The 130,960-nt window shown below is 52.1% G+C and overlaps 21 protein-coding genes across 21 annotated transcripts; all 21 read left to right on the top strand.

The window, feature by feature from the left end:
- The first annotated feature begins 848 nt into the window (after window positions 1–848).
- LOC132073514 (inositol 1,4,5-trisphosphate receptor-interacting protein-like 1) lies at window positions 849–4,754 on the top strand. The gene is made up of 3 exons (XM_059472607.1): window positions 849–2,488; window positions 4,070–4,193; window positions 4,749–4,754. The coding sequence occupies exons 1-3, from the start codon at window positions 915–917 to the stop codon at window positions 4,752–4,754; spliced, it is 1,704 nt and encodes a 567-aa protein (XP_059328590.1). The 5' UTR covers window positions 849–914.
- An 11,895-nt stretch (window positions 4,755–16,649) lies between these two features.
- On the top strand, window positions 16,650–18,293 carry LOC132073513 (inositol 1,4,5-trisphosphate receptor-interacting protein-like 1). Its single transcript, XM_059472606.1, has one exon. It carries the CDS (start codon window positions 16,716–16,718, stop codon window positions 18,291–18,293), a length of 1,578 nt encoding a protein of 525 aa, XP_059328589.1. The 5' UTR covers window positions 16,650–16,715.
- Window positions 18,294–27,216: 8,923 nt separating this feature from the next.
- Window positions 27,217–28,860, top strand: LOC132073512 (inositol 1,4,5-trisphosphate receptor-interacting protein-like 1). The gene has a single exon (XM_059472605.1). The coding sequence runs from the start codon at window positions 27,283–27,285 to the stop codon at window positions 28,858–28,860; it is 1,578 nt and encodes a 525-aa protein (XP_059328588.1). The 5' UTR covers window positions 27,217–27,282.
- Window positions 28,861–28,932: 72 nt separating this feature from the next.
- On the top strand, window positions 28,933–34,142 carry LOC132073511 (inositol 1,4,5-trisphosphate receptor-interacting protein-like 1). The gene is made up of 4 exons (XM_059472603.1): window positions 28,933–28,952; window positions 30,438–30,561; window positions 32,466–32,646; window positions 32,758–34,142. Exons 1-4 carry the CDS (start codon window positions 28,933–28,935, stop codon window positions 34,140–34,142), a joined length of 1,710 nt encoding a protein of 569 aa, XP_059328586.1.
- A 72-nt stretch (window positions 34,143–34,214) lies between these two features.
- LOC132073510 (inositol 1,4,5-trisphosphate receptor-interacting protein-like 1) lies at window positions 34,215–39,412 on the top strand. The gene is made up of 4 exons (XM_059472602.1): window positions 34,215–34,234; window positions 35,726–35,849; window positions 37,748–38,177; window positions 38,271–39,412. Exons 1-4 carry the CDS (start codon window positions 34,215–34,217, stop codon window positions 39,410–39,412), a joined length of 1,716 nt encoding a protein of 571 aa, XP_059328585.1.
- Window positions 39,413–39,484: 72 nt separating this feature from the next.
- LOC132073509 (inositol 1,4,5-trisphosphate receptor-interacting protein-like 1) lies at window positions 39,485–44,682 on the top strand. Its single transcript, XM_059472601.1, is given in 5 exon segments — window positions 39,485–39,504; window positions 40,996–41,119; window positions 42,842–42,982; window positions 42,985–43,363; window positions 43,517–44,682. Coding segments are annotated over 5 exon segments (1,830 nt in total).
- Window positions 44,683–48,302: 3,620 nt separating this feature from the next.
- Window positions 48,303–49,946, top strand: LOC132073507 (inositol 1,4,5-trisphosphate receptor-interacting protein-like 1). The gene has a single exon (XM_059472600.1). The coding sequence runs from the start codon at window positions 48,369–48,371 to the stop codon at window positions 49,944–49,946; it is 1,578 nt and encodes a 525-aa protein (XP_059328583.1). The 5' UTR covers window positions 48,303–48,368.
- Window positions 49,947–50,018: 72 nt separating this feature from the next.
- Window positions 50,019–57,490, top strand: LOC132073506 (inositol 1,4,5-trisphosphate receptor-interacting protein-like 1). Its single transcript, XM_059472599.1, has 6 exons — window positions 50,019–50,038; window positions 51,530–51,653; window positions 53,537–53,909; window positions 54,063–55,224; window positions 56,806–56,929; window positions 57,485–57,490. The coding sequence occupies exons 1-6, from the start codon at window positions 50,019–50,021 to the stop codon at window positions 57,488–57,490; spliced, it is 1,809 nt and encodes a 602-aa protein (XP_059328582.1).
- Window positions 57,491–58,848: 1,358 nt separating this feature from the next.
- LOC132073505 (inositol 1,4,5-trisphosphate receptor-interacting protein-like 1) lies at window positions 58,849–62,757 on the top strand. The gene is made up of 3 exons (XM_059472598.1): window positions 58,849–60,488; window positions 62,073–62,196; window positions 62,752–62,757. The coding sequence occupies exons 1-3, from the start codon at window positions 58,915–58,917 to the stop codon at window positions 62,755–62,757; spliced, it is 1,704 nt and encodes a 567-aa protein (XP_059328581.1). The 5' UTR covers window positions 58,849–58,914.
- Window positions 62,758–64,109: 1,352 nt separating this feature from the next.
- On the top strand, window positions 64,110–68,018 carry LOC132073504 (inositol 1,4,5-trisphosphate receptor-interacting protein-like 1). Its single transcript, XM_059472597.1, has 3 exons — window positions 64,110–65,749; window positions 67,334–67,457; window positions 68,013–68,018. The coding sequence occupies exons 1-3, from the start codon at window positions 64,176–64,178 to the stop codon at window positions 68,016–68,018; spliced, it is 1,704 nt and encodes a 567-aa protein (XP_059328580.1). The 5' UTR covers window positions 64,110–64,175.
- Window positions 68,019–69,376: 1,358 nt separating this feature from the next.
- On the top strand, window positions 69,377–71,020 carry LOC132073503 (inositol 1,4,5-trisphosphate receptor-interacting protein-like 1). Its single transcript, XM_059472596.1, has one exon. The coding sequence runs from the start codon at window positions 69,443–69,445 to the stop codon at window positions 71,018–71,020; it is 1,578 nt and encodes a 525-aa protein (XP_059328579.1). The 5' UTR covers window positions 69,377–69,442.
- A 1,134-nt stretch (window positions 71,021–72,154) lies between these two features.
- On the top strand, window positions 72,155–78,540 carry LOC132073502 (inositol 1,4,5-trisphosphate receptor-interacting protein-like 1). The gene is made up of 5 exons (XM_059472595.1): window positions 72,155–72,190; window positions 72,641–72,718; window positions 74,605–76,277; window positions 77,856–77,979; window positions 78,535–78,540. The coding sequence occupies exons 1-5, from the start codon at window positions 72,155–72,157 to the stop codon at window positions 78,538–78,540; spliced, it is 1,917 nt and encodes a 638-aa protein (XP_059328578.1).
- Window positions 78,541–79,898: 1,358 nt separating this feature from the next.
- Window positions 79,899–81,542, top strand: LOC132073501 (inositol 1,4,5-trisphosphate receptor-interacting protein-like 1). Its single transcript, XM_059472594.1, has one exon. It carries the CDS (start codon window positions 79,965–79,967, stop codon window positions 81,540–81,542), a length of 1,578 nt encoding a protein of 525 aa, XP_059328577.1. The 5' UTR covers window positions 79,899–79,964.
- Window positions 81,543–85,165: 3,623 nt separating this feature from the next.
- Window positions 85,166–86,809, top strand: LOC132073500 (inositol 1,4,5-trisphosphate receptor-interacting protein-like 1). The gene has a single exon (XM_059472592.1). It carries the CDS (start codon window positions 85,232–85,234, stop codon window positions 86,807–86,809), a length of 1,578 nt encoding a protein of 525 aa, XP_059328575.1. The 5' UTR covers window positions 85,166–85,231.
- A 3,623-nt stretch (window positions 86,810–90,432) lies between these two features.
- LOC132073499 (inositol 1,4,5-trisphosphate receptor-interacting protein-like 1) lies at window positions 90,433–92,076 on the top strand. Its single transcript, XM_059472591.1, has one exon. The coding sequence runs from the start codon at window positions 90,499–90,501 to the stop codon at window positions 92,074–92,076; it is 1,578 nt and encodes a 525-aa protein (XP_059328574.1). The 5' UTR covers window positions 90,433–90,498.
- A 3,623-nt stretch (window positions 92,077–95,699) lies between these two features.
- On the top strand, window positions 95,700–97,343 carry LOC132073498 (inositol 1,4,5-trisphosphate receptor-interacting protein-like 1). Its single transcript, XM_059472590.1, has one exon. The coding sequence runs from the start codon at window positions 95,766–95,768 to the stop codon at window positions 97,341–97,343; it is 1,578 nt and encodes a 525-aa protein (XP_059328573.1). The 5' UTR covers window positions 95,700–95,765.
- A 3,623-nt stretch (window positions 97,344–100,966) lies between these two features.
- LOC132073496 (inositol 1,4,5-trisphosphate receptor-interacting protein-like 1) lies at window positions 100,967–102,610 on the top strand. Its single transcript, XM_059472589.1, has one exon. The coding sequence runs from the start codon at window positions 101,033–101,035 to the stop codon at window positions 102,608–102,610; it is 1,578 nt and encodes a 525-aa protein (XP_059328572.1). The 5' UTR covers window positions 100,967–101,032.
- Window positions 102,611–106,239: 3,629 nt separating this feature from the next.
- On the top strand, window positions 106,240–107,883 carry LOC132073495 (inositol 1,4,5-trisphosphate receptor-interacting protein-like 1). Its single transcript, XM_059472588.1, has one exon. It carries the CDS (start codon window positions 106,306–106,308, stop codon window positions 107,881–107,883), a length of 1,578 nt encoding a protein of 525 aa, XP_059328571.1. The 5' UTR covers window positions 106,240–106,305.
- A 3,621-nt stretch (window positions 107,884–111,504) lies between these two features.
- LOC132073494 (inositol 1,4,5-trisphosphate receptor-interacting protein-like 1) lies at window positions 111,505–115,405 on the top strand. Its single transcript, XM_059472587.1, has 3 exons — window positions 111,505–113,144; window positions 114,729–114,852; window positions 115,400–115,405. Exons 1-3 carry the CDS (start codon window positions 111,571–111,573, stop codon window positions 115,403–115,405), a joined length of 1,704 nt encoding a protein of 567 aa, XP_059328570.1. The 5' UTR covers window positions 111,505–111,570.
- Window positions 115,406–116,790: 1,385 nt separating this feature from the next.
- On the top strand, window positions 116,791–118,434 carry LOC132073493 (inositol 1,4,5-trisphosphate receptor-interacting protein-like 1). The gene has a single exon (XM_059472586.1). The coding sequence runs from the start codon at window positions 116,857–116,859 to the stop codon at window positions 118,432–118,434; it is 1,578 nt and encodes a 525-aa protein (XP_059328569.1). The 5' UTR covers window positions 116,791–116,856.
- Window positions 118,435–118,643: 209 nt separating this feature from the next.
- LOC132073492 (inositol 1,4,5-trisphosphate receptor-interacting protein-like 1) lies at window positions 118,644–125,954 on the top strand. Its single transcript, XM_059472585.1, has 6 exons — window positions 118,644–118,651; window positions 120,017–120,140; window positions 122,019–122,199; window positions 122,311–123,691; window positions 125,278–125,401; window positions 125,949–125,954. Exons 1-6 carry the CDS (start codon window positions 118,644–118,646, stop codon window positions 125,952–125,954), a joined length of 1,824 nt encoding a protein of 607 aa, XP_059328568.1.
- Window positions 125,955–130,960: the final 5,006 nt, after the last annotated feature.

The following is a 130,960-nucleotide window of genomic DNA, read 5'->3' as shown; positions in this document are numbered from 1 at the left end:
GAAACTCTTTCTGGAGTAGAAAAAAGGAGTGCTCTCCAGAGGCCTGGTCCACAAGTGGTGTGGGGAAGCCAGGAGGATGCTGTCATGCTCATTCTTCAGAAAAGCAGCAGGGCTGAAACCAAAGTGCAGCTTTTATAGACTCAGAGATTTAACTGAAGCTCAGCATGGAGTCAAGGCTTTGACTCCGTGATCCTCAAGAGTGCCTTCCAACATGGATATCTATGAGATTGCCAGTGGAGGGCAGCTGAGAAAAAAGACAAGAGAAGGGCCAAGAGAGGTTCTTTGAAGAAGATTCACTCAAAGGCTGCCTTAACCGGTACCCCAGGGCCCCTGCGACAGTCTGAGCTGGGGTGGGGACAAAGGGTGGGGCTGGGCTGGCTGTGGTGTACTGTGACGTCCATGACGTGACGGGGCCATGTCACAAATGGGGGCAGCTATACAAGGCCCCAGCAGGTAACGCTGGCCCTGTATTGCTTGGGCAAGCGGTGAGTGCACACATGGTGGGGAGGCTGGGCTGGGGATAAGGGCCGGGGCAGAAACGCAGTACCCGGGGCTGGCTTTTCCCCCTGCATCCAGGAACAGCCCCTCATGGCCCAGCCTTGGGCAGGACACCGTGCTGCTGCTGCTGCTGCTGCTGCTGCTGCTGCTGCTGGGGCAGCGGAACGGGCCTGGCTGCTTGCCAGCTCTCTGGGGTCCTGTGCTTCCTGCTCCCAGATCCCTGGAATTCCTGTCCCTGCTGCCCCCCACAATCCCTGCTGCCAGCTGCCTCCCTCTCAGCCCCTCCCTCTCAAGGCCTTCTCTCCATCCTCCTGCAGACCATGGATACCTGGGTATTGTGGCTCTTGCTCTTGCCAAGTTTAGTCCGGTACCCACAGCCCGTGGGTAATGGCTTGGACGAGGTGACACGTCTGCGAATGGAGGTGCGTGCCAAGCTCCAGGAAGAGGAGAAGATTCATCTGCAGCGGGAGGTGGAGCAGCTGGTCCTGCTGAAGCAGGGTGTCTTGGCCTGGGGAGACCTGCTCTCCTCTGCCCGGCAGCACTGGCAGCTCTGGGCTCTTGCTGGGCTCCTGCTCCTTCTCTTGGCACTGTGGTATATGTGGAGGAAAGGGAGCCTGAGGACAGAGGAGCAAGGAGAAGCACATGATGGTGTAAATGAAGAGGAGGTTGAAAATGTGCATGCACATGAAGAAGACTTTGGAAATGAAGATGAAGGAGACAATGAAATGGAGGTGGAGGAAGACGACAGTGATGATGGCCGTGCAGAGGATGTCGACAATGCTGCTGCCAATGAAGCTGGCAATGAAGCTGCCAATGCAGCAAACGTCAATGACGTTGGAAATCAAGTGCAAGAATTCCGTGATCGTGCCGACAACTTTGGAAGAATCATAATGGAGCGCGTACAGTGGCCTGTGCAGGACCTGCAGGGAGGATGCATGTGGACAAGAACCCTGATGGAGCATTTTGCAATTTATTTTCGACGGGTCTTGTCCAACAGTTTCTATCCGGTGCTGCAAGGAGCCATTGGGGTGGGCAGTGCCTTCGAAGGTTGGAGTCCCCGTGAGCAGGATGTTGTGTACCAGGTGCTCATACCCATGACACCTCCTCGAGGGCACAGCTTCCACCTAGAGCTGGGCACTGCATGGCAGAGGCGCTTGAGGAACTTCCACATCCGCGTGCAGCAGGAGTGCACCTGCACGAGTGAGCAGCAGGGTGAGCACATGCTGTGCTTCCTGCACCACCCTGAGGAGGAGCTGAGGAGGCATCAGGATCCCAGCCTCCTTCATACCCTGTGCACGGGCTCCTACCTGGACGTGGAGAAAACTGCCCGCTGGTTCTACCAGCTGGTGAGAGCAATCTGGCCGGCTTTGCTTGAGTCACACAGTTGGCATTTAGTGCTGCTGCCCCCCAGACGCTCCTGCCAGTTCAAGGTGACCAACGGCAGAGAAAGCTACCGGATCGAGATCCTCTTTGGGCTGCGGCAAGGCAACTCAGACGTCTTTGTGAGCAGCCAGCCTAGGCAAGCCCACACCTCCAGCACAATCTGGCCAGAGAGCTACGCTGTGGCCGAGATGAAGTTCTTCAGGTACATCGCCAGGCAGGCTCCCCCTGACAGCTTGCACCTGAAATGCCTGCAGTTCTTCACTCGTCTTCAGCTGGGCTTAGGCTTTTCCACCTATACCATCAAGACCATTGTCATGCACCTCCTGAGCATCTTGCCCGCGTCACAGTGGCGCAGGAGACATTTTGTGAGCCGGCTGATGGATATCAGCGAGAGCCTGCGCACGTGTGTGGAAAGGAGACGCCTCAATCACTTCATTGTGGGCAACCAGAGGCTTCCTGAGGGCATCCGCTTGCCCCCAGAGGTCCTAATGGCCAGGTCACGCAATCTCTTCCATGACCTGGTGATGGATCCCGTTGCCCACTCTCAGGCAATGAACCAGTACATGGATCTGCAGCATTGGTTCAAACGGATCCTTAGAAATGAACAGTGAAAGAGGTTCTCCTGCACAGAGCTGTGCTTGTGAGGCTCACACCGGGGGGCAGAGAACCAGTTCTCAGGAGAGATGGGAAAAGAAGGGAGAAGGTAGGTTTCGGAGAGGGAAGGGAAAACGCTGCGTAGCAGCACTATGCCATCAGCAGCAGCAGCAGCAGCAGCAGCAGTGTGGTCTCAAGAGCCTCCCCAGCACTGCATCCAGTGATGACCAGGTTGGCTCCAAAGATCAAGGAACATGCACAAGGAAATGCTATTATTCCCCCACCTCTTTCTTTGAGTCCATTTTCCCTCTGAGGGCTTCATCTTGTGCCGAGACACGAATCTCAGAATCTCAGATGAGGGAATGTTTGAAAGGACCACTGGTGGCATCATTTGCTTCAGGGGTGCTCCCGGCAGGTCTTCCCGCTCTACACTACAAAGGATTGCGTTCGGATCAAGGTTGTTGACTCTCTCTCTCTGGGGAGGGAGACTCCACAATCCCTGGGCAATGTTTGGGATTGCTGAATGGACGTTGTTTCTCCTTCTTCCCTCATGGGAATCCTTCAGGTCAGCATTGTACCAACTGTGTTGGAGCTGACCTGATACTTTGTATATGTAAAGATCTAGGTTGTTAATTTGTGTATATATATCCCCTGTGTACATATTATATGCTAGAAAGCTTATCAATTATCATATATAATAGTAAAATATCATAAAAGCCAATGGAATAATATAAATATTGTCAACTACATGAATTATGTAACTATTATATCATGAGAAGAAATTATTCTAAAGGGTCAAATATGTAATTTTGTTTAAAGAATGCAATATAGCCAATATTTAGCGTCACTCTAAGTTGTGATACGTATTAATGCTCATAGGGCACTTATATCTTATATGGATGAAAACATGTTATTTTAAAATTTCCAAAAAATTGATACATTTATATCATACGTAGCAATTATAAATGTTATATTGTATATATAAGGAGTTTAATATATAAGAGTTTTTTTTAATGTAGTAGTAAAGACATATATCGTGTCTCTGTCTGCTGGGGACACACAACTATGTTCTATAGTTAGTGCTTTTATGAGTAGCAACCTGGAAATTTCGTTGCTCTTGATTCAATAAAGGACAAGATTCCAGAACCTGGATCATGCAAGACTTTATTGACCTCAACCAGACCTGTAGTGTAGGTAAAAGCAACAAGTTGTGAATCTGAGCTTGTGAAGAGTCTCCTTGAAATTGGCCATACTTGCAGTGGTGAATTGGTTCTAATCAGAAATTAAGTCCAGTTGACCGCGGCCCCTGCGACCACAGAAGGCCAGAAGGGCCTCCCTTGGAAGGATGCTTAAAAATGGTCTTGTTGCAACCCTGCTGCCAAGGGCAGGGACACCTTCTCCTGGGCCCGCTTGTTTCAGACCCCGTCCAGCCTGGCTTGGAACGCTGCCAGGGATGGGGCAGCCACAGCTGCTGTGGGCAGTGTGTGTAGGCAAGGGCCTGAGCAGCCTGAGAGGCAAGAATTTCTTGTGCATCTCCAGCCCAAGCCGGCCCACTGTCAGAGGGAAGCCACTGGGCCTGGTGCTGTCCCTGCAGGCCCTTGTCCACTGCCGCTCTCAGGTCTCTGCTGGGCCTGGTGCAGAGAGTGAAAGGCCGCAAGAAGGTGCCCCCGGAGAAGGCCTTGGAGAACGCTGGGGCCAGGAGTGCCACCATGAGGACGGCAAGCAGGGCCTGGTGTGGCCGTCAGGGCGGGAGGGCACAGGGCAGGCGCTGAGGCCCTGCCAGCTGGAGCTGGGAGCTCTGGAGTGCTGCTGGCAGAGAGCCGTGGGAGATCCGTGCAGCAGCAAGGACACGGGCTTCTAGATGTGTTAGAAAGCAGAGAAGAGCTGGAGAATGAGCACTGAAAGAGTAGGGTGTGTCCCTGTGGGGAACAAACTTCACAACGCCAGAGGTTATCTCCAGGGAGGACACAGAGGAGTCCTGTAATAGTATTGGAATAAAGGGAGAGGCCAAGGGACATTTCCCCTTGGGGTGTCTCGATTTCTTGAGACCCAGGACAAGGCCGCAGCCTCCTTTTTTATCCTAATTCCCAGGTGCATCACCCTCTTCCTTCCCCCACTGCCTGAGGTACTCGGAAGGAACAAGACTTCTCCAGTTTCCTACTGTATGGAACCCCTCTGCCACTTTGATTGTGGAGGCAGGAATGGCACCATACACACGCACCAAGCTTCATGCACAGCAAGCAACTTTTATTGAGTGCTCTCTTCCTTTGCAGATCTGAATGTCTGCCTGGTCAGTCCACATTGGTTGAAGCAGTTGCCACCCGGTCAAACAGCCAATAGCTGCTGGTGTCCCCAACGGTCCGGGCCTGCTCCCTAACGGTCCACACTGGTTAAGTTTCATCATTAAAGTACTTATAGAATTACTTCTGCTTCAGTTCTAAAATTAGGATGAAATGAAAGCGTGAGGCCTTCAGGCAAGCTGCTGACCACCACAATAGCCCTCTGGTTTATATCTTTGTAACCCTGCAGAAGACACAGGCAGGGAAGGGGGGGGCGCTGGGCTCACCCTTTATGTAAGGCGGGGTTCCACCTGTCTAGAGCTTAATGATGGTGCTGATGGGGTTGAGCATTTTTGGGTAGGAATCAGGGGGAAGAGCTACAATAGCAGCCTGCGACTCTTAGATGGCGGTTCATCACTGCAGTCTGTGTAGCTGTGCCTGTTTATGCACAGAAAGACAGACCAATCTATCTGGAACTGGTCACCTAAAAGACATCTTTCTAATGCAGAACAATTGTGCTGGGAAACTCTTTCTGGAGTAGAAAAAAGGAGTGCTCTCCAGAGGCCTGGTCCACAAGTGGTGTGGGGAAGCCAGGAGGATGCTGTCATGCTCATTCTTCAGAAAAGCAGCAGGGCTGAAACCAAAGTGCAGCTTTTATAGACTCAGAGATTTAACTGAAGCTCAGCATGGAGTCAAGGCTTTGACTCCGTGATCCTCAAGAGTGCCTTCCAACATGGATATCTATGAGATTGCCAGTGGACGGCAGCTGAGAAAAAAGACAAGAGAAGGGCCAAGAGAGGTTCTTTGAAGAAGATTCACTCAAAGGCTGCCTTAACCGGTACCCCAGGGCCCCTGCGACAGTCTGAGCTGGGGTGGGGACAAAGGGTGGGGCTGGGCTGGCTGTGGTGTACTGTGACGTCCATGACGTCACGGGGCCATGTCACAAATGGGGGCAGCTATACAAGGCCCCAGCAGGTAACGCTGGCCCTGTATTGCTTGGGCAAGCGGTGAGTGCACACATGGTGGGGAAGCTGGGCTGGGGATAAGGGCCGGGGCAGAAACGCAGTACCCGGGGCTGGCTTTTCCCCCTGCATCCAGGAACAGCCCCTCATGGCCCAGCCTTGGGCAGGACACCGTGCTGCTGCTGCTGCTGCTTGGGCAGCGGAACGGGCCTGGCTGCTTGCCAGCTCTCTGGGGTCCTGTGCTTCCTGCTCCCAGATCCCTGGAATTCCTGTCCCTGCTGCCCCCCACAATCCCTGCTGCCAGCTGGCTCCCTCTCAGCCCCTCCCTCTCAAGGCCTTCTCTCCATCCTCCTGCAGACCATGGATACCTGGGTATTGTGGCTCTTGCTCTTGCCAAGTTTAGTCCAGTACCCACAGCCCGTGGGTAATGGCTTGGACGAGGTGACACGTCTGCGAATGGAGGTGCGTGCCAAGCTCCAGGAAGAGGAGAAGATTCATCTGCAGCGGGAGGTGGAGCAGCTGGTCCTGCTGAAGCAGGGTGTCTTGGCCTGGGGAGACCTGCTCTCCTCTGCCCGGCAGCACTGGCAGCTCTGGGCTCTTGCTGGGCTCCTGCTCCTTCTCTTGGCACTGTGGTATATGTGGAGGAAAGGGAGCCTGAGGACAGAGGAGCAAGGAGAAGCACATGATGGTGTAAATGAAGAGGAGGTTGAAAATGTGCATGCACATGAAGAAGACTTTGGAAATGAAGATGAAGGAGACAATGAAATGGAGGTGGAGGAAGACGACAGTGATGATGGCCGTGCAGAGGATGTCGACAATGCTGCTGCCAATGAAGCTGGCAATGAAGCTGCCAATGCAGCAAACGTCAATGACGTTGGAAATCAAGTGCAAGAATTCCGTGATCGTGCCGACAACTTTGGAAGAATCATAATGGAGCGCGTACAGTGGCATGTGCAGGACCTGCAGGGAGGATGCATGTGGACAAGAACCCTGATGGAGCATTTTGCAATTTATTTTCGACGGGTCTTGTCCAACAGTTTCTATCCGGTGCTGCAAGGAGCCATTGGGGTGGGCAGTGCCTTCGAAGGTTGGAGTCCCCGTGAGCAGGATGTTGTGTACCAGGTGCTCATACCCATGACACCTCCCCGAGGGCACAGCTTCCACCTAGAGCTGGGCACTGCATGGCAGAGGCGCTTGAGGAACTTCCACATCCGCGTGCAGCAGGAGTGCACCTGCACGAGTGAGCAGCAGGGTGAGCACATGCTGTGCTTCCTGCACCACCCTGAGGAGGAGCTGAGGAGGCATCAGGATCCCAGCCTCCTTCATACCCTGTGCACGGGCTCCTACCTGGACGTGGAGAAAACTGCCCGCTGGTTCTACCAGCTGGTGAGAGCAATCTGGCCGGCTTTGCTTGAGTCACACAGTTGGCATTTAGTGCTGCTGCCCCCCAGACGCTCCTGCCAGTTCAAGGTGACCAACGGCAGAGAAAGCTACCGGATCGAGATCCTCTTTGGGCTGCGGCAAGGCAACTCAGACGTCTTTGTGAGCAGCCAGCCTAGGCAAGCCCACACCTCCAGCACAATCTGGCCAGAGAGCTACGCTGTGGCCGAGATGAAGTTCTTCAGGTACATCGCCAGGCAGGCTCCCCCTGACAGCTTGCACCTGAAATGCCTGCAGTTCTTCACTCGTCTTCAGCTGGGCTTAGGCTTTTCCACCTATACCATCAAGACCATTGTCATGCACCTCCTGAGCATCTTGCCCGCGTCACAGTGGCGCAGGAGACATTTTGTGAGCCGGCTGATGGATATCAGCGAGAGCCTGCGCACGTGTGTGGAAAGGAGACGCCTCAATCACTTCATTGTGGGCAACCAGAGGCTTCCTGAGGGCATCCGCTTGCCCCCAGAGGTCCTAATGGCCAGGTCACGCAATCTCTTCCATGACCTGGTGATGGATCCCGTTGCCCACTCTCAGGCAATGAACCAGTACATGGATCTGCAGCATTGGTTCAAACGGATCCTTAGAAATGAACAGTGAAAGAGGTTCTCCTGCACAGAGCTGTGCTTGTGAGGCTCACACCGGGGGGCAGAGAACCAGTTCTCAGGAGAGATGGGAAAAGAAGGGAGAAGGTAGGTTTCGGAGAGGGAAGGGAAAACGCTGCGTAGCAGCACTATGCCATCAGCAGCAGCAGCAGCAGCAGCAGCAGTGTGGTCTCAAGAGCCTCCCCAGCACTGCATCCAGTGATGACCAGGTTGGCTCCAAAGATCAAGGAACATGCACAAGGAAATGCTATTATTCCCCCACCTCTTTCTTTGAGTCCATTTTCCCTCTGAGGGCTTCATCTTGTGCCGAGACACGAATCTCAGAATCTCAGATGAGGGAATGTTTGAAAGGACCACTGGTGGCATCATTTGCTTCAGGGGTGCTCCCGGCAGGTCTTCCCGCTCTACACTACAAAGGATTGCGTTCGGATCAAGGTTGTTGACTCTCTCTCTCTGGGGAGGGAGACTCCACAATCCCTGGGCAATGTTTGGGATTGCTGAATGGACGTTGTTTCTCCTTCTTCCCTCATGGGAATCCTTCAGGTCAGCATTGTACCAACTGTGTTGGAGCTGACCTGATACTTTGTATATGTAAAGATCTAGGTTGTTAATTTGTGTATATATATCCCCTGTGTACATATTATATGCTAGAAAGCTTATCAATTATCATATATAATAGTAAAATATCATAAAAGCCAATGGAATAATATAAATATTGTCAACTACATGAATTATGTAACTATTATATCATGAGAAGAAATTATTCTAAAGGGTCAAATATGTAATTTTGTTTAAAGAATGCAATATAGCCAATATTTAGCGTCACTCTAAGTTGTGATACGTATTAATGCTCATAGGGCACTTATATCTTATATGGATGAAAACATGTTATTTTAAAATTTCCAAAAAATTGATACATTTATATCATACGTAGCAATTATAAATGTTATATTGTATATATAAGGAGTTTAATATATAAGAGTTTTTTTTAATGTAGTAGTAAAGACATATATCGTGTCTCTGTCTGCTGGGGACACACAACTATGTTCTATAGTTAGTGCTTTTATGAGTAGCAACCTGGAAATTTCGTTGCTCTTGATTCAATAAAGGACAAGATTCCAGAACCTGGATCATGCAAGACTTTATTGACCTCAACCAGACCTGTAGTGTAGGTAAAAGCAACAAGTTGTGAATCTGAGCTTGTGAAGAGTCTCCTTGAAATTGGCCATACTTGCAGTGGTGAATTGGTTCTAATCAGAAATTAAGTCCAGTTGACCGCGGCCCCTGCGACCACAGAAGACCAGAAGGGCCTCCCTTGGAAGGATGCTTAAAAATGGTCTTGTTGCAACCCTGCTGCCAAGGGCAGGGACACCTTCTCCTGGGCCCGCTTGTTTCAGACCCCGTCCAGCCTGGCTTGGAACGCTGCCAGGGATGGGGCAGCCACAGCTGCTGTGGGCAGTGTGTGTAGGCAAGGGCCTGAGCAGCCTGAGAGGCAAGAATTTCTTGTGCATCTCCAGCCCAAGCCGGCCCGCTGTCAGAGGGAAGCCACTGGGCCTGGTGCTGTCCCTGCAGGCCCTTGTCCACTGCCGCTCTCAGGTCTCTGCTGGGCCTGGTGCAGAGAGTGAAAGGCCGCAAGAAGGTGCCCCCGGAGAAGGCCTTGGAGAACGCTGGGGCCAGGAGTGCCACCATGAGGACGGCAAGCAGGGCCTGGTGTGGCCGTCAGGGCGGGAGGGCACAGGGCAGGCGCTGAGGCCCTGCCAGCTGGAGCTGGGAGCTCTGGAGTGCTGCTGGCAGAGAGCCGTGGGAGATCCGTGCAGCAGCAAGGACACGGGCTTCTAGATGTGTTAGAAAGCAGAGAAGAGCTGGAGAATGAGCACTGAAAGAGTAGGGTGTGTCCCTGTGGGGAACAAACTTCACAACGCCAGAGGTTATCTCCAGGGAGGACACAGAGGAGTCCTGTAATAGTATTGGAATAAAGGGAGAGGCCAAGGGACATTTCCCCTTGGGGTGTCTCGATTTCTTGAGACCCAGGACAAGGCCGCAGCCTCCTTTTTTATCCTAATTCCCAGGTGCATCACCCTCTTCCTTCCCCCACTGCCTGAGGTACTCGGAAGGAACAAGACTTCTCCAGTTTCCTACTGTATGGAACCCCTCTGCCACTTTGATTGTGGAGGCAGGAATGGCACCATACACACGCACCAAGCTTCATGCACAGCAAGCAACTTTTATTGAGTGCTCTCTTCCTTTGCAGATCTGAATGTCTGCCTGGTCAGTCCACATTGGTTGAAGCAGTTGCCACCCGGTCAAACAGCCAATAGCTGCTGGTGTCCCCAACGGTCCGGGCCTGCTCCCTAACGGTCCACACTGGTTAAGTTTCATCATTAAAGTACTTATAGAATTACTTCTGCTTCAGTTCTAAAATTAGGATGAAATGAAAGCGTGAGGCCTTCAGGCAAGCTGCTGACCACCACAATAGCCCTCTGGTTTATATCTTTGTAACCCTGCAGAAGACACAGGCAGGGAAGGGGGGGGCGCTGGGCTCACCCTTTATGTAAGGCGGGGTTCCACCTGTCTAGAGCTTAATGATGGTGCTGATGGGGTTGAGCATTTTTGGGTAGGAATCAGGGGGAAGAGCTACAATAGCAGCCTGCGACTCTTAGATGGCGGTTCATCACTGCAGTCTGTGTAGCTGTGCCTGTTTATGCACAGAAAGACAGACCAATCTATCTGGAACTGGTCACCTAAAAGACATCTTTCTAATGCAGAACAATTGTGCTGGGAAACTCTTTCTGGAGTAGAAAAAAGGAGTGCTCTCCAGAGGCCTGGTCCACAAGTGGTGTGGGGAAGCCAGGAGGATGCTGTCATGCTCATTCTTCAGAAAAGCAGCAGGGCTGAAACCAAAGTGCAGCTTTTATAGACTCAGAGATTTAACTGAAGCTCAGCATGGAGTCAAGGCTTTGACTCCGTGATCCTCAAGAGTGCCTTCCAACATGGATATCTATGAGATTGCCAGTGGACGGCAGCTGAGAAAAAAGACAAGAGAAGGGCCAAGAGAGGTTCTTTGAAGAAGATTCACTCAAAGGCTGCCTTAACCGGTACCCCAGGGCCCCTGCGACAGTCTGAGCTGGGGTGGGGACAAAGGGTGGGGCTGGGCTGGCTGTGGTGTACTGTGACGTCCATGACGTCACGGGGCCATGTCACAAATGGGGGCAGCTATACAAGGCCCCAGCAGGTAACGCTGGCCCTGTATTGCTTGGGCAAGCGGTGAGTGCACACATGGTGGGGAAGCTGGGCTGGGGATAAGGGCCGGGGCAGAAACGCAGTACCCGGGGCTGGCTTTTCCCCCTGCATCCAGGAACAGCCCCTCATGGCCCAGCCTTGGGCAGGACACCGTGCTGCTGCTGCTGCTGCTTGGGCAGCGGAACGGGCCTGGCTGCTTGCCAGCTCTCTGGGGTCCTGTGCTTCCTGCTCCCAGATCCCTGGAATTCCTGTCCCTGCTGCCCCCCACAATCCCTGCTGCCAGCTGGCTCCCTCTCAGCCCCTCCCTCTCAAGGCCTTCTCTCCATCCTCCTGCAGACCATGGATACCTGGGTATTGTGGCTCTTGCTCTTGCCAAGTTTAGTCCAGTACCCACAGCCCGTGGGTAATGGCTTGGACGAGGTGACACGTCTGCGAATGGAGGTGCGTGCCAAGCTCCAGGAAGAGGAGAAGATTCATCTGCAGCGGGAGGTGGAGCAGCTGGTCCTGCTGAAGCAGGGTGTCTTGGCCTGGGGAGACCTGCTCTCCTCTGCCCGGCAGCACTGGCAGCTCTGGGCTCTTGCTGGGCTCCTGCTCCTTCTCTTGGCACTGTGGTATATGTGGAGGAAAGGGAGCCTGAGGACAGAGGAGCAAGGAGAAGCACATGATGGTGTAAATGAAGAGGAGGTTGAAAATGTGCATGCACATGAAGAAGACTTTGGAAATGAAGATGAAGGAGACAATGAAATGGAGGTGGAGGAAGACGACAGTGATGATGGCCGTGCAGAGGATGTCGACAATGCTGCTGCCAATGAAGCTGGCAATGAAGCTGCCAATGCAGCAAACGTCAATGACGTTGGAAATCAAGTGCAAGAATTCCGTGATCGTGCCGACAACTTTGGAAGAATCATAATGGAGCGCGTACAGTGGCATGTGCAGGACCTGCAGGGAGGATGCATGTGGACAAGAACCCTGATGGAGCATTTTGCAATTTATTTTCGACGGGTCTTGTCCAACAGTTTCTATCCGGTGCTGCAAGGAGCCATTGGGGTGGGCAGTGCCTTCGAAGGTTGGAGTCCCCGTGAGCAGGATGTTGTGTACCAGGTGCTCATACCCATGACACCTCCCCGAGGGCACAGCTTCCACCTAGAGCTGGGCACTGCATGGCAGAGGCGCTTGAGGAACTTCCACATCCGCGTGCAGCAGGAGTGCACCTGCACGAGTGAGCAGCAGGGTGAGCACATGCTGTGCTTCCTGCACCACCCTGAGGAGGAGCTGAGGAGGCATCAGGATCCCAGCCTCCTTCATACCCTGTGCACGGGCTCCTACCTGGACGTGGAGAAAACTGCCCGCTGGTTCTACCAGCTGGTGAGAGCAATCTGGCCGGCTTTGCTTGAGTCACACAGTTGGCATTTAGTGCTGCTGCCCCCCAGACGCTCCTGCCAGTTCAAGGTGACCAACGGCAGAGAAAGCTACCGGATCGAGATCCTCTTTGGGCTGCGGCAAGGCAACTCAGACGTCTTTGTGAGCAGCCAGCCTAGGCAAGCCCACACCTCCAGCACAATCTGGCCAGAGAGCTACGCTGTGGCCGAGATGAAGTTCTTCAGGTACATCGCCAGGCAGGCTCCCCCTGACAGCTTGCACCTGAAATGCCTGCAGTTCTTCACTCGTCTTCAGCTGGGCTTAGGCTTTTCCACCTATACCATCAAGACCATTGTCATGCACCTCCTGAGCATCTTGCCCGCGTCACAGTGGCGCAGGAGACATTTTGTGAGCCGGCTGATGGATATCAGCGAGAGCCTGCGCACGTGTGTGGAAAGGAGACGCCTCAATCACTTCATTGTGGGCAACCAGAGGCTTCCTGAGGGCATCCGCTTGCCCCCAGAGGTCCTAATGGCCAGGTCACGCAATCTCTTCCATGACCTGGTGATGGATCCCGTTGCCCACTCTCAGGCAATGAACCAGTACATGGATCTGCAGCATTGGTTCAAACGGATCCTTAGAAATGAACAGTGAAAGAGGTTCTCCTGCACAGAGCTGTGCTTGTGAGGCTCACACCGGGGGGCAGAGAACCAGTTCTCAGGAGAGATGGGAAAAGAAGGGAGAAGGTAGGTTTCGGAGAGGGAAGGGAAAACGCTGCGTAGCAGCACTATGCCATCAGCAGCAGCAGCAGCAGCAGCAGCAGTGTGGTCTCAAGAGCCTCCCCAGCACTGCATCCAGTGATGACCAGGTTGGCTCCAAAGATCAAGGAACATGCACAAGGAAATGCTATTATTCCCCCACCTCTTTCTTTGAGTCCATTTTCCCTCTGAGGGCTTCATCTTGTGCCGAGACACGAATCTCAGAATCTCAGATGAGGGAATGTTTGAAAGGACCACTGGTGGCATCATTTGCTTCAGGGGTGCTCCCGGCAGGTCTTCCCGCTCTACACTACAAAGGATTGCGTTCGGATCAAGGTTGTTGACTCTCTCTCTCTGGGGAGGGAGACTCCACAATCCCTGGGCAATGTTTGGGATTGCTGAATGGACGTTGTTTCTCCTTCTTCCCTCATGGGAATCCTTCAGGTCAGCATTGTACCAACTGTGTTGGAGCTGACCTGATACTTTGTATATGTAAAGATCTAGGTTGTTAATTTGTGTATATATATCCCCTGTGTACATATTATATGCTAGAAAGCTTATCAATTATCATATATAATAGTAAAATATCATAAAAGCCAATGGAATAATATAAATATTGTCAACTACATGAATTATGTAACTATTATATCATGAGAAGAAATTATTCTAAAGGGTCAAATATGTAATTTTGTTTAAAGAATGCAATATAGCCAATATTTAGCGTCACTCTAAGTTGTGATACGTATTAATGCTCATAGGGCACTTATATCTTATATGGATGAAAACATGTTATTTTAAAATTTCCAAAAAATTGATACATTTATATCATACGTAGCAATTATAAATGTTATATTGTATATATAAGGAGTTTAATATATAAGAGTTTTTTTTAATGTAGTAGTAAAGACATATATCGTGTCTCTGTCTGCTGGGGACACACAACTATGTTCTATAGTTAGTGCTTTTATGAGTAGCAACCTGGAAATTTCGTTGCTCTTGATTCAATAAAGGACAAGATTCCAGAACCTGGATCATGCAAGACTTTATTGACCTCAACCAGACCTGTAGTGTAGGTAAAAGCAACAAGTTGTGAATCTGAGCTTGTGAAGAGTCTCCTTGAAATTGGCCATACTTGCAGTGGTGAATTGGTTCTAATCAGAAATTAAGTCCAGTTGACCGCGGCCCCTGCGACCACAGAAGACCAGAAGGGCCTCCCTTGGAAGGATGCTTAAAAATGGTCTTGTTGCAACCCTGCTGCCAAGGGCAGGGACACCTTCTCCTGGGCCCGCTTGTTTCAGACCCCGTCCAGCCTGGCTTGGAACGCTGCCAGGGATGGGGCAGCCACAGCTGCTGTGGGCAGTGTGTGTAGGCAAGGGCCTGAGCAGCCTGAGAGGCAAGAATTTCTTGTGCATCTCCAGCCCAAGCCGGCCCGCTGTCAGAGGGAAGCCACTGGGCCTGGTGCTGTCCCTGCAGGCCCTTGTCCACTGCCGCTCTCAGGTCTCTGCTGGGCCTGGTGCAGAGAGTGAAAGGCCGCAAGAAGGTGCCCCCGGAGAAGGCCTTGGAGAACGCTGGGGCCAGGAGTGCCACCATGAGGACGGCAAGCAGGGCCTGGTGTGGCCGTCAGGGCGGGAGGGCACAGGGCAGGCGCTGAGGCCCTGCCAGCTGGAGCTGGGAGCTCTGGAGTGCTGCTGGCAGAGAGCCGTGGGAGATCCGTGCAGCAGCAAGGACACGGGCTTCTAGATGTGTTAGAAAGCAGAGAAGAGCTGGAGAATGAGCACTGAAAGAGTAGGGTGTGTCCCTGTGGGGAACAAACTTCACAACGCCAGAGGTTATCTCCAGGGAGGACACAGAGGAGTCCTGTAATAGTATTGGAATAAAGGGAGAGGCCAAGGGACATTTCCCCTTGGGGTGTCTCGATTTCTTGAGACCCAGGACAAGGCCGCAGCCTCCTTTTTTATCCTAATTCCCAGGTGCATCACCCTCTTCCTTCCCCCACTGCCTGAGGTACTCGGAAGGAACAAGACTTCTCCAGTTTCCTACTGTATGGAACCCCTCTGCCACTTTGATTGTGGAGGCAGGAATGGCACCATACACACGCACCAAGCTTCATGCACAGCAAGCAACTTTTATTGAGTGCTCTCTTCCTTTGCAGATCTGAATGTCTGCCTGGTCAGTCCACATTGGTTGAAGCAGTTGCCACCCGGTCAAACAGCCAATAGCTGCTGGTGTCCCCAACGGTCCGGGCCTGCTCCCTAACGGTCCACACTGGTTAAGTTTCATCATTAAAGTACTTATAGAATTACTTCTGCTTCAGTTCTAAAATTAGGATGAAATGAAAGCGTGAGGCCTTCAGGCAAGCTGCTGACCACCACAATAGCCCTCTGGTTTATATCTTTGTAACCCTGCAGAAGACACAGGCAGGGAAGGGGGGGGCGCTGGGCTCACCCTTTATGTAAGGCGGGGTTCCACCTGTCTAGAGCTTAATGATGGTGCTGATGGGGTTGAGCATTTTTGGGTAGGAATCAGGGGGAAGAGCTACAATAGCAGCCTGCGACTCTTAGATGGCGGTTCATCACTGCAGTCTGTGTAGCTGTGCCTGTTTATGCACAGAAAGACAGACCAATCTATCTGGAACTGGTCACCTAAAAGACATCTTTCTAATGCAGAACAATTGTGCTGGGAAACTCTTTCTGGAGTAGAAAAAAGGAGTGCTCTCCAGAGGCCTGGTCCACAAGTGGTGTGGGGAAGCCAGGAGGATGCTGTCATGCTCATTCTTCAGAAAAGCAGCAGGGCTGAAACCAAAGTGCAGCTTTTATAGACTCAGAGATTTAACTGAAGCTCAGCATGGAGTCAAGGCTTTGACTCCGTGATCCTCAAGAGTGCCTTCCAACATGGATATCTATGAGATTGCCAGTGGAGGGCAGCTGAGAAAAAAGACAAGAGAAGGGCCAAGAGAGGTTCTTTGAAGAAGATTCACTCAAAGGCTGCCTTAACCGGTACCCCAGGGCCCCTGCGACAGTCTGAGCTGGGGTGGGGACAAAGGGTGGGGCTGGGCTGGCTGTGGTGTACTGTGACGTCCATGACGTGACGGGGCCATGTCACAAATGGGGGCAGCTATACAAGGCCCCAGCAGGTAACGCTGGCCCTGTATTGCTTGGGCAAGCGGTGAGTGCACACATGGTGGGGAGGCTGGGCTAGGGATAAGGGCCGGGGCAGAAACGCAGTACCCGGGGCTGGCTTTTCCCCCTGCATCCAGGAACAGCCCCTCATGGCCCAGCCTTGGGCAGGACACCGTGCTGCTGCTGCTGCTGCTGCTGCTGCTGCTGCTGCTGCTGCTGCTTGGGCAGCGGAACGGGCCTGGCTGCTTGCCAGCTCTCTGGGGTCCTGTGCTTCCTGCTCCCAGATCCCTGGAATTCCTGTCCCTGCTGCCCCCCACAATCCCTGCTGCCAGCTGGCTCCCTCTCAGCCCCTCCCTCTCAAGGCCTTCTCTCCATCCTCCTGCAGACCATGGATACCTGGGTATTGTGGCTCTTGCTCTTGCCAAGTTTAGTCCAGTACCCACAGCCCGTGGGTAATGGCTTGGACGAGGTGACACGTCTGCGAATGGAGGTGCGTGCCAAGCTCCAGGAAGAGGAGAAGATTCATCTGCAGCGGGAGGTGGAGCAGCTGGTCCTGCTGAAGCAGGGTGTCTTGGCCTGGGGAGACCTGCTCTCCTCTGCCCGGCAGCACTGGCAGCTCTGGGCTCTTGCTGGGCTCCTGCTCCTTCTCTTGGCACTGTGGTATATGTGGAGGAAAGGGAGCCTGAGGACAGAGGAGCAAGGAGAAGCACATGATGGTGTAAATGAAGAGGAGGTTGAAAATGTGCATGCACATGAAGAAGACTTTGGAAATGAAGATGAAGGAGACAATGAAATGGAGGTGGAGGAAGACGACAGTGATGATGGCCGTGCAGAGGATGTCGACAATGCTGCTGCCAATGAAGCTGGCAATGAAGCTGCCAATGCAGCAAACGTCAATGACGTTGGAAATCAAGTGCAAGAATTCCGTGATCGTGCCGACAACTTTGGAAGAATCATAATGGAGCGCGTACAGTGGCCTGTGCAGGACCTGCAGGGAGGATGCATGTGGACAAGAACCCTGATGGAGCATTTTGCAATTTATTTTCGACGGGTCTTGTCCAACAGTTTCTATCCGGTGCTGCAAGGAGCCATTGGGGTGGGCAGTGCCTTCGAAGGTTGGAGTCCCCGTGAGCAGGATGTTGTGTACCAGGTGCTCATACCCATGACACCTCCTCGAGGGCACAGCTTCCACCTAGAGCTGGGCACTGCATGGCAGAGGCGCTTGAGGAACTTCCACATCCGCGTGCAGCAGGAGTGCACCTGCACGAGTGAGCAGCAGGGTGAGCACATGCTGTGCTTCCTGCACCACCCTGAGGAGGAGCTGAGGAGGCATCAGGATCCCAGCCTCCTTCATACCCTGTGCACGGGCTCCTACCTGGACGTGGAGAAAACTGCCCGCTGGTTCTACCAGCTGGTGAGAGCAATCTGGCCGGCTTTGCTTGAGTCACACAGTTGGCATTTAGTGCTGCTGCCCCCCAGACGCTCCTGCCAGTTCAAGGTGACCAACGGCAGAGAAAGCTACCGGATCGAGATCCTCTTTGGGGTGCGGCAAGGCAACTCAGACGTCTTTGTGAGCAGCCAGCCTAGGCAAGCCCACACCTCCAGCACAATCTGGCCAGAGAGCTACGCTGTGGCCGAGATGAAGTTCTTCAGGTACATCGCCAGGCAGGCTCCCCCTGACAGCTTGCACCTGAAATGCCTGCAGTTCTTCACTCGTCTTCAGCTGGGCTTAGGCTTTTCCACCTATACCATCAAGACCATTGTCATGCACCTCCTGAGCATCTTGCCCGCGTCACAGTGGCGCAGGAGACATTTTGTGAGCCGGCTGATGGATATCAGCGAGAGCCTGCGCACGTGTGTGGAAAGGAGACGCCTCAATCACTTCATTGTGGGCAACCAGAGGCTTCCTGAGGGCATCCGCTTGCCCCCAGAGGTCCTAATGGCCAGGTCACGCAATCTCTTCCATGACCTGGTGATGGATCCCGTTGCCCACTCTCAGGCAATGAACCAGTACATGGATCTGCAGCATTGGTTCAAACGGATCCTTAGAAATGAACAGTGAAAGAGGTTCTCCTGCACAGAGCTGTGCTTGTGAGGCTCACACCGGGGGGCAGAGAACCAGTTCTCAGGAGAGATGGGAAAAGAAGGGAGAAGGTAGGTTTCGGAGAGGGAAGGGAAAACGCTGCGTAGCAGCACTATGCCATCAGCAGCAGCAGCAGCAGCAGCAGCAGTGTGGTCTCAAGAGCCTCCCCAGCACTGCATCCAGTGATGACCAGGTTGGCTCCAAAGATCAAGGAACATGCACAAGGAAATGCTATTATTCCCCCACCTCTTTCTTTGAGTCCATTTTCCCTCTGAGGGCTTCATCTTGTGCCGAGACACGAATCTCAGAATCTCAGATGAGGGAATGTTTGAAAGGACCACTGGTGGCATCATTTGCTTCAGGGGTGCTCCCGGCAGGTCTTCCCGCTCTACACTACAAAGGATTGCGTTCGGATCAAGGTTGTTGACTCTCTCTCTCTGGGGAGGGAGACTCCACAATCCCTGGGCAATGTTTGGGATTGCTGAATGGACGTTGTTTCTCCTTCTTCCCTCATGGGAATCCTTCAGGTCAGCATTGTACCAACTGTGTTGGAGCTGACCTGATACTTTGTATATGTAAAGATCTAGGTTGTTAATTTGTGTATATATATCCCCTGTGTACATATTATATGCTAGAAAGCTTATCAATTATCATATATAATAGTAAAATATCATAAAAGCCAATGGAATAATATAAATATTGTCAACTACATGAATTATGTAACTATTATATCATGAGAAGAAATTATTCTAAAGGGTCAAATATGTAATTTTGTTTAAAGAATGCAATATAGCCAATATTTAGCGTCACTCTAAGTTGTGATACGTATTAATGCTCATAGGGCACTTATATCTTATATGGATGAAAACATGTTATTTTAAAATTTCCAAAAAATTGATACATTTATATCATACGTAGCAATTATAAATGTTATATTGTATATATAAGGAGTTTAATATATAAGAGTTTTTTTTAATGTAGTAGTAAAGACATATATCGTGTCTCTGTCTGCTGGGGACACACAACTATGTTCTATAGTTAGTGCTTTTATGAGTAGCAACCTGGAAATTTCGTTGCTCTTGATTCAATAAAGGACAAGATTCCAGAACCTGGATCATGCAAGACTTTATTGACCTCAACCAGACCTGTAGTGTAGGTAAAAGCAACAAGTTGTGAATCTGAGCTTGTGAAGAGTCTCCTTGAAATTGGCCATACTTGCAGTGGTGAATTGGTTCTAATCAGAAATTAAGTCCAGTTGACCGCGGCCCCTGCGACCACAGAAGACCAGAAGGGCCTCCCTTGGAAGGATGCTTAAAAATGGTCTTGTTGCAACCCTGCTGCCAAGGGCAGGGACACCTTCTCCTGGGCCCGCTTGTTTCAGACCCCGTCCAGCCTGGCTTGGAACGCTGCCAGGGATGGGGCAGCCACAGCTGCTGTGGGCAGTGTGTGTAGGCAAGGGCCTGAGCAGCCTGAGAGGCAAGAATTTCTTGTGCATCTCCAGCCCAAGCCGGCCCGCTGTCAGAGGGAAGCCACTGGGCCTGGTGCTGTCCCTGCAGGCCCTTGTCCACTGCCGCTCTCAGGTCTCTGCTGGGCCTGGTGCAGAGAGTGAAAGGCCGCAAGAAGGTGCCCCCGGAGAAGGCCTTGGAGAACGCTGGGGCCAGGAGTGCCACCATGAGGACGGCAAGCAGGGCCTGGTGTGGCCGTCAGGGCGGGAGGGCACAGGGCAGGCGCTGAGGCCCTGCCAGCTGGAGCTGGGAGCTCTGGAGTGCTGCTGGCAGAGAGCCGTGGGAGATCCGTGCAGCAGCAAGGACACGGGCTTCTAGATGTGTTAGAAAGCAGAGAAGAGCTGGAGAATGAGCACTGAAAGAGTAGGGTGTGTCCCTGTGGGGAACAAACTTCACAACGCCAGAGGTTATCTCCAGGGAGGACACAGAGGAGTCCTGTAATAGTATTGGAATAAAGGGAGAGGCCAAGGGACATTTCCCCTTGGGGTGTCTCGATTTCTTGAGACCCAGGACAAGGCCGCAGCCTCCTTTTTTATCCTAATTCCCAGGTGCATCACCCTCTTCCTTCCCCCACTGCCTGAGGTACTCGGAAGGAACAAGACTTCTCCAGTTTCCTACTGTATGGAACCCCTCTGCCACTTTGATTGTGGAGGCAGGAATGGCACCATACACACGCACCAAGCTTCATGCACAGCAAGCAACTTTTATTGAGTGCTCTCTTCCTTTGCAGATCTGAATGTCTGCCTGGTCAGTCCACATTGGTTGAAGCAGTTGCCACCCGGTCAAACAGCCAATAGCTGCTGGTGTCCCCAACGGTCCGGGCCTGCTCCCTAACGGTCCACACTGGTTAAGTTTCATCATTAAAGTACTTATAGAATTACTTCTGCTTCAGTTCTAAAATTAGGATGAAATGAAAGCGTGAGGCCTTCAGGCAAGCTGCTGACCACCACAATAGCCCTCTGGTTTATATCTTTGTAACCCTGCAGAAGACACAGGCAGGGAAGGGGGGGGCGCTGGGCTCACCCTTTATGTAAGGCGGGGTTCCACCTGTCTAGAGCTTAATGATGGTGCTGATGGGGTTGAGCATTTTTGGGTAGGAATCAGGGGGAAGAGCTACAATAGCAGCCTGCGACTCTTAGATGGCGGTTCATCACTGCAGTCTGTGTAGCTGTGCCTGTTTATGCACAGAAAGACAGACCAATCTATCTGGAACTGGTCACCTAAAAGACATCTTTCTAATGCAGAACAATTGTGCTGGGAAACTCTTTCTGGAGTAGAAAAAAGGAGTGCTCTCCAGAGGCCTGGTCCACAAGTGGTGTGGGGAAGCCAGGAGGATGCTGTCATGCTCATTCTTCAGAAAAGCAGCAGGGCTGAAACCAAAGTGCAGCTTTTATAGACTCAGAGATTTAACTGAAGCTCAGCATGGAGTCAAGGCTTTGACTCCGTGATCCTCAAGAGTGCCTTCCAACATGGATATCTATGAGATTGCCAGTGGAGGGCAGCTGAGAAAAAAGACAAGAGAAGGGCCAAGAGAGGTTCTTTGAAGAAGATTCACTCAAAGGCTGCCTTAACCGGTACCCCAGGGCCCCTGCGACAGTCTGAGCTGGGGTGGGGACAAAGGGTGGGGCTGGGCTGGCTGTGGTGTACTGTGACGTCCATGACGTGACGGGGCCATGTCACAAATGGGGGCAGCTATACAAGGCCCCAGCAGGTAACGCTGGCCCTGTATTGCTTGGGCAAGCGGTGAGTGCACACATGGTGGGGAGGCTGGGCTAGGGATAAGGGCCGGGGCAGAAACGCAGTACCCGGGGCTGGCTTTTCCCCCTGCATCCAGGAACAGCCCCTCATGGCCCAGCCTTGGGCAGGACACCGTGCTGCTGCTGCTGCTGCTGCTGCTGCTGCTGCTGCTGCTGCTGCTTGGGCAGCGGAACGGGCCTGGCTGCTTGCCAGCTCTCTGGGGTCCTGTGCTTCCTGCTCCCAGATCCCTGGAATTCCTGTCCCTGCTGCCCCCCACAATCCCTGCTGCCAGCTGCCTCCCTCTCAGCCCCTCCCTCTCAAGGCCTTCTCTCCATCCTCCTGCAGACCATGGATACCTGGGTATTGTGGCTCTTGCTCTTGCCAAGTTTAGTCCAGTACCCACAGCCCGTGGGTAATGGCTTGGACGAGGTGACACGTCTGCGAATGGAGGTGCGTGCCAAGCTCCAGGAAGAGGAGAAGATTCATCTGCAGCGGGAGGTGGAGCAGCTGGTCCTGCTGAAGCAGGGTGTCTTGGCCTGGGGAGACCTGCTCTCCTCTGCCCGGCAGCACTGGCAGCTCTGGGCTCTTGCTGGGCTCCTGCTCCTTCTCTTGGCACTGTGGTATATGTGGAGGAAAGGGAGCCTGAGGACAGAGGAGCAAGGAGAAGCACATGATGGTGTAAATGAAGAGGAGGTTGAAAATGTGCATGCACATGAAGAAGACTTTGGAAATGAAGATGAAGGAGACAATGAAATGGAGGTGGAGGAAGACGACAGTGATGATGGCCGTGCAGAGGATGTCGACAATGCTGCTGCCAATGAAGCTGGCAATGAAGCTGCCAATGCAGCAAACGTCAATGACGTTGGAAATCAAGTGCAAGAATTCCGTGATCGTGCCGACAACTTTGGAAGAATCATAATGGAGCGCGTACAGTGGCCTGTGCAGGACCTGCAGGGAGGATGCATGTGGACAAGAACCCTGATGGAGCATTTTGCAATTTATTTTCGACGGGTCTTGTCCAACAGTTTCTATCCGGTGCTGCAAGGAGCCATTGGGGTGGGCAGTGCCTTCGAAGGTTGGAGTCCCCGTGAGCAGGATGTTGTGTACCAGGTGCTCATACCCATGACACCTCCTCGAGGGCACAGCTTCCACCTAGAGCTGGGCACTGCATGGCAGAGGCGTTTGAGGAACTTCCACATCCGCGTGCAGCAGGAGTGCACCTGCACGAGTGAGCAGCAGGGTGAGCACATGCTGTGCTTCCTGCACCACCCTGAGGAGGAGCTGAGGAGGCATCAGGATCCCAGCCTCCTTCATACCCTGTGCACGGGCTCCTACCTGGACGTGGAGAAAACTGCCTGCTGGTTCTACCAGCTGGTGAGAGCAATCTGGCCGGCTTTGCTTGAGTCACACAGTTGGCATTTAGTGCTGCTGCCCCCCAGACGCTCCTGCCAGTTCAAGGTGACCAACGGCAGAGAAAGCTACCGGATCGAGATCCTCTTTGGGCTGCGGCAAGGCAACTCAGACGTCTTTGTGAGCAGCCAGCCTAGGCAAGCCCACACCTCCAGCACAATCTGGCCAGAGAGCTACGCTGTGGCCGAGATGAAGTTCTTCAGGTACATCGCCAGGCAGGCTCCCCCTGACAGCTTGCACCTGAAATGCCTGCAGTTCTTCACTCGTCTTCAGCTGGGCTTAGGCTTTTCCACCTATACCATCAAGACCATTGTCATGCACCTCCTGAGCATCTTGCCCGCGTCACAGTGGCGCAGGAGACATTTTGTGAGCCGGCTGATGGATATCAGCGAGAGCCTGCGCACGTGTGTGGAAAGGAGACGCCTCAATCACTTCATTGTGGGCAACCAGAGGCTTCCTGAGGGCATCCGCTTGCCCCCAGAGGTCCTAATGGCCAGGTCACGCAATCTCTTCCATGACCTGGTGATGGATCCCGTTGCCCACTCTCAGGCAATGAACCAGTACATGGATCTGCAGCATTGGTTCAAACGGATCCTTAGAAATGAACAGTGAAAGAGGTTCTCCTGCACAGAGCTGTGCTTGTGAGGCTCACACCGGGGGGCAGAGAACCAGTTCTCAGGAGAGATGGGAAAAGAAGGGAGAAGGTAGGTTTCGGAGAGGGAAGGGAAAACGCTGCGTAGCAGCACTATGCCATCAGCAGCAGCAGCAGCAGCAGCAGCAGTGTGGTCTCAAGAGCCTCCCCAGCACTGCATCCAGTGATGACCAGGTTGGCTCCAAAGATCAAGGAACATGCACAAGGAAATGCTATTATTCCCCCACCTCTTTCTTTGAGTCCATTTTCCCTCTGAGGGCTTCATCTTGTGCCGAGACACGAATCTCAGAATCTCAGATGAGGGAATGTTTGAAAGGACCACTGGTGGCATCATTTGCTTCAGGGGTGCTCCCGGCAGGTCTTCCCGCTCTACACTACAAAGGATTGCGTTCGGATCAAGGTTGTTGACTCTCTCTCTCTGGGGAGGGAGACTCCACAATCCCTGGGCAATGTTTGGGATTGCTGAATGGACGTTGTTTCTCCTTCTTCCCTCATGGGAATCCTTCAGGTCAGCATTGTACCAACTGTGTTGGAGCTGACCTGATACTTTGTATATGTAAAGATCTAGGTTGTTAATTTGTGTATATATATCCCCTGTGTACATATTATATGCTAGAAAGCTTATCAATTATCATATATAATAGTAAAATATCATAAAAGCCAATGGAATAATATAAATATTGTCAACTACATGAATTATGTAACTATTATATCATGAGAAGAAATTATTCTAAAGGGTCAAATATGTAATTTTGTTTAAAGAATGCAATATAGCCAATATTTAGCGTCACTCTAAGTTGTGATACGTATTAATGCTCATAGGGCACTTATATCTTATATGGATGAAAACATGTTATTTTAAAATTTCCAAAAAATTGATACATTTATATCATACGTAGCAATTATAAATGTTATATTGTATATATAAGGAGTTTAATATATAAGAGTTTTTTTTAATGTAGTAGTAAAGACAAAGACATATATCGTGTCTCTGTCTGCTGGGGACACACAACTATGTTCTATAGTTAGTGCTTTTATGAGTAGCAACCTGGAAATTTCGTTGCTCTTGATTCAATAAAGGACAAGATTCCAGAACCTGGATCATGCAAGACTTTATTGACCTCAACCAGACCTGTAGTGTAGGTAAAAGCGACAAGTTGTGAATCTGAGCTTGTGAAGAGTCTCCTTGAAATTGGCCATACTTGCAGTGGTGAATTGGTTCTAATCAGAAATTAAGTCCAGTTGACCGCGGCCCCTGCGACCACAGAAGGCCAGAAGGGCCTCCCTTGGAAGGATGCTTAAAAATGGTCTTGTTGCAACCCTGCTGCCAAGGGCAGGGACACCTTCTCCTGGGCCCGCTTGTTTCAGACCCCGTCCAGCCTGGCTTGGAACGCTGCCAGGGATGGGGCAGCCACAGCTGCTGTGGGCAGTGTGTGTAGGCAAGGGCCTGAGCAGCCTGAGAGGCAAGAATTTCTTGTGCATCTCCAGCCCAAGCCGGCCCACTGTCAGAGGGAAGCCACTGGGCCTGGTGCTGTCCCTGCAGGCCCTTGTCCACTGCCGCTCTCAGGTCTCTGCTGGGCCTGGTGCAGAGAGTGAAAGGCCGCAAGAAGGTGCCCCCGGAGAAGGCCTTGGAGAACGCTGGGGCCAGGAGTGCCACCATGAGGACGGCAAGCAGGGCCTGGTGTGGCCGTCAGGGCGGGAGGGCACAGGGCAGGCGCTGAGGCCCTGCCAGCTGGAGCTGGGAGCTCTGGAGTGCTGCTGGCAGAGAGCCATGGGAGATCCGTGCAGCAGCAAGGACACGGGCTTCTAGATGTGTTAGAAAGCAGAGAAGAGCTGGAGAATGAGCACTGAAAGAGTAGGGTGTGTCCCTGTGGGGAACAAACTTCACAACGCCAGAGGTTATCTCCAGGGAGGACACAGAGGAGTCCTGTAATAGTATTGGAATAAAGGGAGAGGCCAAGGGACATTTCCCCTTGGGGTGTCTCGATTTCTTGAGACCCAGGACAAGGCCGCAGCCTCCTTTTTTATCCTAATTCCCAGGTGCATCACCCTCTTCCTTCCCCCACTGCCTGAGGTACTCGGAAGGAACAAGACTTCTCCAGTTTCCTACTGTATGGAACCCCTCTGCCACTTTGATTGTGGAGGCAGGAATGGCACCATACACACGCACCAAGCTTCATGCACAGCAAGCAACTTTTATTGAGTGCTCTCTTCCTTTGCAGATCTGAATGTCTGCCTGGTCAGTCCACATTGGTTGAAGCAGTTGCCACCCGGTCAAACAGCCAATAGCTGCTGGTGTCCCCAACGGTCCGGGCCTGCTCCCTAACGGTCCACACTGGTTAAGTTTCATCATTAAAGTACTTATAGAATTACTTCTGCTTCAGTTCTAAAATTAGGATGAAATGAAAGCGTGAGGCCTTCAGGCAAGCTGCTGACCACCACAATAGCCCTCTGGTTTATATCTTTGTAACCCTGCAGAAGACACAGGCAGGGAAGGGGGGGGCGCTGGGCTCACCCTTTATGTAAGGCGGGGTTCCACCTGTCTAGAGCTTAATGATGGTGCTGATGGGGTTGAGCATTTTTGGGTAGGAATCAGGGGGAAGAGCTACAATAGCAGCCTGCGACTCTTAGATGGCGGTTCATCACTGCAGTCTGTGTAGCTGTGCCTGTTTATGCACAGAAAGACAGACCAATCTATCTGGAACTGGTCACCTAAAAGACATCTTTCTAATGCAGAACAATTGTGCTGGGAAACTCTTTCTGGAGTAGAAAAAAGGAGTGCTCTCCAGAGGCCTGGTCCACAAGTGGTGTGGGGAAGCCAAGAGGATGCTGTCATGCTCATTCTTCAGAAAAGCAGCAGGGCTGAAACCAAAGTGCAGCTTTTATAGACTCAGAGATTTAACTGAAGCTCAGCATGGAGTCAAGGCTTTGACTCCGTGATCCTCAAGAGTGCCTTCCAACATGGATATCTATGAGATTGCCAGTGGAGGGCAGCTGAGAAAAAAGACAAGAGAAGGGCCAAGAGAGGTTCTTTGAAGAAGATTCACTCAAAGGCTGCCTTAACCGGTACCCCAGGGCCCCTGCGACAGTCTGAGCTGGGGTGGGGACAAAGGGTGGGGCTGGGCTGGCTGTGGTGTACTGTGACGTCCATGACGTGACGGGGCCATGTCACAAATGGGGGCAGCTATACAAGGCCCCAGCAGGTAACGCTGGCCCTGTATTGCTTGGGCAAGCGGTGAGTGCACACATGGTGGGGAGGCTGGGCTGGGGATAAGGGCCGGGGCAGAAACGCAGTACCCGGGGCTGGCTTTTCCCCCTGCATCCAGGAACAGCCCCTCATGGCCCAGCCTTGGGCAGGACACCGTGCTGCTGCTGCTGCTGCTGCTGCTGCTGCTGCTGCTGGGGCAGCGGAACGGGCCTGGCTGCTTGCCAGCTCTCTGGGGTCCTGTGCTTCCTGCTCCCAGATCCCTGGAATTCCTGTCCCTGCTGCCCCCCACAATCCCTGCTGCCAGCTGGCTCCCTCTCAGCCCCTCCCTCTCAAGGCCTTCTCTCCATCCTCCTGCAGACCATGGATACCTGGGTATTGTGGCTCTTGCTCTTGCCAAGTTTAGTCCAGTACCCACAGCCCGTGGGTAATGGCTTGGACGAGGTGACACGTCTGCGAATGGAGGTGCGTGCCAAGCTCCAGGAAGAGGAGAAGATTCATCTGCAGCGGGAGGTGGAGCAGCTGGTCCTGCTGAAGCAGGGTGTCTTGGCCTGGGGAGACCTGCTCTCCTCTGCCCGGCAGCACTGGCAGCTCTGGGCTCTTGCTGGGCTCCTGCTCCTTCTCTTGGCACTGTGGTATATGTGGAGGAAAGGGAGCCTGAGGACAGAGGAGCAAGGAGAAGCACATGATGGTGTAAATGAAGAGGAGGTTGAAAATGTGCATGCACATGAAGAAGACTTTGGAAATGAAGATGAAGGAGACAATGAAATGGAGGTGGAGGAAGACGACAGTGATGATGGCCGTGCAGAGGATGTCGACAATGCTGCTGCCAATGAAGCTGGCAATGAAGCTGCCAATGCAGCAAACGTCAATGACGTTGGAAATCAAGTGCAAGAATTCCGTGATCGTGCCGACAACTTTGGAAGAATCATAATGGAGCGCGTACAGTGGCCTGTGCAGGACCTGCAGGGAGGATGCATGTGGACAAGAACCCTGATGGAGCATTTTGCAATTTATTTTCGACGGGTCTTGTCCAACAGTTTCTATCCGGTGCTGCAAGGAGCCATTGGGGTGGGCAGTGCCTTCGAAGGTTGGAGTCCCCGTGAGCAGGATGTTGTGTACCAGGTGCTCATACCCATGACACCTCCTCGAGGGCACAGCTTCCACCTAGAGCTGGGCACTGCATGGCAGAGGCGTTTGAGGAACTTCCACATCCGCGTGCAGCAGGAGTGCACCTGCACGAGTGAGCAGCAGGGTGAGCACATGCTGTGCTTCCTGCACCACCCTGAGGAGGAGCTGAGGAGGCATCAGGATCCCAGCCTCCTTCATACCCTGTGCACGGGCTCCTACCTGGACGTGGAGAAAACTGCCCGCTGGTTCTACCAGCTGGTGAGAGCAATCTGGCCGGCTTTGCTTGAGTCACACAGTTGGCATTTAGTGCTGCTGCCCCCCAGACGCTCCTGCCAGTTCAAGGTGACCAACGGCAGAGAAAGCTACCGGATCGAGATCCTCTTTGGGGTGCGGCAAGGCAACTCAGACGTCTTTGTGAGCAGCCAGCCTAGGCAAGCCCACACCTCCAGCACAATCTGGCCAGAGAGCTACGCTGTGGCCGAGATGAAGTTCTTCAGGTACATCGCCAGGCAGGCTCCCCCTGACAGCTTGCACCTGAAATGCCTGCAGTTCTTCACTCGTCTTCAGCTGGGCTTAGGCTTTTCCACCTATACCATCAAGACCATTGTCATGCACCTCCTGAGCATCTTGCCCGCGTCACAGTGGCGCAGGAGACATTTTGTGAGCCGGCTGATGGATATCAGCGAGAGCCTGCGCACGTGTGTGGAAAGGAGACGCCTCAATCACTTCATTGTGGGCAACCAGAGGCTTCCTGAGGGCATCCGCTTGCCCCCAGAGGTCCTAATGGCCAGGTCACGCAATCTCTTCCATGACCTGGTGATGGATCCCGTTGCCCACTCTCAGGCAATGAACCAGTACATGGATCTGCAGCATTGGTTCAAACGGATCCTTAGAAATGAACAGTGAAAGAGGTTCTCCTGCACAGAGCTGTGCTTGTGAGGCTCACACCGGGGGGCAGAGAACCAGTTCTCAGGAGAGATGGGAAAAGAAGGGAGAAGGTAGGTTTCGGAGAGGGAAGGGAAAACGCTGCGTAGCAGCACTATGCCATCAGCAGCAGCAGCAGCAGCAGCAGCAGTGTGGTCTCAAGAGCCTCCCCAGCACTGCATCCAGTGATGACCAGGTTGGCTCCAAAGATCAAGGAACATGCACAAGGAAATGCTATTATTCCCCCACCTCTTTCTTTGAGTCCATTTTCCCTCTGAGGGCTTCATCTTGTGCCGAGACACGAATCTCAGAATCTCAGATGAGGGAATGTTTGAAAGGACCACTGGTGGCATCATTTGCTTCAGGGGTGCTCCCGGCAGGTCTTCCCGCTCTACACTACAAAGGATTGCGTTCGGATCAAGGTTGTTGACTCTCTCTCTCTGGGGAGGGAGACTCCACAATCCCTGGGCAATGTTTGGGATTGCTGAATGGACGTTGTTTCTCCTTCTTCCCTCATGGGAATCCTTCAGGTCAGCATTGTACCAACTGTGTTGGAGCTGACCTGATACTTTGTATATGTAAAGATCTAGGTTGTTAATTTGTGTATATATATCCCCTGTGTACATATTATATGCTAGAAAGCTTATCAATTATCATATATAATAGTAAAATATCATAAAAGCCAATGGAATAATATAAATATTGTCAACTACATGAATTATGTAACTATTATATCATGAGAAGAAATTATTCTAAAGGGTCAAATATGTAATTTTGTTTAAAGAATGCAATATAGCCAATATTTAGCGTCACTCTAAGTTGTGATACGTATTAATGCTCATAGGGCACTTATATCTTATATGGATGAAAACATGTTATTTTAAAATTTCCAAAAAATTGATACATTTATATCATACGTAGCAATTATAAATGTTATATTGTATATATAAGGAGTTTAATATATAAGAGTTTTTTTTAATGTAGTAGTAAAGACATATATCGTGTCTCTGTCTGCTGGGGACACACAACTATGTTCTATAGTTAGTGCTTTTATGAGTAGCAACCTGGAAATTTCGTTGCTCTTGATTCAATAAAGGACAAGATTCCAGAACCTGGATCATGCAAGACTTTATTGACCTCAACCAGACCTGTAGTGTAGGTAAAAGCAACAAGTTGTGAATCTGAGCTTGTGAAGAGTCTCCTTGAAATTGGCCATACTTGCAGTGGTGAATTGGTTCTAATCAGAAATTAAGTCCAGTTGACCGCGGCCCCTGCGACCACAGAAGACCAGAAGGGCCTCCCTTGGAAGGATGCTTAAAAATGGTCTTGTTGCAACCCTGCTGCCAAGGGCAGGGACACCTTCTCCTGGGCCCGCTTGTTTCAGACCCCGTCCAGCCTGGCTTGGAACGCTGCCAGGGATGGGGCAGCCACAGCTGCTGTGGGCAGTGTGTGTAGGCAAGGGCCTGAGCAGCCTGAGAGGCAAGAATTTCTTGTGCATCTCCAGCCCAAGCCGGCCCGCTGTCAGAGGGAAGCCACTGGGCCTGGTGCTGTCCCTGCAGGCCCTTGTCCACTGCCGCTCTCAGGTCTCTGCTGGGCCTGGTGCAGAGAGTGAAAGGCCGCAAGAAGGTGCCCCCGGAGAAGGCCTTGGAGAACGCTGGGGCCAGGAGTGCCACCATGAGGACGGCAAGCAGGGCCTGGTGTGGCCGTCAGGGCGGGAGGGCACAGGGCAGGCGCTGAGGCCCTGCCAGCTGGAGCTGGGAGCTCTGGAGTGCTGCTGGCAGAGAGCCGTGGGAGATCCGTGCAGCAGCAAGGACACGGGCTTCTAGATGTGTTAGAAAGCAGAGAAGAGCTGGAGAATGAGCACTGAAAGAGTAGGGTGTGTCCCTGTGGGGAACAAACTTCACAACGCCAGAGGTTATCTCCAGGGAGGACACAGAGGAGTCCTGTAATAGTATTGGAATAAAGGGAGAGGCCAAGGGACATTTCCCCTTGGGGTGTCTCGATTTCTTGAGACCCAGGACAAGGCCGCAGCCTCCTTTTTTATCCTAATTCCCAGGTGCATCACCCTCTTCCTTCCCCCACTGCCTGAGGTACTCGGAAGGAACAAGACTTCTCCAGTTTCCTACTGTATGGAACCCCTCTGCCACTTTGATTGTGGAGGCAGGAATGGCACCATACACACGCACCAAGCTTCATGCACAGCAAGCAACTTTTATTGAGTGCTCTCTTCCTTTGCAGATCTGAATGTCTGCCTGGTCAGTCCACATTGGTTGAAGCAGTTGCCACCCGGTCAAACAGCCAATAGCTGCTGGTGTCCCCAACGGTCCGGGCCTGCTCCCTAACGGTCCACACTGGTTAAGTTTCATCATTAAAGTACTTATAGAATTACTTCTGCTTCAGTTCTAAAATTAGGATGAAATGAAAGCGTGAGGCCTTCAGGCAAGCTGCTGACCACCACAATAGCCCTCTGGTTTATATCTTTGTAACCCTGCAGAAGACACAGGCAGGGAAGGGGGGGGCGCTGGGCTCACCCTTTATGTAAGGCGGGGTTCCACCTGTCTAGAGCTTAATGATGGTGCTGATGGGGTTGAGCATTTTTGGGTAGGAATCAGGGGGAAGAGCTACAATAGCAGCCTGCGACTCTTAGATGGCGGTTCATCACTGCAGTCTGTGTAGCTGTGCCTGTTTATGCACAGAAAGACAGACCAATCTATCTGGAACTGGTCACCTAAAAGACATCTTTCTAATGCAGAACAATTGTGCTGGGAAACTCTTTCTGGAGTAGAAAAAAGGAGTGCTCTCCAGAGGCCTGGTCCACAAGTGGTGTGGGGAAGCCAGGAGGATGCTGTCATGCTCATTCTTCAGAAAAGCAGCAGGGCTGAAACCAAAGTGCAGCTTTTATAGACTCAGAGATTTAACTGAAGCTCAGCATGGAGTCAAGGCTTTGACTCCGTGATCCTCAAGAGTGCCTTCCAACATGGATATCTATGAGATTGCCAGTGGAGGGCAGCTGAGAAAAAAGACAAGAGAAGGGCCAAGAGAGGTTCTTTGAAGAAGATTCACTCAAAGGCTGCCTTAACCGGTACCCCAGGGCCCCTGCGACAGTCTGAGCTGGGGTGGGGACAAAGGGTGGGGCTGGGCTGGCTGTGGTGTACTGTGACGTCCATGACGTGACGGGGCCATGTCACAAATGGGGGCAGCTATACAAGGCCCCAGCAGGTAACGCTGGCCCTGTATTGCTTGGGCAAGCGGTGAGTGCACACATGGTGGGGAGGCTGGGCTAGGGATAAGGGCCGGGGCAGAAACGCAGTACCCGGGGCTGGCTTTTCCCCCTGCATCCAGGAACAGCCCCTCATGGCCCAGCCTTGGGCAGGACACCGTGCTGCTGCTGCTGCTGCTGCTGCTGCTGCTGCTGCTGCTGCTTGGGCAGCGGAACGGGCCTGGCTGCTTGCCAGCTCTCTGGGGTCCTGTGCTTCCTGCTCCCAGATCCCTGGAATTCCTGTCCCTGCTGCCCCCCACAATCCCTGCTGCCAGCTGCCTCCCTCTCAGCCCCTCCCTCTCAAGGCCTTCTCTCCATCCTCCTGCAGACCATGGATACCTGGGTATTGTGGCTCTTGCTCTTGCCAAGTTTAGTCCAGTACCCACAGCCCGTGGGTAATGGCTTGGACGAGGTGACACGTCTGCGAATGGAGGTGCGTGCCAAGCTCCAGGAAGAGGAGAAGATTCATCTGCAGCGGGAGGTGGAGCAGCTGGTCCTGCTGAAGCAGGGTGTCTTGGCCTGGGGAGACCTGCTCTCCTCTGCCCGGCAGCACTGGCAGCTCTGGGCTCTTGCTGGGCTCCTGCTCCTTCTCTTGGCACTGTGGTATATGTGGAGGAAAGGGAGCCTGAGGACAGAGGAGCAAGGAGAAGCACATGATGGTGTAAATGAAGAGGAGGTTGAAAATGTGCATGCACATGAAGAAGACTTTGGAAATGAAGATGAAGGAGACAATGAAATGGAGGTGGAGGAAGACGACAGTGATGATGGCCGTGCAGAGGATGTCGACAATGCTGCTGCCAATGAAGCTGGCAATGAAGCTGCCAATGCAGCAAACGTCAATGACGTTGGAAATCAAGTGCAAGAATTCCGTGATCGTGCCGACAACTTTGGAAGAATCATAATGGAGCGCGTACAGTGGCCTGTGCAGGACCTGCAGGGAGGATGCATGTGGACAAGAACCCTGATGGAGCATTTTGCAATTTATTTTCGACGGGTCTTGTCCAACAGTTTCTATCCGGTGCTGCAAGGAGCCATTGGGGTGGGCAGTGCCTTCGAAGGTTGGAGTCCCCGTGAGCAGGATGTTGTGTACCAGGTGCTCATACCCATGACACCTCCTCGAGGGCACAGCTTCCACCTAGAGCTGGGCACTGCATGGCAGAGGCGTTTGAGGAACTTCCACATCCGCGTGCAGCAGGAGTGCACCTGCACGAGTGAGCAGCAGGGTGAGCACATGCTGTGCTTCCTGCACCACCCTGAGGAGGAGCTGAGGAGGCATCAGGATCCCAGCCTCCTTCATACCCTGTGCACGGGCTCCTACCTGGACGTGGAGAAAACTGCCTGCTGGTTCTACCAGCTGGTGAGAGCAATCTGGCCGGCTTTGCTTGAGTCACACAGTTGGCATTTAGTGCTGCTGCCCCCCAGACGCTCCTGCCAGTTCAAGGTGACCAACGGCAGAGAAAGCTACCGGATCGAGATCCTCTTTGGGCTGCGGCAAGGCAACTCAGACGTCTTTGTGAGCAGCCAGCCTAGGCAAGCCCACACCTCCAGCACAATCTGGCCAGAGAGCTACGCTGTGGCCGAGATGAAGTTCTTCAGGTACATCGCCAGGCAGGCTCCCCCTGACAGCTTGCACCTGAAATGCCTGCAGTTCTTCACTCGTCTTCAGCTGGGCTTAGGCTTTTCCACCTATACCATCAAGACCATTGTCATGCACCTCCTGAGCATCTTGCCCGCGTCACAGTGGCGCAGGAGACATTTTGTGAGCCGGCTGATGGATATCAGCGAGAGCCTGCGCACGTGTGTGGAAAGGAGACGCCTCAATCACTTCATTGTGGGCAACCAGAGGCTTCCTGAGGGCATCCGCTTGCCCCCAGAGGTCCTAATGGCCAGGTCACGCAATCTCTTCCATGACCTGGTGATGGATCCCGTTGCCCACTCTCAGGCAATGAACCAGTACATGGATCTGCAGCATTGGTTCAAACGGATCCTTAGAAATGAACAGTGAAAGAGGTTCTCCTGCACAGAGCTGTGCTTGTGAGGCTCACACCGGGGGGCAGAGAACCAGTTCTCAGGAGAGATGGGAAAAGAAGGGAGAAGGTAGGTTTCGGAGAGGGAAGGGAAAACGCTGCGTAGCAGCACTATGCCATCAGCAGCAGCAGCAGCAGCAGCAGCAGTGTGGTCTCAAGAGCCTCCCCAGCACTGCATCCAGTGATGACCAGGTTGGCTCCAAAGATCAAGGAACATGCACAAGGAAATGCTATTATTCCCCCACCTCTTTCTTTGAGTCCATTTTCCCTCTGAGGGCTTCATCTTGTGCCGAGACACGAATCTCAGAATCTCAGATGAGGGAATGTTTGAAAGGACCACTGGTGGCATCATTTGCTTCAGGGGTGCTCCCGGCAGGTCTTCCCGCTCTACACTACAAAGGATTGCGTTCGGATCAAGGTTGTTGACTCTCTCTCTCTGGGGAGGGAGACTCCACAATCCCTGGGCAATGTTTGGGATTGCTGAATGGACGTTGTTTCTCCTTCTTCCCTCATGGGAATCCTTCAGGTCAGCATTGTACCAACTGTGTTGGAGCTGACCTGATACTTTGTATATGTAAAGATCTAGGTTGTTAATTTGTGTATATATATCCCCTGTGTACATATTATATGCTAGAAAGCTTATCAATTATCATATATAATAGTAAAATATCATAAAAGCCAATGGAATAATATAAATATTGTCAACTACATGAATTATGTAACTATTATATCATGAGAAGAAATTATTCTAAAGGGTCAAATATGTAATTTTGTTTAAAGAATGCAATATAGCCAATATTTAGCGTCACTCTAAGTTGTGATACGTATTAATGCTCATAGGGCACTTATATCTTATATGGATGAAAACATGTTATTTTAAAATTTCCAAAAAATTGATACATTTATATCATACGTAGCAATTATAAATGTTATATTGTATATATAAGGAGTTTAATATATAAGAGTTTTTTTTAATGTAGTAGTAAAGACAAAGACATATATCGTGTCTCTGTCTGCTGGGGACACACAACTATGTTCTATAGTTAGTGCTTTTATGAGTAGCAACCTGGAAATTTCGTTGCTCTTGATTCAATAAAGGACAAGATTCCAGAACCTGGATCATGCAAGACTTTATTGACCTCAACCAGACCTGTAGTGTAGGTAAAAGCGACAAGTTGTGAATCTGAGCTTGTGAAGAGTCTCCTTGAAATTGGCCATACTTGCAGTGGTGAATTGGTTCTAATCAGAAATTAAGTCCAGTTGACCGCGGCCCCTGCGACCACAGAAGGCCAGAAGGGCCTCCCTTGGAAGGATGCTTAAAAATGGTCTTGTTGCAACCCTGCTGCCAAGGGCAGGGACACCTTCTCCTGGGCCCGCTTGTTTCAGACCCCGTCCAGCCTGGCTTGGAACGCTGCCAGGGATGGGGCAGCCACAGCTGCTGTGGGCAGTGTGTGTAGGCAAGGGCCTGAGCAGCCTGAGAGGCAAGAATTTCTTGTGCATCTCCAGCCCAAGCCGGCCCACTGTCAGAGGGAAGCCACTGGGCCTGGTGCTGTCCCTGCAGGCCCTTGTCCACTGCCGCTCTCAGGTCTCTGCTGGGCCTGGTGCAGAGAGTGAAAGGCCGCAAGAAGGTGCCCCCGGAGAAGGCCTTGGAGAACACTGGGGCCAGGAGTGCCACCATGAGGACGGCAAGCAGGGCCTGGTGTGGCCGTCAGGGCGGGAGGGCACAGGGCAGGCGCTGAGGCCCTGCCAGCTGGAGCTGGGAGCTCTGGAGTGCTGCTGGCAGAGAGCCATGGGAGATCCGTGCAGCAGCAAGGACACGGGCTTCTAGATGTGTTAGAAAGCAGAGAAGAGCTGGAGAATGAGCACTGAAAGAGTAGGGTGTGTCCCTGTGGGGAACAAACTTCACAACGCCAGAGGTTATCTCCAGGGAGGACACAGAGGAGTCCTGTAATAGTATTGGAATAAAGGGAGAGGCCAAGGGACATTTCCCCTTGGGGTGTCTCGATTTCTTGAGACCCAGGACAAGGCCGCAGCCTCCTTTTTTATCCTAATTCCCAGGTGCATCACCCTCTTCCTTCCCCCACTGCCTGAGGTACTCGGAAGGAACAAGACTTCTCCAGTTTCCTACTGTATGGAACCCCTCTGCCACTTTGATTGTGGAGGCAGGAATGGCACCATACACACGCACCAAGCTTCATGCACAGCAAGCAACTTTTATTGAGTGCTCTCTTCCTTTGCAGATCTGAATGTCTGCCTGGTCAGTCCACATTGGTTGAAGCAGTTGCCACCCGGTCAAACAGCCAATAGCTGCTGGTGTCCCCAACGGTCCGGGCCTGCTCCCTAACGGTCCACACTGGTTAAGTTTCATCATTAAAGTACTTATAGAATTACTTCTGCTTCAGTTCTAAAATTAGGATGAAATGAAAGCGTGAGGCCTTCAGGCAAGCTGCTGACCACCACAATAGCCCTCTGGTTTATATCTTTGTAACCCTGCAGAAGACACAGGCAGGGAAGGGGGGGGCGCTGGGGTCACCCTTTATGTAAGGCGGGGTTCCACCTGTCTAGAGCTTAATGATGGTGCTGATGGGGTTGAGCATTTTTGGGTAGGAATCAGGGGGAAGAGCTACAATAGCAGCCTGCGACTCTTAGATGGCGGTTCATCACTGCAGTCTGTGTAGCTGTGCCTGTTTATGCACAGAAAGACAGACCAATCTATCTGGAACTGGTCACCTAAAAGACATCTTTCTAATGCAGAACAATTGTGCTGGGAAACTCTTTCTGGAGTAGAAAAAAGGAGTGCTCTCCAGAGGCCTGGTCCACAAGTGGTGTGGGGAAGCCAAGAGGATGCTGTCATGCTCATTCTTCAGAAAAGCAGCAGGGCTGAAACCAAAGTGCAGCTTTTATAGACTCAGAGATTTAACTGAAGCTCAGCATGGAGTCAAGGCTTTGACTCCGTGATCCTCAAGAGTGCCTTCCAACATGGATATCTATGAGATTGCCAATGGAGGGCAGCTGAGAAAAAAGACAAGAGAAGGGCCAAGAGAGGTTCTTTGAAGAAGATTCACTCAAAGGCTGCCTTAACCGGTACCCCAGGGCCCCTGCGACAGTCTGAGCTGGGGTGGGGACAAAGGGTGGGGCTGGGCTGGCTGTGGTGTACTGTGACGTCCATGACGTGACGGGGCCATGTCACAAATGGGGGCAGCTATACAAGGCCCCAGCAGGTAACGCTGGCCCTGTATTGCTTGGGCAAGCGGTGAGTGCACACATGGTGGGGAGGCTGGGCTGGGGATAAGGGCCGGGGCAGAAACGCAGTACCCGGGGCTGGCTTTTCCCCCTGCATCCAGGAACAGCCCCTCATGGCCCAGCCTTTGGCAGGACACCGTGCTGCTGCTGCTGCTGCTGCTGCTGCTGCTGCTGCTGGGGCAGCGGAACGGGCCTGGCTGCTTGCCAGCTCTCTGGGGTCCTGTGCTTCCTGCTCCCAGATCCCTGGAATTCCTGTCCCTGCTGCCCCCCACAATCCCTGCTGCCAGCTGCCTCCCTCTCAGCCCCTCCCTCTCAAGGCCTTCTCTCCATCCTCCTGCAGACCATGGATACCTGGGTATTGTGGCTCTTGCTCTTGCCAAGTTTAGTCCAGTACCCACAGCCCGTGGGTAATGGCTTGGACGAGGTGACACGTCTGCGAATGGAGGTGCGTGCCAAGCTCCAGGAAGAGGAGAAGATTCATCTGCAGCGGGAGGTGGAGCAGCTGGTCCTGCTGAAGCAGGGTGTCTTGGCCTGGGGAGACCTGCTCTCCTCTGCCCGGCAGCACTGGCAGCTCTGGGCTCTTGCTGGGCTCCTGCTCCTTCTCTTGGCACTGTGGTATATGTGGAGGAAAGGGAGCCTGAGGACAGAGGAGCAAGGAGAAGCACATGATGGTGTAAATGAAGAGGAGGTTGAAAATGTGCATGCACATGAAGAAGACTTTGGAAATGAAGATGAAGGAGACAATGAAATGGAGGTGGAGGAAGACGACAGTGATGATGGCCGTGCAGAGGATGTCGACAATGCTGCTGCCAATGAAGCTGCCAATGCAGCAAACGTCAATGACGTTGGAAATCAAGTGCAAGAATTCCGTGATCGTGCCGACAACTTTGGAAGAATCATAATGGAGCGCGTACAGTGGCCTGTGCAGGACCTGCAGGGAGGATGCATGTGGACAAGAACCCTGATGGAGCATTTTGCAATTTATTTTCGACGGGTCTTGTCCAACAGTTTCTATCCGGTGCTGCAAGGAGCCATTGGGGTGGGCAGTGCCTTCGAAGGTTGGAGTCCCCGTGAGCAGGATGTTGTGTACCAGGTGCTCATACCCATGACACCTCCTCGAGGGCACAGCTTCCACCTAGAGCTGGGCACTGCATGGCAGAGGCGCTTGAGGAACTTCCACATCCGCGTGCAGCAGGAGTGCACCTGCACGAGTGAGCAGCAGGGTGAGCACATGCTGTGCTTCCTGCACCACCCTGAGGAGGAGCTGAGGAGGCATCAGGATCCCAGCCTCCTTCATACCCTGTGCACGGGCTCCTACCTGGACGTGGAGAAAACTGCCCGCTGGTTCTACCAGCTGGTGAGAGCAATCTGGCCGGCTTTGCTTGAGTCACACAGTTGGCATTTAGTGCTGCTGCCCCCCAGACGCTCCTGCCAGTTCAAGGTGACCAACGGCAGAGAAAGCTACCGGATCGAGATCCTCTTTGGGGTGCGGCAAGGCAACTCAGACGTCTTTGTGAGCAGCCAGCCTAGGCAAGCCCACACCTCCAGCACAATCTGGCCAGAGAGCTACGCTGTGGCCGAGATGAAGTTCTTCAGGTACATCGCCAGGCAGGCTCCCCCTGACAGCTTGCACCTGAAATGCCTGCAGTTCTTCACTCGTCTTCAGCTGGGCTTAGGCTTTTCCACCTATACCATCAAGACCATTGTCATGCACCTCCTGAGCATCTTGCCCGCGTCACAGTGGCGCAGGAGACATTTTGTGAGCCGGCTGATGGATATCAGCGAGAGCCTGCGCACGTGTGTGGAAAGGAGACGCCTCAATCACTTCATTGTGGGCAACCAGAGGCTTCCTGAGGGCATCCGCTTGCCCCCAGAGGTCCTAATGGCCAGGTCACGCAATCTCTTCCATGACCTGGTGATGGATCCCGTTGCCCACTCTCAGGCAATGAACCAGTACATGGATCTGCAGCATTGGTTCAAACGGATCCTTAGAAATGAACAGTGAAAGAGGTTCTCCTGCACAGAGCTGTGCTTGTGAGGCTCACACCGGGGGGCAGAGAACCAGTTCTCAGGAGAGATGGGAAAAGAAGGGAGAAGGTAGGTTTCGGAGAGGGAAGGGAAAACGCTGCGTAGCAGCACTATGCCATCAGCAGCAGCAGCAGCAGCAGCAGCAGTGTGGTCTCAAGAGCCTCCCCAGCACTGCATCCAGTGATGACCAGGTTGGCTCCAAAGATCAAGGAACATGCACAAGGAAATGCTATTATTCCCCCACCTCTTTCTTTGAGTCCATTTTCCCTCTGAGGGCTTCATCTTGTGCCGAGACACGAATCTCAGAATCTCAGATGAGGGAATGTTTGAAAGGACCACTGGTGGCATCATTTGCTTCAGGGGTGCTCCCGGCAGGTCTTCCCGCTCTACACTACAAAGGATTGCGTTCGGATCAAGGTTGTTGACTCTCTCTCTCTGGGGAGGGAGACTCCACAATCCCTGGGCAATGTTTGGGATTGCTGAATGGACGTTGTTTCTCCTTCTTCCCTCATGGGAATCCTTCAGGTCAGCATTGTACCAACTGTGTTGGAGCTGACCTGATACTTTGTATATGTAAAGATCTAGGTTGTTAATTTGTGTATATATATCCCCTGTGTACATATTATATGCTAGAAAGCTTATCAATTATCATATATAATAGTAAAATATCATAAAAGCCAATGGAATAATATAAATATTGTCAACTACATGAATTATGTAACTATTATATCATGAGAAGAAATTATTCTAAAGGGTCAAATATGTAATTTTGTTTAAAGAATGCAATATAGCCAATATTTAGCGTCACTCTAAGTTGTGATACGTATTAATGCTCATAGGGCACTTATATCTTATATGGATGAAAACATGTTATTTTAAAATTTCCAAAAAATTGATACATTTATATCATACGTAGCAATTATAAATGTTATATTGTATATATAAGGAGTTTAATATATAAGAGTTTTTTTTAATGTAGTAGTAAAGACAAAGACATATATCGTGTCTCTGTCTGCTGGGGACACACAACTATGTTCTATAGTTAGTGCTTTTATGAGTAGCAACCTGGAAATTTCGTTGCTCTTGATTCAATAAAGGACAAGATTCCAGAACCTGGATCATGCAAGACTTTATTGACCTCAACCAGACCTGTAGTGTAGGTAAAAGCGACAAGTTGTGAATCTGAGCTTGTGAAGAGTCTCCTTGAAATTGGCCATACTTGCAGTGGTGAATTGGTTCTAATCAGAAATTAAGTCCAGTTGACCGCGGCCCCTGCGACCACAGAAGGCCAGAAGGGCCTCCCTTGGAAGGATGCTTAAAAATGGTCTTGTTGCAACCCTGCTGCCAAGGGCAGGGACACCTTCTCCTGGGCCCGCTTGTTTCAGACCCCGTCCAGCCTGGCTTGGAACGCTGCCAGGGATGGGGCAGCCACAGCTGCTGTGGGCAGTGTGTGTAGGCAAGGGCCTGAGCAGCCTGAGAGGCAAGAATTTCTTGTGCATCTCCAGCCCAAGCCGGCCCACTGTCAGAGGGAAGCCACTGGGCCTGGTGCTGTCCCTGCAGGCCCTTGTCCACTGCCGCTCTCAGGTCTCTGCTGGGCCTGGTGCAGAGAGTGAAAGGCCGCAAGAAGGTGCCCCCGGAGAAGGCCTTGGAGAACGCTGGGGCCAGGAGTGCCACCATGAGGGCGGCAAGCAGGGCCTGGTGTGGCCGTCAGGGCGGGAGGGCACAGGGCAGGCGCTGAGGCCCTGCCAGCTGGAGCTGGGAGCTCTGGAGTGCTGCTGGCAGAGAGCCGTGGGAGGTCCGTGCAGCAGCAAGGACACGGGCTTCTAGATGTGTTAGAAAGCAAAGAAGAGCTGGAGAATGAGCACTGAAAGAGTAGGGTGTGTCCCTGTGGGGAACAAACTTCACAACGCCAGAGGTTATCTCCAGGGAGGACACAGAGGAGTCCTGTAATAGTATTGGAATAAAGGGAGAGGCCAAGGGACATTTCCCCTTGGGGTGTCTCAATTTCTTGAGACCCAGGACAAGGCCGCAGCCTCCTTTTTTATCCTAATTCCCAGGTGCATCACCCTCTTCCTTCCCCCACTGCCTGAGGTACTCGGAAGGAACAAGACTTCTCCAGTTTCCTACTGTATGGAACCCCTCTGCCACTTTGATTGTGGAGGCAGGAATGGCACCATACACACGCACCAAGCTTCATGCACAGCAAGCAACTTTTATTGAGTGCTCTCTTCCTTTGCAGATCTGAATGTCTGCCTGGTCAGTCCACATTGGTTGAAGCAGTTGCCACCCGGTCAAACAGCCAATAGCTGCTGGTGTCCCCAACGGTCCGGGCCTGCTCCCTAACGGTCCACACTGGTTAAGTTTCATCATTAAAGTACTTATAGAATTACTTCTGCTTCAGTTCTAAAATTAGGATGAAATGAAAGCGTGAGGCCTTCAGGCAAGCTGCTGACCACCACAATAGCCCTCTGGTTTATATCTTTGTAACCCTGCAGAAGACACAGGCAGGGAAGGGGGGGGCGCTGGGCTCACCCTTTATGTAAGGCGGGGTTCCACCTGTCTAGAGCTTAATGATGGTGCTGATGGGGTTGAGCATTTTTGGGTAGGAATCAGGGGGAAGAGCTACAATAGCAGCCTGCGACTCTTAGATGGCGGTTCATCACTGCAGTCTGTGTAGCTGTGCCTGTTTATGCACAGAAAGACAGACCAATCTATCTGGAACTGGTCACCTAAAAGACATCTTTCTAATGCAGAACAATTGTGCTGGGAAACTCTTTCTGGAGTAGAAAAAAGGAGTGCTCTCCAGAGGCCTGGTCCACAAGTGGTGTGGGGAAGCCAGGAGGATGCTGTCATGCTCATTCTTCAGAAAAGCAGCAGGGCTGAAACCAAAGTGCAGCTTTTATAGACTCAGAGATTTAACTGAAGCTCAGCATGGAGTCAAGGCTTTGACTCCGTGATCCTCAAGAGTGCCTTCCAACATGGATATCTATGAGATTGCCAATGGAGGGCAGCTGAGAAAAAAGACAAGAGAAGGGCCAAGAGAGGTTCTTTGAAGAAGATTCACTCAAAGGCTGCCTTAACCGGTACCCCAGGGCCCCTGCGACAGTCTGAGCTGGGGTGGGGACAAAGGGTGGGGCTGGGCTGGCTGTGGTGTACTGTGACGTCCATGACGTGACGGGGCCATGTCACAAATGGGGGCAGCTATACAAGGCCCCAGCAGGTAACGCTGGCCCTGTATTGCTTGGGCAAGCGGTGAGTGCACACATGGTGGGGAGGCTGGGCTGGGGATAAGGGCCGGGGCAGAAACGCAGTACCCGGGGCTGGCTTTTCCCCCTGCATCCAGGAACAGCCCCTCATGGCCCAGCCTTGGGCAGGACACCGTGCTGCTGCTGCTGCTGCTGCTGCTGCTGCTGCTGCTGGGGCAGCGGAACGGGCCTGGCTGCTTGCCAGCTCTCTGGGGTCCTGTGCTTCCTGCTCCCAGATCCCTGGAATTCCTGTCCCTGCTGCCCCCCACAATCCCTGCTGCCAGCTGCCTCCCTCTCAGCCCCTCCCTCTCAAGGCCTTCTCTCCATCCTCCTGCAGACCATGGATACCTGGGTATTGTGGCTCTTGCTCTTGCCAAGTTTAGTCCAGTACCCACAGCCCGTGGGTAATGGCTTGGACGAGGTGACACGTCTGCGAATGGAGGTGCGTGCCAAGCTCCAGGAAGAGGAGAAGATTCATCTGCAGCGGGAGGTGGAGCAGCTGGTCCTGCTGAAGCAGGGTGTCTTGGCCTGGGGAGACCTGCTCTCCTCTGCCCGGCAGCACTGGCAGCTCTGGGCTCTTGCTGGGCTCCTGCTCCTTCTCTTGGCACTGTGGTATATGTGGAGGAAAGGGAGCCTGAGGACGGAGGAGCAAGGAGAAGCACATGGTGGTGTAAATGAAGAGGAGGTTGAAAATGTGCATGCACATGAAGAAGACTTTGGAAATGAAGATGAAGGAGACAATGAAATGGAGGTGGAGGAAGACGACAGTGATGATGGCCGTGCAGAGGATGTCGACAATGCTGCTGCCAATGAAGCTGCCAATGCAGCAAACGTCAATGACGTTGGAAATCAAGTGCAAGAATTCCGTGATCGTGCCGACAACTTTGGAAGAATCATAATGGAGCGCGTACAGTGGCCTGTGCAGGACCTGCAGGGAGGATGCATGTGGACAAGAACCCTGATGGAGCATTTTGCAATTTATTTTCGACGGGTCTTGTCCAACAGTTTCTATCCGGTGCTGCAAGGAGCCATTGGGGTGGGCAGTGCCTTCGAAGGTTGGAGTCCCCGTGAGCAGGATGTTGTGTACCAGGTGCTCATACCCATGACACCTCCCCGAGGGCACAGCTTCCACCTAGAGCTGGGCACTGCATGGCAGAGGCGCTTGAGGAACTTCCACATCCGCGTGCAGCAGGAGTGCACCTGCACGAGTGAGCAGCAGGGTGAGCACATGCTGTGCTTCCTGCACCACCCTGAGGAGGAGCTGAGGAGGCATCAGGATCCCAGCCTCCTTCATACCCTGTGCACGGGCTCCTACCTGGACGTGGAGAAAACTGCCCGCTGGTTCTACCAGCTGGTGAGAGCAATCTGGCCGGCTTTGCTTGAGTCACACAGTTGGCATTTAGTGCTGCTGCCCCCCAGACGCTCCTGCCAGTTCAAGGTGACCAACGGCAGAGAAAGCTACCGGATCGAGGTACTCTTTGGGCTGCGGCAAGGCAACTCAGACGTCTTTGTGAGCAGCCAGCCTAGGCAAGCCCACACCTCCAGCACAATCTGGCCAGAGAGCTACGCTGTGGCCGAGATGAAGTTCTTCAGGTACATCGCCAGGCAGGCTCCCCCTGACAGCTTGCACCTGAAATGCCTGCAGTTCTTCACTCGTCTTCAGCTGGGCTTAGGCTTTTCCACCTATACCATCAAGACCATTGTCATGCACCTCCTGAGCATCTTGCCCGCGTCACAGTGGCGCAGGAGACATTTTGTGAGCCGGCTGATGGATATCAGCGAGAGCCTGCGCACGTGTGTGGCAAGGAGACGCCTCAATCACTTCATTGTGGGCAACCAGAGGCTTCCTGAGGGCATCCGCTTGCCCCCAGAGGTCCTAATGGCCAGGTCACGCAATCTCTTCCATGACCTGGTGATGGATCCCGTTGCCCACTCTCAGGCAATGAACCAGTACATGGATCTGCAGCATTGGTTCAAACGGATCCTTAGAAATGAACAGTGAAAGAGGTTCTCCTGCACAGAGCTGTGCTTGTGAGGCTCACACCGGGTGGCAGAGAACCAGTTCTCAGGAGAGATGGGAAAAGAAGGGAGAAGGTGGGTTTCGGAGAGGGAAGGGAAAACGCTGCGTAGCAGCACTATGCCATCAGCAGCAGCAGCAGCAGCAGCAGCAGTGTGGTCTCAAGAGCCTCCCCAGCACTGCATCCAGTGATGACCAGGTTGGCTCCAAAGATCAAGGAACATGCACAAGGAAATGCTATTATTCCCCCACCTCTTTCTTTGAGTCCATTTTCCCTCTGAGGGCTTCATCTTGTGCCGAGACACGAATCTCAGAATCTCAGATGAGGGAATGTTTGAAAGGACCACTGGTGGCATCATTTGCTTCAGGGGTGCTCCCGGCAGGTCTTCCCTCTCTACACTACAAAGGATTGCGTTCGGATCAAGGTTGTTGACTCTCTCTCTCTGGGGAGGGAGACTCCACAATCCCTGGGCAATGTTTGGGATTGCTGAATGGACGTTGTTTCTCCTTCTTCCCTCATGGGAATCCTTCAGGTCAGCATTGTACCAACTGTGTTGGAGCTGACCTGATACTTTGTATATGTAAAGATCTAGGTTGTTAATTTGTGTATATATATCCCCTGTGTACATATTATATGCTAGAAAGCTTATCAATTATCATATATAATAGTAAAATATCATAAAAGCCAATGGAATAATATAAATATTGTCAACTACATGAATTATGTAACTATTATATCATGAGAAGAAATTATTCTAAAGGGTCAAATATGTAATTTTGTTTAAAGAATGCAATATAGCCAATATTTAGCGTCACTCTAAGTTGTGATACGTATTAATGCTCATAGGGCACTTATATCTTATATGGATGAAAACATGTTATTTTAAAATTTCCAAAAAATTGATACATTTATATCATACGTAGCAATTATAAATGTTATATTGTATATATAAGGAGTTTAATATATAAGAGTTTTTTTTAATGTAGTAGTAAAGACATATATCGTGTCTCTGTCTGCTGGGGACACACAACTATGTTCTATAGTTAGTGCTTTTATGAGTAGCAACCTGGAAATTTCGTTGCTCTTGATTCAATAAAGGACAAGATTCCAGAACCTGGATCATGCAAGACTTTATTGACCTCAACCAGACCTGTAGTGTAGGTAAAAGCAACAAGTTGTGAATCTGAGCTTGTGAAGAGTCTCCTTGAAATTGGCCATACTTGCAGTGGTGAATTGGTTCTAATCAGAAATTAAGTCCAGTTGACCGCGGCCCCTGCGACCACAGAAGACCAGAAGGGCCTCCCTTGGAAGGATGCTTAAAAATGGTCTTGTTGCAACCCTGCTGCCAAGGGCAGGGACACCTTCTCCTGGGCCCGCTTGTTTCAGACCCCGTCCAGCCTGGCTTGGAACGCTGCCAGGGATGGGGCAGCCACAGCTGCTGTGGGCAGTGTGTGTAGGCAAGGGCCTGAGCAGCCTGAGAGGCAAGAATTTCTTGTGCATCTCCAGCCCAAGCCGGCCCGCTGTCAGAGGGAAGCCACTGGGCCTGGTGCTGTCCCTGCAGGCCCTTGTCCACTGCCGCTCTCAGGTCTCTGCTGGGCCTGGTGCAGAGAGTGAAAGGCCGCAAGAAGGTGCCCCCGGAGAAGGCCTTGGAGAACACTGGGGCCAGGAGTGCCACCATGAGGGCGGCAAGCAGGGCCTGGTGTGGCCGTCAGGGCGGGAGGGCACAGGGCAGGCGCTGAGGCCCTGCCAGCTGGAGCTGGGAGCTCTGGAGTGCTGCTGGCAGAGAGCCGTGGGAGATCCGTGCAGCAGCAAGGACACGGGCTTCTAGATGTGTTAGAAAGCAGAGAAGAGCTGGAGAATGAGCACTGAAAGAGTAGGGTGTGTCCCTGTGGGGAACAAACTTCACAACGCCAGAGGTTATCTCCAGGGAGGACACAGAGGAGTCCTGTAATAGTATTGGAATAAAGGGAGAGGCCAAGGGACATTTCCCCTTGGGGTGTCTCGATTTCTTGAGACCCAGGACAAGGCCGCAGCCTCCTTTTTTATCCTAATTCCCAGGTGCATCACCCTCTTCCTTCCCCCACTGCCTGAGGTACTCGGAAGGAACAAGACTTCTCCAGTTTCCTACTGTATGGAACCCCTCTGCCACTTTGATTGTGGAGGCAGGAATGGCACCATACACACGCACCAAGCTTCATGCACAGCAAGCAACTTTTATTGAGTGCTCTCTTCCTTTGCAGATCTGAATGTCTGCCTGGTCAGTCCACATTGGTTGAAGCAGTTGCCACCCGGTCAAACAGCCAATAGCTGCTGGTGTCCCCAACGGTCCGGGCCTGCTCCCTAACGGTCCACACTGGTTAAGTTTCATCATTAAAGTACTTATAGAATTACTTCTGCTTCAGTTCTAAAATTAGGATGAAATGAAAGCGTGAGGCCTTCAGGCAAGCTGCTGACCACCACAATAGCCCTCTGGTTTATATCTTTGTAACCCTGCAGAAGACACAGGCAGGGAAGGGGGGGGCGCTGGGCTCACCCTTTATGTAAGGCGGGGTTCCACCTGTCTAGAGCTTAATGATGGTGCTGATGGGGTTGAGCATTTTTGGGTAGGAATCAGGGGGAAGAGCTACAATAGCAGCCTGCGACTCTTAGATGGCGGTTCATCACTGCAGTCTGTGTAGCTGTGCCTGTTTATGCACAGAAAGACAGACCAATCTATCTGGAACTGGTCACCTAAAAGACATCTTTCTAATGCAGAACAATTGTGCTGGGAAACTCTTTCTGGAGTAGAAAAAAGGAGTGCTCTCCAGAGGCCTGGTCCACAAGTGGTGTGGGGAAGCCAAGAGGATGCTGTCATGCTCATTCTTCAGAAAAGCAGCAGGGCTGAAACCAAAGTGCAGCTTTTATAGACTCAGAGATTTAACTGAAGCTCAGCATGGAGTCAAGGCTTTGACTCCGTGATTCTCAAGAGTGCCTTCCAACATGGATATCTATGAGATTGCCAGTGGAGGGCAGCTGAGAAAAAAGACAAGAGAAGGGCCAAGAGAGGTTCTTTGAAGAAGATTCACTCAAAGGCTGCCTTAACCGGTACCCCAGGGCCCCTGCGACAGTCTGAGCTGGGGTGGGGACAAAGGGTGGGGCTGGGCTGGCTGTGGTGTACTGTGACGTCCATGACGTGACGGGGCCATGTCACAAATGGGGGCAGCTATACAAGGCCCCAGCAGGTAACGCTGGCCCTGTATTGCTTGGGCAAGCGGTGAGTGCACACATGGTGGGGAGGCTGGGCTGGGGATAAGGGCCGGGGCAGAAACGCAGTACCCGGGGCTGGCTTTTCCCCCTGCATCCAGGAACAGCCCCTCATGGCCCAGCCTTGGGCAGGACACCGTGCTGCTGCTGCTGCTGCTGCTGCTTGGGCAGCGGAACGGGCCTGGCTGCTTGCCAGCTCTCTGGGGTCCTGTGCTTCCTGCTCCCAGATCCCTGGAATTCCTGTCCCTGCTGCCCCCCACAATCCCTGCTGCCAGCTGCCTCCCTCTCAGCCCCTCCCTCTCAAGGCCTTCTCTCCATCCTCCTGCAGACCATGGATACCTGGGTATTGTGGCTCTTGCTCTTGCCAAGTTTAGTCCAGTACCCACAGCCCGTGGGTAATGGCTTGGACGAGGTGACACGTCTGCGAATGGAGGTGCGTGCCAAGCTCCAGGAAGAGGAGAAGATTCATCTGCAGCGGGAGGTGGAGCAGCTGGTCCTGCTGAAGCAGGGTGTCTTGGCCTGGGGAGACCTGCTCTCCTCTGCCCGGCAGCACTGGCAGCTCTGGGCTCTTGCTGGGCTCCTGCTCCTTCTCTTGGCACTGTGGTATATGTGGAGGAAAGGGAGCCTGAGGACAGAGGAGCAAGGAGAAGCACATGATGGTGTAAATGAAGAGGAGGTTGAAAATGTGCATGCACATGAAGAAGACTTTGGAAATGAAGATGAAGGAGACAATGAAATGGAGGTGGAGGAAGACGACAGTGATGATGGCCGTGCAGAGGATGTCGACAATGCTGCTGCCAATGAAGCTGGCAATGAAGCTGCCAATGCAGCAAACGTCAATGACGTTGGAAATCAAGTGCAAGAATTCCGTGATCGTGCCGACAACTTTGGAAGAATCATAATGGAGCGCGTACAGTGGCCTGTGCAGGACCTGCAGGGAGGATGCATGTGGACAAGAACCCTGATGGAGCATTTTGCAATTTATTTTCGACGGGTCTTGTCCAACAGTTTCTATCCGGTGCTGCAAGGAGCCATTGGGGTGGGCAGTGCCTTCGAAGGTTGGAGTCCCCGTGAGCAGGATGTTGTGTACCAGGTGCTCATACCCATGACACCTCCTCGAGGGCACAGCTTCCACCTAGAGCTGGGCACTGCATGGCAGAGGCGCTTGAGGAACTTCCACATCCGCGTGCAGCAGGAGTGCACCTGCACGAGTGAGCAGCAGGGTGAGCACATGCTGTGCTTCCTGCACCACCCTGAGGAGGAGCTGAGGAGGCATCAGGATCCCAGCCTCCTTCATACCCTGTGCACGGGCTCCTACCTGGACGTGGAGAAAACTGCCCGCTGGTTCTACCAGCTGGTGAGAGCAATCTGGCCGGCTTTGCTTGAGTCACACAGTTGGCATTTAGTGCTGCTGCCCCCCAGACGCTCCTGCCAGTTCAAGGTGACCAACGGCAGAGAAAGCTACCGGATCGAGATACTCTTTGGGGTGCGGCAAGGCAACTCAGACGTCTTTGTGAGCAGCCAGCCTAGGCAAGCCCACACCTCCAGCACAATCTGGCCAGAGAGCTACGCTGTGGCCGAGATGAAGTTCTTCAGGTACATCGCCAGGCAGGCTCCCCCTGACAGCTTGCACCTGAAATGCCTGCAGTTCTTCACTCGTCTTCAGCTGGGCTTAGGCTTTTCCACCTATACCATCAAGACCATTGTCATGCACCTCCTGAGCATCTTGCCCGCGTCACAGTGGCGCAGGAGACATTTTGTGAGCCGGCTGATGGATATCAGTGAGAGCCTGCGCACGTGTGTGGAAAGGAGACGCCTCAATCACTTCATTGTGGGCAACCAGAGGCTTCCTGAGGGCATCCGCTTGCCCCCAGAGGTCCTAATGGCCAGGTCACGCAATCTCTTCCATGACCTGGTGATGGATCCCGTTGCCCACTCTCAGGCAATGAACCAGTACATGGATCTGCAGCATTGGTTCAAACGGATCCTTAGAAATGAACAGTGAAAGAGGTTCTCCTGCACAGAGCTGTGCTTGTGAGGCTCACACCGGGGGGCAGAGAACCAGTTCTCAGGAGAGATGGGAAAAGAAGGGAGAAGGTAGGTTTCGGAGAGGGAAGGGAAAACGCTGCGTAGCAGCACTATGCCATCAGCAGCAGCAGCAGCAGCAGCAGCAGTGTGGTCTCAAGAGCCTCCCCAGCACTGCATCCAGTGATGACCAGGTTGGCTCCAAAGATCAAGGAACATGCACAAGGAAATGCTATTATTCCCCCACCTCTTTCTTTGAGTCCATTTTCCCTCTGAGGGCTTCATCTTGTGCCGAGACACGAATCTCAGAATCTCAGATGAGGGAATGTTTGAAAGGACCACTGGTGGCATCATTTGCTTCAGGGGTGCTCCCGGCAGGTCTTCCCGCTCTACACTACAAAGGATTGCGTTTGGATCAAGGTTGTTGACTCTCTCTCTCTGGGGAGGGAGACTCCACAATCCCTGGGCAATGTTTGGGATTGCTGAATGGACGTTGTTTCTCCTTCTTCCCTCATGGGAATCCTTCAGGTCAGCATTGTACCAACTGTGTTGGAGCTGACCTGATACTTTGTATATGTAAAGATCTAGGTTGTTAATTTGTGTATATATATCCCCTGTGTACATATTATATGCTAGAAAGCTTATCAATTATCATATATAATAGTAAAATATCATAAAAGCCAATGGAATAATATAAATATTGTCAACTACATGAATTATGTAACTATTATATCATGAGAAGAAATTATTCTAAAGGGTCAAATATGTAATTTTGTTTAAAGAATGCAATATAGCCAATATTTAGCGTCACTCTAAGTTGTGATACGTATTAATGCTCATAGGGCACTTATATCTTATATGGATGAAAACATGTTATTTTAAAATTTCCAAAAAATTGATACATTTATATCATACGTAGCAATTATAAATGTTATATTGTATATATAAGGAGTTTAATATATAAGAGTTTTTTTTAATGTAGTAGTAAAGACAAAGACATATATCGTGTCTCTGTCTGCTGGGGACACACAACTATGTTCTATAGTTAGTGCTTTTATGAGTAGCAACCTGGAAATTTCGTTGCTCTTGATTCAATAAAGGACAAGATTCCAGAACCTGGATCATGCAAGACTTTATTGACCTCAACCAGACCTGTAGTGTAGGTAAAAGCGACAAGTTGTGAATCTGAGCTTGTGAAGAGTCTCCTTGAAATTGGCCATACTTGCAGTGGTGAATTGGTTCTAATCAGAAATTAAGTCCAGTTGACCGCGGCCCCTGCGACCACAGAAGGCCAGAAGGGCCTCCCTTGGAAGGATGCTTAAAAATGGTCTTGTTGCAACCCTGCTGCCAAGGGCAGGGACACCTTCTCCTGGGCCCGCTTGTTTCAGACCCCGTCCAGCCTGGCTTGGAACGCTGCCAGGGATGGGGCAGCCACAGCTGCTGTGGGCAGTGTGTGTAGGCAAGGGCCTGAGCAGCCTGAGAGGCAAGAATTTCTTGTGCATCTCCAGCCCAAGCCGGCCCACTGTCAGAGGGAAGCCACTGGGCCTGGTGCTGTCCCTGCAGGCCCTTGTCCACTGCCGCTCTCAGGTCTCTGCTGGGCCTGGTGCAGAGAGTGAAAGGCCGCAAGAAGGTGCCCCCGGAGAAGGCCTTGGAGAACGCTGGGGCCAGGAGTGCCACCATGAGGACGGCAAGCAGGGCCTGGTGTGGCCGTCAGGGCGGGAGGGCACAGGGCAGGCGCTGAGGCCCTGCCAGCTGGAGCTGGGAGCTCTGGAGTGCTGCTGGCAGAGAGCCGTGGGAGGTCCGTGCAGCAGCAAGGACACGGGCTTCTAGATGTGTTAGAAAGCAGAGAAGAGCTGGAGAATGAGCACTGAAAGAGTAGGGTGTGTCCCTGTGGGGAACAAACTTCACAACGCCAGAGGTTATCTCCAGGGAGGACACAGAGGAGTCCTGTAATAGTATTGGAATAAAGGGAGAGGCCAAGGGACATTTCCCCTTGGGGTGTCTCGATTTCTTGAGACCCAGGACAAGGCCGCAGCCTCCTTTTTTATCCTAATTCCCAGGTGCATCACCCTCTTCCTTCCCCCACTGCCTGAGGTACTCGGAAGGAACAAGACTTCTCCAGTTTCCTACTGTATGGAACCCCTCTGCCACTTTGATTGTGGAGGCAGGAATGGCACCATACACACGCACCAAGCTTCATGCACAGCAAGCAACTTTTATTGAGTGCTCTCTTCCTTTGCAGATCTGAATGTCTGCCTGGTCAGTCCACATTGGTTGAAGCAGTTGCCACCCGGTCAAACAGCCAATAGCTGCTGGTGTCCCCAACGGTCCGGGCCTGCTCCCTAACGGTCCACACTGGTTAAGTTTCATCATTAAAGTACTTATAGAATTACTTCTGCTTCAGTTCTAAAATTAGGATGAAATGAAAGCGTGAGGCCTTCAGGCAAGCTGCTGACCACCACAATAGCCCTCTGGTTTATATCTTTGTAACCCTGCAGAAGACACAGGCAGGGAAGGGGGGGGCGCTGGGCTCACCCTTTATGTAAGGCGGGGTTCCACCTGTCTAGAGCTTAATGATGGTGCTGATGGGGTTGAGCATTTTTGGGTAGGAATCAGGGGGAAGAGCTACAATAGCAGCCTGCGACTCTTAGATGGCGGTTCATCACTGCAGTCTGTGTAGCTGTGCCTGTTTATGCACAGAAAGACAGACCAATCTATCTGGAACTGGTCACCTAAAAGACATCTTTCTAATGCAGAACAATTGTGCTGGGAAACTCTTTCTGGAGTAGAAAAAAGGAGTGCTCTCCAGAGGCCTGGTCCACAAGTGGTGTGGGGAAGCCAGGAGGATGCTGTCATGCTCATTCTTCAGAAAAGCAGCAGGGCTGAAACCAAAGTGCAGCTTTTATAGACTCAGAGATTTAACTGAAGCTCAGCATGGAGTCAAGGCTTTGACTCCGTGATCCTCAAGAGTGCCTTCCAACATGGATATCTATGAGATTGCCAGTGGAGGGCAGCTGAGAAAAAAGACAAGAGAAGGGCCAAGAGAGGTTCTTTGAAGAAGATTCACTCAAAGGCTGCCTTAACCGGTACCCCAGGGCCCCTGCGACAGTCTGAGCTGGGGTGGGGACAAAGGGTGGGGCTGGGCTGGCTGTGGTGTACTGTGACGTCCATGACGTGACGGGGCCATGTCACAAATGGGGGCAGCTATACAAGGCCCCAGCAGGTAACGCTGGCCCTGTATTGCTTGGGCAAGCGGTGAGTGCACACATGGTGGGGAGGCTGGGCTGGGGATAAGGGCCGGGGCAGAAACGCAGTACCCGGGGCTGGCTTTTCCCCCTGCATCCAGGAACAGCCCCTCATGGCCCAGCCTTGGGCAGGACACCGTGCTGCTGCTGCTGCTGCTGCTGCTGCTGCTGCTGCTGCTGCTGCTGCTTGGGCAGCGGAACGGGCCTGGCTGCTTGCCAGCTCTCTGGGGTCCTGTGCTTCCTGCTCCCAGATCCCTGGAATTCCTGTCCCTGCTGCCCCCCACAATCCCTGCTGCCAGCTGCCTCCCTCTCAGCCCCTCCCTCTCAAGGCCTTCTCTCCATCCTCCTGCAGACCATGGATACCTGGGTATTGTGGCTCTTGCTCTTGCCAAGTTTAGTCCAGTACCCACAGCCCGTGGGTAATGGCTTGGACGAGGTGACACGTCTGCGAATGGAGGTGCGTGCCAAGCTCCAGGAAGAGGAGAAGATTCATCTGCAGCGGGAGGTGGAGCAGCTGGTCCTGCTGAAGCAGGGTGTCTTGGCCTGGGGAGACCTGCTCTCCTCTGCCCGGCAGCACTGGCAGCTCTGGGCTCTTGCTGGGCTCCTGCTCCTTCTCTTGGCACTGTGGTATATGTGGAGGAAAGGGAGCCTGAGGACAGAGGAGCAAGGAGAAGCACATGGTGGTGTAAATGAAGAGGAGGTTGAAAATGTGCATGCACATGAAGAAGACTTTGGAAATGAAGATGAAGGAGACAATGAAATGGAGGTGGAGGAAGACGACAGTGATGATGGCCGTGCAGAGGATGTCGACAATGCTGCTGCCAATGAAGCTGCCAATGCAGCAAACGTCAATGACGTTGGAAATCAAGTGCAAGAATTCCGTGATCGTGCCGACAACTTTGGAAGAATCATAATGGAGCGCGTACAGTGGCCTGTGCAGGACCTGCAGGGAGGATGCATGTGGACAAGAACCCTGATGGAGCATTTTGCAATTTATTTTCGACGGGTCTTGTCCAACAGTTTCTATCCGGTGCTGCAAGGAGCCATTGGGGTGGGCAGTGCCTTCGAAGGTTGGAGTCCCCGTGAGCAGGATGTTGTGTACCAGGTGCTCATACCCATGACACCTCCCCGAGGGCACAGCTTCCACCTAGAGCTGGGCACTGCATGGCAGAGGCGCTTGAGGAACTTCCACATCCGCGTGCAGCAGGAGTGCACCTGCACGAGTGAGCAGCAGGGTGAGCACATGCTGTGCTTCCTGCACCACCCTGAGGAGGAGCTGAGGAGGCATCAGGATCCCAGCCTCCTTCATACCCTGTGCACGGGCTCCTACCTGGACGTGGAGAAAACTGCCCGCTGGTTCTACCAGCTGGTGAGAGCAATCTGGCCGGCTTTGCTTGAGTCACACAGTTGGCATTTAGTGCTGCTGCCCCCCAGACGCTCCTGCCAGTTCAAGGTGACCAACGGCAGAGAAAGCTACCGGATCGAGGTACTCTTTGGGCTGCGGCAAGGCAACTCAGACGTCTTTGTGAGCAGCCAGCCTAGGCAAGCCCACACCTCCAGCACAATCTGGCCAGAGAGCTACGCTGTGGCCGAGATGAAGTTCTTCAGGTACATCGCCAGGCAGGCTCCCCCTGACAGCTTGCACCTGAAATGCCTGCAGTTCTTCACTCGTCTTCAGCTGGGCTTAGGCTTTTCCACCTATACCATCAAGACCATTGTCATGCACCTCCTGAGCATCTTGCCCGCGTCACAGTGGCGCAGGAGACATTTTGTGAGCCGGCTGATGGATATCAGCGAGAGCCTGCGCACGTGTGTGGCAAGGAGACGCCTCAATCACTTCATTGTGGGCAACCAGAGGCTTCCTGAGGGCATCCGCTTGCCCCCAGAGGTCCTAATGGCCAGGTCACGCAATCTCTTCCATGACCTGGTGATGGATCCCGTTGCCCACTCTCAGGCAATGAACCAGTACATGGATCTGCAGCATTGGTTCAAACGGATCCTTAGAAATGAACAGTGAAAGAGGTTCTCCTGCACAGAGCTGTGCTTGTGAGGCTCACACCGGGTGGCAGAGAACCAGTTCTCAGGAGAGATGGGAAAAGAAGGGAGAAGGTGGGTTTCGGAGAGGGAAGGGAAAACGCTGCGTAGCAGCACTATGCCATCAGCAGCAGCAGCAGCAGCAGCAGCAGTGTGGTCTCAAGAGCCTCCCCAGCACTGCATCCAGTGATGACCAGGTTGGCTCCAAAGATCAAGGAACATGCACAAGGAAATGCTATTATTCCCCCACCTCTTTCTTTGAGTCCATTTTCCCTCTGAGGGCTTCATCTTGTGCCGAGACACGAATCTCAGAATCTCAGATGAGGGAATGTTTGAAAGGACCACTGGTGGCATCATTTGCTTCAGGGGTGCTCCCGGCAGGTCTTCCCTCTCTACACTACAAAGGATTGCGTTTGGATCAAGGTTGTTGACTCTCTCTCTCTGGGGAGGGAGACTCCACAATCCCTGGGCAATGTTTGGGATTGCTGAATGGACGTTGTTTCTCCTTCTTCCCTCATGGGAATCCTTCAGGTCAGCATTGTACCAACTGTGTTGGAGCTGACCTGATACTTTGTATATGTAAAGATCTAGGTTGTTAATTTGTGTATATATATCCCCTGTGTACATATTATATGCTAGAAAGCTTATCAATTATCATATATAATAGTAAAATATCATAAAAGCCAATGGAATAATATAAATATTGTCAACTACATGAATTATGTAACTATTATATCATGAGAAGAAATTATTCTAAAGGGTCAAATATGTAATTTTGTTTAAAGAATGCAATATAGCCAATATTTAGCGTCACTCTAAGTTGTGATACGTATTAATGCTCATAGGGCACTTATATCTTATATGGATGAAAACATGTTATTTTAAAATTTCCAAAAAATTGATACATTTATATCATACGTAGCAATTATAAATGTTATATTGTATATATAAGGAGTTTAATATATAAGAGTTTTTTTTAATGTAGTAGTAAAGACATATATCGTGTCTCTGTCTGCTGGGGACACACAACTATGTTCTATAGTTAGTGCTTTTATGAGTAGCAACCTGGAAATTTCGTTGCTCTTGATTCAATAAAGGACAAGATTCCAGAACCTGGATCATGCAAGACTTTATTGACCTCAACCAGACCTGTAGTGTAGGTAAAAGCGACAAGTTGTGAATCTGAGCTTGTGAAGAGTCTCCTTGAAATTGGCCATACTTGCAGTGGTGAATTGGTTCTAATCAGAAATTAAGTCCAGTTGACCGCGGCCCCTGCGACCACAGAAGGCCAGAAGGGCCTCCCTTGGAAGGATGCTTAAAAATGGTCTTGTTGCAACCCTGCTGCCAAGGGCAGGGACACCTTCTCCTGGGCCCGCTTGTTTCAGACCCCGTCCAGCCTGGCTTGGAACGCTGCCAGGGATGGGGCAGCCACAGCTGCTGTGGGCAGTGTGTGTAGGCAAGGGCCTGAGCAGCCTGAGAGGCAAGAATTTCTTGTGCATCTCCAGCCCAAGCCGGCCCGCTGTCAGAGGGAAGCCACTGGGCCTGGTGCTGTCCCTGCAGGCCCTTGTCCACTGCCGCTCTCAGGTCTCTGCTGGGCCTGGTGCAGAGAGTGAAAGGCCGCAAGAAGGTGCCCCCGGAGAAGGCCTTGGAGAACGCTGGGGCCAGGAGTGCCACCATGAGGGCGGCAAGCAGGGCCTGGTGTGGCCGTCAGGGCAGGAGGGCACAGGGCAGGCGCTGAGGCCCTGCCAGCTGGAGCTGGGAGCTCTGGAGTGCTGCTGGCAGAGAGCCGTGGGAGATCCGTGCAGCAGCAAGGACACGGGCTTCTAGATGTGTTAGAAAGCAGAGAAGAGCTGGAGAATGAGCACTGAAAGAGTAGGGTGTGTCCCTGTGGGGAACAAACTTCACAACGCCAGAGGTTATCTCCAGGGAGGACACAGAGGAGTCCTGTAATAGTATTGGAATAAAGGGAGAGGCCAAGGGACATTTCCCCTTGGGGTGTCTCGATTTCTTGAGACCCAGGACAAGGCCGCAGCCTCCTTTTTTATCCTAATTCCCAGGTGCATCACCCTCTTCCTTCCCCCACTGCCTGAGGTACTCGGAAGGAACAAGACTTCTCCAGTTTCCTACTGTATGGAACCCCTCTGCCACTTTGATTGTGGAGGCAGGAATGGCACCATACACACGCACCAAGCTTCATGCACAGCAAGCAACTTTTATTGAGTGCTCTCTTCCTTTGCAGATCTGAATGTCTGCCTGGTCAGTCCACATTGGTTGAAGCAGTTGCCACCCGGTCAAACAGCCAATAGCTGCTGGTGTCCCCAACGGTCCGGGCCTGCTCCCTAACGGTCCACACTGGTTAAGTTTCATCATTAAAGTACTTATAGAATTACTTCTGCTTCAGTTCTAAAATTAGGATGAAATGAAAGCGTGAGGCCTTCAGGCAAGCTGCTGACCACCACAATAGCCCTCTGGTTTATATCTTTGTAACCCTGCAGAAGACACAGGCAGGGAAGGGGGGGGCGCTGGGCTCACCCTTTATGTAAGGCGGGGTTCCACCTGTCTAGAGCTTAATGATGGTGCTGATGGGGTTGAGCATTTTTGGGTAGGAATCAGGGGGAAGAGCTACAATAGCAGCCTGCGACTCTTAGATGGCGGTTCATCACTGCAGTCTGTGTAGCTGTGCCTGTTTATGCACAGAAAGACAGACCAATCTATCTGGAACTGGTCACCTAAAAGACATCTTTCTAATGCAGAACAATTGTGCTGGGAAACTCTTTCTGGAGTAGAAAAAAGGAGTGCTCTCCAGAGGCCTGGTCCACAAGTGGTGTGGGGAAGCCAAGAGGATGCTGTCATGCTCATTCTTCAGAAAAGCAGCAGGGCTGAAACCAAAGTGCAGCTTTTATAGACTCAGAGATTTAACTGAAGCTCAGCATGGAGTCAAGGCTTTGACTCCGTGATCCTCAAGAGTGCCTTCCAACATGGATATCTATGAGATTGCCAGTGGAGGGCAGCTGAGAAAAAAGACAAGAGAAGGGCCAAGAGAGGTTCTTTGAAGAAGATTCACTCAAAGGCTGCCTTAACCGGTACCCCAGGGCCCCTGCGACAGTCTGAGCTGGGGTGGGGACAAAGGGTGGGGCTGGGCTGGCTGTGGTGTACTGTGACGTCCATGACGTGACGGGGCCATGTCACAAATGGGGGCAGCTATACAAGGCCCCAGCAGGTAACGCTGGCCCTGTATTGCTTGGGCAAGCGGTGAGTGCACACATGGTGGGGAGGCTGGGCTGGGGATAAGGGCCGGGGCAGAAACGCAGTACCCGGGGCTGGCTTTTCCCCCTGCATCCAGGAACAGCCCCTCATGGCCCAGCCTTGGGCAGGACACCGTGCTGCTGCTGCTGCTGCTGCAGCTTGGGCAGCGGAACGGGCCTGGCTGCTTGCCAGCTCTCTGGGGTCCTGTGCTTCCTGCTCCCAGATCCCTGGAATTCCTGTCCCTGCTGCCCCCCACAATCCCTGCTGCCAGCTGCCTCCCTCTCAGCCCCTCCCTCTCAAGGCCTTCTCTCCATCCTCCTGCAGACCATGGATACCTGGGTATTGTGGCTCTTGCTCTTGCCAAGTTTAGTCCAGTACCCACAGCCCGTGGGTAATGGCTTGGACGAGGTGACACGTCTGCGAATGGAGGTGCGTGCCAAGCTCCAGGAAGAGGAGAAGATTCATCTGCAGCGGGAGGTGGAGCAGCTGGTCCTGCTGAAGCAGGGTGTCTTGGCCTGGGGAGACCTGCTCTCCTCTGCCCGGCAGCACTGGCAGCTCTGGGCTCTTGCTGGGCTCCTGCTCCTTCTCTTGGCACTGTGGTATATGTGGAGGAAAGGGAGCCTGAGGACAGAGGAGCAAGGAGAAGCACATGATGGTGTAAATGAAGAGGAGGTTGAAAATGTGCATGCACATGAAGAAGACTTTGGAAATGAAGATGAAGGAGACAATGAAATGGAGGTGGAGGAAGACGACAGTGATGATGGCCGTGCAGAGGATGTCGACAATGCTGCTGCCAATGAAGCTGGCAATGAAGCTGCCAATGCAGCAAACGTCAATGACGTTGGAAATCAAGTGCAAGAATTCCGTGATCGTGCCGACAACTTTGGAAGAATCATAATGGAGCGCGTACAGTGGCCTGTGCAGGACCTGCAGGGAGGATGCATGTGGACAAGAACCCTGATGGAGCATTTTGCAATTTATTTTCGACGGGTCTTGTCCAACAGTTTCTATCCGGTGCTGCAAGGAGCCATTGGGGTGGGCAGTGCCTTCGAAGGTTGGAGTCCCCGTGAGCAGGATGTTGTGTACCAGGTGCTCATACCCATGACACCTCCCCGAGGGCACAGCTTCCACCTAGAGCTGGGCACTGCATGGCAGAGGCGCTTGAGGAACTTCCACATCCGCGTGCAGCAGGAGTGCACCTGCACGAGTGAGCAGCAGGGTGAGCACATGCTGTGCTTCCTGCACCACCCTGAGGAGGAGCTGAGGAGGCATCAGGATCCCAGCCTCCTTCATACCCTGTGCACGGGCTCCTACCTGGACGTGGAGAAAACTGCCCGCTGGTTCTACCAGCTGGTGAGAGCAATCTGGCCGGCTTTGCTTGAGTCACACAGTTGGCATTTAGTGCTGCTGCCCCCCAGACGCTCCTGCCAGTTCAAGGTGACCAACGGCAGAGAAAGCTACCGGATCGAGATCCTCTTTGGGGTGCGGCAAGGCAACTCAGACGTCTTTGTGAGCAGCCAGCCTAGGCAAGCCCACACCTCCAGCACAATCTGGCCAGAGAGCTACGCTGTGGCCGAGATGAAGTTCTTCAGGTACATCGCCAGGCAGGCTCCCCCTGACAGCTTGCACCTGAAATGCCTGCAGTTCTTCACTCGTCTTCAGCTGGGCTTAGGCTTTTCCACCTATACCATCAAGACCATTGTCATGCACCTCCTGAGCATCTTGCCCGCGTCACAGTGGCGCAGGAGACATTTTGTGAGCCGGCTGATGGATATCAGCGAGAGCCTGCGCACGTGTGTGGAAAGGAGACGCCTCAATCACTTCATTGTGGGCAACCAGAGGCTTCCTGAGGGCATCCGCTTGCCCCCAGAGGTCCTAATGGCCAGGTCACGCAATCTCTTCCATGACCTGGTGATGGATCCCGTTGCCCACTCTCAGGCAATGAACCAGTACATGGATCTGCAGCATTGGTTCAAACGGATCCTTAGAAATGAACAGTGAAAGAGGTTCTCCAGCACAGAGCTGTGCTTGTGAGGCTCACACCGGGGGGCAGAGAACCAGTTCTCAGGAGAGATGGGAAAAGAAGGGAGAAGGTGGGTTTCGGAGAGGGAAGGGAAAACGCTGCGTAGCAGCACTATGCCATCAGCAGCAGCAGCAGCAGCAGCAGCAGCAGTGTGGTCTCAAGAGCCTCCCCAGCACTGCATCCAGTGATGACCAGGTTGGCTCCAAAGATCAAGGAACATGCACAAGGAAATGCTATTATTCCCCCACCTCTTTCTTTGAGTCCATTTTCCCTCTGAGGGCTTCATCTTGTGCCGAGACACGAATCTCAGAATCTCAGATGAGGGAATGTTTGAAAGGACCACTGGTGGCATCATTTGCTTCAGGGGTGCTCCCGGCAGGTCTTCCCTCTCTACACTACAAAGGATTGCGTTCGGATCAAGGTTGTTGACTCTCTCTCTCTGGGGAGGGAGACTCCACAATCCCTGGGCAATGTTTGGGATTGCTGAATGGACGTTGTTTCTCCTTCTTCCCTCATGGGAATCCTTCAGGTCAGCATTGTACCAACTGTGTTGGAGCTGACCTGATACTTTGTATATGTAAAGATCTAGGTTGTTAATTTGTGTATATATATCCCCTGTGTACATATTATATGCTAGAAAGCTTATCAATTATCATATATAATAGTAAAATATCATAAAAGCCAATGGAATAATATAAATATTGTCAACTACATGAATTATGTAACTATTATATCATGAGAAGAAATTATTCTAAAGGGTCAAATATGTAATTTTGTTTAAAGAATGCAATATAGCCAATATTTAGCGTCACTCTAAGTTGTGATACGTATTAATGCTCATAGGGCACTTATATCTTATATGGATGAAAACATGTTATTTTAAAATTTCCAAAAAATTGATACATTTATATCATACGTAGCAATTATAAATGTTATATTGTATATATAAGGAGTTTAATATATAAGAGTTTTTTTTAATGTAGTAGTAAAGACATATATCGTGTCTCTGTCTGCTGGGGACACACAACTATGTTCTATAGTTAGTGCTTTTATGAGTAGCAACCTGGAAATTTCGTTGCTCTTGATTCAATAAAGGACAAGATTCCAGAACCTGGATCATGCAAGACTTTATTGACCTCAACCAGACCTGTAGTGTAGGTAAAAGCGACAAGTTGTGAATCTGAGCTTGTGAAGAGTCTCCTTGAAATTGGCCATACTTGCAGTGGTGAATTGGTTCTAATCAGAAATTAAGTCCAGTTGACCGCGGCCCCTGCGACCACAGAAGGCCAGAAGGGCCTCCCTTGGAAGGATGCTTAAAAATGGTCTTGTTGCAACCCTGCTGCCAAGGGCAGGGACACCTTCTCCTGGGCCCGCTTGTTTCAGACCCCGTCCAGCCTGGCTTGGAACGCTGCCAGGGATGGGGCAGCCACAGCTGCTGTGGGCAGTGTGTGTAGGCAAGGGCCTGAGCAGCCTGAGAGGCAAGAATTTCTTGTGCATCTCCAGCCCAAGCCGGCCCACTGTCAGAGGGAAGCCACTGGGCCTGGTGCTGTCCCTGCAGGCCCTTGTCCACTGCCGCTCTCAGGTCTCTGCTGGGCCTGGTGCAGAGAGTGAAAGGCCGCAAGAAGGTGCCCCCGGAGAAGGCCTTGGAGAACGCTGGGGCCAGGAGTGCCACCATGAGGACGGCAAGCAGGGCCTGGTGTGGCCGTCAGGGCGGGAGGGCACAGGGCAGGTGCTGAGGCCCTGCCAGCTGGAGCTGGGAGCTCTGGAGTGCTGCTGGCAGAGAGCCGTGGGAGATCCGTGCAGCAGCAAGGACACGGGCTTCTAGATGTGTTAGAAAGCAGAGAAGAGCTGGAGAATGAGCACTGAAAGAGTAGGGTGTGTCCCTGTGGGGAACAAACTTCACAACGCCAGAGGTTATCTCCAGGGAGGACACAGAGGAGTCCTGTAATAGTATTGGAATAAAGGGAGAGGCCAAGGGACATTTCCCCTTGGGGTGTCTCGATTTCTTGAGACCCAGGACAAGGCCGCAGCCTCCTTTTTTATCCTAATTCCCAGGTGCATCACCCTCTTCCTTCCCCCACTGCCTGAGGTACTCGGAAGGAACAAGACTTCTCCAGTTTCCTACTGTATGGAACCCCTCTGCCACTTTGATTGTGGAGGCAGGAATGGCACCATACACACGCACCAAGCTTCATGCACAGCAAGCAACTTTTATTGAGTGCTCTCTTCCTTTGCAGATCTGAATGTCTGCCTGGTCAGTCCACATTGGTTGAAGCAGTTGCCACCCGGTCAAACAGCCAATAGCTGCTGGTGTCCCCAACGGTCCGGGCCTGCTCCCTAACGGTCCACACTGGTTAAGTTTCATCATTAAAGTACTTATAGAATTACTTCTGCTTCAGTTCTAAAATTAGGATGAAATGAAAGCGTGAGGCCTTCAGGCAAGCTGCTGACCACCACAATAGCCCTCTGGTTTATATCTTTGTAACCCTGCAGAAGACACAGGCAGGGAAGGGGGGGGCGCTGGGCTCACCCTTTATGTAAGGCGGGGTTCCACCTGTCTAGAGCTTAATGATGGTGCTGATGGGGTTGAGCATTTTTGGGTAGGAATCAGGGGGAAGAGCTACAATAGCAGCCTGCGACTCTTAGATGGCGGTTCATCACTGCAGTCTGTGTAGCTGTGCCTGTTTATGCACAGAAAGACAGACCAATCTATCTGGAACTGGTCACCTAAAAGACATCTTTCTAATGCAGAACAATTGTGCTGGGAAACTCTTTCTGGAGTAGAAAAAAGGAGTGCTCTCCAGAGGCCTGGTCCACAAGTGGTGTGGGGAAGCCAAGAGGATGCTGTCATGCTCATTCTTCAGAAAAGCAGCAGGGCTGAAACCAAAGTGCAGCTTTTATAGACTCAGAGATTTAACTGAAGCTCAGCATGGAGTCAAGGCTTTGACTCCGTGATCCTCAAGAGTGCCTTCCAACATGGATATCTATGAGATTGCCAGTGGAGGGCAGCTGAGAAAAAAGACAAGAGAAGGGCCAAGAGAGGTTCTTTGAAGAAGATTCACTCAAAGGCTGCCTTAACCGGTACCCCAGGGCCCCTGCGACAGTCTGAGCTGGGGTGGGGACAAAGGGTGGGGCTGGGCTGGCTGTGGTGTACTGTGACGTCCATGACGTGACGGGGCCATGTCACAAATGGGGGCAGCTATACAAGGCCCCAGCAGGTAACGCTGGCCCTGTATTGCTTGGGCAAGCGGTGAGTGCACACATGGTGGGGAGGCTGGGCTGGGGATAAGGGCCGGGGCAGAAACGCAGTACCCGGGGCTGGCTTTTCCCCCTGCATCCAGGAACAGCCCCTCATGGCCCAGCCTTGGGCAGGACACCGTGCTGCTGCTGCTGCTGCTTGGGCAGCGGAACGGGCCTGGCTGCTTGCCAGCTCTCTGGGGTCCTGTGCTTCCTGCTCCCAGATCCCTGGAATTCCTGTCCCTGCTGCCCCCCACAATCCCTGCTGCCAGCTGGCTCCCTCTCAGCCCCTCCCTCTCAAGGCCTTCTCTCCATCCTCCTGCAGACCATGGATACCTGGGTATTGTGGCTCTTGCTCTTGCCAAGTTTAGTCCAGTACCCACAGCCCGTGGGTAATGGCTTGGACGAGGTGACACGTCTGCGAATGGAGGTGCGTGCCAAGCTCCAGGAAGAGGAGAAGATTCATCTGCAGCGGGAGGTGGAGCAGCTGGTCCTGCTGAAGCAGGGTGTCTTGGCCTGGGGAGACCTGCTCTCCTCTGCCCGGCAGCACTGGCAGCTCTGGGCTCTTGCTGGGCTCCTGCTCCTTCTCTTGGCACTGTGGTATATGTGGAGGAAAGGGAGCCTGAGGACAGAGGAGCAAGGAGAAGCACATGATGGTGTAAATGAAGAGGAGGTTGAAAATGTGCATGCACATGAAGAAGACTTTGGAAATGAAGATGAAGGAGACAATGAAATGGAGGTGGAGGAAGACGACAGTGATGATGGCCGTGCAGAGGATGTCGACAATGCTGCTGCCAATGAAGCTGGCAATGAAGCTGCCAATGCAGCAAACGTCAATGACGTTGGAAATCAAGTGCAAGAATTCCGTGATCGTGCCGACAACTTTGGAAGAATCATAATGGAGCGCGTACAGTGGCCTGTGCAGGACCTGCAGGGAGGATGCATGTGGACAAGAACCCTGATGGAGCATTTTGCAATTTATTTTCGACGGGTCTTGTCCAACAGTTTCTATCCGGTGCTGCAAGGAGCCATTGGGGTGGGCAGTGCCTTCGAAGGTTGGAGTCCCCGTGAGCAGGATGTTGTGTACCAGGTGCTCATACCCATGACACCTCCCCGAGGGCACAGCTTCCACCTAGAGCTGGGCACTGCATGGCAGAGGCGCTTGAGGAACTTCCACATCCGCGTGCAGCAGGAGTGCACCTGCACGAGTGAGCAGCAGGGTGAGCACATGCTGTGCTTCCTGCACCACCCTGAGGAGGAGCTGAGGAGGCATCAGGATCCCAGCCTCCTTCATACCCTGTGCACGGGCTCCTACCTGGACGTGGAGAAAACTGCCCGCTGGTTCTACCAGCTGGTGAGAGCAATCTGGCCGGCTTTGCTTGAGTCACACAGTTGGCATTTAGTGCTGCTGCCCCCCAGACGCTCCTGCCAGTTCAAGGTGACCAACGGCAGAGAAAGCTACCGGATCGAGATCCTCTTTGGGGTGCGGCAAGGCAACTCAGACGTCTTTGTGAGCAGCCAGCCTAGGCAAGCCCACACCTCCAGCACAATCTGGCCAGAGAGCTACGCTGTGGCCGAGATGAAGTTCTTCAGGTACATCGCCAGGCAGGCTCCCCCTGACAGCTTGCACCTGAAATGCCTGCAGTTCTTCACTCGTCTTCAGCTGGGCTTAGGCTTTTCCACCTATACCATCAAGACCATTGTCATGCACCTCCTGAGCATCTTGCCCGCGTCACAGTGGCGCAGGAGACATTTTGTGAGCCGGCTGATGGATATCAGCGAGAGCCTGCGCACGTGTGTGGAAAGGAGACGCCTCAATCACTTCATTGTGGGCAACCAGAGGCTTCCTGAGGGCATCCGCTTGCCCCCAGAGGTCCTAATGGCCAGGTCACGCAATCTCTTCCATGACCTGGTGATGGATCCCGTTGCCCACTCTCAGGCAATGAACCAGTACATGGATCTGCAGCATTGGTTCAAACGGATCCTTAGAAATGAACAGTGAAAGAGGTTCTCCAGCACAGAGCTGTGCTTGTGAGGCTCACACCGGGGGGCAGAGAACCAGTTCTCAGGAGAGATGGGAAAAGAAGGGAGAAGGTGGGTTTCGGAGAGGGAAGGGAAAACGCTGCGTAGCAGCACTATGCCATCAGCAGCAGCAGCAGCAGCAGCAGCAGCAGTGTGGTCTCAAGAGCCTCCCCAGCACTGCATCCAGTGATGACCAGGTTGGCTCCAAAGATCAAGGAACATGCACAAGGAAATGCTATTATTCCCCCACCTCTTTCTTTGAGTCCATTTTCCCTCTGAGGGCTTCATCTTGTGCCGAGACACGAATCTCAGAATCTCAGATGAGGGAATGTTTGAAAGGACCACTGGTGGCATCATTTGCTTCAGGGGTGCTCCCGGCAGGTCTTCCCTCTCTACACTACAAAGGATTGCGTTCGGATCAAGGTTGTTGACTCTCTCTCTCTGGGGAGGGAGACTCCACAATCCCTGGGCAATGTTTGGGATTGCTGAATGGACGTTGTTTCTCCTTCTTCCCTCATGGGAATCCTTCAGGTCAGCATTGTACCAACTGTGTTGGAGCTGACCTGATACTTTGTATATGTAAAGATCTAGGTTGTTAATTTGTGTATATATATCCCCTGTGTACATATTATATGCTAGAAAGCTTATCAATTATCATATATAATAGTAAAATATCATAAAAGCCAATGGAATAATATAAATATTGTCAACTACATGAATTATGTAACTATTATATCATGAGAAGAAATTATTCTAAAGGGTCAAATATGTAATTTTGTTTAAAGAATGCAATATAGCCAATATTTAGCGTCACTCTAAGTTGTGATACGTATTAATGCTCATAGGGCACTTATATCTTATATGGATGAAAACATGTTATTTTAAAATTTCCAAAAAATTGATACATTTATATCATACGTAGCAATTATAAATGTTATATTGTATATATAAGGAGTTTAATATATAAGAGTTTTTTTTAATGTAGTAGTAAAGACATATATCGTGTCTCTGTCTGCTGGGGACACACAACTATGTTCTATAGTTAGTGCTTTTATGAGTAGCAACCTGGAAATTTCGTTGCTCTTGATTCAATAAAGGACAAGATTCCAGAACCTGGATCATGCAAGACTTTATTGACCTCAACCAGACCTGTAGTGTAGGTAAAAGCGACAAGTTGTGAATCTGAGCTTGTGAAGAGTCTCCTTGAAATTGGCCATACTTGCAGTGGTGAATTGGTTCTAATCAGAAATTAAGTCCAGTTGACCGCGGCCCCTGCGACCACAGAAGGCCAGAAGGGCCTCCCTTGGAAGGATGCTTAAAAATGGTCTTGTTGCAACCCTGCTGCCAAGGGCAGGGACACCTTCTCCTGGGCCCGCTTGTTTCAGACCCCGTCCAGCCTGGCTTGGAACGCTGCCAGGGATGGGGCAGCCACAGCTGCTGTGGGCAGTGTGTGTAGGCAAGGGCCTGAGCAGCCTGAGAGGCAAGAATTTCTTGTGCATCTCCAGCCCAAGCCGGCCCACTGTCAGAGGGAAGCCACTGGGCCTGGTGCTGTCCCTGCAGGCCCTTGTCCACTGCCGCTCTCAGGTCTCTGCTGGGCCTGGTGCAGAGAGTGAAAGGCCGCAAGAAGGTGCCCCCGGAGAAGGCCTTGGAGAACGCTGGGGCCAGGAGTGCCACCATGAGGACGGCAAGCAGGGCCTGGTGTGGCCGTCAGGGCGGGAGGGCACAGGGCAGGTGCTGAGGCCCTGCCAGCTGGAGCTGGGAGCTCTGGAGTGCTGCTGGCAGAGAGCCGTGGGAGATCCGTGCAGCAGCAAGGACACGGGCTTCTAGATGTGTTAGAAAGCAGAGAAGAGCTGGAGAATGAGCACTGAAAGAGTAGGGTGTGTCCCTGTGGGGAACAAACTTCACAACGCCAGAGGTTATCTCCAGGGAGGATACAGAGGAGTCCTGTAATAGTATTGGAATAAAGGGAGAGGCCAAGGGACATTTCCCCTTGGGGTGTCTCGATTTCTTGAGACCCAGGACAAGGCCGCAGCCTCCTTTTTTATCCTAATTCCCTGGTGCATCACCCTCTTCCTTCCCCCACTGCCTGAGGTACTCGGAAGGAACAAGACTTCTCCAGTTTCCTACTGTATGGAACCCCTCTGCCACTTTGATTGTGGAGGCAGGAATGGCACCATACACACGCACCAAGCTTCATGCACAGCAAGCAACTTTTATTGAGTGCTCTCTTCCTTTGCAGATCTGAATGTCTGCCTGGTCAGTCCACATTGGTTGAAGCAGTTGCCACCCGGTCAAACAGCCAATAGCTGCTGGTGTCCCCAACGGTCCGGGCCTGCTCCCTAACGGTCCACACTGGTTAAGTTTCATCATTAAAGTACTTATAGAATTACTTCTGCTTCAGTTCTAAAATTAGGATGAAATGAAAGCGTGAGGCCTTCAGGCAAGCTGCTGACCACCACAATAGCCCTCTGGTTTATATCTTTGTAACCCTGCAGAAGACACAGGCAGGGAAGGGGGGGGCGCTGGGCTCACCCTTTATGTAAGGCGGGGTTCCACCTGTCTAGAGCTTAATGATGGTGCTGATGGGGTTGAGCATTTTTGGGTAGGAATCAGGGGGAAGAGCTACAATAGCAGCCTGCGACTCTTAGATGGCGGTTCATCACTGCAGTCTGTGTAGCTGTGCCTGTTTATGCACAGAAAGACAGACCAATCTATCTGGAACTGGTCACCTAAAAGACATCTTTCTAATGCAGAACAATTGTGCTGGGAAACTCTTTCTGGAGTAGAAAAAAGGAGTGCTCTCCAGAGGCCTGGTCCACAAGTGGTGTGGGGAAGCCAAGAGGATGCTGTCATGCTCATTCTTCAGAAAAGCAGCAGGGCTGAAACCAAAGTGCAGCTTTTATAGACTCAGAGATTTAACTGAAGCTCAGCATGGAGTCAAGGCTTTGACTCCGTGATTCTCAAGAGTGCCTTCCAACATGGATATCTATGAGATTGCCAGTGGAGGGCAGCTGAGAAAAAAGACAAGAGAAGGGCCAAGAGAGGTTCTTTGAAGAAGATTCACTCAAAGGCTGCCTTAACCGGTACCCCAGGGCCCCTGCGACAGTCTGAGCTGGGGTGGGGACAAAGGGTGGGGCTGGGCTGGCTGTGGTGTACTGTGACGTCCATGACGTGACGGGGCCATGTCACAAATGGGGGCAGCTATACAAGGCCCCAGCAGGTAACGCTGGCCCTGTATTGCTTGGGCAAGCGGTGAGTGCACACATGGTGGGGAGGCTGGGCTGGGGATAAGGGCCGGGGCAGAAACGCAGTACCCGGGGCTGGCTTTTCCCCCTGCATCCAGGAACAGCCCCTCATGGCCCAGCCTTGGGCAGGACACCGTGCTGCTCCTGCTGCTGCTGCAGCTTGGGCAGCGGAACGGGCCTGGCTGCTTGCCAGCTCTCTGGGGTCCTGTGCTTCCTGCTCCCAGATCCCTGGAATTCCTGTCCCTGCTGCCCCCCACAATCCCTGCTGCCAGCTGGCTCCCTCTCAGCCCCTCCCTCTCAAGGCCTTCTCTCCATCCTCCTGCAGACCATGGATACCTGGGTATTGTGGCTCTTGCTCTTGCCAAGTTTAGTCCAGTACCCACAGCCCGTGGGTAATGGCTTGGACGAGGTGACACGTCTGCGAATGGAGGTGCGTGCCAAGCTCCAGGAAGAGGAGAAGATTCATCTGCAGCGGGAGGTGGAGCAGCTGGTCCTGCTGAAGCAGGGTGTCTTGGCCTGGGGAGACCTGCTCTCCTCTGCCCGGCAGCACTGGCAGCTCTGGGCTCTTGCTGGGCTCCTGCTCCTTCTCTTGGCACTGTGGTATATGTGGAGGAAAGGGAGCCTGAGGACAGAGGAGCAAGGAGAAGCACATGATGGTGTAAATGAAGAGGAGGTTGAAAATGTGCATGCACATGAAGAAGACTTTGGAAATGAAGATGAAGGAGACAATGAAATGGAGGTGGAGGAAGACGACAGTGATGATGGCCGTGCAGAGGATGTCGACAATGCTGCTGCCAATGAAGCTGGCAATGAAGCTGCCAATGCAGCAAACGTCAATGACGTTGGAAATCAAGTGCAAGAATTCCGTGATCGTGCCGACAACTTTGGAAGAATCATAATGGAGCGCGTACAGTGGCCTGTGCAGGACCTGCAGGGAGGATGCATGTGGACAAGAACCCTGATGGAGCATTTTGCAATTTATTTTCGACGGGTCTTGTCCAACAGTTTCTATCCGGTGCTGCAAGGAGCCATTGGGGTGGGCAGTGCCTTCGAAGGTTGGAGTCCCCGTGAGCAGGATGTTGTGTACCAGGTGCTCATACCCATGACACCTCCCCGAGGGCACAGCTTCCACCTAGAGCTGGGCACTGCATGGCAGAGGCGCTTGAGGAACTTCCACATCCGCGTGCAGCAGGAGTGCACCTGCACGAGTGAGCAGCAGGGTGAGCACATGCTGTGCTTCCTGCACCACCCTGAGGAGGAGCTGAGGAGGCATCAGGATCCCAGCCTCCTTCATACCCTGTGCACGGGCTCCTACCTGGACGTGGAGAAAACTGCCCGCTGGTTCTACCAGCTGGTGAGAGCAATCTGGCCGGCTTTGCTTGAGTCACACAGTTGGCATTTAGTGCTGCTGCCCCCCAGACGCTCCTGCCAGTTCAAGGTGACCAACGGCAGAGAAAGCTACCGGATCGAGATCCTCTTTGGGGTGCGGCAAGGCAACTCAGACGTCTTTGTGAGCAGCCAGCCTAGGCAAGCCCACACCTCCAGCACAATCTGGCCAGAGAGCTACGCTGTGGCCGAGATGAAGTTCTTCAGGTACATCGCCAGGCAGGCTCCCCCTGACAGCTTGCACCTGAAATGCCTGCAGTTCTTCACTCGTCTTCAGCTGGGCTTAGGCTTTTCCACCTATACCATCAAGACCATTGTCATGCACCTCCTGAGCATCTTGCCCGCGTCACAGTGGCGCAGGAGACATTTTGTGAGCCGGCTGATGGATATCAGCGAGAGCCTGCGCACGTGTGTGGAAAGGAGACGCCTCAATCACTTCATTGTGGGCAACCAGAGGCTTCCTGAGGGCATCCGCTTGCCCCCAGAGGTCCTAATGGCCAGGTCACGCAATCTCTTCCATGACCTGGTGATGGATCCCGTTGCCCACTCTCAGGCAATGAACCAGTACATGGATCTGCAGCATTGGTTCAAACGGATCCTTAGAAATGAACAGTGAAAGAGGTTCTCCAGCACAGAGCTGTGCTTGTGAGGCTCACACCGGGGGGCAGAGAACCAGTTCTCAGGAGAGATGGGAAAAGAAGGGAGAAGGTGGGTTTCGGAGAGGGAAGGGAAAACGCTGCGTAGCAGCACTATGCCATCAGCAGCAGCAGCAGCAGCAGCAGTGTGGTCTCAAGAGCCTCCCCAGCACTGCATCCAGTGATGACCAGGTTGGCTCCAAAGATCAAGGAACATGCACAAGGAAATGCTATTATTCCCCCACCTCTTTCTTTGAGTCCATTTTCCCTCTGAGGGCTTCATCTTGTGCCGAGACACGAATCTCAGAATCTCAGATGAGGGAATGTTTGAAAGGACCACTGGTGGCATCATTTGCTTCAGGGGTGCTCCCGGCAGGTCTTCCCTCTCTACACTACAAAGGATTGCGTTCGGATCAAGGTTGTTGACTCTCTCTCTCTGGGGAGGGAGACTCCACAATCCCTGGGCAATGTTTGGGATTGCTGAATGGACGTTGTTTCTCCTTCTTCCCTCATGGGAATCCTTCAGGTCAGCATTGTACCAACTGTGTTGGAGCTGACCTGATACTTTGTATATGTAAAGATCTAGGTTGTTAATTTGTGTATATATATCCCCTGTGTACATATTATATGCTAGAAAGCTTATCAATTATCATATATAATAGTAAAATATCATAAAAGCCAATGGAATAATATAAATATTGTCAACTACATGAATTATGTAACTATTATATCATGAGAAGAAATTATTCTAAAGGGTCAAATATGTAATTTTGTTTAAAGAATGCAATATAGCCAATATTTAGCGTCACTCTAAGTTGTGATACGTATTAATGCTCATAGGGCACTTATATCTTATATGGATGAAAACATGTTATTTTAAAATTTCCAAAAAATTGATACATTTATATCATACGTAGCAATTATAAATGTTATATTGTATATATAAGGAGTTTAATATATAAGAGTTTTTTTTAATGTAGTAGTAAAGACATATATCGTGTCTCTGTCTGCTGGGGACACACAACTATGTTCTATAGTTAGTGCTTTTATGAGTAGCAACCTGGAAATTTCGTTGCTCTTGATTCAATAAAGGACAAGATTCCAGAACCTGGATCATGCAAGACTTTATTGACCTCAACCAGACCTGTAGTGTAGGTAAAAGCGACAAGTTGTGAATCTGAGCTTGTGAAGAGTCTCCTTGAAATTGGCCATACTTGCAGTGGTGAATTGGTTCTAATCAGAAATTAAGTCCAGTTGACCGCGGCCCCTGCGACCACAGAAGGCCAGAAGGGCCTCCCTTGGAAGGATGCTTAAAAATGGTCTTGTTGCAACCCTGCTGCCAAGGGCAGGGACACCTTCTCCTGGGCCCGCTTGTTTCAGACCCCGTCCAGCCTGGCTTGGAACGCTGCCAGGGATGGGGCAGCCACAGCTGCTGTGGGCAGTGTGTGTAGGCAAGGGCCTGAGCAGCCTGAGAGGCAAGAATTTCTTGTGCATCTCCAGCCCAAGCCAGCCCACTGTCAGAGGGAAGCCACTGGGCCTGGTGCTGTCCCTGCAGGCCCTTGTCCACTGCCGCTCTCAGGTCTCTGCTGGGCCTGGTGCAGAGAGTGAAAGGCCGCAAGAAGGTGCCCCCGGAGAAGGCCTTGGAGAACGCTGGGGCCAGGAGTGCCACCATGAGGGCGGCAAGCAGGGCCTGGTGTGGCCGTCAGGGCGGGAGGGCACAGGGCAGGTGCTGAGGCCCTGCCAGCTGGAGCTGGGAGCTCTGGAGTGCTGCTGGCAGAGAGCCGTGGGAGATCCGTGCAGCAGCAAGGACACGGGCTTCTAGATGTGTTAGAAAGCAGAGAAGAGCTGGAGAATGAGCACTGAAAGAGTAGGGTGTGTCCCTGTGGGGAACAAACTTCACAACGCCAGAGGTTATCTCCAGGGAGGACACAGAGGAGTCCTGTAATAGTATTGGAATAAAGGGAGAGGCCAAGGGACATTTCCCCTTGGGGTGTCTCGATTTCTTGAGACCCAGGACAAGGCCGCAGCCTCCTTTTTTATCCTAATTCCCAGGTGCATCACCCTCTTCCTTCCCCCACTGCCTGAGGTACTCGGAAGGAACAAGACTTCTCCAGTTTCCTACTGTATGGAACCCCTCTGCCACTTTGATTGTGGAGGCAGGAATGGCACCATACACACGCACCAAGCTTCATGCACAGCAAGCAACTTTTATTGAGTGCTCTCTTCCTTTGCAGATCTGAATGTCTGCCTGGTCAGTCCACATTGGTTGAAGCAGTTGCCACCCGGTCAAACAGCCAATAGCTGCTGGTGTCCCCAACGGTCCGGGCCTGCTCCCTAACGGTCCACACTGGTTAAGTTTCATCATTAAAGTACTTATAGAATTACTTCTGCTTCAGTTCTAAAATTAGGATGAAATGAAAGCGTGAGGCCTTCAGGCAAGCTGCTGACCACCACAATAGCCCTCTGGTTTATATCTTTGTAACCCTGCAGAAGACACAGGCAGGGAAGGGGGGGGCGCTGGGGTCACCCTTTATGTAAGGCGGGGTTCCACCTGTCTAGAGCTTAATGATGGTGCTGATGGGGTTGAGCATTTTTGGGTAGGAATCAGGGGGAAGAGCTACAATAGCAGCCTGCGACTCTTAGATGGCGGTTCATCACTGCAGTCTGTGTAGCTGTGCCTGTTTATGCACAGAAAGACAGACCAATCTATCTGGAACTGGTCACCTAAAAGACATCTTTCTAATGCAGAACAATTGTGCTGGGAAACTCTTTCTGGAGTAGAAAAAAGGAGTGCTCTCCAGAGGCCTGGTCCACAAGTGGTGTGGGGAAGCCAAGAGGATGCTGTCATGCTCATTCTTCAGAAAAGCAGCAGGGCTGAAACCAAAGTGCAGCTTTTATAGACTCAGAGATTTAACTGAAGCTCAGCATGGAGTCAAGGCTTTGACTCCGTGATCCTCAAGAGTGCCTTCCAACATGGATATCTATGAGATTGCCAGTGGAGGGCAGCTGAGAAAAAAGACAAGAGAAGGGCCAAGAGAGGTTCTTTGAAGAAGATTCACTCAAAGGCTGCCTTAACCGGTACCCCAGGGCCCCTGCGACAGTCTGAGCTGGGGTGGGGACAAAGGGTGGGGCTGGGCTGGCTGTGGTGTACTGTGACGTCCATGACGTGACGGGGCCATGTCACAAATGGGGGCAGCTATACAAGGCCCCAGCAGGTAACGCTGGCCCTGTATTGCTTGGGCAAGCGGTGAGTGCACACATGGTGGGGAGGCTGGGCTGGGGATAAGGGCCGGGGCAGAAACGCAGTACCCGGGGCTGGCTTTTCCCCCTGCATCCAGGAACAGCCCCTCATGGCCCAGCCTTGGGCAGGACACCGTGCTGCTGCTGCTGCTGCTGCAGCTTGGGCAGCGGAACGGGCCTGGCTGCTTGCCAGCTCTCTGGGGTCCTGTGCTTCCTGCTCCCAGATCCCTGGAATTCCTGTCCCTGCTGCCCCCCACAATCCCTGCTGCCAGCTGCCTCCCTCTCAGCCCCTCCCTCTCAAGGCCTTCTCTCCATCCTCCTGCAGACCATGGATACCTGGGTATTGTGGCTCTTGCTCTTGCCAAGTTTAGTCCAGTACCCACAGCCCGTGGGTAATGGCTTGGACGAGGTGACACGTCTGCGAATGGAGGTGCGTGCCAAGCTCCAGGAAGAGGAGAAGATTCATCTGCAGCGGGAGGTGGAGCAGCTGGTCCTGCTGAAGCAGGGTGTCTTGGCCTGGGGAGACCTGCTCTCCTCTGCCCGGCAGCACTGGCAGCTCTGGGCTCTTGCTGGGCTCCTGCTCCTTCTCTTGGCACTGTGGTATATGTGGAGGAAAGGGAGCCTGAGGACAGAGGAGCAAGGAGAAGGACATGATGGTGTAAATGAAGAGGAGGTTGAAAATGTGCATGCACATGAAGAAGACTTTGGAAATGAAGATGAAGGAGACAATGAAATGGAGGTGGAGGAAGACGACAGTGATGATGGCCGTGCAGAGGATGTCGACAATGCTGCTGCCAATGAAGCTGGCAATGAAGCTGCCAATGCAGCAAACGTCAATGACGTTGGAAATCAAGTGCAAGAATTCCGTGATCGTGCCGACAACTTTGGAAGAATCATAATGGAGCGCGTACAGTGGCCTGTGCAGGACCTGCAGGGAGGATGCATGTGGACAAGAACCCTGATGGAGCATTTTGCAATTTATTTTCGACGGGTCTTGTCCAACAGTTTCTATCCGGTGCTGCAAGGAGCCATTGGGGTGGGCAGTGCCTTCGAAGGTTGGAGTCCCCGTGAGCAGGATGTTGTGTACCAGGTGCTCATACCCATGACACCTCCCCGAGGGCACAGCTTCCACCTAGAGCTGGGCACTGCATGGCAGAGGCGCTTGAGGAACTTCCACATCCGCGTGCAGCAGGAGTGCACCTGCACGAGTGAGCAGCAGGGTGAGCACATGCTGTGCTTCCTGCACCACCCTGAGGAGGAGCTGAGGAGGCATCAGGATCCCAGCCTCCTTCATACCCTGTGCACGGGCTCCTACCTGGACGTGGAGAAAACTGCCCGCTGGTTCTACCAGCTGGTGAGAGCAATCTGGCCGGCTTTGCTTGAGTCACACAGTTGGCATTTAGTGCTGCTGCCCCCCAGACGCTCCTGCCAGTTCAAGGTGACCAACGGCAGAGAAAGCTACCGGATCGAGGTACTCTTTGGGCTGCGGCAAGGCAACTCAGACGTCTTTGTGAGCAGCCAGCCTAGGCAAGCCCACACCTCCAGCACAATCTGGCCAGAGAGTTACGCTGTGGCCGAGATGAAGTTCTTCAGGTACATCGCCAGGCAGGCTCCCCCTGACAGCTTGCACCTGAAATGCCTGCAGTTCTTCACTCGTCTTCAGCTGGGCTTAGGCTTTTCCACCTATACCATCAAGACCATTGTCATGCACCTCCTGAGCATCTTGCCCGCGTCACAGTGGCGCAGGAGACATTTTGTGAGCCGGCTGATGGATATCAGCGAGAGCCTGCGCACGTGTGTGGCAAGGAGACGCCTCAATCACTTCATTGTGGGCAACCAGAGGCTTCCTGAGGGCATCCGCTTGCCCCCAGAGGTCCTAATGGCCAGGTCACGCAATCTCTTCCATGACCTGGTGATGGATCCCGTTGCCCACTCTCAGGCAATGAACCAGTACATGGATCTGCAGCATTGGTTCAAACGGATCCTTAGAAATGAACAGTGAAAGAGGTTCTCCTGCACAGAGCTGTGCTTGTGAGGCTCACACCGGGTGGCAGAGAACCAGTTCTCAGGAGAGATGGGAAAAGAAGGGAGAAGGTGGGTTTCGGAGAGGGAAGGGAAAACGCTGCGTAGCAGCACTATGCCATCAGCAGCAGCAGCAGCAGCAGCAGTGTGGTCTCAAGAGCCTCCCCAGCACTGCATCCAGTGATGACCAGGTTGGCTCCAAAGATCAAGGAACATGCACAAGGAAATGCTATTATTCCCCCACCTCTTTCTTTGAGTCCATTTTCCCTCTGAGGGCTTCATCTTGTGCCGAGACACGAATCTCAGAATCTCAGATGAGGGAATGTTTGAAAGGACCACTGGTGGCATCATTTGCTTCAGGGGTGCTCCCGGCAGGTCTTCCCTCTCTACACTACAAAGGATTGCGTTTGGATCAAGGTTGTTGACTCTCTCTCTCTGGGGAGGGAGACTCCACAATCCCTGGGCAATGTTTGGGATTGCTGAATGGACGTTGTTTCTCCTTCTTCCCTCATGGGAATCCTTCAGGTCAGCATTGTACCAACTGTGTTGGAGCTGACCTGATACTTTGTATATGTAAAGATCTAGGTTGTTAATTTGTGTATATATATCCCCTGTGTACATATTATATGCTAGAAAGCTTATCAATTATCATATATAATAGTAAAATATCATAAAAGCCAATGGAATAATATAAATATTGTCAACTACATGAATTATGTAACTATTATATCATGAGAAGAAATTATTCTAAAGGGTCAAATATGTAATTTTGTTTAAAGAATGCAATATAGCCAATATTTAGCGTCACTCTAAGTTGTGATACGTATTAATGCTCATAGGGCACTTATATCTTATATGGATGAAAACATGTTATTTTAAAATTTCCAAAAAATTGATACATTTATATCATACGTAGCAATTATAAATGTTATATTGTATATATAAGGAGTTTAATATATAAGAGTTTTTTTTAATGTAGTAGTAAAGACATATATCGTGTCTCTGTCTGCTGGGGACACACAACTATGTTCTATAGTTAGTGCTTTTATGAGTAGCAACCTGGAAATTTCGTTGCTCTTGATTCAATAAAGGACAAGATTCCAGAACCTGGATCATGCAAGACTTTATTGACCTCAACCAGACCTGTAGTGTAGGTAAAAGCGACAAGTTGTGAATCTGAGCTTGTGAAGAGTCTCCTTGAAATTGGCCATACTTGCAGTGGTGAATTGGTTCTAATCAGAAATTAAGTCCAGTTGACCGCGGCCCCTGCGACCACAGAAGGCCAGAAGGGCCTCCCTTGGAAGGATGCTTAAAAATGGTCTTGTTGCAACCCTGCTGCCAAGGGCAGGGACACATTCTCCTGGGCCCGCTTGTTTCAGACCCCGTCCAGCCTGGCTTGGAACGCTGCCAGGGATGGGGCAGCCACAGCTGCTGTGGGCAGTGTGTGTAGGCAAGGGCCTGAGCAGCCTGAGAGGCAAGAATTTCTTGTGCATCTCCAGCCCAAGCCGGCCCGCTGTCAGAGGGAAGCCACTGGGCCTGGTGCTGTCCCTGCAGGCCCTTGTCCACTGCCGCTCTCAGGTCTCTGCTGGGCCTGGTGCAGAGAGTGAAAGGCCGCAAGAAGGTGCCCCCGGAGAAGGCCTTGGAGAACGCTGGGGCCAGGAGTGCCACCATGAGGGCGGCAAGCAGGGCCTGGTGTGGCCGTCAGGGCGGGAGGGCACAGGGCAGGTGCTGAGGCCCTGCCAGCTGGAGCTGGGAGCTCTGGAGTGCTGCTGGCAGAGAGCCGTGGGAGATCCGTGCAGCAGCAAGGACACGGGCTTCTAGATGTGTTAGAAAGCAGAGAAGAGCTGGAGAATGAGCACTGAAAGAGTAGGGTGTGTCCCTGTGGGGAACAAACTTCACAACGCCAGAGGTTATCTCCAGGGAGGACACAGAGGAGTCCTGTAATAGTATTGGAATAAAGGGAGAGGCCAAGGGACATTTCCCCTTGGGGTGTCTCGATTTCTTGAGACCCAGGACAAGGCCGCAGCCTCCTTTTTTATCCTAATTCCCAGGTGCATCACCCTCTTCCTTCCCCCACTGCCTGAGGTACTCGGAAGGAACAAGACTTCTCCAGTTTCCTACTGTATGGAACCCCTCTGCCACTTTGATTGTGGAGGCAGGAATGGCACCATACACACGCACCAAGCTTCATGCACAGCAAGCAACTTTTATTGAGTGCTCTCTTCCTTTGCAGATCTGAATGTCTGCCTGGTCAGTCCACATTGGTTGAAGCAGTTGCCACCCGGTCAAACAGCCAATAGCTGCTGGTGTCCCCAACGGTCCGGGCCTGCTCCCTAACGGTCCACACTGGTTAAGTTTCATCATTAAAGTACTTATAGAATTACTTCTGCTTCAGTTCTAAAATTAGGATGAAATGAAAGCGTGAGGCCTTCAGGCAAGCTGCTGACCACCACAATAGCCCTCTGGTTTATATCTTTGTAACCCTGCAGAAGACACAGGCAGGGAAGGGGGGGGCGCTGGGGTCACCCTTTATGTAAGGCGGGGTTCCACCTGTCTAGAGCTTAATGATGGTGCTGATGGGGTTGAGCATTTTTGGGTAGGAATCAGGGGGAAGAGCTACAATAGCAGCCTGCGACTCTTAGATGGCGGTTCATCACTGCAGTCTGTGTAGCTGTGCCTGTTTATGCACAGAAAGACAGACCAATCTATCTGGAACTGGTCACCTAAAAGACATCTTTCTAATGCAGAACAATTGTGCTGGGAAACTCTTTCTGGAGTAGAAAAAAGGAGTGCTCTCCAGAGGCCTGGTCCACAAGTGGTGTGGGGAAGCCAAGAGGATGCTGTCATGCTCATTCTTCAGAAAAGCAGCAGGGCTGAAACCAAAGTGCAGCTTTTATAGACTCAGAGATTTAACTGAAGCTCAGCATGGAGTCAAGGCTTTGACTCCGTGATTCTCAAGAGTGCCTTCCAACATGGATATCTATGAGATTGCCAGTGGAGGGCAGCTGAGAAAAAAGACAAGAGAAGGGCCAAGAGAGGTTCTTTGAAGAAGATTCACTCAAAGGCTGCCTTAACCGGTACCCCAGGGCCCCTGCGACAGTCTGAGCTGGGGTGGGGACAAAGGGTGGGGCTGGGCTGGCTGTGGTGTACTGTGACGTCCATGACGTGACGGGGCCATGTCACAAATGGGGGCAGCTATACAAGGCCCCAGCAGGTAACGCTGGCCCTGTATTGCTTGGGCAAGCGGTGAGTGCACACATGGTGGGGAGGCTGGGCTGGGGATAAGGGCCGGGGCAGAAACGCAGTACCCGGGGCTGGCTTTTCCCCCTGCATCCAGGAACAGCCCCTCATGGCCCAGCCTTGGGCAGGACACCGTGCTGCTGCTGCTGCTGCTGCAGCTTGGGCAGCGGAACGGGCCTGGCTGCTTGCCAGCTCTCTGGGGTCCTGTGCTTCCTGCTCCCAGATCCCTGGAATTCCTGTCCCTGCTGCCCCCCACAATCCCTGCTGCCAGCTGCCTCCCTCTCAGCCCCTCCCTCTCAAGGCCTTCTCTCCATCCTCCTGCAGACCATGGATACCTGGGTATTGTGGCTCTTGCTCTTGCCAAGTTTAGTCCAGTACCCACAGCCCGTGGGTAATGGCTTGGACGAGGTGACACGTCTGCGAATGGAGGTGCGTGCCAAGCTCCAGGAAGAGGAGAAGATTCATCTGCAGCGGGAGGTGGAGCAGCTGGTCCTGCTGAAGCAGGGTGTCTTGGCCTGGGGAGACCTGCTCTCCTCTGCCCGGCAGCACTGGCAGCTCTGGGCTCTTGCTGGGCTCCTGCTCCTTCTCTTGGCACTGTGGTATATGTGGAGGAAAGGGAGCCTGAGGACAGAGGAGCAAGGAGAAGCACATGATGGTGTAAATGAAGAGGAGGTTGAAAATGTGCATGCACATGAAGAAGACTTTGGAAATGAAGATGAAGGAGACAATGAAATGGAGGTGGAGGAAGACGACAGTGATGATGGCCGTGCAGAGGATGTCGACAATGCTGCTGCCAATGAAGCTGGCAATGAAGCTGCCAATGCAGCAAACGTCAATGACGTTGGAAATCAAGTGCAAGAATTCCGTGATCGTGCCGACAACTTTGGAAGAATCATAATGGAGCGCGTACAGTGGCCTGTGCAGGACCTGCAGGGAGGATGCATGTGGACAAGAACCCTGATGGAGCATTTTGCAATTTATTTTCGACGGGTCTTGTCCAACAGTTTCTATCCGGTGCTGCAAGGAGCCATTGGGGTGGGCAGTGCCTTCGAAGGTTGGAGTCCCCGTGAGCAGGATGTTGTGTACCAGGTGCTCATACCCATGACACCTCCCCGAGGGCACAGCTTCCACCTAGAGCTGGGCACTGCATGGCAGAGGCGCTTGAGGAACTTCCACATCCGCGTGCAGCAGGAGTGCACCTGCACGAGTGAGCAGCAGGGTGAGCACATGCTGTGCTTCCTGCACCACCCTGAGGAGGAGCTGAGGAGGCATCAGGATCCCAGCCTCCTTCATACCCTGTGCACGGGCTCCTACCTGGACGTGGAGAAAACTGCCCGCTGGTTCTACCAGCTGGTGAGAGCAATCTGGCCGGCTTTGCTTGAGTCACACAGTTGGCATTTAGTGCTGCTGCCCCCCAGACGCTCCTGCCAGTTCAAGGTGACCAACGGCAGAGAAAGCTACCGGATCGAGATCCTCTTTGGGGTGCGGCAAGGCAACTCAGACGTCTTTGTGAGCAGCCAGCCTAGGCAAGCCCACACCTCCAGCACAATCTGGCCAGAGAGCTACGCTGTGGCCGAGATGAAGTTCTTCAGGTACATCGCCAGGCAGGCTCCCCCTGACAGCTTGCACCTGAAATGCCTGCAGTTCTTCACTCGTCTTCAGCTGGGCTTAGGCTTTTCCACCTATACCATCAAGACCATTGTCATGCACCTCCTGAGCATCTTGCCCGCGTCACAGTGGCGCAGGAGACATTTTGTGAGCCGGCTGATGGATATCAGCGAGAGCCTGCGCACGTGTGTGGAAAGGAGACGCCTCAATCACTTCATTGTGGGCAACCAGAGGCTTCCTGAGGGCATCCGCTTGCCCCCAGAGGTCCTAATGGCCAGGTCACGCAATCTCTTCCATGACCTGGTGATGGATCCCGTTGCCCACTCTCAGGCAATGAACCAGTACATGGATCTGCAGCATTGGTTCAAACGGATCCTTAGAAATGAACAGTGAAAGAGGTTCTCCAGCACAGAGCTGTGCTTGTGAGGCTCACACCGGGGGGCAGAGAACCAGTTCTCAGGAGAGATGGGAAAAGAAGGGAGAAGGTGGGTTTCGGAGAGGGAAGGGAAAACGCTGCGTAGCAGCACTATGCCATCAGCAGCAGCAGCAGCAGCAGCAGCAGCAGTGTGGTCTCAAGAGCCTCCCCAGCACTGCATCCAGTGATGACCAGGTTGGCTCCAAAGATCAAGGAACATGCACAAGGAAATGCTATTATTCCCCCACCTCTTTCTTTGAGTCCATTTTCCCTCTGAGGGCTTCATCTTGTGCCGAGACACGAATCTCAGAATCTCAGATGAGGGAATGTTTGAAAGGACCACTGGTGGCATCATTTGCTTCAGGGGTGCTCCCGGCAGGTCTTCCCTCTCTACACTACAAAGGATTGCGTTTGGATCAAGGTTGTTGACTCTCTCTCTCTGGGGAGGGAGACTCCACAATCCCTGGGCAATGTTTGGGATTGCTGAATGGACGTTGTTTCTCCTTCTTCCCTCATGGGAATCCTTCAGGTCAGCATTGTACCAACTGTGTTGGAGCTGACCTGATACTTTGTATATGTAAAGATCTAGGTTGTTAATTTGTGTATATATATCCCCTGTGTACATATTATATGCTAGAAAGCTTATCAATTATCATATATAATAGTAAAATATCATAAAAGCCAATGGAATAATATAAATATTGTCAACTACATGAATTATGTAACTATTATATCATGAGAAGAAATTATTCTAAAGGGTCAAATATGTAATTTTGTTTAAAGAATGCAATATAGCCAATATTTAGCGTCACTCTAAGTTGTGATACGTATTAATGCTCATAGGGCACTTATATCTTATATGGATGAAAACATGTTATTTTAAAATTTCCAAAAAATTGATACATTTATATCATACGTAGCAATTATAAATGTTATATTGTATATATAAGGAGTTTAATATATAAGAGTTTTTTTTAATGTAGTAGTAAAGACATATATCGTGTCTCTGTCTGCTGGGGACACACAACTATGTTCTATAGTTAGTGCTTTTATGAGTAGCAACCTGGAAATTTCGTTGCTCTTGATTCAATAAAGGACAAGATTCCAGAACCTGGATCATGCAAGACTTTATTGACCTCAACCAGACCTGTAGTGTAGGTAAAAGCGACAAGTTGTGAATCTGAGCTTGTGAAGAGTCTCCTTGAAATTGGCCATACTTGCAGTGGTGAATTGGTTCTAATCAGAAATTAAGTCCAGTTGACCGCGGCCCCTGCGACCACAGAAGGCCAGAAGGGCCTCCCTTGGAAGGATGCTTAAAAATGGTCTTGTTGCAACCCTGCTGCCAAGGGCAGGGACACCTTCTCCTGGGCCCGCTTGTTTCAGACCCCGTCCAGCCTGGCTTGGAACGCTGCCAGGGATGGGGCAGCCACAGCTGCTGTGGGCAGTGTGTGTAGGCAAGGGCCTGAGCAGCCTGAGAGGCAAGAATTTCTTGTGCATCTCCAGCCCAAGCCGGCCCACTGTCAGAGGGAAGCCACTGGGCCTGGTGCTGTCCCTGCAGGCCCTTGTCCACTGCCGCTCTCAGGTCTCTGCTGGGCCTGGTGCAGAGAGTGAAAGGCCGCAAGAAGGTGCCCCCGGAGAAGGCCTTGGAGAACGCTGGGGCCAGGAGTGCCACCATGAGGGCGGCAAGCAGGGCCTGGTGTGGCCGTCAGGGCGGGAGGGCACAGGGCAGGTGCTGAGGCCCTGCCAGCTGGAGCTGGGAGCTCTGGAGTGCTGCTGGCAGAGAGCCGTGGGAGATCCGTGCAGCAGCAAGGACACGGGCTTCTAGATGTGTTAGAAAGCAGAGAAGAGCTGGAGAATGAGCACTGAAAGAGTAGGGTGTGTCCCTGTGGGGAACAAACTTCACAACGCCAGAGGTTATCTCCAGGGAGGACACAGAGGAGTCCTGTAATAGTATTGGAATAAAGGGAGAGGCCAAGGGACATTTCCCCTTGGGGTGTCTCGATTTCTTGAGACCCAGGACAAGGCCGCAGCCTCCTTTTTTATCCTAATTCCCAGGTGCATCACCCTCTTCCTTCCCCCACTGCCTGAGGTACTCGGAAGGAACAAGACTTCTCCAGTTTCCTACTGTATGGAACCCCTCTGCCACTTTGATTGTGGAGGCAGGAATGGCACCATACACACGCACCAAGCTTCATGCACAGCAAGCAACTTTTATTGAGTGCTCTCTTCCTTTGCAGATCTGAATGTCTGCCTGGTCAGTCCACATTGGTTGAAGCAGTTGCCACCCGGTCAAACAGCCAATAGCTGCTGGTGTCCCCAACGGTCCGGGCCTGCTCCCTAACGGTCCACACTGGTTAAGTTTCATCATTAAAGTACTTATAGAATTACTTCTGCTTCAGTTCTAAAATTAGGATGAAATGAAAGCGTGAGGCCTTCAGGCAAGCTGCTGACCACCACAATAGCCCTCTGGTTTATATCTTTGTAACCCTGCAGAAGACACAGGCAGGGAAGGGGGGGGCGCTGGGCTCACCCTTTATGTAAGGCGGGGTTCCACCTGTCTAGAGCTTAATGATGGTGCTGATGGGGTTGAGCATTTTTGGGTAGGAATCAGGGGGAAGAGCTACAATAGCAGCCTGCGACTCTTAGATGGCGGTTCATCACTGCAGTCTGTGTAGCTGTGCCTGTTTATGCACAGAAAGACAGACCAATCTATCTGGAACTGGTCACCTAAAAGACATCTTTCTAATGCAGAACAATTGTGCTGGGAAACTCTTTCTGGAGTAGAAAAAAGGAGTGCTCTCCAGAGGCCTGGTCCACAAGTGGTGTGGGGAAGCCAAGAGGATGCTGTCATGCTCATTCTTCAGAAAAGCAGCAGGGCTGAAACCAAAGTGCAGCTTTTATAGACTCAGAGATTTAACTGAAGCTCAGCATGGAGTCAAGGCTTTGACTCCGTGATCCTCAAGAGTGCCTTCCAACATGGATATCTATGAGATTGCCAGTGGAGGGCAGCTGAGAAAAAAGACAAGAGAAGGGCCAAGAGAGGTTCTTTGAAGAAGATTCACTCAAAGGCTGCCTTAACCGGTACCCCAGGGCCCCTGCGACAGTCTGAGCTGGGGTGGGGACAAAGGGTGGGGCTGGGCTGGCTGTGGTGTACTGTGACGTCCATGACGTGACGGGGCCATGTCACAAATGGGGGCAGCTATACAAGGCCCCAGCAGGTAACGCTGGCCCTGTATTGCTTGGGCAAGCGGTGAGTGCACACATGGTGGGGAGGCTGGGCTGGGGATAAGGGCCGGGGCAGAAACGCAGTACCCGGGGCTGGCTTTTCCCCCTGCATCCAGGAACAGCCCCTCATGGCCCAGCCTTGGGCAGGACACCGTGCTGCTGCTGCTGCTGCTGCAGCTTGGGCAGCGGAACGGGCCTGGCTGCTTGCCAGCTCTCTGGGGTCCTGTGCTTCCTGCTCCCAGATCCCTGGAATTCCTGTCCCTGCTGCCCCCCACAATCCCTGCTGCCAGCTGCCTCCCTCTCAGCCCCTCCCTCTCAAGGCCTTCTCTCCATCCTCCTGCAGACCATGGATACCTGGGTATTGTGGCTCTTGCTCTTGCCAAGTTTAGTCCAGTACCCACAGCCCGTGGGTAATGGCTTGGACGAGGTGACACGTCTGCGAATGGAGGTGCGTGCCAAGCTCCAGGAAGAGGAGAAGATTCATCTGCAGCGGGAGGTGGAGCAGCTGGTCCTGCTGAAGCAGGGTGTCTTGGCCTGGGGAGACCTGCTCTCCTCTGCCCGGCAGCACTGGCAGCTCTGGGCTCTTGCTGGGCTCCTGCTCCTTCTCTTGGCACTGTGGTATATGTGGAGGAAAGGGAGCCTGAGGACAGAGGAGCAAGGAGAAGGACATGATGGTGTAAATGAAGAGGAGGTTGAAAATGTGCATGCACATGAAGAAGACTTTGGAAATGAAGATGAAGGAGACAATGAAATGGAGGTGGAGGAAGACGACAGTGATGATGGCCGTGCAGAGGATGTCGACAATGCTGCTGCCAATGAAGCTGGCAATGAAGCTGCCAATGCAGCAAACGTCAATGACGTTGGAAATCAAGTGCAAGAATTCCGTGATCGTGCCGACAACTTTGGAAGAATCATAATGGAGCGCGTACAGTGGCCTGTGCAGGACCTGCAGGGAGGATGCATGTGGACAAGAACCCTGATGGAGCATTTTGCAATTTATTTTCGACGGGTCTTGTCCAACAGTTTCTATCCGGTGCTGCAAGGAGCCATTGGGGTGGGCAGTGCCTTCGAAGGTTGGAGTCCCCGTGAGCAGGATGTTGTGTACCAGGTGCTCATACCCATGACACCTCCCCGAGGGCACAGCTTCCACCTAGAGCTGGGCACTGCATGGCAGAGGCGCTTGAGGAACTTCCACATCCGCGTGCAGCAGGAGTGCACCTGCACGAGTGAGCAGCAGGGTGAGCACATGCTGTGCTTCCTGCACCACCCTGAGGAGGAGCTGAGGAGGCATCAGGATCCCAGCCTCCTTCATACCCTGTGCACGGGCTCCTACCTGGACGTGGAGAAAACTGCCCGCTGGTTCTACCAGCTGGTGAGAGCAATCTGGCCGGCTTTGCTTGAGTCACACAGTTGGCATTTAGTGCTGCTGCCCCCCAGACGCTCCTGCCAGTTCAAGGTGACCAACGGCAGAGAAAGCTACCGGATCGAGATCCTCTTTGGGGTGCGGCAAGGCAACTCAGACGTCTTTGTGAGCAGCCAGCCTAGGCAAGCCCACACCTCCAGCACAATCTGGCCAGAGAGCTACGCTGTGGCCGAGATGAAGTTCTTCAGGTACATCGCCAGGCAGGCTCCCCCTGACAGCTTGCACCTGAAATGCCTGCAGTTCTTCACTCGTCTTCAGCTGGGCTTAGGCTTTTCCACCTATACCATCAAGACCATTGTCATGCACCTCCTGAGCATCTTGCCCGCGTCACAGTGGCGCAGGAGACATTTTGTGAGCCGGCTGATGGATATCAGCGAGAGCCTGCGCACGTGTGTGGAAAGGAGACGCCTCAATCACTTCATTGTGGGCAACCAGAGGCTTCCTGAGGGCATCCGCTTGCCCCCAGAGGTCCTAATGGCCAGGTCACGCAATCTCTTCCATGACCTGGTGATGGATCCCGTTGCCCACTCTCAGGCAATGAACCAGTACATGGATCTGCAGCATTGGTTCAAACGGATCCTTAGAAATGAACAGTGAAAGAGGTTCTCCAGCACAGAGCTGTGCTTGTGAGGCTCACACCGGGGGGCAGAGAACCAGTTCTCAGGAGAGATGGGAAAAGAAGGGAGAAGGTGGGTTTCGGAGAGGGAAGGGAAAACGCTGCGTAGCAGCACTATGCCATCAGCAGCAGCAGCAGCAGCAGCAGCAGCAGTGTGGTCTCAAGAGCCTCCCCAGCACTGCATCCAGTGATGACCAGGTTGGCTCCAAAGATCAAGGAACATGCACAAGGAAATGCTATTATTCCCCCACCTCTTTCTTTGAGTCCATTTTCCCTCTGAGGGCTTCATCTTGTGCCGAGACACGAATCTCAGAATCTCAGATGAGGGAATGTTTGAAAGGACCACTGGTGGCATCATTTGCTTCAGGGGTGCTCCCGGCAGGTCTTCCCGCTCTACACTACAAAGGATTGCGTTCGGATCAAGGTTGTTGACTCTCTCTCTCTGGGGAGGGAGACTCCACAATCCCTGGGCAATGTTTGGGATTGCTGAATGGACGTTGTTTCTCCTTCTTCCCTCATGGGAATCCTTCAGGTCAGCATTGTACCAACTGTGTTGGAGCTGACCTGATACTTTGTATATGTAAAGATCTAGGTTGTTAATTTGTGTATATATATCCCCTGTGTACATATTATATGCTAGAAAGCTTATCAATTATCATATATAATAGTAAAATATCATAAAAGCCAATGGAATAATATAAATATTGTCAACTACATGAATTATGTAACTATTATATCATGAGAAGAAATTATTCTAAAGGGTCAAATATGTAATTTTGTTTAAAGAATGCAATATAGCCAATATTTAGCGTCACTCTAAGTTGTGATACGTATTAATGCTCATAGGGCACTTATATCTTATATGGATGAAAACATGTTATTTTAAAATTTCCAAAAAATTGATACATTTATATCATACGTAGCAATTATAAATGTTATATTGTATATATAAGGAGTTTAATATATAAGAGTTTTTTTTAATGTAGTAGTAAAGACATATATCGTGTCTCTGTCTGCTGGGGACACACAACTATGTTCTATAGTTAGTGCTTTTATGAGTAGCAACCTGGAAATTTCATTGCTCTTGATTCAATAAAGGACAAGATTCCAGAACCTGGATCATGCAAGACTTTATTGACCTCAACCAGACCTGTAGTGTAGGTAAAAGCGACAAGTTGTGAATCTGAGCTTGTGAAGAGTCTCCTTGAAATTGGCCATACTTGCAGTGGTGAATTGGTTCTAATCAGAAATTAAGTCCAGTTGACCGCGGCCCCTGCGACCACAGAAGGCCAGAAGGGCCTCCCTTGGAAGGATGCTTAAAAATGGTCTTGTTGCAACCCTGCTGCCAAGGGCAGGGACACCTTCTCCTGGGCCCGCTTGTTTCAGACCCCGTCCAGCCTGGCTTGGAACGCTGCCAGGGATGGGGCAGCCACAGCTGCTGTGGGCAGTGTGTGTAGGCAAGGGCCTGAGCAGCCTGAGAGGCAAGAATTTCTTGTGCATCTCCAGCCCAAGCCGGCCCACTGTCAGAGGGAAGCCACTGGGCCTGGTGCTGTCCCTGCAGGCCCTTGTCCACTGCCGCTCTCAGGTCTCTGCTGGGCCTGGTGCAGAGAGTGAAAGGCCGCAAGAAGGTGCCCCCGGAGAAGGCCTTGGAGAACGCTGGGGCCAGGAGTGCCACCATGAGGGCGGCAAGCAGGGCCTGGTGTGGCCGTCAGGGCGGGAGGGCACAGGGCAGGTGCTGAGGCCCTGCCAGCTGGAGCTGGGAGCTCTGGAGTGCTGCTGGCAGAGAGCCGTGGGAGATCCGTGCAGCAGCAAGGACACGGGCTTCTAGATGTGTTAGAAAGCAGAGAAGAGCTGGAGAATGAGCACTGAAAGAGTAGGGTGTGTCCCTGTGGGGAACAAACTTCACAACGCCAGAGGTTATCTCCAGGGAGGACACAGAGGAGTCCTGTAATAGTATTGGAATAAAGGGAGAGGCCAAGGGACATTTCCCCTTGGGGTGTCTCGATTTCTTGAGACCCAGGACAAGGCCGCAGCCTCCTTTTTTATCCTAATTCCCAGGTGCATCACCCTCTTCCTTCCCCCACTGCCTGAGGTACTCGGAAGGAACAAGACTTCTCCAGTTTCCTACTGTATGGAACCCCTCTGCCACTTTGATTGTGGAGGCAGGAATGGCACCATACACACGCACCAAGCTTCATGCACAGCAAGCAACTTTTATTGAGTGCTCTCTTCCTTTGCAGATCTGAATGTCTGCCTGGTCAGTCCACATTGGTTGAAGCAGTTGCCACCCGGTCAAACAGCCAATAGCTGCTGGTGTCCCCAACGGTCCGGGCCTGCTCCCTAACGGTCCACACTGGTTAAGTTTCATCATTAAAGTACTTATAGAATTACTTCTGCTTCAGTTCTAAAATTAGGATGAAATGAAAGCGTGAGGCCTTCAGGCAAGCTGCTGACCACCACAATAGCCCTCTGGTTTATATCTTTGTAACCCTGCAGAAGACACAGGCAGGGAAGGGGGGGGCGCTGGGGTCACCCTTTATGTAAGGCGGGGTTCCACCTGTCTAGAGCTTAATGATGGTGCTGATGGGGTTGAGCATTTTTGGGTAGGAATCAGGGGGAAGAGCTACAATAGCAGCCTGCGACTCTTAGATGGCGGTTCATCACTGCAGTCTGTGTAGCTGTGCCTGTTTATGCACAGAAAGACAGACCAATCTATCTGGAACTGGTCACCTAAAAGACATCTTTCTAATGCAGAACAATTGTGCTGGGAAACTCTTTCTGGAGTAGAAAAAAGGAGTGCTCTCCAGAGGCCTGGTCCACAAGTGGTGTGGGGAAGCCAAGAGGATGCTGTCATGCTCATTCTTCAGAAAAGCAGCAGGGCTGAAACCAAAGTGCAGCTTTTATAGACTCAGAGATTTAACTGAAGCTCAGCATGGAGTCAAGGCTTTGACTCCGTGATCCTCAAGAGTGCCTTCCAACATGGATATCTATGAGATTGCCAGTGGAGGGCAGCTGAGAAAAAAGACAAGAGAAGGGCCAAGAGAGGTTCTTTGAAGAAGATTCACTCAAAGGCTGCCTTAACCGGTACCCCAGGGCCCCTGCGACAGTCTGAGCTGGGGTGGGGACAAAGGGTGGGGCTGGGCTGGCTGTGGTGTACTGTGACGTCCATGACGTGACGGGGCCATGTCACAAATGGGGGCAGCTATACAAGGCCCCAGCAGGTAACGCTGGCCCTGTATTGCTTGGGCAAGCGGTGAGTGCACACATGGTGGGGAGGCTGGGCTGGGGATAAGGGCCGGGGCAGAAACGCAGTACCCGGGGCTGGCTTTTCCCCCTGCATCCAGGAACAGCCCCTCATGGCCCAGCCTTGGGCAGGACACCGTGCTGCTGCTGCTGCTGCTGCAGCTTGGGCAGCGGAACGGGCCTGGCTGCTTGCCAGCTCTCTGGGGTCCTGTGCTTCCTGCTCCCAGATCCCTGGAATTCCTGTCCCTGCTGCCCCCCACAATCCCTGCTGCCAGCTGCCTCCCTCTCAGCCCCTCCCTCTCAAGGCCTTCTCTCCATCCTCCTGCAGACCATGGATACCTGGGTATTGTGGCTCTTGCTCTTGCCAAGTTTAGTCCAGTACCCACAGCCCGTGGGTAATGGCTTGGACGAGGTGACACGTCTGCGAATGGAGGTGCGTGCCAAGCTCCAGGAAGAGGAGAAGATTCATCTGCAGCGGGAGGTGGAGCAGCTGGTCCTGCTGAAGCAGGGTGTCTTGGCCTGGGGAGACCTGCTCTCCTCTGCCCGGCAGCACTGGCAGCTCTGGGCTCTTGCTGGGCTCCTGCTCCTTCTCTTGGCACTGTGGTATATGTGGAGGAAAGGGAGCCTGAGGACAGAGGAGCAAGGAGAAGCACATGATGGTGTAAATGAAGAGGAGGTTGAAAATGTGCATGCACATGAAGAAGACTTTGGAAATGAAGATGAAGGAGACAATGAAATGGAGGTGGAGGAAGACGACAGTGATGATGGCCGTGCAGAGGATGTCGACAATGCTGCTGCCAATGAAGCTGGCAATGAAGCTGCCAATGCAGCAAACGTCAATGACGTTGGAAATCAAGTGCAAGAATTCCGTGATCGTGCCGACAACTTTGGAAGAATCATAATGGAGCGCGTACAGTGGCCTGTGCAGGACCTGCAGGGAGGATGCATGTGGACAAGAACCCTGATGGAGCATTTTGCAATTTATTTTCGACGGGTCTTGTCCAACAGTTTCTATCCGGTGCTGCAAGGAGCCATTGGGGTGGGCAGTGCCTTCGAAGGTTGGAGTCCCCGTGAGCAGGATGTTGTGTACCAGGTGCTCATACCCATGACACCTCCCCGAGGGCACAGCTTCCACCTAGAGCTGGGCACTGCATGGCAGAGGCGCTTGAGGAACTTCCACATCCGCGTGCAGCAGGAGTGCACCTGCACGAGTGAGCAGCAGGGTGAGCACATGCTGTGCTTCCTGCACCACCCTGAGGAGGAGCTGAGGAGGCATCAGGATCCCAGCCTCCTTCATACCCTGTGCACGGGCTCCTACCTGGACGTGGAGAAAACTGCCCGCTGGTTCTACCAGCTGGTGAGAGCAATCTGGCCGGCTTTGCTTGAGTCACACAGTTGGCATTTAGTGCTGCTGCCCCCCAGACGCTCCTGCCAGTTCAAGGTGACCAACGGCAGAGAAAGCTACCGGATCGAGATCCTCTTTGGGGTGCGGCAAGGCAACTCAGACGTCTTTGTGAGCAGCCAGCCTAGGCAAGCCCACACCTCCAGCACAATCTGGCCAGAGAGCTACGCTGTGGCCGAGATGAAGTTCTTCAGGTACATCGCCAGGCAGGCTCCCCCTGACAGCTTGCACCTGAAATGCCTGCAGTTCTTCACTCGTCTTCAGCTGGGCTTAGGCTTTTCCACCTATACCATCAAGACCATTGTCATGCACCTCCTGAGCATCTTGCCCGCGTCACAGTGGCGCAGGAGACATTTTGTGAGCCGGCTGATGGATATCAGCGAGAGCCTGCGCACGTGTGTGGAAAGGAGACGCCTCAATCACTTCATTGTGGGCAACCAGAGGCTTCCTGAGGGCATCCGCTTGCCCCCAGAGGTCCTAATGGCCAGGTCACGCAATCTCTTCCATGACCTGGTGATGGATCCCGTTGCCCACTCTCAGGCAATGAACCAGTACATGGATCTGCAGCATTGGCTCAAACGGATCCTTAGAAATGAACAGTGAAAGAGGTTCTCCAGCACAGAGCTGTGCTTGTGAGGCTCACACCGGGGGGCAGAGAACCAGTTCTCAGGAGAGATGGGAAAAGAAGGGAGAAGGTGGGTTTCGGAGAGGGAAGGGAAAACGCTGCGTAGCAGCACTATGCCATCAGCAGCAGCAGCAGCAGCAGCAGCAGCAGTGTGGTCTCAAGAGCCTCCCCAGCACTGCATCCAGTGATGACCAGGTTGGCTCCAAAGATCAAGGAACATGCACAAGGAAATGCTATTATTCCCCCACCTCTTTCTTTGAGTCCATTTTCCCTCTGAGGGCTTCATCTTGTGCCGAGACACGAATCTCAGAATCTCAGATGAGGGAATGTTTGAAAGGACCACTGGTGGCATCATTTGCTTCAGGGGTGCTCCCGGCAGGTCTTCCCGCTCTACACTACAAAGGATTGCGTTCGGATCAAGGTTGTTGACTCTCTCTCTCTGGGGAGGGAGACTCCACAATCCCTGGGCAATGTTTGGGATTGCTGAATGGACGTTGTTTCTCCTTCTTCCCTCATGGGAATCCTTCAGGTCAGCATTGTACCAACTGTGTTGGAGCTGACCTGATACTTTGTATATGTAAAGATCTAGGTTGTTAATTTGTGTATATATATCCCCTGTGTACATATTATATGCTAGAAAGCTTATCAATTATCATATATAATAGTAAAATATCATAAAAGCCAATGGAATAATATAAATATTGTCAACTACATGAATTATGTAACTATTATATCATGAGAAGAAATTATTCTAAAGGGTCAAATATGTAATTTTGTTTAAAGAATGCAATATAGCCAATATTTAGCGTCACTCTAAGTTGTGATACGTATTAATGCTCATAGGGCACTTATATCTTATATGGATGAAAACATGTTATTTTAAAATTTCCAAAAAATTGATACATTTATATCATATGTAGCAATTATAAATGTTATATTGTATATATAAGGAGTTTAATATATAAGAGTTTTTTTTAATGTAGTAGTAAAGACATATATCGTGTCTCTGTCTGCTGGGGACACACAACTATGTTCTATAGTTAGTGCTTTTATGAGTAGCAACCTGGAAATTTCGTTGCTCTTGATTCAATAAAGGACAAGATTCCAGAACCTGGATCATGCAAGACTTTATTGACCTCAACCAGACCTGTAGTGTAGGTAAAAGCGACAAGTTGTGAATCTGAGCTTGTGAAGAGTCTCCTTGAAATTGGCCATACTTGCAGTGGTGAATTGGTTCTAATCAGAAATTAAGTCCAGTTGACCGCGGCCCCTGCGACCACAGAAGGCCAGAAGGGCCTCCCTTGGAAGGATGCTTAAAAATGGTCTTGTTGCAACCCTGCTGCCAAGGGCAGGGACACCTTCTCCTGGGCCCGCTTGTTTCAGACCCCGTCCAGCCTGGCTTGGAACGCTGCCAGGGATGGGGCAGCCACAGCTGCTGTGGGCAGTGTGTGTAGGCAAGGGCCTGAGCAGCCTGAGAGGCAAGAATTTCTTGTGCATCTCCAGCCCAAGCCGGCCCACTGTCAGAGGGAAGCCACTGGGCCTGGTGCTGTCCCTGCAGGCCCTTGTCCACTGCCGCTCTCAGGTCTCTGCTGGGCCTGGTGCAGAGAGTGAAAGGCCGCAAGAAGGTGCCCCCGGAGAAGGCCTTGGAGAACGCTGGGGCCAGGAGTGCCACCATGAGGGCGGCAAGCAGGGCCTGGTGTGGCCGTCAGGGCGGGAGGGCACAGGGCAGGTGCTGAGGCCCTGCCAGCTGGAGCTGGGAGCTCTGGAGTGCTGCTGGCAGAGAGCCGTGGGAGATCCGTGCAGCAGCAAGGACACGGGCTTCTAGATGTGTTAGAAAGCAGAGAAGAGCTGGAGAATGAGCACTGAAAGAGTAGGGTGTGTCCCTGTGGGGAACAAACTTCACAACGCCAGAGGTTATCTCCAGGGAGGACACAGAGGAGTCCTGTAATAGTATTGGAATAAAGGGAGAGGCCAAGGGACATTTCCCCTTGGGGTGTCTCGATTTCTTGAGACCCAGGACAAGGCCGCAGCCTCCTTTTTTATCCTAATTCCCAGGTGCATCACCCTCTTCCTTCCCCCACTGCCTGAGGTACTCGGAAGGAACAAGACTTCTCCAGTTTCCTACTGTATGGAACCCCTCTGCCACTTTGATTGTGGAGGCAGGAATGGCACCATACACACGCACCAAGCTTCATGCACAGCAAGCAACTTTTATTGAGTGCTCTCTTCCTTTGCAGATCTGAATGTCTGCCTGGTCAGTCCACATTGGTTGAAGCAGTTGCCACCCGGTCAAACAGCCAATAGCTGCTGGTGTCCCCAACGGTCCGGGCCTGCTCCCTAACGGTCCACACTGGTTAAGTTTCATCATTAAAGTACTTATAGAATTACTTCTGCTTCAGTTCTAAAATTAGGATGAAATGAAAGCGTGAGGCCTTCAGGCAAGCTGCTGACCACCACAATAGCCCTCTGGTTTATATCTTTGTAACCCTGCAGAAGACACAGGCAGGGAAGGGGGGGGCGCTGGGCTCACCCTTTATGTAAGGCGGGGTTCCACCTGTCTAGAGCTTAATGATGGTGCTGATGGGGTTGAGCATTTTTGGGTAGGAATCAGGGGGAAGAGCTACAATAGCAGCCTGCGACTCTTAGATGGCGGTTCATCACTGCAGTCTGTGTAGCTGTGCCTGTTTATGCACAGAAAGACAGACCAATCTATCTGGAACTGGTCACCTAAAAGACATCTTTCTAATGCAGAACAATTGTGCTGGGAAACTCTTTCTGGAGTAGAAAAAAGGAGTGCTCTCCAGAGGCCTGGTCCACAAGTGGTGTGGGGAAGCCAAGAGGATGCTGTCATGCTCATTCTTCAGAAAAGCAGCAGGGCTGAAACCAAAGTGCAGCTTTTATAGACTCAGAGATTTAACTGAAGCTCAGCATGGAGTCAAGGCTTTGACTCCGTGATCCTCAAGAGTGCCTTCCAACATGGATATCTATGAGATTGCCAGTGGAGGGCAGCTGAGAAAAAAGACAAGAGAAGGGCCAAGAGAGGTTCTTTGAAGAAGATTCACTCAAAGGCTGCCTTAACCGGTACCCCAGGGCCCCTGCGACAGTCTGAGCTGGGGTGGGGACAAAGGGTGGGGCTGGGCTGGCTGTGGTGTACTGTGACGTCCATGACGTGACGGGGCCATGTCACAAATGGGGGCAGCTATACAAGGCCCCAGCAGGTAACGCTGGCCCTGTATTGCTTGGGCAAGCGGTGAGTGCACACATGGTGGGGAGGCTGGGCTGGGGATAAGGGCCGGGGCAGAAACGCAGTACCCGGGGCTGGCTTTTCCCCCTGCATCCAGGAACAGCCCCTCATGGCCCAGCCTTGGGCAGGACACCGTGCTGCTGCTGCTGCTGCTGCAGCTTGGGCAGCGGAACGGGCCTGGCTGCTTGCCAGCTCTCTGGGGTCCTGTGCTTCCTGCTCCCAGATCCCTGGAATTCCTGTCCCTGCTGCCCCCCACAATCCCTGCTGCCAGCTGCCTCCCTCTCAGCCCCTCCCTCTCAAGGCCTTCTCTCCATCCTCCTGCAGACCATGGATACCTGGGTATTGTGGCTCTTGCTCTTGCCAAGTTTAGTCCAGTACCCACAGCCCGTGGGTAATGGCTTGGACGAGGTGACACGTCTGCGAATGGAGGTGCGTGCCAAGCTCCAGGAAGAGGAGAAGATTCATCTGCAGCGGGAGGTGGAGCAGCTGGTCCTGCTGAAGCAGGGTGTCTTGGCCTGGGGAGACCTGCTCTCCTCTGCCCGGCAGCACTGGCAGCTCTGGGCTCTTGCTGGGCTCCTGCTCCTTCTCTTGGCACTGTGGTATATGTGGAGGAAAGGGAGCCTGAGGACAGAGGAGCAAGGAGAAGGACATGATGGTGTAAATGAAGAGGAGGTTGAAAATGTGCATGCACATGAAGAAGACTTTGGAAATGAAGATGAAGGAGACAATGAAATGGAGGTGGAGGAAGACGACAGTGATGATGGCCGTGCAGAGGATGTCGACAATGCTGCTGCCAATGAAGCTGGCAATGAAGCTGCCAATGCAGCAAACGTCAATGACGTTGGAAATCAAGTGCAAGAATTCCGTGATCGTGCCGACAACTTTGGAAGAATCATAATGGAGCGCGTACAGTGGCCTGTGCAGGACCTGCAGGGAGGATGCATGTGGACAAGAACCCTGATGGAGCATTTTGCAATTTATTTTCGACGGGTCTTGTCCAACAGTTTCTATCCGGTGCTGCAAGGAGCCATTGGGGTGGGCAGTGCCTTCGAAGGTTGGAGTCCCCGTGAGCAGGATGTTGTGTACCAGGTGCTCATACCCATGACACCTCCCCGAGGGCACAGCTTCCACCTAGAGCTGGGCACTGCATGGCAGAGGCGCTTGAGGAACTTCCACATCCGCGTGCAGCAGGAGTGCACCTGCACGAGTGAGCAGCAGGGTGAGCACATGCTGTGCTTCCTGCACCACCCTGAGGAGGAGCTGAGGAGGCATCAGGATCCCAGCCTCCTTCATACCCTGTGCACGGGCTCCTACCTGGACGTGGAGAAAACTGCCCGCTGGTTCTACCAGCTGGTGAGAGCAATCTGGCCGGCTTTGCTTGAGTCACACAGTTGGCATTTAGTGCTGCTGCCCCCCAGACGCTCCTGCCAGTTCAAGGTGACCAACGGCAGAGAAAGCTACCGGATCGAGATCCTCTTTGGGGTGCGGCAAGGCAACTCAGACGTCTTTGTGAGCAGCCAGCCTAGGCAAGCCCACACCTCCAGCACAATCTGGCCAGAGAGCTACGCTGTGGCCGAGATGAAGTTCTTCAGGTACATCGCCAGGCAGGCTCCCCCTGACAGCTTGCACCTGAAATGCCTGCAGTTCTTCACTCGTCTTCAGCTGGGCTTAGGCTTTTCCACCTATACCATCAAGACCATTGTCATGCACCTCCTGAGCATCTTGCCCGCGTCACAGTGGCGCAGGAGACATTTTGTGAGCCGGCTGATGGATATCAGCGAGAGCCTGCGCACGTGTGTGGAAAGGAGACGCCTCAATCACTTCATTGTGGGCAACCAGAGGCTTCCTGAGGGCATCCGCTTGCCCCCAGAGGTCCTAATGGCCAGGTCACGCAATCTCTTCCATGACCTGGTGATGGATCCCGTTGCCCACTCTCAGGCAATGAACCAGTACATGGATCTGCAGCATTGGTTCAAACGGATCCTTAGAAATGAACAGTGAAAGAGGTTCTCCAGCACAGAGCTGTGCTTGTGAGGCTCACACCGGGGGGCAGAGAACCAGTTCTCAGGAGAGATGGGAAAAGAAGGGAGAAGGTGGGTTTCGGAGAGGGAAGGGAAAACGCTGCGTAGCAGCACTATGCCATCAGCAGCAGCAGCAGCAGCAGCAGCAGCAGTGTGGTCTCAAGAGCCTCCCCAGCACTGCATCCAGTGATGACCAGGTTGGCTCCAAAGATCAAGGAACATGCACAAGGAAATGCTATTATTCCCCCACCTCTTTCTTTGAGTCCATTTTCCCTCTGAGGGCTTCATCTTGTGCCGAGACACGAATCTCAGAATCTCAGATGAGGGAATGTTTGAAAGGACCACTGGTGGCATCATTTGCTTCAGGGGTGCTCCCGGCAGGTCTTCCCGCTCTACACTACAAAGGATTGCGTTCGGATCAAGGTTGTTGACTCTCTCTCTCTGGGGAGGGAGACTCCACAATCCCTGGGCAATGTTTGGGATTGCTGAATGGACGTTGTTTCTCCTTCTTCCCTCATGGGAATCCTTCAGGTCAGCATTGTACCAACTGTGTTGGAGCTGACCTGATACTTTGTATATGTAAAGATCTAGGTTGTTAATTTGTGTATATATATCCCCTGTGTACATATTATATGCTAGAAAGCTTATCAATTATCATATATAATAGTAAAATATCATAAAAGCCAATGGAATAATATAAATATTGTCAACTACATGAATTATGTAACTATTATATCATGAGAAGAAATTATTCTAAAGGGTCAAATATGTAATTTTGTTTAAAGAATGCAATATAGCCAATATTTAGCGTCACTCTAAGTTGTGATACGTATTAATGCTCATAGGGCACTTATATCTTATATGGATGAAAACATGTTATTTTAAAATTTCCAAAAAATTGATACATTTATATCATATGTAGCAATTATAAATGTTATATTGTATATATAAGGAGTTTAATATATAAGAGTTTTTTTTAATGTAGTAGTAAAGACATATATCGTGTCTCTGTCTGCTGGGGACACACAACTATGTTCTATAGTTAGTGCTTTTATGAGTAGCAACCTGGAAATTTCGTTGCTCTTGATTCAATAAAGGACAAGATTCCAGAACCTGGATCATGCAAGACTTTATTGACCTCAACCAGACCTGTAGTGTAGGTAAAAGCGACAAGTTGTGAATCTGAGCTTGTGAAGAGTCTCCTTGAAATTGGCCATACTTGCAGTGGTGAATTGGTTCTAATCAGAAATTAAGTCCAGTTGACCGCGGCCCCTGCGACCACAGAAGGCCAGAAGGGCCTCCCTTGGAAGGATGCTTAAAAATGGTCTTGTTGCAACCCTGCTGCCAAGGGCAGGGACACCTTCTCCTGGGCCCGCTTGTTTCAGACCCCGTCCAGCCTGGCTTGGAACGCTGCCAGGGATGGGGCAGCCACAGCTGCTGTGGGCAGTGTGTGTAGGCAAGGGCCTGAGCAGCCTGAGAGGCAAGAATTTCTTGTGCATCTCCAGCCCAAGCCGGCCCACTGTCAGAGGGAAGCCACTGGGCCTGGTGCTGTCCCTGCAGGCCCTTGTCCACTGCCGCTCTCAGGTCTCTGCTGGGCCTGGTGCAGAGAGTGAAAGGCCGCAAGAAGGTGCCCCCGGAGAAGGCCTTGGAGAACGCTGGGGCCAGGAGTGCCACCATGAGGGCGGCAAGCAGGGCCTGGTGTGGCCGTCAGGGCGGGAGGGCACAGGGCAGGTGCTGAGGCCCTGCCAGCTGGAGCTGGGAGCTCTGGAGTGCTGCTGGCAGAGAGCCGTGGGAGATCCGTGCAGCAGCAAGGACACGGGCTTCTAGATGTGTTAGAAAGCAGAGAAGAGCTGGAGAATGAGCACTGAAAGAGTAGGGTGTGTCCCTGTGGGGAACAAACTTCACAACGCCAGAGGTTATCTCCAGGGAGGACACAGAGGAGTCCTGTAATAGTATTGGAATAAAGGGAGAGGCCAAGGGACATTTCCCCTTGGGGTGTCTCGATTTCTTGAGACCCAGGACAAGGCCGCAGCCTCCTTTTTTATCCTAATTCCCAGGTGCATCACCCTCTTCCTTCCCCCACTGCCTGAGGTACTCGGAAGGAACAAGACTTCTCCAGTTTCCTACTGTATGGAACCCCTCTGCCACTTTGATTGTGGAGGCAGGAATGGCACCATACACACGCACCAAGCTTCATGCACAGCAAGCAACTTTTATTGAGTGCTCTCTTCCTTTGCAGATCTGAATGTCTGCCTGGTCAGTCCACATTGGTTGAAGCAGTTGCCACCCGGTCAAACAGCCAATAGCTGCTGGTGTCCCCAACGGTCCGGGCCTGCTCCCTAACGGTCCACACTGGTTAAGTTTCATCATTAAAGTACTTATAGAATTACTTCTGCTTCAGTTCTAAAATTAGGATGAAATGAAAGCGTGAGGCCTTCAGGCAAGCTGCTGACCACCACAATAGCCCTCTGGTTTATATCTTTGTAACCCTGCAGAAGACACAGGCAGGGAAGGGGGGGGCGCTGGGGTCACCCTTTATGTAAGGCGGGGTTCCACCTGTCTAGAGCTTAATGATGGTGCTGATGGGGTTGAGCATTTTTGGGTAGGAATCAGGGGGAAGAGCTACAATAGCAGCCTGCGACTCTTAGATGGCGGTTCATCACTGCAGTCTGTGTAGCTGTGCCTGTTTATGCACAGAAAGACAGACCAATCTATCTGGAACTGGTCACCTAAAAGACATCTTTCTAATGCAGAACAATTGTGCTGGGAAACTCTTTCTGGAGTAGAAAAAAGGAGTGCTCTCCAGAGGCCTGGTCCACAAGTGGTGTGGGGAAGCCAAGAGGATGCTGTCATGCTCATTCTTCAGAAAAGCAGCAGGGCTGAAACCAAAGTGCAGCTTTTATAGACTCAGAGATTTAACTGAAGCTCAGCATGGAGTCAAGGCTTTGACTCCGTGATCCTCAAGAGTGCCTTCCAACATGGATATCTATGAGATTGCCAGTGGAGGGCAGCTGAGAAAAAAGACAAGAGAAGGGCCAAGAGAGGTTCTTTGAAGAAGATTCACTCAAAGGCTGCCTTAACCGGTACCCCAGGGCCCCTGCGACAGTCTGAGCTGGGGTGGGGACAAAGGGTGGGGCTGGGCTGGCTGTGGTGTACTGTGACGTCCATGACGTGACGGGGCCATGTCACAAATGGGGGCAGCTATACAAGGCCCCAGCAGGTAACGCTGGCCCTGTATTGCTTGGGCAAGCGGTGAGTGCACACATGGTGGGGAGGCTGGGCTGGGGATAAGGGCCGGGGCAGAAACGCAGTACCCGGGGCTGGCTTTTCCCCCTGCATCCAGGAACAGCCCCTCATGGCCCAGCCTTGGGCAGGACACCGTGCTGCTGCTGCTGCTGCTGCAGCTTGGGCAGCGGAACGGGCCTGGCTGCTTGCCAGCTCTCTGGGGTCCTGTGCTTCCTGCTCCCAGATCCCTGGAATTCCTGTCCCTGCTGCCCCCCACAATCCCTGCTGCCAGCTGCCTCCCTCTCAGCCCCTCCCTCTCAAGGCCTTCTCTCCATCCTCCTGCAGACCATGGATACCTGGGTATTGTGGCTCTTGCTCTTGCCAAGTTTAGTCCAGTACCCACAGCCCGTGGGTAATGGCTTGGACGAGGTGACACGTCTGCGAATGGAGGTGCGTGCCAAGCTCCAGGAAGAGGAGAAGATTCATCTGCAGCGGGAGGTGGAGCAGCTGGTCCTGCTGAAGCAGGGTGTCTTGGCCTGGGGAGACCTGCTCTCCTCTGCCCGGCAGCACTGGCAGCTCTGGGCTCTTGCTGGGCTCCTGCTCCTTCTCTTGGCACTGTGGTATATGTGGAGGAAAGGGAGCCTGAGGACAGAGGAGCAAGGAGAAGCACATGATGGTGTAAATGAAGAGGAGGTTGAAAATGTGCATGCACATGAAGAAGACTTTGGAAATGAAGATGAAGGAGACAATGAAATGGAGGTGGAGGAAGACGACAGTGATGATGGCCGTGCAGAGGATGTCGACAATGCTGCTGCCAATGAAGCTGGCAATGAAGCTGCCAATGCAGCAAACGTCAATGACGTTGGAAATCAAGTGCAAGAATTCCGTGATCGTGCCGACAACTTTGGAAGAATCATAATGGAGCGCGTACAGTGGCCTGTGCAGGACCTGCAGGGAGGATGCATGTGGACAAGAACCCTGATGGAGCATTTTGCAATTTATTTTCGACGGGTCTTGTCCAACAGTTTCTATCCGGTGCTGCAAGGAGCCATTGGGGTGGGCAGTGCCTTCGAAGGTTGGAGTCCCCGTGAGCAGGATGTTGTGTACCAGGTGCTCATACCCATGACACCTCCCCGAGGGCACAGCTTCCACCTAGAGCTGGGCACTGCATGGCAGAGGCGCTTGAGGAACTTCCACATCCGCGTGCAGCAGGAGTGCACCTGCACGAGTGAGCAGCAGGGTGAGCACATGCTGTGCTTCCTGCACCACCCTGAGGAGGAGCTGAGGAGGCATCAGGATCCCAGCCTCCTTCATACCCTGTGCACGGGCTCCTACCTGGACGTGGAGAAAACTGCCCGCTGGTTCTACCAGCTGGTGAGAGCAATCTGGCCGGCTTTGCTTGAGTCACACAGTTGGCATTTAGTGCTGCTGCCCCCCAGACGCTCCTGCCAGTTCAAGGTGACCAACGGCAGAGAAAGCTACCGGATCGAGATCCTCTTTGGGGTGCGGCAAGGCAACTCAGACGTCTTTGTGAGCAGCCAGCCTAGGCAAGCCCACACCTCCAGCACAATCTGGCCAGAGAGCTACGCTGTGGCCGAGATGAAGTTCTTCAGGTACATCGCCAGGCAGGCTCCCCCTGACAGCTTGCACCTGAAATGCCTGCAGTTCTTCACTCGTCTTCAGCTGGGCTTAGGCTTTTCCACCTATACCATCAAGACCATTGTCATGCACCTCCTGAGCATCTTGCCCGCGTCACAGTGGCGCAGGAGACATTTTGTGAGCCGGCTGATGGATATCAGCGAGAGCCTGCGCACGTGTGTGGAAAGGAGACGCCTCAATCACTTCATTGTGGGCAACCAGAGGCTTCCTGAGGGCATCCGCTTGCCCCCAGAGGTCCTAATGGCCAGGTCACGCAATCTCTTCCATGACCTGGTGATGGATCCCGTTGCCCACTCTCAGGCAATGAACCAGTACATGGATCTGCAGCATTGGTTCAAACGGATCCTTAGAAATGAACAGTGAAAGAGGTTCTCCAGCACAGAGCTGTGCTTGTGAGGCTCACACCGGGGGGCAGAGAACCAGTTCTCAGGAGAGATGGGAAAAGAAAAAGAAGGGAGAAGGTGGGTTTCGGAGAGGGAAGGGAAAACGCTGCGTAGCAGCACTATGCCATCAGCAGCAGCAGCAGCAGCAGCAGTGTGGTCTCAAGAGCCTCCCCAGCACTGCATCCAGTGATGACCAGGTTGGCTCCAAAGATCAAGGAACATGCACAAGGAAATGCTATTATTCCCCCACCTCTTTCTTTGAGTCCATTTTCCCTCTGAGGGCTTCATCTTGTGCCGAGACACGAATCTCAGAATCTCAGATGAGGGAATGTTTGAAAGGACCACTGGTGGCATCATTTGCTTCAGGGGTGCTCCCGGCAGGTCTTCCCTCTCTACACTACAAAGGATTGCGTTTGGATCAAGGTTGTTGACTCTCTCTCTCTGGGGAGGGAGACTCCACAATCCCTGGGCAATGTTTGGGATTGCTGAATGGACGTTGTTTCTCCTTCTTCCCTCATGGGAATCCTTCAGGTCAGCATTGTACCAACTGTGTTGGAGCTGACCTGATACTTTGTATATGTAAAGATCTAGGTTGTTAATTTGTGTATATATATCCCCTGTGTACATATTATATGCTAGAAAGCTTATCAATTATCATATATAATAGTAAAATATCATAAAAGCCAATGGAATAATATAAATATTGTCAACTACATGAATTATGTAACTATTATATCATGAGAAGAAATTATTCTAAAGGGTCAAATATGTAATTTTGTTTAAAGAATGCAATATAGCCAATATTTAGCGTCACTCTAAGTTGTGATACGTATTAATGCTCATAGGGCACTTATATCTTATATGGATGAAAACATGTTATTTTAAAATTTCCAAAAAATTGATACATTTATATCATACGTAGCAATTATAAATGTTATATTGTATATATAAGGAGTTTAATATATAAGAGTTTTTTTTAATGTAGTAGTAAAGACAAAGACATATATCGTGTCTCTGTCTGCTGGGGACACACAACTATGTTCTATAGTTAGTGCTTTTATGAGTAGCAACCTGGAAATTTCGTTGCTCTTGATTCAATAAAGGACAAGATTCCAGAACCTGGATCATGCAAGACTTTATTGACCTCAACCAGACCTGTAGTGTAGGTAAAAGCGACAAGTTGTGAATCTGAGCTTGTGAAGAGTCTCCTTGAAATTGGCCATACTTGCAGTGGTGAATTGGTTCTAATCAGAAATTAAGTCCAGTTGACCGCGGCCCCTGCGACCACAGAAGGCCAGAAGGGCCTCCCTTGGAAGGATGCTTAAAAATGGTCTTGTTGCAACCCTGCTGCCAAGGGCAGGGACACCTTCTCCTGGGCCCGCTTGTTTCAGACCCCGTCCAGCCTGGCTTGGAACGCTGCCAGGGATGGGGCAGCCACAGCTGCTGTGGGCAGTGTGTGTAGGCAAGGGCCTGAGCAGCCTGAGAGGCAAGAATTTCTTGTGCATCTCCAGCCCAAGCCGGCCCGCTGTCAGAGGGAAGCCACTGGGCCTGGTGCTGTCCCTGCAGGCCCTTGTCCACTGCCGCTCTCAGGTCTCTGCTGGGCCTGGTGCAGAGAGTGAAAGGCCGCAAGAAGGTGCCCCCGGAGAAGGCCTTGGAGAACGCTGGGGCCAGGAGTGCCACCATGAGGGCGGCAAGCAGGGCCTGGTGTGGCTGTCAGGGCGGGAGGGCACAGGGCAGGCGCTGAGGCCCTGCCAGCTGGAGCTGGGAGCTCTGGAGTGCTGCTGGCAGAGAGCCGTGGGAGATCCGTGCAGCAGCAAGGACACGGGCTTCTAGATGTGTTAGAAAGCAGAGAAGAGCTGGAGAATGAGCACTGAAAGAGTAGGGTGTGTCCCTGTGGGGAACAAACTTCACAACGCCAGAGGTTATCTCCAGGGAGGACACAGAGGAGTCCTGTAATAGTATTGGAATAAAGGGAGAGGCCAAGGGACATTTCCCCTTGGGGTGTCTCGATTTCTTGAGACCCAGGACAAGGCCGCAGCCTCCTTTTTTATCCTAATTCCCAGGTGCATCACCCTCTTCCTTCCCCCACTGCCTGAGGTACTCGGAAGGAACAAGACTTCTCCAGTTTCCTACTGTATGGAACCCCTCTGCCACTTTGATTGTGGAGGCAGGAATGGCACCATACACACGCACCAAGCTTCATGCACAGCAAGCAACTTTTATTGAGTGCTCTCTTCCTTTGCAGATCTGAATGTCTGCCTGGTCAGTCCACATTGGTTGAAGCAGTTGCCACCCGGTCAAACAGCCAATAGCTGCTGGTGTCCCCAACGGTCCGGGCCTGCTCCCTAACGGTCCACACTGGTTAAGTTTCATCATTAAAGTACTTATAGAATTACTTCTGCTTCAGTTCTAAAATTAGGATGAAATGAAAGCGTGAGGCCTTCAGGCAAGCTGCTGACCACCACAATAGCCCTCTGGTTTATATCTTTGTAACCCTGCAGAAGACACAGGCAGGGAAGGGGGGGGCGCTGGGCTCACCCTTTATGTAAGGCGGGGTTCCACCTGTCTAGAGCTTAATGATGGTGCTGATGGGGTTGAGCATTTTTGGGTAGGAATCAGGGGGAAGAGCTACAATAGCAGCCTGCGACTCTTAGATGGCGGTTCATCACTGCAGTCTGTGTAGCTGTGCCTGTTTATGCACAGAAAGACAGACCAATCTATCTGGAACTGGTCACCTAAAAGACATCTTTCTAATGCAGAACAATTGTGCTGGGAAACTCTTTCTGGAGTAGAAAAAAGGAGTGCTCTCCAGAGGCCTGGTCCACAAGTGGTGTGGGGAAGCCAAGAGGATGCTGTCATGCTCATTCTTCAGAAAAGCAGCAGGGCTGAAACCAAAGTGCAGCTTTTATAGACTCAGAGATTTAACTGAAGCTCAGCATGGAGTCAAGGCTTTGACTCCGTGATCCTCAAGAGTGCCTTCCAACATGGATATCTATGAGATTGCCAGTGGAGGGCAGCTGAGAAAAAAGACAAGAGAAGGGCCAAGAGAGGTTCTTTGAAGAAGATTCACTCAAAGGCTGCCTTAACCGGTACCCCAGGGCCCCTGCGACAGTCTGAGCTGGGGTGGGGACAAAGGGTGGGGCTGGGCTGGCTGTGGTGTACTGTGACGTCCATGACGTGACGGGGCCATGTCACAAATGGGGGCAGCTATACAAGGCCCCAGCAGGTAACGCTGGCCCTGTATTGCTTGGGCAAGCGGTGAGTGCACACATGGTGGGGAGGCTGGGCTGGGGATAAGGGCCGGGGCAGAAACGCAGTACCCGGGGCTGGCTTTTCCCCCTGCATCCAGGAACAGCCCCTCATGGCCCAGCCTTGGGCAGGACACCATGCTGCTGCTGCTGCTGCTGCTGCTTGGGCAGCGGAACGGGCCTGGCTGCTTGCCAGCTCTCTGGGGTCCTGTGCTTCCTGCTCCCAGATCCCTGGAATTCCTGTCCCTGCTGCCCCCCACAATCCCTGCTGCCAGCTGCCTCCCTCTCAGCCCCTCCCTCTCAAGGCCTTCTCTCCATCCTCCTGCAGACCATGGATACCTGGGTATTGTGGCTCTTGCTCTTGCCAAGTTTAGTCCAGTACCCACAGCCCGTGGGTAATGGCTTGGACGAGGTGACACGTCTGCGAATGGAGGTGCGTGCCAAGCTCCAGGAAGAGGAGAAGATTCATCTGCAGCGGGAGGTGGAGCAGCTGGTCCTGCTGAAGCAGGGTGTCTTGGCCTGGGGAGACCTGCTCTCCTCTGCCCGGCAGCACTGGCAGCTCTGGGCTCTTGCTGGGCTCCTGCTCCTTCTCTTGGCACTGTGGTATATGTGGAGGAAAGGGAGCCTGAGGACAGAGGAGCAAGGAGAAGCACATGATGGTGTAAATGAAGAGGAGGTTGAAAATGTGCATGCACATGAAGAAGACTTTGGAAATGAAGATGAAGGAGACAATGAAATGGAGGTGGAGGAAGACGACAGTGATGATGGCCGTGCAGAGGATGTCGACAATGCTGCTGCCAATGAAGCTGGCAATGAAGCTGCCAATGCAGCAAACGTCAATGACGTTGGAAATCAAGTGCAAGAATTCCGTGATCGTGCCGACAACTTTGGAAGAATCATAATGGAGCGCGTACAGTGGCCTGTGCAGGACCTGCAGGGAGGATGCATGTGGACAAGAACCCTGATGGAGCATTTTGCAATTTATTTTCGACGGGTCTTGTCCAACAGTTTCTATCCGGTGCTGCAAGGAGCCATTGGGGTGGGCAGTGCCTTCGAAGGTTGGAGTCCCCGTGAGCAGGATGTTGTGTACCAGGTGCTCATACCCATGACACCTCCCCGAGGGCACAGCTTCCACCTAGAGCTGGGCACTGCATGGCAGAGGCGCTTGAGGAACTTCCACATCCGTGTGCAGCAGGAGTGCACCTGCACGAGTGAGCAGCAGGGTGAGCACATGCTGTGCTTCCTGCACCACCCTGAGGAGGAGCTGAGGAGGCATCAGGATCCCAGCCTCCTTCATACCCTGTGCACGGGCTCCTACCTGGACGTGGAGAAAACTGCCCGCTGGTTCTACCAGCTGGTGAGAGCAATCTGGCCGGCTTTGCTTGAGTCACACAGTTGGCATTTAGTGCTGCTGCCCCCCAGACGCTCCTGCCAGTTCAAGGTGACCAACGGCAGAGAAAGCTACCGGATCGAGATACTCTTTGGGCTGCGGCAAGGCAACTCAGACGTCTTTGTGAGCAGCCAGCCTAGGCAAGCCCACACCTCCAGCACAATCTGGCCAGAGAGCTACGCTGTGGCCGAGATGAAGTTCTTCAGGTACATCGCCAGGCAGGCTCCCCCTGACAGCTTGCACCTGAAATGCCTGCAGTTCTTCACTCGTCTTCAGCTGGGCTTAGGCTTTTCCACCTATACCATCAAGACCATTGTCATGCACCTCCTGAGCATCTTGCCCGCGTCACAGTGGCGCAGGAGACATTTTGTGAGCCGGCTGATGGATATCAGCGAGAGCCTGCGCACGTGTGTGGAAAGGAGACGCCTCAATCACTTCATTGTGGGCAACCAGAGGCTTCCTGAGGGCATCCGCTTGCCCCCAGAGGTCCTAATGGCCAGGTCACGCAATCTCTTCCATGACCTGGTGATGGATCCCGTTGCCCACTCTCAGGCAATGAACCAGTACATGGATCTGCAGCATTGGTTCAAACGGATCCTTAGAAATGAACAGTGAAAGAGGTTCTCCTGCACAGAGCTGTGCTTGTGAGGCTCACACCGGGTGGCAGAGAACCAGTTCTCAGGAGAGATGGGAAAAGAAGGGAGAAGGTGGGTTTCGGAGAGGGAAGGGAAAACGCTGCGTAGCAGCACTATGCCATCAGCAGCAGCAGCAGCAGCAGCAGCAGTGTGGTCTCAAGAGCCTCCCCAGCACTGCATCCAGGGATGACCAGGTTGGCTCCAAAGATCAAGGAACATGCACAAGGAAATGCTATTATTCCCCCACCTCTTTCTTTGAGTCCATTTTCCCTCTGAGGGCTTCATCTTGTGCCGAGACACGAATCTCAGAATCTCAGATGAGGGAATGTTTGAAAGGACCACTGGTGGCATCATTTGCTTCAGGGGTGCTCCCGGCAGGTCTTCCCTCTCTACACTACAAAGGATTGCGTTCGGATCAAGGTTGTTGACTCTCTCTCTCTGGGGAGGGAGACTCCACAATCCCTGGGCAATGTTTGGGATTGCTGAATGGACGTTGTTTCTCCTTCTTCCCTCATGGGAATCCTTCAGGTCAGCATTGTACCAACTGTGTTGGAGCTGACCTGATACTTTGTATATGTAAAGATCTAGGTTGTTAATTTGTGTATATATATCCCCTGTGTACATATTATATGCTAGAAAGCTTATCAATTATCATATATAATAGTAAAATATCATAAAAGCCAATGGAATAATATAAATATTGTCAACTACATGAATTATGTAACTATTATATCATGAGAAGAAATTATTCTAAAGGGTCAAATATGTAATTTTGTTTAAAGAATGCAATATAGCCAATATTTAGCGTCACTCTAAGTTGTGATACGTATTAATGCTCATAGGGCACTTATATCTTATATGGATGAAAACATGTTATTTTAAAATTTCCAAAAAATTGATACATTTATATCATACGTAGCAATTATAAATGTTATATTGTATATATAAGGAGTTTAATATATAAGAGTTTTTTTTTAATGTAGTAGTAAAGACATATATCGTGTCTCTGTCTGCTGGGGACACACAACTATGTTCTATAGTTAGTGCTTTTATGAGTAGCAACCTGGAAATTTCGTTGCTCTTGATTCAATAAAGGACAAGATTCCAGAACCTGGATCATGCAAGACTTTATTGACCTCAACCAGACCTGTAGTGTAGGTAAAAGCGACAAGTTGTGAATCTGAGCTTGTGAAGAGTCTCCTTGAAATTGGCCATACTTGCAGTGGTGAATTGGTTCTAATCAGAAATTAAGTCCAGTTGACCGCGGCCCCTGCGACCACAGAAGGCCAGAAGGGCCTCCCTTGGAAGGATGCTTAAAAATGGTCTTGTTGCAACCCTGCTGCCAAGGGCAGGGACACCTTCTCCTGGGCCCGCTTGTTTCAGACCCCGTCCAGCCTGGCTTGGAACGCTGCCAGGGATGGGGCAGCCACAGCTGCTGTGGGCAGTGTGTGTAGGCAAGGGCCTGAGCAGCCTGAGAGGCAAGAATTTCTTGTGCATCTCCAGCCCAAGCCGGCCCACTGTCAGAGGGAAGCCACTGGGCCTGGTGCTGTCCCTGCAGGCCCTTGTCCACTGCCGCTCTCAGGTCTCTGCTGGGCCTGGTGCAGAGAGTGAAAGGCCGCAAGAAGGTGCCCCCGGAGAAGGCCTTGGAGAACGCTGGGGCCAGGAGTGCCACCATGAGGGCGGCAAGCAGGGCCTGGTGTGGCCGTCAGGGCGGGAGGGCACAGGGCAGGCGCTGAGGCCCTGCCAGCTGGAGCTGGGAGCTCTGGAGTGCTGCTGGCAGAGAGCCGTGGGAGATCCGTGCAGCAGCAAGGACACGGGCTTCTAGATGTGTTAGAAAGCAGAGAAGAGCTGGAGAATGAGCACTGAAAGAGTAGGGTGTGTCCCTGTGGGGAACAAACTTCACAACGCCAGAGGTTATCTCCAGGGAGGACACAGAGGAGTCCTGTAATAGTATTGGAATAAAGGGAGAGGCCAAGGGACATTTCCCCTTGGGGTGTCTCGATTTCTTGAGACCCAGGACAAGGCCGCAGCCTCCTTTGTTATCCTAATTCCCAGGTGCATCACCCTCTTCCTTCCCCCACTGCCTGAGGTACTCGGAAGGAACAAGACTTCTCCAGTTTCCTACTGTATGGAACCCCTCTGCCACTTTGATTGTGGAGGCAGGAATGGCACCATACACACGCACCAAGCTTCATGCACAGCAAGCAACTTTTATTGAGTGCTCTCTTCCTTTGCAGATCTGAATGTCTGCCTGGTCAGTCCACATTGGTTGAAGCAGTTGCCACCCGGTCAAACAGCCAATAGCTGCTGGTGTCCCCAACGGTCCGGGCCTGCTCCCTAACGGTCCACACTGGTTAAGTTTCATCATTAAAGTACTTATAGAATTACTTCTGCTTCAGTTCTAAAATTAGGATGAAATGAAAGCGTGAGGCCTTCAGGCAAGCTGCTGACCACCACAATAGCCCTCTGGTTTATATCTTTGTAACCCTGCAGAAGACACAGGCAGGGAAGGGGGGGGCGCTGGGCTCACCCTTTATGTAAGGCGGGGTTCCACCTGTCTAGAGCTTAATGATGGTGCTGATGGGGTTGAGCATTTTTGGGTAGGAATCAGGGGGAAGAGCTACAATAGCAGCCTGCGACTCTTAGATGGCGGTTCATCACTGCAGTCTGTGTAGCTGTGCCTGTTTATGCACAGAAAGACAGACCAATCTATCTGGAACTGGTCACCTAAAAGACATCTTTCTAATGCAGAACAATTGTGCTGGGAAACTCTTTCTGGAGTAGAAAAAAGGAGTGCTCTCCAGAGGCCTGGTCCACAAGTGGTGTGGGGAAGCCAAGAGGATGCTGTCATGCTCATTCTTCAGAAAAGCAGCAGGGCTGAAACCAAAGTGCAGCTTTTATAGACTCAGAGATTTAACTGAAGCTCAGCATGGAGTCAAGGCTTTGACTCCGTGATCCTCAAGAGTGCCTTCCAACATGGATATCTATGAGATTGCCAGTGGAGGGCAGCTGAGAAAAAAGACAAGAGAAGGGCCAAGAGAGGTTCTTTGAAGAAGATTCACTCAAAGGCTGCCTTAACCGGTACCCCAGGGCCCCTGCGACAGTCTGAGCTGGGGTGGGGACAAAGGCTGGGGCTGGGCTGGCTGTGGTGTACTGTGACGTCCATGACGTGACGGGGCCATGTCACAAATGGGGGCAGCTATACAAGGCCCCAGCAGGTAACGCTGGCCCTGTATTGCTTGGGCAAGCGGTGAGTGCACACATGGTGGGGAGGCTGGGCTGGGGATAAGGGCCGGGGCAGAAACGCAGTACCCGGGGCTGGCTTTTCCCCCTGCATCCAGGAACAGCCCCTCATGGCCCAGCCTTGGGCAGGACACCGTGCTGCTGCTGCTGCTGCTGCTGCTTGGGCAGCGGAACGGGCCTGGCTGCTTGCCAGCTCTCTGGGGTCCTGTGCTTCCTGCTCCCAGATCCCTGGAATTCCTGTCCCTGCTGCCCCCCACAATCCCTGCTGCCAGCTGCCTCCCTCTCAGCCCCTCCCTCTCAAGGCCTTCTCTCCATCCTCCTGCAGACCATGGATACCTGGGTATTGTGGCTCTTGCTCTTGCCAAGTTTAGTCCAGTACCCACAGCCCGTGGGTAATGGCTTGGACGAGGTGACACGTCTGCGAATGGAGGTGCGTGCCAAGCTCCAGGAAGAGGAGAAGATTCATCTGCAGCGGGAGGTGGAGCAGCTGGTCCTGCTGAAGCAGGGTGTCTTGGCCTGGGGAGACCTGCTCTCCTCTGCCCGGCAGCACTGGCAGCTCTGGGCTCTTGCTGGGCTCCTGCTCCTTCTCTTGGCACTGTGGTATATGTGGAGGAAAGGGAGCCTGAGGACAGAGGAGCAAGGAGAAGGACATGATGGTGTAAATGAAGAGGAGGTTGAAAATGTGCATGCACATGAAGAAGACTTTGGAAATGAAGATGAAGGAGACAATGAAATGGAGGTGGAGGAAGACGACAGTGATGATGGCCGTGCAGAGGATGTCGACAATGCTGCTGCCAATGAAGCTGGCAATGAAGCTGCCAATGCAGCAAACGTCAATGACGTTGGAAATCAAGTGCAAGAATTCCGTGATCGTGCCGACAACTTTGGAAGAATCATAATGGAGCGCGTACAGTGGCCTGTGCAGGACCTGCAGGGAGGATGCATGTGGACAAGAACCCTGATGGAGCATTTTGCAATTTATTTTCGACGGGTCTTGTCCAACAGTTTCTATCCGGTGCTGCAAGGAGCCATTGGGGTGGGCAGTGCCTTCGAAGGTTGGAGTCCCCGTGAGCAGGATGTTGTGTACCAGGTGCTCATACCCATGACACCTCCCCGAGGGCACAGCTTCCACCTAGAGCTGGGCACTGCATGGCAGAGGCGCTTGAGGAACTTCCACATCCGCGTGCAGCAGGAGTGCACCTGCACGAGTGAGCAGCAGGGTGAGCACATGCTGTGCTTCCTGCACCACCCTGAGGAGGAGCTGAGGAGGCATCAGGATCCCAGCCTCCTTCATACCCTGTGCACGGGCTCCTACCTGGACGTGGAGAAAACTGCCCGCTGGTTCTACCAGCTGGTGAGAGCAATCTGGCCGGCTTTGCTTGAGTCACACAGTTGGCATTTAGTGCTGCTGCCCCCCAGACGCTCCTGCCAGTTCAAGGTGACCAACGGCAGAGAAAGCTACCGGATCGAGATACTCTTTGGGCTGCGGCAAGGCAACTCAGACGTCTTTGTGAGCAGCCAGCCTAGGCAAGCCCACACCTCCAGCACAATCTGGCCAGAGAGCTACGCTGTGGCCGAGATGAAGTTCTTCAGGTACATCGCCAGGCAGGCTCCCCCTGACAGCTTGCACCTGAAATGCCTGCAGTTCTTCACTCGTCTTCAGCTGGGCTTAGGCTTTTCCACCTATACCATCAAGACCATTGTCATGCACCTCCTGAGCATCTTGCCCGCGTCACAGTGGCGCAGGAGACATTTTGTGAGCCGGCTGATGGATATCAGCGAGAGCCTGCGCACGTGTGTGGAAAGGAGACGCCTCAATCACTTCATTGTGGGCAACCAGAGGCTTCCTGAGGGCATCCGCTTGCCCCCAGAGGTCCTAATGGCCAGGTCACGCAATCTCTTCCATGACCTGGTGATGGATCCCGTTGCCCACTCTCAGGCAATGAACCAGTACATGGATCTGCAGCATTGGTTCAAACGGATCCTTAGAAATGAACAGTGAAAGAGGTTCTCCTGCACAGAGCTGTGCTTGTGAGGCTCACACCGGGTGGCAGAGAACCAGTTCTCAGGAGAGATGGGAAAAGAAGGGAGAAGGTAGGTTTCGGAGAGGGAAGGGAAAACGCTGCGTAGCAGCACTATGCCATCAGCAGCAGCAGCAGCAGCAGCAGCAGCAGTGTGGTCTCAAGAGCCTCCCCAGCACTGCATCCAGTGATGACCAGGTTGGCTCCAAAGATCAAGGAACATGCACAAGGAAATGCTATTATTCCCCCACCTCTTTCTTTGAGTCCATTTTCCCTCTGAGGGCTTCATCTTGTGCCGAGACACGAATCTCAGAATCTCAGATGAGGGAATGTTTGAAAGGACCACTGGTGGCATCATTTGCTTCAGGGGTGCTCCCGGCAGGTCTTCCCTCTCTACACTACAAAGGATTGCGTTCGGATCAAGGTTGTTGACTCTCTCTCTCTGGGGAGGGAGACTCCACAATCCCTGGGCAATGTTTGGGATTGCTGAATGGACGTTGTTTCTCCTTCTTCCCTCATGGGAATCCTTCAGGTCAGCATTGTACCAACTGTGTTGGAGCTGACCTGATACTTTGTATATGTAAAGATCTAGGTTGTTAATTTGTGTATATATATCCCCTGTGTACATATTATATGCTAGAAAGCTTATCAATTATCATATATAATAGTAAAATATCATAAAAGCCAATGGAATAATATAAATATTGTCAACTACATGAATTATGTAACTATTATATCATGAGAAGAAATTATTCTAAAGGGTCAAATATGTAATTTTGTTTAAAGAATGCAATATAGCCAATATTTAGCGTCACTCTAAGTTGTGATACGTATTAATGCTCATAGGGCACTTATATCTTATATGGATGAAAACATGTTATTTTAAAATTTCCAAAAAATTGATACATTTATATCATACGTAGCAATTATAAATGTTATATTGTATATATAAGGAGTTTAATATATAAGAGTTTTTTTTAATGTAGTAGTAAAGACATATATCGTGTCTCTGTCTGCTGGGGACACACAACTATGTTCTATAGTTAGTGCTTTTATGAGTAGCAACCTGGAAATTTCGTTGCTCTTGATTCAATAAAGGACAAGATTCCAGAACCTGGATCATGCAAGACTTTATTGACCTCAACCAGACCTGTAGTGTAGGTAAAAGCAACAAGTTGTGAATCTGAGCTTGTGAAGAGTCTCCTTGAAATTGGCCATACTTGCAGTGGTGAATTGGTTCTAATCAGAAATTAAGTCCAGTTGACCGCGGCCCCTGCGACCACAGAAGGCCAGAAGGGCCTCCCTTGGAAGGATGCTTAAAAATGGTCTTGTTGCAACCCTGCTGCCAAGGGCAGGGACACCTTCTCCTGGGCCCGCTTGTTTCAGACCCCGTCCAGCCTGGCTTGGAACGCTGCCAGGGATGGGGCAGCCACAGCTGCTGTGGGCAGTGTGTGTAGGCAAGGGCCTGAGCAGCCTGAGAGGCAAGAATTTCTTGTGCATCTCCAGCCCAAGCCGGCCCGCTGTCAGAGGGAAGCCACTGGGCCTGGTGCTGTCCCTGCAGGCCCTTGTCCACTGCCGCTCTCAGGTCTCTGCTGGGCCTGGTGCAGAGAGTGAAAGGCCGCAAGAAGGTGCCCCCGGAGAAGGCCTTGGAGAACGCTGGGGCCAGGAGTGCCACCATGAGGACGGCAAGCAGGGCCTGGTGTGGCCGTCAGGGCGGGAGGGCACAGGGCAGGCGCTGAGGCCCTGCCAGCTGGAGCTGGGAGTGCTGCTGGCAGAGAGCCGTGGGAGATCCGTGCAGCAGCAAGGACACGGGCTTCTAGATGTGTTAGAAAGCAGAGAAGAGCTGGAGAATGAGCACTGAAAGAGTAGGGTGTGTCCCTGTGGGGAACAAACTTCACAACGCCAGAGGTTATCTCCAGGGAGGACACAGAGGAGTCCTGTAATAGTATTGGAATAAAGGGAGAGGCCAAGGGACATTTCCCCTTGGGGTGTCTCGATTTCTTGAGACCCAGGACAAGGCCGCAGCCTCCTTTGTTATCCTAATTCCCAGGTGCATCACCCTCTTCCTTCCCCCACTGCCTGAGGTACTCGGAAGGAACAAGACTTCTCCAGTTTCCTACTGTATGGAACCCCTCTGCCACTTTGATTGTGGAGGCAGGAATGGCACCATACACACGCACCAAGCTTCATGCACAGCAAGCAACTTTTATTGAGTGCTCTCTTCCTTTGCAGATCTGAATGTCTGCCTGGTCAGTCCACATTGGTTGAAGCAGTTGCCACCCGGTCAAACAGCCAATAGCTGCTGGTGTCCCCAACGGTCCGGGCCTGCTCCCTAACGGTCCACACTGGTTAAGTTTCATCATTAAAGTACTTATAGAATTACTTCTGCTTCAGTTCTAAAATTAGGATGAAATGAAAGCGTGAGGCCTTCAGGCAAGCTGCTGACCACCACAATAGCCCTCTGGTTTATATCTTTGTAACCCTGCAGAAGACACAGGCAGGGAAGGGGGGGGCGCTGGGCTCACCCTTTATGTAAGGCGGGGTTCCACCTGTCTAGAGCTTAATGATGGTGCTGATGGGGTTGAGCATTTTTGGGTAGGAATCAGGGGGAAGAGCTACAATAGCAGCCTGCGACTCTTAGATGGCGGTTCATCACTGCAGTCTGTGTAGCTGTGCCTGTTTATGCACAGAAAGACAGACCAATCTATCTGGAACTGGTCACCTAAAAGACATCTTTCTAATGCAGAACAATTGTGCTGGGAAACTCTTTCTGGAGTAGAAAAAAGGAGTGCTCTCCAGAGGCCTGGTCCACAAGTGGTGTGGGGAAGCCAAGAGGATGCTGTCATGCTCATTCTTCAGAAAAGCAGCAGGGCTGAAACCAAAGTGCAGCTTTTATAGACTCAGAGATTTAACTGAAGCTCAGCATGGAGTCAAGGCTTTGACTCCGTGATCCTCAAGAGTGCCTTCCAACATGGATATCTATGAGATTGCCAGTGGAGGGCAGCTGAGAAAAAAGACAAGAGAAGGGCCAAGAGAGGTTCTTTGAAGAAGATTCACTCAAAGGCTGCCTTAACCGGTACCCCAGGGCCCCTGCGACAGTCTGAGCTGGGGTGGGGACAAAGGCTGGGGCTGGGCTGGCTGTGGTGTACTGTGACGTCCATGACGTGACGGGGCCATGTCACAAATGGGGGCAGCTATACAAGGCCCCAGCAGGTAACGCTGGCCCTGTATTGCTTGGGCAAGCGGTGAGTGCACACATGGTGGGGAGGCTGGGCTGGGGATAAGGGCCGGGGCAGAAACGCAGTACCCGGGGCTGGCTTTTCCCCCTGCATCCAGGAACAGCCCCTCATGGCCCAGCCTTGGGCAGGACACCGTGCTGCTGCTGCTGCTGCTGCTGCTGCTGCTGCTGCTGCTGCTGCTGCTGCTTGGGCAGCGGAACGGGCCTGGCTGCTTGCCAGCTCTCTGGGGTCCTGTGCTTCCTGCTCCCAGATCCCTGGAATTCCTGTCCCTGCTGCCCCCCACAATCCCTGCTGCCAGCTGCCTCCCTCTCAGCCCCTCCCTCTCAAGGCCTTCTCTCCATCCTCCTGCAGACCATGGATACCTGGGTATTGTGGCTCTTGCTCTTGCCAAGTTTAGTCCAGTACCCACAGCCCGTGGGTAATGGCTTGGACGAGGTGACACGTCTGCGAATGGAGGTGCGTGCCAAGCTCCAGGAAGAGGAGAAGATTCATCTGCAGCGGGAGGTGGAGCAGCTGGTCCTGCTGAAGCAGGGTGTCTTGGCCTGGGGAGACCTGCTCTCCTCTGCCCGGCAGCACTGGCAGCTCTGGGCTCTTGCTGGGCTCCTGCTCCTTCTCTTGGCACTGTGGTATATGTGGAGGAAAGGGAGCCTGAGGACAGAGGAGCAAGGAGAAGGACATGATGGTGTAAATGAAGAGGAGGTTGAAAATGTGCATGCACATGAAGAAGACTTTGGAAATGAAGATGAAGGAGACAATGAAATGGAGGTGGAGGAAGACGACAGTGATGATGGCCGTGCAGAGGATGTCGACAATGCTGCTGCCAATGAAGCTGGCAATGAAGCTGCCAATGCAGCAAACGTCAATGACGTTGGAAATCAAGTGCAAGAATTCCGTGATCGTGCCGACAACTTTGGAAGAATCATAATGGAGCGCGTACAGTGGCCTGTGCAGGACCTGCAGGGAGGATGCATGTGGACAAGAACCCTGATGGAGCATTTTGCAATTTATTTTCGACGGGTCTTGTCCAACAGTTTCTATCCGGTGCTGCAAGGAGCCATTGGGGTGGGCAGTGCCTTCGAAGGTTGGAGTCCCCGTGAGCAGGATGTTGTGTACCAGGTGCTCATACCCATGACACCTCCCCGAGGGCACAGCTTCCACCTAGAGCTGGGCACTGCATGGCAGAGGCGCTTGAGGAACTTCCACATCCGCGTGCAGCAGGAGTGCACCTGCACGAGTGAGCAGCAGGGTGAGCACATGCTGTGCTTCCTGCACCACCCTGAGGAGGAGCTGAGGAGGCATCAGGATCCCAGCCTCCTTCATACCCTGTGCACGGGCTCCTACCTGGACGTGGAGAAAACTGCCCGCTGGTTCTACCAGCTGGTGAGAGCAATCTGGCCGGCTTTGCTTGAGTCACACAGTTGGCATTTAGTGCTGCTGCCCCCCAGACGCTCCTGCCAGTTCAAGGTGACCAACGGCAGAGAAAGCTACCGGATCGAGATCCTCTTTGGGGTGCGGCAAGGCAACTCAGACGTCTTTGTGAGCAGCCAGCCTAGGCAAGCCCACACCTCCAGCACAATCTGGCCAGAGAGCTACGCTGTGGCCGAGATGAAGTTCTTCAGGTACATCGCCAGGCAGGCTCCCCCTGACAGCTTGCACCTGAAATGCCTGCAGTTCTTCACTCGTCTTCAGCTGGGCTTAGGCTTTTCCACCTATACCATCAAGACCATTGTCATGCACCTCCTGAGCATCTTGCCCGCGTCACAGTGGCGCAGGAGACATTTTGTGAGCCGGCTGATGGATATCAGCGAGAGCCTGCGCACGTGTGTGGCAAGGAGACGCCTCAATCACTTCATTGTGGGCAACCAGAGGCTTCCTGAGGGCATCCGCTTGCCCCCAGAGGTCCTAATGGCCAGGTCACGCAATCTCTTCCATGACCTGGTGATGGATCCCGTTGCCCACTCTCAGGCAATGAACCAGTACATGGATCTGCAGCATTGGTTCAAACGGATCCTTAGAAATGAACAGTGAAAGAGGTTCTCCTGCACAGAGCTGTGCTTGTGAGGCTCACACCGGGTGGCAGAGAACCAGTTCTCAGGAGAGATGGGAAAAGAAGGGAGAAGGTGGGTTTCGGAGAGGGAAGGGAAAACGCTGCGTAGCAGCACTATGCCATCAGCAGCAGCAGCAGCAGCAGCAGCAGCAGTGTGGTCTCAAGAGCCTCCCCAGCACTGCATCCAGTGATGACCAGGTTGGCTCCAAAGATCAAGGAACATGCACAAGGAAATGCTATTATTCCCCCACCTCTTTCTTTGAGTCCATTTTCCCTCTGAGGGCTTCATCTTGTGCCGAGACACGAATCTCAGAATCTCAGATGAGGGAATGTTTGAAAGGACCACTGGTGGCATCATTTGCTTCAGGGGTGCTCCCGGCAGGTCTTCCCTCTCTACACTACAAAGGATTGCGTTCGGATCAAGGTTGTTGACTCTCTCTCTCTGGGGAGGGAGACTCCACAATCCCTGGGCAATGTTTGGGATTGCTGAATGGACGTTGTTTCTCCTTCTTCCCTCATGGGAATCCTTCAGGTCAGCATTGTACCAACTGTGTTGGAGCTGACCTGATACTTTGTATATGTAAAGATCTAGGTTGTTAATTTGTGTATATATATATCCCCTGTGTACATATTATATGCTAGAAAGCTTATCAATTATCATATATAATAGTAAAATATCATAAAAGCCAATGGAATAATATAAATATTGTCAACTACATGAATTATGTAACTATTATATCATGAGAAGAAATTATTCTAAAGGGTCAAATATGTAATTTTGTTTAAAGAATGCAATATAGCCAATATTTAGCGTCACTCTAAGTTGTGATACGTATTAATGCTCATAGGGCACTTATATCTTATATGGATGAAAACATGTTATTTTAAAATTTCCAAAAAATTGATACATTTATATCATACGTAGCAATTATAAATGTTATATTGTATATATAAGGAGTTTAATATATAAGAGTTTTTTTTAATGTAGTAGTAAAGACATATATCGTGTCTCTGTCTGCTGGGGACACACAACTATGTTCTATAGTTAGTGCTTTTATGAGTAGCAACCTGGAAATTTCGTTGCTCTTGATTCAATAAAGGACAAGATTCCAGAACCTGGATCATGCAAGACTTTATTGACCTCAACCAGACCTGTAGTGTAGGTAAAAGCAACAAGTTGTGAATCTGAGCTTGTGAAGAGTCTCCTTGAAATTGGCCATACTTGCAGTGGTGAATTGGTTCTAATCAGAAATTAAGTCCAGTTGACCGCGGCCCCTGCGACCACAGAAGGCCAGAAGGGCCTCCCTTGGAAGGATGCTTAAAAATGGTCTTGTTGCAACCCTGCTGCCAAGGGCAGGGACACCTTCTCCTGGGCCCGCTTGTTTCAGACCCCGTCCAGCCTGGCTTGGAACGCTGCCAGGGATGGGGCAGCCACAGCTGCTGTGGGCAGTGTGTGTAGGCAAGGGCCTGAGCAGCCTGAGAGGCAAGAATTTCTTGTGCATCTCCAGCCCAAGCCGGCCCGCTGTCAGAGGGAAGCCACTGGGCCTGGTGCTGTCCCTGCAGGCCCTTGTCCACTGCCGCTCTCAGGTCTCTGCTGGGCCTGGTGCAGAGAGTGAAAGGCCGCAAGAAGGTGCCCCCGGAGAAGGCCTTGGAGAACGCTGGGGCCAGGAGTGCCACCATGAGGACGGCAAGCAGGGCCTGGTGTGGCCGTCAGGGCGGGAGGGCACAGGGCAGGCGCTGAGGCCCTGCCAGCTGGAGCTGGGAGTGCTGCTGGCAGAGAGCCGTGGGAGATCCGTGCAGCAGCAAGGACACGGGCTTCTAGATGTGTTAGAAAGCAGAGAAGAGCTGGAGAATGAGCACTGAAAGAGTAGGGTGTGTCCCTGTGGGGAACAAACTTCACAACGCCAGAGGTTATCTCCAGGGAGGACACAGAGGAGTCCTGTAATAGTATTGGAATAAAGGGAGAGGCCAAGGGACATTTCCCCTTGGGGTGTCTCGATTTCTTGAGACCCAGGACAAGGCCGCAGCCTCCTTTTTTATCCTAATTCCCAGGTGCATCACCCTCTTCCTTCCCCCACTGCCTGAGGTACTCGGAAGGAACAAGACTTCTCCAGTTTCCTACTGTATGGAACCCCTCTGCCACTTTGATTGTGGAGGCAGGAATGGCACCATACACACGCACCAAGCTTCATGCACAGCAAGCAACTTTTATTGAGTGCTCTCTTCCTTTGCAGATCTGAATGTCTGCCTGGTCAGTCCACATTGGTTGAAGCAGTTGCCACCCGGTCAAACAGCCAATAGCTGCTGGTGTCCCCAACGGTCCGGGCCTGCTCCCTAACGGTCCACACTGGTTAAGTTTCATCATTAAAGTACTTATAGAATTACTTCTGCTTCAGTTCTAAAATTAGGATGAAATGAAAGCGTGAGGCCTTCAGGCAAGCTGCTGACCACCACAATAGCCCTCTGGTTTATATCTTTGTAACCCTGCAGAAGACACAGGCAGGGAAGGGGGGGGCGCTGGGCTCACCCTTTATGTAAGGCGGGGTTCCACCTGTCTAGAGCTTAATGATGGTGCTGATGGGGTTGAGCATTTTTGGGTAGGAATCAGGGGGAAGAGCTACAATAGCAGCCTGCGACTCTTAGATGGCGGTTCATCACTGCAGTCTGTGTAGCTGTGCCTGTTTATGCACAGAAAGACAGACCAATCTATCTGGAACTGGTCACCTAAAAGACATCTTTCTAATGCAGAACAATTGTGCTGGGAAACTCTTTCTGGAGTAGAAAAAAGGAGTGCTCTCCAGAGGCCTGGTCCACAAGTGGTGTGGGGAAGCCAAGAGGATGCTGTCATGCTCATTCTTCAGAAAAGCAGCAGGGCTGAAACCAAAGTGCAGCTTTTATAGACTCAGAGATTTAACTGAAGCTCAGCATGGAGTCAAGGCTTTGACTCCGTGATCCTCAAGAGTGCCTTCCAACATGGATATCTATGAGATTGCCAGTGGAGGGCAGCTGAGAAAAAAGACAAGAGAAGGGCCAAGAGAGGTTCTTTGAAGAAGATTCACTCAAAGGCTGCCTTAACCGGTACCCCAGGGCCCCTGCGACAGTCTGAGCTGGGGTGGGGACAAAGGCTGGGGCTGGGCTGGCTGTGGTGTACTGTGACGTCCATGACGTGACGGGGCCATGTCACAAATGGGGGCAGCTATACAAGGCCCCAGCAGGTAACGCTGGCCCTGTATTGCTTGGGCAAGCGGTGAGTGCACACATGGTGGGGAGGCTGGGCTGGGGATAAGGGCCGGGGCAGAAACGCAGTACCCGGGGCTGGCTTTTCCCCCTGCATCCAGGAACAGCCCCTCATGGCCCAGCCTTGGGCAGGACACCGTGCTGCTGCTGCTGCTGCTGCTGCTTGGGCAGCGGAACGGGCCTGGCTGCTTGCCAGCTCTCTGGGGTCCTGTGCTTCCTGCTCCCAGATCCCTGGAATTCCTGTCCCTGCTGCCCCCCACAATCCCTGCTGCCAGCTGCCTCCCTCTCAGCCCCTCCCTCTCAAGGCCTTCTCTCCATCCTCCTGCAGACCATGGATACCTGGGTATTGTGGCTCTTGCTCTTGCCAAGTTTAGTCCAGTACCCACAGCCCGTGGGTAATGGCTTGGACGAGGTGACACGTCTGCGAATGGAGGTGCGTGCCAAGCTCCAGGAAGAGGAGAAGATTCATCTGCAGCGGGAGGTGGAGCAGCTGGTCCTGCTGAAGCAGGGTGTCTTGGCCTGGGGAGACCTGCTCTCCTCTGCCCGGCAGCACTGGCAGCTCTGGGCTCTTGCTGGGCTCCTGCTCCTTCTCTTGGCACTGTGGTATATGTGGAGGGAAGGGAGCCTGAGGACGGAGGAGCAAGGAGAAGGACATGATGGTGTAAATGAAGAGGAGGTTGAAAATGTGCATGCACATGAAGAAGACTTTGGAAATGAAGATGAAGGAGACAATGAAATGGAGGTGGAGGAAGACGACAGTGATGATGGCCGTGCAGAGGATGTCGACAATGCTGCTGCCAATGAAGCTGGCAATGAAGCTGCCAATGCAGCAAACGTCAATGACGTTGGAAATCAAGTGCAAGAATTCCGTGATCGTGCCGACAACTTTGGAAGAATCATAATGGAGCGCGTACAGTGGCATGTGCAGGACCTGCAGGGAGGATGCATGCGGACAAGAACCCTGATGGAGCATTTTGCAATTTATTTTCGACGGGTCTTGTCCAACAGTTTCTATCCGGTGCTGCAAGGAGCCATTGGGGTGGGCAGTGCCTTCGAAGGTTGGAGTCCCCGTGAGCAGGATGTTGTGTACCAGGTGCTCATACCCATGACACCTCCCCGAGGGCACAGCTTCCACCTAGAGCTGGGCACTGCATGGCAGAGGCGCTTGAGGAACTTCCACATCCGCGTGCAGCAGGAGTGCACCTGCACGAGTGAGCAGCAGGGTGAGCACATGCTGTGCTTCCTGCACCACCCTGAGGAGGAGCTGAGGAGGCATCAGGATCCCAGCCTCCTTCATACCCTGTGCACGGGCTCCTACCTGGACGTGGAGAAAACTGCCCGCTGGTTCTACCAGCTGGTGAGAGCAATCTGGCCGGCTTTGCTTGAGTCACACAGTTGGCATTTAGTGCTGCTGCCCCCCAGACGCTCCTGCCAGTTCAAGGTGACCAACGGCAGAGAAAGCTACCGGATCGAGATCCTCTTTGGGGTGCGGCAAGGCAACTCAGACGTCTTTGTGAGCAGCCAGCCTAGGCAAGCCCACACCTCCAGCACAATCTGGCCAGAGAGCTACGCTGTGGCCGAGATGAAGTTCTTCAGGTACATCGCCAGGCAGGCTCCCCCTGACAGCTTGCACCTGAAATGCCTGCAGTTCTTCACTCGTCTTCAGCTGGGCTTAGGCTTTTCCACCTATACCATCAAGACCATTGTCATGCACCTCCTGAGCATCTTGCCCGCGTCACAGTGGCGCAGGAGACATTTTGTGAGCCGGCTGATGGATATCAGCGAGAGCCTGCGCACGTGTGTGGCAAGGAGACGCCTCAATCACTTCATTGTGGGCAACCAGAGGCTTCCTGAGGGCATCCGCTTGCCCCCAGAGGTCCTAATGGCCAGGTCACGCAATCTCTTCCATGACCTGGTGATGGATCCCGTTGCCCACTCTCAGGCAATGAACCAGTACATGGATCTGCAGCATTGGCTCAAACGGATCCTTAGAAATGAACAGTGAAAGAGGTTCTCCTGCACAGAGCTGTGCTTGTGAGGCTCACACCGGGTGGCAGAGAACCAGTTCTCAGGAGAGATGGGAAAAGAAGGGAGAAGGTGGGTTTCGGAGAGGGAAGGGAAAACGCTGCGTAGCAGCACTATGCCATCAGCAGCAGCAGCAGCAGCAGCAGCAGCAGTGTGGTCTCAAGAGCCTCCCCAGCACTGCATCCAGTGATGACCAGGTTGGCTCCAAAGATCAAGGAACATGCACAAGGAAATGCTATTATTCCCCCACCTCTTTCTTTGAGTCCATTTTCCCTCTGAGGGCTTCATCTTGTGCCGAGACACGAATCTCAGAATCTCAGATGAGGGAATGTTTGAAAGGACCACTGGTGGCATCATTTGCTTCAGGGGTGCTCCCGGCAGGTCTTCCCTCTCTACACTACAAAGGATTGCGTTCGGATCAAGGTTGTTGACTCTCTCTCTCTGGGGAGGGAGACTCCACAATCCCTGGGCAATGTTTGGGATTGCTGAATGGACGTTGTTTCTCCTTCTTCCCTCATGGGAATCCTTCAGGTCAGCATTGTACCAACTGTGTTGGAGCTGACCTGATACTTTGTATATGTAAAGATCTAGGTTGTTAATTTGTGTATATATATATCCCCTGTGTACATATTATATGCTAGAAAGCTTATCAATTATCATATATAATAGTAAAATATCATAAAAGCCAATGGAATAATATAAATATTGTCAACTACATGAATTATGTAACTATTATATCATGAGAAGAAATTATTCTAAAGGGTCAAATATGTAATTTTGTTTAAAGAATGCAATATAGCCAATATTTAGCGTCACTCTAAGTTGTGATACGTATTAATGCTCATAGGGCACTTATATCTTATATGGATGAAAACATGTTATTTTAAAATTTCCAAAAAATTGATACATTTATATCATACGTAGCAATTATAAATGTTATATTGTATATATAAGGAGTTTAATATATAAGAGTTTTTTTTAATGTAGTAGTAAAGACATATATCGTGTCTCTGTCTGCTGGGGACACACAACTATGTTCTATAGTTAGTGCTTTTATGAGTAGCAACCTGGAAATTTCGTTGCTCTTGATTCAATAAAGGACAAGATTCCAGAACCTGGATCATGCAAGACTTTATTGACCTCAACCAGACCTGTAGTGTAGGTAAAAGCAACAAGTTGTGAATCTGAGCTTGTGAAGAGTCTCCTTGAAATTGGCCATACTTGCAGTGGTGAATTGGTTCTAATCAGAAATTAAGTCCAGTTGACCGCGGCCCCTGCGACCACAGAAGGCCAGAAGGGCCTCCCTTGGAAGGATGCTTAAAAATGGTCTTGTTGCAACCCTGCTGCCAAGGGCAGGGACACCTTCTCCTGGGCCCGCTTGTTTCAGACCCCGTCCAGCCTGGCTTGGAACGCTGCCAGGGATGGGGCAGCCACAGCTGCTGTGGGCAGTGTGTGTAGGCAAGGGCCTGAGCAGCCTGAGAGGCAAGAATTTCTTGTGCATCTCCAGCCCAAGCCGGCCCGCTGTCAGAGGGAAGCCACTGGGCCTGGTGCTGTCCCTGCAGGCCCTTGTCCACTGCCGCTCTCAGGTCTCTGCTGGGCCTGGTGCAGAGAGTGAAAGGCCGCAAGAAGGTGCCCCCGGAGAAGGCCTTGGAGAACGCTGGGGCCAGGAGTGCCACCATGAGGACGGCAAGCAGGGCCTGGTGTGGCCGTCAGGGCGGGAGGGCACAGGGCAGGCGCTGAGGCCCTGCCAGCTGGAGCTGGGAGTGCTGCTGGCAGAGAGCCGTGGGAGATCCGTGCAGCAGCAAGGACACGGGCTTCTAGATGTGTTAGAAAGCAGAGAAGAGCTGGAGAATGAGCACTGAAAGAGTAGGGTGTGTCCCTGTGGGGAACAAACTTCACAACGCCAGAGGTTATCTCCAGGGAGGACACAGAGGAGTCCTGTAATAGTATTGGAATAAAGGGAGAGGCCAAGGGACATTTCCCCTTGGGGTGTCTCGATTTCTTGAGACCCAGGACAAGGCCGCAGCCTCCTTTTTTATCCTAATTCCCAGGTGCATCACCCTCTTCCTTCCCCCACTGCCTGAGGTACTCGGAAGGAACAAGACTTCTCCAGTTTCCTACTGTATGGAACCCCTCTGCCACTTTGATTGTGGAGGCAGGAATGGCACCATACACACGCACCAAGCTTCATGCACAGCAAGCAACTTTTATTGAGTGCTCTCTTCCTTTGCAGATCTGAATGTCTGCCTGGTCAGTCCACATTGGTTGAAGCAGTTGCCACCCGGTCAAACAGCCAATAGCTGCTGGTGTCCCCAACGGTCCGGGCCTGCTCCCTAACGGTCCACACTGGTTAAGTTTCATCATTAAAGTACTTATAGAATTACTTCTGCTTCAGTTCTAAAATTAGGATGAAATGAAAGCGTGAGGCCTTCAGGCAAGCTGCTGACCACCACAATAGCCCTCTGGTTTATATCTTTGTAACCCTGCAGAAGACACAGGCAGGGAAGGGGGGGGCGCTGGGCTCACCCTTTATGTAAGGCGGGGTTCCACCTGTCTAGAGCTTAATGATGGTGCTGATGGGGTTGAGCATTTTTGGGTAGGAATCAGGGGGAAGAGCTACAATAGCAGCCTGCGACTCTTAGATGGCGGTTCATCACTGCAGTCTGTGTAGCTGTGCCTGTTTATGCACAGAAAGACAGACCAATCTATCTGGAACTGGTCACCTAAAAGACATCTTTCTAATGCAGAACAATTGTGCTGGGAAACTCTTTCTGGAGTAGAAAAAAGGAGTGCTCTCCAGAGGCCTGGTCCACAAGTGGTGTGGGGAAGCCAAGAGGATGCTGTCATGCTCATTCTTCAGAAAAGCAGCAGGGCTGAAACCAAAGTGCAGCTTTTATAGACTCAGAGATTTAACTGAAGCTCAGCATGGAGTCAAGGCTTTGACTCCGTGATCCTCAAGAGTGCCTTCCAACATGGATATCTATGAGATTGCCAGTGGAGGGCAGCTGAGAAAAAAGACAAGAGAAGGGCCAAGAGAGGTTCTTTGAAGAAGATTCACTCAAAGGCTGCCTTAACCGGTACCCCAGGGCCCCTGCGACAGTCTGAGCTGGGGTGGGGACAAAGGCTGGGGCTGGGCTGGCTGTGGTGTACTGTGACGTCCATGACGTCACGGGGCCATGTCACAAATGGGGGCAGCTATACAAGGCCCCAGCAGGTAACGCTGGCCCTGTATTGCTTGGGCAAGCGGTGAGTGCACACATGGTGGGGAGGCTGGGCTGGGGATAAGGGCCGGGGCAGAAACGCAGTACCCGGGGCTGGCTTTTCCCCCTGCATCCAGGAACAGCCCCTCATGGCCCAGCCTTGGGCAGGACACCGTGCTGCTGCTGCTGCTGCTGCTGCTGCTGCTGCTGCTGCTGCTGCTGCTTGGGCAGCGGAACGGGCCTGGCTGCTTGCCAGCTCTCTGGGGTCCTGTGCTTCCTGCTCCCAGATCCCTGGAATTCCTGCCCCTGCTGCCCCCCACAATCCCTGCTGCCAGCTGCCTCCCTCTCAGCCCCTCCCTCTCAAGGCCTTCTCTCCATCCTCCTGCAGACCATGGATACCTGGGTATTGTGGCTCTTGCTCTTGCCAAGTTTAGTCCAGTACCCACAGCCCGTGGGTAATGGCTTGGACGAGGTGACACGTCTGCGAATGGAGGTGCGTGCCAAGCTCCAGGAAGAGGAGAAGATTCATCTGCAGCGGGAGGTGGAGCAGCTGGTCCTGCTGAAGCAGGGTGTCTTGGCCTGGGGAGACCTGCTCTCCTCTGCCCGGCAGCACTGGCAGCTCTGGGCTCTTGCTGGGCTCCTGCTCCTTCTCTTGGCACTGTGGTATATGTGGAGGAAAGGGAGCCTGAGGACAGAGGAGCAAGGAGAAGCACATGATGGTGTAAATGAAGAGGAGGTTGAAAATGTGCATGCACATGAAGAAGACTTTGGAAATGAAGATGAAGGAGACAATGAAATGGAGGTGGAGGAAGACGACAGTGATGATGGCCGTGCAGAGGATGTCGACAATGCTGCTGCCAATGAAGCTGGCAATGAAGCTGCCAATGCAGCAAACGTCAATGACGTTGGAAATCAAGTGCAAGAATTCCGTGATCGTGCCGACAACTTTGGAAGAATCGTAATGGAGCGCGTACAGTGGCCTGTGCAGGACCTGCATGGTGGATGCATGCGGACAAGAACCCTGATGGAGCATTTTGCAATTTATTTTCGACGGGTCTTGTCCAACAGTTTCTATCCGGTGCTGCAAGGAGCCATTGGGGTGGGTAGTGCCTTCGAAGGTTGGAGTCCCCGTGAGCAGGATGTTGTCTACCAGGTGCTCATACCCATTGTGGAGAGTATTATTAATAATTGGTTAGCTGAGAAAGGTCACGCTGAAATAATGCCGCTGGTTAAGCTGAAGGAGAAAAGCCAGCAGTCAGCAAGCTAAAAGGAAAGGTCAGCAGTGACCTTGCTGCAACATGAGGAGAGGGAGTAGAGATTAGTCCTGAATATATCCTGAGGATATGTGAAAAGTATCAAAAGTAGAACCACAGGAATGCAGAAGTAGGCGTAGGTGCTGATATGTGACTGGCCAATCCTGAGCTCAACTTTTGCAATATGTATGAAGCTCATTATGAACTGTATTTTACCCGCCGTACTGATCAATAAAATTGGGCCTGTGATGATCAAATTGTTGTCCTGGTTCCCTTCCGTCGACAAATGGTGGAGAATGCGGTCATAACCGAATCTCTGCCCTTTTTCTCGGATTAAAAGAAAAAGGGATTACGCCACGGTCGAGGAAGTTGGGTTTGGGTCCTTGCAGCGGGACGGTGTCGGAATTTGAAGCACCCTTAAGGTTCACAACGGTGACTTAAGCCAATACGTGTCCGCCGGAGCCTGGAGAGCTGCAACAGCGCGCGCTGATTAATAGGTGTGAATAGGCAAGCGGCATATGATTTATTCGCCCCATATTTAGAGTGGCGAGGAATAAAAGGGATAGATTTTAAAAAGGAGTTACCAGGGTTATTAGCATATGGCCATGCTAAGGGTATCTTTTCTAATCCTCATACAGTTCATGAGCTAGCAGAGTGGATGAAGTTTGGGGAAATATTGTGGGATACAGTGTTAGACGATGATAAGTCAGCAAAGAAATTCGGGAAGTTATGGTGGGTGGTGTATAACACGTTACTTCAGCAGGTGTCTGAGAGAAAGGCAGCAGAAAGGGCAGCAGAAACTCATAAGAGGAATATAGGGTATGGTCGTGAGGATGATCCCCTGGCACCTTCTGTAACTAAGATACTTATGCCTAAGGGTCCCCAGGAAAGTGGTGTGGAGGATTTTCCTATAGGCGCAGTGGAACCGTCTGCACCTTTCCTGTCAGAGGGGGAGGGCGAGTCGGATGGTGGGGGTAAGAGCAAACCAGCTTTGCCTCCGCCACCAGCTTCAGGCGGGTCGGACGGTGGGGGTGGGAGCAAGCCAGCTTTGCCTCCGCCGCCAGCTTTGCCTCCGCCGCTTCCCCTCAGCGAGCCGGCTCCGGTTACAGCTTCGGCGGGGGGGGGGGCCCATTCCCCCGCCCGAGCCGGCTCCAGCGGGGGGGCTGATTGCCCCCCGCAGGCCGGCTCCGCTCGAGCCGGCTCCGGTTTCACTGTCAGCTCCAGCGGGGGGGCTGATTGCCCCCCGCAGGCCGGCTCCGTTTGAGCCGGCTCCGGTTTCACTGTCAGCTCCAGCGGGGGGGCCCCTGATTCCCCCGCGCGAGCCAGCCTCTGCTTCACTGCCTTCCCCGTGCGTAAACTCGGTGTCTGCACCGAAGCGCCAGCAGCATAGCACCCTTAAAGAGCCAGATCCCATCCCAGGGGCACACCGTGATCCATGGGGGGAGATGGCTAAACAGAGGAGGGAAGCTTGGGCTGCTTTGGCGAGGGAAGTAATGCAAATGGGGGATGGTGAAGCGGTGGAAATAGCTTCTAGTCTTGCATGCCCAGTTACATACACACCACAGTATGATGCACAGGGGAACCTTACGCATAATATAGAAGAATATACTCCCTTAGATTGGAAGCTGTTAACTCAGCTACGTTCTACGGTTAGTCAGTTTGGAGTAAAAAGTGAACCTGTTAGGCAAATGCTAGATTATCTTTTTAATACTCAGGTTTTATGTCCTAATGATTTAAGAGGAATAGTTCGGTTGATATTCACTCAGCATCAGCAGTTATTGTTTAATGCACACGACCCATTACATGGAGTAACAGTAAAGGAGCTGATGGGCTTAGAGGCATATTTGCGTACAGAGGCACAGATGATATCGGGAGCAGATAAACTTAGAGAGGCTATGTGGTTAGTGTGTGCTGCAATAGACATGGTTAAAGAGCCAGGAGGGTTACCGGTTTATATGAGCATTAAACAAGGTAGAGAAGAATCATTTGGAAATTTTATCGATAGAACAGCTACTGCTATAGATCGGGCTGGTGTTGCAGGGCGCTATTGAAGTAGTGTGCCTTGCAAAATAGCAATCCAGCAACCCAAAGAGTGTTAGCTACTTTAGGGGCAAATTGGGCTATTGAGGAAGCATTAGAACGAATGGCATTAATGCCAACAGCTTCACAGGCATTTATAGCAGAAGCCTTAAAGGAGTTAGGATTAGGGTTACAAAAGCAAGCATAGTCTACTCAAAATCAGGTGTTAGCTGCTCTTGCTCCTCTCCGAAGAGGCTCACTGGCGGTCACGTAAGGAGGCTCGAGACCATTCATCAAGTGTTACCGGTGCAGCAATGAGGGACAGACACAAGTTGCTGCCGTGTCATCAGGGACACCAGCTGCTGCCGTAACATCGTCGCTACCTCCTGTCTGCAACCCGCAACAACAGGGAGCCTCGGCTTGGACTTATCAGCAGCAGTAGACGTCACACTAATGACGAACCGGCCTGAGAGGATACCCACTGGAGTAAAGGGCCCTCTTATATTAAATGGACAAACATGTGGAGCATTATTGCTGGGACGTTCCTCTACAACTATGTTGGGATTATTTGTTTTGCCTGGTGTTATCAATGCAGATTTTACAGGGGAAATACAAATCATGGCTTATACCCTTTATCCTCCGATTAAAATTACAAAAGGACAACGCATTGCACAATTGGTACCACTGTCACAAATGACATCAGGAATACAATCATTTACTGGACAAACACGGGATGAAAAAGGTTTTGGTTCTACTGGTGTTACACTTTTAAC

This window comes from Ammospiza nelsoni, chromosome 5, assembly GCF_027579445.1.
Source record: "Ammospiza nelsoni isolate bAmmNel1 chromosome 5, bAmmNel1.pri, whole genome shotgun sequence".
NCBI lineage: Eukaryota > Metazoa > Chordata > Aves > Passeriformes > Passerellidae > Ammospiza > Ammospiza nelsoni.
This window is presented reverse-complemented; position numbering and strand designations above follow the sequence as displayed.

Excerpts from the sequence above, each read along its gene's own strand:
- LOC132073505 (XM_059472598.1), top strand. The coding sequence starts at position 58,915 with ATGGAGGTGCGTGCCAAGCTCCAGGAAGAGGAGAAGATTCATCTGCAG. Across the intron at positions 60,489-62,072 it reads CGGATCCTTAGAAATGAACA|GCCCTTGTCCACTGCCGCTC; the intron begins GTGAAAGAGGTT and ends CTGTCCCTGCAG.
- LOC132073506 (XM_059472599.1), top strand. The coding sequence starts at position 50,019 with ATGGGAAAAGAAGGGAGAAG. Across the intron at positions 53,910-54,062 it reads TGGTGGTGTAAATGAAGAGG|ATGACGTTGGAAATCAAGTG; the intron begins AGGTTGAAAATG and ends CAGCAAACGTCA. Across the intron at positions 55,225-56,805 it reads CGGATCCTTAGAAATGAACA|GCCCTTGTCCACTGCCGCTC; the intron begins GTGAAAGAGGTT and ends CTGTCCCTGCAG.
- LOC132073503 (XM_059472596.1), top strand. The coding sequence starts at position 69,443 with ATGGAGGTGCGTGCCAAGCTCCAGGAAGAGGAGAAGATTCATCTGCAG.
- LOC132073511 (XM_059472603.1), top strand. The coding sequence starts at position 28,933 with ATGGGAAAAGAAGGGAGAAG. Across the intron at positions 28,953-30,437 it reads ATGGGAAAAGAAGGGAGAAG|GCCCTTGTCCACTGCCGCTC; the intron begins GTAGGTTTCGGA and ends CTGTCCCTGCAG. Across the intron at positions 30,562-32,465 it reads GGAGTGCCACCATGAGGACG|ACCATGGATACCTGGGTATT; the intron begins GCAAGCAGGGCC and ends ATCCTCCTGCAG.
- LOC132073494 (XM_059472587.1), top strand. The coding sequence starts at position 111,571 with ATGGAGGTGCGTGCCAAGCTCCAGGAAGAGGAGAAGATTCATCTGCAG. Across the intron at positions 113,145-114,728 it reads CGGATCCTTAGAAATGAACA|GCCCTTGTCCACTGCCGCTC; the intron begins GTGAAAGAGGTT and ends CTGTCCCTGCAG.
- LOC132073495 (XM_059472588.1), top strand. The coding sequence starts at position 106,306 with ATGGAGGTGCGTGCCAAGCTCCAGGAAGAGGAGAAGATTCATCTGCAG.
- LOC132073499 (XM_059472591.1), top strand. The coding sequence starts at position 90,499 with ATGGAGGTGCGTGCCAAGCTCCAGGAAGAGGAGAAGATTCATCTGCAG.
- LOC132073492 (XM_059472585.1), top strand. Across the intron at positions 122,200-122,310 it reads GCTGGTCCTGCTGAAGCAGG|GGAGCCTGAGGACGGAGGAG; the intron begins GTGTCTTGGCCT and ends TGTGGAGGGAAG. Across the intron at positions 123,692-125,277 it reads CGGATCCTTAGAAATGAACA|GCCCTTGTCCACTGCCGCTC; the intron begins GTGAAAGAGGTT and ends CTGTCCCTGCAG.
- LOC132073502 (XM_059472595.1), top strand. The coding sequence starts at position 72,155 with ATGCAAGACTTTATTGACCTCAACCAGACCTGTAGT. Across the intron at positions 72,191-72,640 it reads ACCTCAACCAGACCTGTAGT|AGAGTGAAAGGCCGCAAGAA; the intron begins GTAGGTAAAAGC and ends GGCCTGGTGCAG. Across the intron at positions 76,278-77,855 it reads CGGATCCTTAGAAATGAACA|GCCCTTGTCCACTGCCGCTC; the intron begins GTGAAAGAGGTT and ends CTGTCCCTGCAG.
- LOC132073510 (XM_059472602.1), top strand. The coding sequence starts at position 34,215 with ATGGGAAAAGAAGGGAGAAG. Across the intron at positions 35,850-37,747 it reads GGAGTGCCACCATGAGGACG|ACCATGGATACCTGGGTATT; the intron begins GCAAGCAGGGCC and ends ATCCTCCTGCAG. Across the intron at positions 38,178-38,270 it reads GGAGGTGGAGGAAGACGACA|AATTCCGTGATCGTGCCGAC; the intron begins GTGATGATGGCC and ends ATCAAGTGCAAG.
- LOC132073498 (XM_059472590.1), top strand. The coding sequence starts at position 95,766 with ATGGAGGTGCGTGCCAAGCTCCAGGAAGAGGAGAAGATTCATCTGCAG.
- LOC132073513 (XM_059472606.1), top strand. The coding sequence starts at position 16,716 with ATGGAGGTGCGTGCCAAGCTCCAGGAAGAGGAGAAGATTCATCTGCAG.
- LOC132073514 (XM_059472607.1), top strand. The coding sequence starts at position 915 with ATGGAGGTGCGTGCCAAGCTCCAGGAAGAGGAGAAGATTCATCTGCAG. Across the intron at positions 2,489-4,069 it reads CGGATCCTTAGAAATGAACA|GCCCTTGTCCACTGCCGCTC; the intron begins GTGAAAGAGGTT and ends CTGTCCCTGCAG.
- LOC132073496 (XM_059472589.1), top strand. The coding sequence starts at position 101,033 with ATGGAGGTGCGTGCCAAGCTCCAGGAAGAGGAGAAGATTCATCTGCAG.
- LOC132073501 (XM_059472594.1), top strand. The coding sequence starts at position 79,965 with ATGGAGGTGCGTGCCAAGCTCCAGGAAGAGGAGAAGATTCATCTGCAG.
- LOC132073512 (XM_059472605.1), top strand. The coding sequence starts at position 27,283 with ATGGAGGTGCGTGCCAAGCTCCAGGAAGAGGAGAAGATTCATCTGCAG.
- LOC132073504 (XM_059472597.1), top strand. The coding sequence starts at position 64,176 with ATGGAGGTGCGTGCCAAGCTCCAGGAAGAGGAGAAGATTCATCTGCAG. Across the intron at positions 65,750-67,333 it reads CGGATCCTTAGAAATGAACA|GCCCTTGTCCACTGCCGCTC; the intron begins GTGAAAGAGGTT and ends CTGTCCCTGCAG.
- LOC132073507 (XM_059472600.1), top strand. The coding sequence starts at position 48,369 with ATGGAGGTGCGTGCCAAGCTCCAGGAAGAGGAGAAGATTCATCTGCAG.
- LOC132073500 (XM_059472592.1), top strand. The coding sequence starts at position 85,232 with ATGGAGGTGCGTGCCAAGCTCCAGGAAGAGGAGAAGATTCATCTGCAG.
- LOC132073493 (XM_059472586.1), top strand. The coding sequence starts at position 116,857 with ATGGAGGTGCGTGCCAAGCTCCAGGAAGAGGAGAAGATTCATCTGCAG.